We start from the raw sequence: 122,078 nt of genomic DNA on the forward strand, positions 1-122,078 counted from the left end.
CCGTTGTCATGGCATCAAAAAAATTGAGACACTACTTCGAAGGTCATAAAATAGTAGCAATTACTGACCAATCACTGCATGACCTCTTCCATAACAGAGAAGCTTCAGCAAGAATAAGCAAGTGGGCTTCAGAACTTTCGGAGCATTACATTGACTTTGAGAAGAGAACAGCCATTAAATCCCAGGTCCTGGCAGACTTCATTGTGGATTGGACCTCGCCAACCTTCGAGGCAGAAGCTCCAATTGAACCTTGGACAGTACACTGTGATGGCGCATGGTGTAACGAAGGAGTCGGCGTTGCGGCAATCATCCAATCACCTTCGGGTGCGAAACTAAGATACGCCGTGTGCCTCGAATTCAGTGATCCAGACCCCTGCACAAATAACACCACAGAGTACGAAGCATTGCTGCTAGGCCTTAGGAAAATGAAAGCCTTGGGTCATCCAAACTTTGTCATCAAATCCGACTTGAAGGTCATCACCGACCACGTGGAAAAAGAGTCCGAAGCGAAGAAGCCAGAAATGAAAATGTACTTAGATGCAGTAAGAGCCATGGAAAAATATTTCAAGGGCTTCACTGCCATTCACATACCAAGAAGCCAGAATGATGAAGCTGACAAGCTATCAAAGGCTGCTGCTCGCAAAGAACCACTACCTCCGGATGTTTTCTATGAGAAAATCACGAAGCCCTCCACAAAACAAGAAAAAGCAAAACAAATCAACATCATAGCAAGCGAAGATTGGCGATCACCAATCATGGCATACCTTCGGGGACACTTCGAACCAGTGGACGAAAAGGAAGAAAAAAGAATGTTCTAAAGGGCAAGAAGCTACACCTTGTCCGAAGGTGAACTCTACAAATCTGGAGTAGTAGCCCCCTGGCTCAAATGCATAACAACGGCCGAAGGTCAGGAGCTACTGAAGGAAATACACTCCGGACTTTGCGGATCTCACATTGGCATAAGACCTCTGGTCGCCAAAGCCTTCAGGCAATGTTTCTTTTGGCCATCTGCGTTGAAAGACACCGAGCAGATAGTCAAAAGCTGCGAAGGATGCCAAATGATGGCACCCAAATCAAGGAGACCTTCGCAGCCAATACAACTCATTCCTCCGGCGTGGCCACTACGAAGATGGGGCATGGACCTGGTTGGCCCCCTACCAACAGCTCAAGGCAACTACAAGTACGTCGTGGTCGCAGTGGAATACTTCACAAAGTGGATAGAGGCAAAACCACTAGTGAACATCACCTCCGAAGCTATCAGAAAGTTTTTCTGGCAAAACATAATCTGTAGGTTTGGAGTACCCAAAGAGCTAACCTTCGACAATGGAAAGCAATTTGACTCTCAACCATTTAGAGAATTTTGCCATTCTGTAGGAACAAAGGTCATGTTCGCACCAGTTTATCACCCTCAATCTAATGGTGCCGTAGAAAGGGCCAACGGCTTAATCTTCACCGCCATCAAAAAATGCCTATTCGGACTGAAAAAGGGCAAATGGGCAGACGAACTGCCGAAGGTCATCTGGTCCCATAACATAACTGAATGCAGAGCAACAAAATTTACCCTGTTCAAGTTGCTGTATGGAGCCGAAGCCATGAGCCCGGAAGAACTCAAATGCAAAAGTGCCAGAGTTCTAAACAATATTGAACCTTCGGTGGAAGCAGATCTCACAGAACTTGACATCTTGCAAGCTTCGGAAAACCTAGAAGCATATCAGGAAGAAACATGGAAATGGCGAAACAAGAAAGTAATCAACAGAGACATCGCCGAAGGAGATTGGGTTCTAAAAATGAAGCCAAACGCCAAAACCATCGGCAAACTCCAATCCAAGTGGGGTGGACCCTACATTGTATTATACTCTAACAGGCCAGGATCTTACCATTTGGCAGACATCGAAGGAAACGAGCTGCAACATTCTTGGAATGCTGACAGCCTAAAAAAGTATCATGTTTAGAGTAAGAGTTGTAAAAGGCTGGGTGGCAAAAGTATAAGCACACTCAAACCTTCGCATACTTTTTCCTTCCTTTTGAGTCTAGGACCGTACTCTTTTCCTCACAGAAGGGAACTCCAATTCGGAGGTGAGGTTTTTGACGAGCCGGTTCCTATATAAATTCCCAAAAGTTTATGAATAATTCCCTTCAAGAAAATGTCTCACGTTGAAGCGACCACAGGGCCGCAAACATCGACCTTCGCATTCACGCTGAAAATAACTAAGTCAGCACAGCTCGTAACCGTAACAAGCTGTACATACTTATCTTAAAAGTGTATTTTATACACTAAAATGCCAAGGGGCTGTCGACTCAAAACATGAGTCGAAGCTAGAAACCTTCGGCCAAAATTAAAGTGTATTCGATACACTAAAACGCCAAGGGGCTGTCGACTCAAAACATGAGTCGAAGCCAGAAAACCTTCGGCCAAAATTAAAGTGTATTCGATACACTAAAACACCAAGGGGCTGACGACTCAAAATATGAGTCGAAGCCAGAAAACCTTCGGCCAAAATTAAAGTGTATTGTATACACTAAAATGCCAAGGGGCTGTCGACTCAAAACATGAGTCAAAGCCAGAAAACCTTCGGCCAAAATTAAAGTGTATTTTATACACTAAAACGCCAAGGGGCTGTCGACTCAAAACATGAGTCGAAGCCAGAAAACCTTCGGCCAAAATTAAAGTGTATTTTATACACTAAAATGCCAAGAGGCTGACGACTCAAAACATGAGTCGAAGCCAGAAAACCTTCGACCAAAATTAAAGTGTACTCGATACACTAAAACGCCAAGGGGCTGACGACTCAAAACATGAGTCGAAGCCAGAAAATCTTCGGCCAAAATTAAAGTGTATTGTATACACTAAAACGCCAAGGGGTTGTCGACTCAAAACATGAGTCGAAGCCAGAAAACCTTCGTCCAAAATTAAAGTGTATTCGATACACTAAAATGCCAAGTGGTTGTCGACTCAAAACAAGAGTCGAAGCCAGAAAACCTTCGGCAAAAAAAAAAACAAAAGTGTATTTTAGACACTAGAATGCCAAGGGGCTGTCGACCCGAAAAATGAGTCACAGCCAAGAAAACTTCAGCTAAACAAAGTACATACTACCAAAGTTTTCAGAGCAAGACTGCAAGGGAGGGGGGAGACGCTTTCGCACAATATTGCAGCCTTCCCCCCAAAGACTTCGTCCCACCAAAACAATGAAACCCCGAGACAACCTTGCAAAGAAAGGAGGGAGACGCTTTCGAAAACCTTTGCAAAACTTATCCGAAACATAAACCTCTGGAGAAACAAGAGCTTGGGAGGGGGGAGACGCTCTCAAAAAGAAAAGCTCTTATCCCCCGAAGATCACACAAGCCATCACGAAGGATGGAACAGATCCGAAACCAAGCCATCACGAAGGATGGGATAAACATGCTATCTCACAGAGTAAATCTTAACAACTACCAAGCCATCGCGAAGGATGGGGCGAGTCGCAGCAAGGCTTTACAAAAGTTAACTGATAATCGCTTAATTACAAGCTTCGGCCATGCGATTGCAAAAATTCTGTAACACTGGCACCAGGATTAGCAAAACTAAACTGCTCCCAGTCCGAACCGCTTGCAACAATACCACCACCATGAATTCGCAGTGGACAGACAACCAAAGTTGGTCCGACAGAAATGATCGCCTAAACAAAGTAGCAGCAGTTTATCATTTCCAAAAAAAAATTCACTCTCTACCCCTTGGGACCAAATCTACACCTGAGATCCTCTGTCGGCGGAATCCTTCGGTGGGCTGGCCCCAGAACCGCTGCCGATATCCTCAGGTTGCACTCCCTCTTCCCCGATGTCCTTGGCTGCTTCTCGAGCTCGCTTCACCTACAAAGAAAACACAAATTACCTATCAGCATATCTCTCCTATAGGAAGTCGATACTGCAAAAGGACAAAAAGAAAGGTGAACACCGACCGCTTCTAGCCTCTGCTGGGCGGTCTCCTGAACCATCTCTCGACCGGAAACCTTCCAAAATTTGCGAAGGAAAGACTTCCTTACAGCTTGGATCTTCGCAGTGTGTTCGTCAAGCTCAGAAGGTTCTGGGAAGACATAGTCCCAAGCCCCAATCCTTTCAAGCTCCGGGCAACCTTCATGGGCAAGAATGGCCATAACGCTCTCACAGGCAACGACTGCGGTGTTGTCTGACACACTGGCCAAAACTTGGCTTAGATCCGCAAATTCACTCTGCAGCCAGTCAAGAAGCCCTGACGCGCCACCCTCGGAATCCTCCGGGAAAGGCGAAGGTTCGGCACCAAAAGATGCCAAAGCCTTCTGGTATTCCTCGCGGATGGCCGCGCTCTTTCTCAAGATATCTTTCGAGGTAGACTCCCACATCGCACGGTCATCCTCAACCTCCTTCTCAAGCTCTGAGATCTTGCCATTTTTTTCTCTCGACATCAGCTTTGAGTTGGCGAACCTCCATTTGAAGGTTAACCACCTTTGTAGCATCTTTTTCTACCACACTCTGAAGGTTCTCAAGAACACCTTCATCAAGGTTCATTTTCTCCTGCATCTTCGCAATGGTCTCCTCCTGTTCCGAAACCTTCCCCTTCAGGAGCTCGTTCTCCGACTTTAAAGAACCGCGAAGGTTCTCCAAAGATTCGTTTTCTTTCTTCAGAGCGCTAATCCGCTCAATCAGGCGGGCCTTCTTGGTAGAGTGAGCCAGAAAATCATGCTCATCCTTCCTTGCGCTACTCACTACCGCACGACTGGCAAGCAAAGCCTAAAACAAAACCAGGCTCAAAACCAAGACCAACAAACAGAAGCAATTCGACACCACACAGCACAAACCTTCGCGCATAACGATGCCGCAATCCGGCCAAGACTCCCGGCCCCGTAGACCCCCAGACTCTTCAAGAAACCTACACACACCAAAGCACATGACAAAGCCGCATAGACTCAATCACCAATGGAAAGACAAAGACCAAAGCACCTTACCGTCAGCATCAAAATTCTCCACATCCTCGGGGAGAGCAGGATGAATCTTCGACGCGACCTGTGAAGTCCCAGCCTCCGGAGTTTCAAGACCTAGCAACTCCCCGAGCTCCTTCATCACGTTCGCAACATCTACTTGAAGGGCATATCGAAGATCGAGGTCAATATCTGGCCCCTGAAAAGCAAGACGTCTAGAGGTCAAGGGAGTACCTAATTCATTGAACTTGTCCTTCGCCGCAATCAAATGGCCTTCAACCCCCGCGATCTCTTGCGTTCGTGACCCACCTTCATAACCAGCCCCCAACAGACCCAAATCCGCCATCGCGCCTTTAGCAGCATCCTCTTTCCCAGGAGTATTCTCCCTCTCTTTGTAATCAACAACTTGTTCAGGAGAATATGCCACCTCAGCAGTTGTGCGGGGGGGGGGGGGGGAGGGGCACCAAAACCTTTGCATGTGCTGAAGGCATGTCTTCATCGCTCTCATCATCAAGAAGGTTCACATTGCGAAGAGAAGCCTTCGCACCCCTCTGAACTGCCATTAAGACGGCACCTGTTGTATCCGGCTCTGCACGAAACGAGCCAAATTGATCAAGATACAAGTGAACCCTCTCTCCAGTTCGCGAGCGCCAGGGAACACTACTCTCCATAGCCAGAAGCTCCCGCATAAAAAGCATCGCTACCCAAATCTTCCTTGGCAATATGAAACGAATAACCATAAGGAAAGATACCTTTACCCTTGGACTCCTTTGCACCCCCCGCCGCAGGCTTGATCGTAGAGGCCCGCGAAGCTTTCTCAGCAACTCCCTTCGGAACCTTCACAGCTTGAGTCCCAGCAGCTTCGGCTCTTTTGGCCTTTTTGATGGCCGGACCCTCGGCAAATTTTGCGGAGGGAGCAGAAGTACTCGCCCTCCTCTTCCTCTCTCGAGGAGCTTCGCGTGGGCCGTACACAACTCCCATCTGCAAAAAGCTCCGATTCACCCTAATCTTCTCGGAGCAAATAGCCTCAAATGAATCGCGCTCCATTGTCAGATAGGGCTCGGCGATAGCAACAGCCTCCTGCTCAATCTCTTAGACAATCATGTCATCGGAAACTTCATATGACTTCCTCAAGCCAAAGTCTGGAAAGGGAAGCTTGTCCTTCAGACCAGTAACCTGAACGTTCGAGAAGGTCCCGGGCAACCAATCTCTTGTCAACGGCCAGACCTTCGCAGCCAGATACTCCTCGATAAGATCACGACCGCCAACAACGCGCGCCGCAGAAGCAAATGCGGAATAGCATTCCTTATAGCCGGCAGAGGTTCTCCGGAAGTCCGCCTTGCTAACAAGCTTGAACTCTTCAACCTTCGCAGCAAGGGGATACGAAACTCCCTCCGAAGAATTATCACTCGGAAAGCCTATCTTGGCATAAAACCAGTATTGCTCCCAGTCATCCTCCCGCTTGTTTTTCTGGCAGTAGGACAACTCCATTTTCTCAATTACTTGAGTCCTGTTAGTCCTCCTCGGGTGAAACGAGCAACACCCACTCTGCGCAGAAAAAACTTGCGGATCTTCATCAAAAGAAACTTTTTGCGTCTGTGGATGCATTTTGTAGAGCCTGCAAAAAGCCTCCACATTTACTGGACCCTCGAAGGTTTTGACCGCCCAGAAGAACTTCGACAGTTGCACGATGGCATTGGGAGTAAGATGGTGCATCCGAAGTCCAAAGCGGGCCATAATCTTCAGAAAAGCGGGGTCAAGAGGAAACCTCAACCCAGCAGCAAAGAAATCCCGAAACACCACGCACTCTCCGTCACGAGGGTCGGGAGTGATCTCATCACCGGGTGCACGGCAAACCCCGGGACCAAAATACCCTTTCTGTTCGTAACTCTCAACCAGCTCCGGGGTCACCCACGACTGACCAAAAATGAGTGTATGTCACACCCGGTTTATGAAGGCAAACCGAATGCATCTCATATGTGCGCCAGGATCAGTTTACACACATATGATTAAACATAAAGTGAATATCACAACTAGTGCAAACGTAAAGAGAGTATTAAAGACTTTATTACAAAACCGAATGTCTTAAACAAATAATTAAACATCTATAGAGTAGCAGCGGAAACTTCTTCAGCACAGGCAGATGACTGGGAGACATACGCCTAGAAATCCTCGAAGTCTTCTGGAAACTCCGGGCAGTTGTTATTACGGTCTGAGCAGCAAGTATGCAAGGGTGAGTACACTTATGGTTGGTACTCTACAAGTGGTAGAAAAACAACTATAATATATGCACGGCTAATTCAAGGAATAGCTGACACGGTTTAACTGCACTCAGCAAATTTTAGTTGATCACATTTTATTAGCAAGCATTAACTAGATATAAGTATATACCATTAAACACATAAGATAAGCATATATGAAGATATACATCATAACCACAAGTAAAAGCAGCGATTTAGATCAACTTCAAGTTCAATTATCATGTGAGGGTCCAAGCCGCTCTTGACCGTGAGCACGGCTAACCGGTTAGTTTTAACTCTGCAGAGGTTGTACACTTTCACCACAATCCACGTAAAAGCTCCGAAGAACTTTAAACCCAACCATGCAAGTGCGGGCCAAGCACCATATCACACTTCCTTAGGTATGACTGCATAGGGACGCTACGAGGCCTTTACAAAGATCCCCTAACCGATGACAACCCGCTAAGGTTTCAAGCCAAAGTGGTCATAACACTGTCCTAATGAGGTGATACCTTACCAAAGGATCATAAAACAATACCAATTGCCCCAAGAGGACTGAGCTATATCCCATCAATGCATCCCCTCTTGCCCTTTCGGTAAGATTGTCACAAGCTAGAGTTTCTAATTAATCAGCCAAGACCAGAGCCATATAGTAATTGTGGTTGTACTGTTTTCTTGGGTGGTTCTCCATGTTCCAATTAAATCATCATAATACTCTTGTAAATAAGCATAGACAGAAAGATGGTTAGGGTCACTTGCCTTTCTCCAACGAAAAGCTACTCTTACTGCTCTTCAGCTTTTGCTCACTTGGAACTCTTGATCTTCAATCTTCAAACAGCGATCCTTCTACTCGGAGCAATCATCGAGCAAACATACAAAGCAAACAAGAAGATACAACTAAGAACATTACACCAAAACAAAGAAAGGCTTTAAAAGAGCATACTAACGGATAGATCTCGCTGCTACGGTCACAAGAGAGCAAGAAACACGAAAAACGGAGCTAAAACGGCGATTCTATGGGTTAAACAGTGCTTTAGGGATCTAGTTGTGATTAACTATGGACATGAAGTGCTAGCTAAAAGGATTTGTGAGGCACATTAAAGTATGCTCACAGAGGATAACAAGGTCATAAAGCTATCGCACACGTTGCAAAGATCACGTGAGTGCGAGAATCGATGAGAACGGAGTTAAAACAAAGAAGTTATGGCTAAAACAGTGCACCAGGGACTTGTTTGCGATAAATTTAAACTTCCAGGGGCTAGATCTGAAGAAACCAGGGGCTAAAACCTAATTAACCATAGACTTCAAGGGCTAGCACGTAAAAACACCTAAGCAGGACTGCGGGTTCTATTTTGGATAAGTTCAGGGGCTAAAACGGAAAACTAAGGACTGGTTTGTAAATACTTTTGAACTAGCTTGGACCGCGGGTTGATTCTCAAAAAAAAAAAACCGAGGGCTCTTTTGCAAAACTTCCTCGGTTGACCGGTACTGGCTGGGTTGACCTCAGGTCAGATCTAATCGGGGCTGTTGGATGAGGATCAAACGGCTGGGGTGGATTGGGGCGAAAAGAGCGGCGGCGCACTGCGCCGGCAGCGAGCTAACGGCGGCGAGCGGCGGCGCAGTCGCCGGACTTCACCGAAGACGGCCGTCCGGGGCTCGGTTCGGCTCGGGGCTGGGTCGAGGAGCAAGCTCGCGACGCGGCTAACTCCTTAGCAGGGCCTGCGCGGGACGCAGAGGCGACGGAGGGCTAGTGTGACGGCGGCGCGACGAAACGAAACTCCGACGAGCTATTGCGCGCGCGGGAAGGCGAGAGCAAAAGGGAAAATGGGCTTGCAGCGTGCCTCACCTCGACGCGAAACTCCAAGAAGATTTGAACTCAACGAGGGCACGACGGACCGACGGCGCAACACGGAGCTCCGAGCTCCCAGCAATGGCGGCGGCAGAAACTAGGGTTTCGCGAGTAAAGGCGGCGGCTGAGGCTTGGTAGGTTTCCAGGGGGGTACAGAGGGGTCCGTGGCACTTATATAGGAGGGAGAGGAGGCGCCTTGGCGTGCGGGCCAAGCCGCAGGGCGTACGGCGGCGGGACTCTGCGAGAGTCCGCTCGTCGCAGGGAAGAGGACGGGCCCGACGGGCGGGACCCGCCTGTCGGTGACACAGGAGGGGAAGGAGCGGATGGACCGGCGCGCGCGCGAGACTGGGCCGGGGGAGAGAGGTTGGGCCGCGTGCAGAAAAAGAAAAAGGAGCGGACTGGGCCGGGCGAGGGGAGTGGGCCGGTGCGTGGAGGTTTTGGGCCGAGGAAGGGAAACGGGCCGGACCAAGCTGTTGGGCCGAAGGCGATGTTTTCTTTTTATTTTCTTTTGCAAAAGAACAAAGCAAATTCAATTTGAATTTAAACTCAACGAATTCAAATTCAAACTGAACAACAAACAATAAAACAATGCATTGCAGCATGAATGCAACAAAAAAAAACAACCTTATTAAATTTTGAAAAGCAACCAATATTTTAGTGTTTACATACTAAATTCCCTGTGAAGAAAAATAAATGTTGAGAAAATTTTAGAATTATGAGAAAATTGTTGTTTTATTTTTAATTTTAATCACATCCTGAAATTCAAAAATTTCAGGGTGTGACAGTGTAGGAGGAGGCTTCTCACGGGAACCCATCAATTCCAAAGGATCAGCCTCCACGTTAGACAAATCCTCCTCCCCCTCAGATAACGGCCTCCTCTCTTCCTCCGAAGGCTCGACGTCCTCAGATCTGATAGGCCTGGCAGTCACTTTCAATTGGGCCATCCCTAAACAAGTCAAAAATTAGAGCTGTAACAAGCCGGAACGCGAAGGATCGATCGAAGGAGGGAGCAGCAACTTACAAAGACTCAGAAAAATGATCCCCCTGCTAGCTTTCCAAAACCGCTGTGAAAGGATGGGATGGAATGAGTCGCTTTCACATCCCGAAGGATGGGGCGAATCAAAAAGTGTCGCGTGTCAAAACTGACAAGCCGGCGAAGGTTCGTGAAAAATGAGAGCGTGAAAGCAACTCTCACCCCCTCCCCCTTTTATAGGGGGGTAACTTCGCATTGTTCACCCAACGGTAAAATCGAGGAGAAGTCAGAACGTCGGCGAATAGGGCCACGACACGTGCAACAAAACACCTTTGGTTCACGCCCACCTCCGACCTTCGGGGGAGACGCTTTTGATTAAACGTCTTAACCGATCTTTGTCTTTCGAGGGTTCGGCCGGTCAGAGTCGGACCTCGCCCACGAGGGGCTTCTGTTGGGGATCGCCCCCTGGCTAAGGTGGTGAGACCCGAAGGTCCGCCGAAGGTTGTGGCACTCACTATCCATCAAGGGCCATTTCTCCCCATTTGGTTTGTGAAAAGCAGGGAGGACGACCAATCCCAGATGTCGGAGGCCCACGGCACTCGTCGATGTCCGATGCCCGAAGGTGACGTCCAGAACCTTCGGGGCGGGGAGGCAACGTGGAGCTGATGAATGACGGAGGCGAAGCTCCGCGAAGCCTGGCAAAGGCCGTCACCGAAGGCCTAGATGGTGATGTCCAGAACCTTCGAGACGTGGTGGGCAACGCGAAGGCGAAGAACGACGGGGGCGAAGCCCCACGAGGCCCAGCAAAGGTCATCACCAAAGGTCACCGAGCGGCATGAAACATGTGATCCGGGTAGGAGTGTCCAATTCGGACTGTCCTACTTTGTAAAATTACTGAATACCCCCGTTGTAATCTAGTGACCTCCGGAGGAATTGGAGGGGCATTCTTGGAATGTAGTAATAAGGTTGGGGGTATAAATACCCCCTCCCACCCAACATTGTACGAGGGCTGAACACTTGGCGAATTATAGTGCAATTACGATTGTGCAAGTTATTCCTCAGTGATTCCCTTATCATCCAAAGTTTACTTTTTCCTTTCCTGTCTGGCGATCGAGTCAGAGATCCCAACAAGTAGCTAATCAATCACTTTGCTGAAACATCTAAAATTTGTTGGAAAAAATAGGTAAATGTTTGGCATATGTGAAACATTCGGAACTACAGGTGCAAACTGTGTAATTTTGCAAAAGCCTTAATCTTAAAATATCTGCATTTCAGCAAGTCAATATTTGGTTGTACTCATCCAATGGCTTAACCATATTGTCTAAATAACGTGCAAGTCCAGCTGATCTGTCTCATGTGGCTATTGAGATATGTCTTCGGAACTGATGTGTTTGTGTTGAGTAGAACAGAGTCATGAAACTATCCTTTTGCAGGGATCAATTTGACGACTTGGATAAGGAAGAAGTTGGTCTCCATGATTTTGTAGTGAGATGAGAGTAAATCTTGGTCTATAGATAACTATGATAAGTGACTTGTATATTTAGATGCATGTGTTTACTCGAGACTTGTAGTATAAATGAACTTGCAATGATCTTGTAGATGAGTCATTTTTTATTGCTTTTGAAAATGAGATCTTGCTTTTGATGTATGTGTTAAGATGAGTTGCTAAATGCATGGTTAATTGTATGTGTCTACATTTTAAAATTTATTGATATATTTTTTATTGTTAGTATTCATTTTCTTGGCTGTTGGCAGTCAAGGAAAGAGTTGCCAAGGAAACAACTAAATACCTTGGCGATTGAGAGCCACCAAGGCAACACCTTTAGTTGGCGGTCTTCAACTGCCAAGAAAAAGTATTAACTTGGCGGGTTCCAACCGCCAAGAAAAACTATTAACTTGGTGATTGCCAACTGCCAAGAAAAACAATTAACTTGGCGGCTGGAACATACCGCCAAGAATGAGATTTCTTGGCTACCCGCTGCCAAGAATACCGAGTTTTCTTGGCTCTCTATTCTTGGCGCATATTGCTTGGCAGTTGACCGCCAAGAATTGTTTTCTTGGCGGTTTTAGTATATTCCTTGGTGGTTTTTGGCCGCCAAGGCAATTCCAGATTCTAGTAGTGCAAGCATATATCCAGAGGATGAGGACAAGCATAGACATGGACATGCATGCTGAGCATCGATCGGTCCATGGATGCAACAATAATTGATGAAAAAAATGCCAAAAGGTAGCTAAGCATCTTTTCTTGGAAACAACAAGACGACCAAGTTTGAATTGGAGGGGACGATCCTCTATGTGATAGGAGAGTATATTGCATTGTTCCTTATAGCAAATTCTTGACAAACTTCTAAAAAGAGGAATAAATGATCTTTATGTAACCTTTTCCCAACAGCCCGTGGCTAGCGTTGTCCATACCCTTCATCTATGTCCCTTCAACCCGACAATAAAAAATCAAGGCAAAAATATGGGATCTAGAGTCGTCCATCTAACAGAATGGCACAATGGTTAAGGTAGGAAGTATCTAGACTAAAGTATTTGGTGGTACAAAAATATGGGACCATATACCAAAACGTGGGACGGAATACTAATTTAATTTTTGTAAATACCTTCCATTGATCAACGAACAGAAAAAAATTCAAGGCAAAAGTATCTGAAAATACTTAATTGATACTTTATAATCATTGCAATAAAGCTCTATTTTAGATATGGCTTGCAACATCGAAAATCAACATACGGAACATAAAAAAGTTTGCAGGATTAACATTGGAGCTGCAACTAACATTATGTTTCATTCATCTATAATATCAAAGAGTCACACACACACACACACACATATATATATATATATATATATATATAAAGAACATCGGCGAACGAGCCTGCAGCCTGACTGGCTAGCAGGGCTCAAGTAGCGCCCCCTGCCTGCCGTCCAGGGTTCGATCCCCCATGAGGATGGATTTTCCGGCAGGCAGTGTAGGGGTAAACAAATCCCTCTCGCTGTGCTCGCCGCAAGGCATGGCTCTTGTGGGCATGGGACAGAGTTGGGGTTTTTCGCGGTTAGAGAAGCCGTGATTGCTTCCTCTTAATGAAATACGGCCGGCCGCGTTTTTTTATATATATATATAGAGAACATCTGCAGACTGCAACATCAGGGAACATCACAGTTTTAAATGGAACACATCGCCTGAAACAATTAAAAATTTTAGGCATCTCAAATATAGGAGTTGTGCCAAAAATCCCACCGAAGAAGAATCCATTGCGCAGACGTAGACATAGGCTCAAACCCGTCGAAGACACAATTAAGGTTGTTGATTTCATATTATGCCAAAATCAAGGCTGTTTTTAAGGCTCTTGCATTGAGAGGTACCCAAGGAGGTATCAAAATGAGTATACTACAGGTTTCAGTTTTAGTTTGGTTGTACCTCCGATTATATCATAACTAAAACGGTTTAGAAAGAGTAGAATTGGGAACAAATTAAGATCAGAGAAACAACTGAGGACCTCTCGGGTAAATCGTCAAGTGCCTTTCTTGAGAAGAAATTATATACCGATCAGAGAAACTCATCAATACACACAGAAGAATCAAAAGGTGCGCGCAAGAGGAGAAACATCATACTAGTATAGAGAACAGGCAAATTAAAGTCAAAGTGTAGAATAACTAGTAATACAGAGGCGCAATACAAGGCAAGAACCCAATTATAGTCTGAGCGACAGGTCCAGCTCGTCGGCGCGCTCGACGCCGTGCTCCAACGAGCTGCTCTTGCTTCGCAGATGGCCGCCGGCGGATTGCCCACCAGGCACCGGGCCAGCTTGCCGCGCGTCCAGCAGCCTCGCCATCAAAGCCTCGGCGGCGCCCGCAGCTACGTCTCCGGCGCCCCCGGGCCTGCCGGCGGCGGCGTCGGCCCGGGCGCCGTGCGCGCGCATGGCGGCGGCGATCTCCCGGCGGCGCTTGGCGAGGGTGCGCTCGTACTTGTGCGCGTTCTGGTGGCCGCCGAGCGCCTGCGAGCTGTAGAACTTGCGGTCGCAGTAGGTGCAGACGAAGAAGCCGGGAGGCTCCGCCTGAGCCGCCGCAGCCGACGAGCAGGGGTGGAGGAGGCTGAGCTCGAGGTCCAGCTCCTTCTCCGCCATCAGCCTCTCCATTATAGTAGTCGTTAGCTAGCTAGCCACTCTGTGACACGAGCGGCAGCTGTGCGAGAGCTTAATTTGCTACTGCTAGTCGCTAGAGGAGAGAGACCGACGCGCTCATTAAGCGCAGCGGATTAAATAATACAGCAACCAGCTACCAGCGTAACGGGTGCGGCCCACGTGCTTAATTGGGCAATTCCACGGAAGAAGACGACGAACCCATAACAGGCCAAGTTGCATGGCCAGAGGACCCCATCAACGCAAGGGGGAAAAGAAGATAAGATTACCGGTGACAATGAGCTGATAGCGGCTCGACGCCTAGACAGGTAGGAGGTCTCCAGGTCGTTCCCTGCCCACGAGCGTTCCAACTGCTGGACGCCATGTCTCACGAGGGCTTTTGCCTCAAGAGTAATTCTTGCCTGGCCTCCTCAGAGCAAGTATTATAGCAAGCTGCAAGAAGACTAAATACTAATATGAAGGAGAAAAAGGATAGGTGGGCTGCAAGCTTGCAACCAGCTTGGACACAAGAGTCAAGAAATTTTATGAGAGGGACATATCGGTTTTATATTAATGATGAAGAACTAAACTACTGTACTAGTTGGCTAAGAGGTAGGGTATAAGAATTCTTACAACCAATAACTGACTGTATTATTAGCCTTGCTCTCAGAAAGGAAATCGTGTGTAATTGGCATCATATATACTACTTGGCATCATACTCCTTCTAAGCCAGTTGAACCTAATCTCTTTAGTTGAAAGGGTCATAAACATATATCCCTTTGGTCCCTCCACGGCTCCACCACGGTCACTGAGTAAAGCCCTCTCAGCTAGCTCATACTTCCTCCGTTTCAAATTATAAGACATCATAAGAATTTTGGAGAGTCAAAACAATCTCAAATTTGACCAAGATTATAGAAAAAATATAAAGATTTATGATATCAAATTGATGTACTATAAAAATATAATTAATAAAGAATTTAATGGTACTTAGTTTATATAATAAATATCATTATTTTATTATATAAATTTGGTCAAATATAAAAAACTTTAACTCTCCAAGATTATTAGAATGTCTTCTAATTTGGAACGGAGGGAGTAGAAATCTAACTCACCATTTTTACTTGCATGAAAGAATGAGAAGCTGAGGAGAGAGAGAGTGTACCATCTCTTTTTCAAGAGATAACTCATAGAGGAAACGTGAGCAGAACACTTTATTATTGAGAGAGAGGTGTTGTAGGACTCAAATTTCTTTAAACAATACTATAAGACACGGAGAAGTAATCTTTTTCTATCTCTTGGATGAGATGGACAAGCTGTCTTTCTTTGATCGTTGCCCTCCACCGACATCTGAACAGCTAGCTTCCGAGCTCCTACCAAGCTGTTTACGCGATGAGATCCTCTGCAGTCCACTCCCGTAACTTTGTCACTGATGCTATGTTTGGTTCTAAAATTTTTTAAGTCTAATTACTTCATAATTGAATATTAATTAAAAATAATAACGAAAATATTACAATATCAAAATTTAAAAAATTTCGCGAACTAAACACACCCTGACTGATTGGGCTATCCCGAGACTCGACCGCAGAAGATCTCATTCCATTATTTATTTGTCGTGTGCATAATAGTGATAACTGTCATTTGAGCATAAAAACATTAGAAAAAGACCAAAAATTTTAAAACATTGTTCCAGAGCGAAGATTGCATCCTGTGCCAGGTGGGCCGCAACAAGACAAGGAGAGCATGATGGAGCAGCCATCGCCATCGCCGTCGACGTGTTGGCCAGCCGGGGATCGGAAGGACGACATGGACCACTCCCAGCCTAGCCCTTGTTTGCCGCTAGCAGGAGGAGCACTCTATTTTTTTTTTAATTTACTCGCCATTGATTCACCGGGCCGTAGGATTGTTGGGGATGGACGACATGGACCACCACTCGCTTCCTGGCCCTGGTTTGCCTTTGCCGAGACCACCGTGCGCCCTCGTCGATCAGCAGCGTATTTTGGGAAGTTTTAAGGATGCTCGAAGAAGCTGTGTGTTATTTGGGAACGCCACCGCCATCGACTGTTTATATGGGGATTTTTTTTAAAAAAAACACACACACACACACTAGGTCTGGTATCTCTCTCACTTTGTCCACTCTGTTTGTCATTGTCTCTAAAGGTACCAGCACACCCTTCACTATTGTGTTCATCGTTCCGAAAACTGTTCAGCTATCCGTGTGGTGTGAAGAGATAACTGAGGTGACATTTGGACTTTTTTTTCACAGGCCATCTTATCGTACCGGCTGTGGTAAATGTGGACATGAGGTAGGGACCCATGTCGGTCACGTTCAATCAGATAAGACTGTCGGTCAGGCAGATATAGCTAGAGATCATCGCCTCTAGCGCACATGTGCACTGGGCACACCAGTAGTTTCTTTACTGAGGTAGAAGCTCATTGGCGGACGGAATTCTCTCCTGCCCCATGGTCATGTGTATGTGTTGGTGAATGGTGACTTGGTGTGGTGTGGGTGTCGACGTATCGTGAGGCTAGCGGGGTCCGATTTGACAGACTGTATTTTCAGACACTTCAAATCCGATACAGATACGACATGCCTGATCTGACTTAAAAAAAATTGAAAAAAAAAACGGGTTGGAATCCACTACTTCTGGCGTCAGGCTATCCACCAAGGCTTCCAAAGCTGGGTTGACAAAATCACAGAAATGGAAGATTGACCGGAACCATTTTAGCACGCCTTTGATGGGACGGATATGATTGTACGTGCTGTGGTACCTTGCATTGCTACTTAATGTAGACATGACCAAGGATACATAACATTGACTGTGAATCACCTCTTAATTGCTTAACATCCTCCAAAATCAAAGACGAAACTATCGTAGTACGTTTTCATTAATTATTGTTGTATTTTTATGGTACAATTGCACAGTTCAAATGATAGATCAATTTGATTGATCCTCCAGTATCTTATATCAAATGTTCGTTTCTTATGCTTTGAAACCGTTCCCTTATTGTACGTCTAGTTTGCTCCTTTTTCTTAGTTCATCATTCACAAATGGGCATCATTCACATGCCAAGCCTTTAAACGTTTTGGGCCCAACATGGCCTTTGGGCCTGTTCCAGCGCCGCCATGGCTGCGTGGCGGCCGGCCGCACGCGTACGCGCGCCGCGCCATTGATGATGCGTTTGCTGTGCCACTGCACCTGCACTGCTGCGTCGGCTTCGTACGCGTCGCCGCGCGTCCGACGGCATGACCGCGCCGTCGTCGTCGTCGTCGCCTTGCCGAGCTTCGATTCGTTCGCCTCGATCTCGACCGATGGTCCACACCTCCCCGATCGTGGCAACGAGCGCCCAGGCACGCGTCGGCCAGCTCCAGCGCGGCGCGCGCGCGGGTGATCCTCGATCGGTCGGGGTGCCGAACAAACAAGCCCTAGAAAGGAGACCGCGCGCGCTCCGGCCACGACGCCACGAGCGCCGAGGCGACGCGCTCCACCGTGCAATGCAAGAGCTATTTCTTCTTTCAGTCTAAAAATTCTCTGATTGATTTTTCTGTCAGAATTAAAGCAAAGATGACTAAGCCTGGCTCTAGACTATAGGACGACCACCCAGCAGGGCCGCCTTGGCCTCTCACTCTCCAGGTCCGCAGATCTGCCACGGTACGGTGGCAGCAGCTTTCTCCTGCTGCAACACCGAGGATGCGTCACCGTACCCACCGTGTCACCACCCTTTCCCTGCATCTGCCAATGCAAGACAGCCGGTCACTGCTGACACCTTCCACTGCTGTTGGCTTCTCCTCATCGATTCATTGGTATACGATGCCTTCATGCATGACATCACATAAGAACTTTCGACCTGCATGTTGAACTCAACATCATTCAGAAAGAACTTTGAAATTGGGCGTGATGTATGAACTCTACAGATTTATTTGCGAACAGTTGACCGGGTTCTTATTCTTTGAGATCTTCAAATATTTTAGGCCACAGAAGAACCACCTGGTCCCCGAGATTAGGGCTCCAGGGAATAGAGTTCGATTGATCATGCATGGAACCGGGAGAGAGGAGGCGCTGAAATGAGATATCTATTACTACAAACTTGTGGAATATAAACATAATTGTTCAAACTATCAAGCAATGCAAGGCCTATTAGCTCAGTTGGTTAGAGCGTCGTGAAATCCTTATGAGCACGCGCATTTACCAAGGGTTTCATTTTTTTTCCGGATGGAGCATACCGGCCAGCCGGTACTAACGGGAGGGAGCTGCTTGCTTCTTCAGTTCTTCGCTTGGATGTGCAGTACGGTAGCCGCAATATGAGATGTGGGAGGAGAAAAGTCGTTGGGGCCTCGACAACACACTTAGATAGCTAGCGATGTATCATAGTCAGGACATGGGCACGTACCTTTCTGTCAGCAAAAGAAACACACAAAATCTGACACCGATATGATGCTCACACGGTCTTATAATAAAGTCATAATAATATACAACGACTACTAGATACTAGACAAACATGCAAGTCGTATGTAGTAGATGCTACACAGCACTGTAGAGGGCTGGACGACAAATGTAACAGGCCAATCTGGAAGCAAGACTAGACTATGATTATTCTATGCATGATACATGTATGTGCTGTTCCATTTCATCCGCATTTTCCCATGAAATTAGATGCGGTGCACATTTTCTCAAACATGTCAGATTTTCTCGTGTTTCTTTCCTTTCTTCTTCGGTATAAATGTTGCACTCTCTTTACAGTGTGTGCGCGGCATGTGACCAGTACTGCGTGGCAAGCTTTTTCTCTTTTGGTAAGAAAAATAAAGGTCATCGATCAGGTCCTACAAGATTATTTTGTCCCATATAATGGAGGACGACGACGGTGGCTGAGGATATTGTGGAGAAAGCTAGCCCCTCACGATTATGTTGCATTAATTGATTCCTCACAACTACACGAAACAGGTGCATATTTTCCCTGAACTTTCCGAACTGAATGCTTATATCGATTCCTATGCATACGCATTGATGAACGCTTCCCACTAAAATAATGCATATATGACTGGCCTGCACACTCCGGACGAGATGATCTACGATTCTGCATACACTACGGGAGCCGGAGAGTTTGCCTTTGCCGTGTGCTGCACACGGCAAAGCACATACAGCAACCAGGCATCGGCAAAGGCGGCTTACTCAGTTTGGAATATTTGGAAGGAGAGGAATCGCCGGGTATTCGACCAACAGATAAGAATCGTGGTCATACATACAAGAGATCAAGCGGGAAATCAATGATAGGAGGGTGGCCTGTGGTGCTCCCGAGTTATCCTTTGTTTCTAATGATTAGCTTCAGCTTTAGCGTTCTAGAGATCGAGTGCTTCTTTATTTATGTAATATCTAGTATGTAAGAACTTGGACTTGCTCTTAAATGACATAGCAATGCTCCTGCAGGCTTTTAAAAAAAAAGGATAGAAGGTATCTTCTACTAGCAGTAGCTATATGGCTGGGAAGGGTACGTACACCGGATAGTTTACTGCTGTGTGCACGACGGTCCTAATGATAAATACATCAATCGTATATATATATCTTCCCTTTCCAAATACTCTTGCGACCTGCTGCTGCTGCAGGGCATACTTGAAGCAATCAAGGACAATGCGATAGTGTCCTTGCTGGGGCCAAGAGATGGATGTGGAGCTTCCCAATCACTAGCCCATGCATGCAACCACGATAATATTATCTCTTCACTAGTCTATCAACCCGTGCTTCTGCATGGGCTAGTTAGAGATATCTAATAATGATCTATCTCACGCTCTCTTTAACTAATTAAATATTCTTATCCAGTACGGCAAATATACATATTTATCATTATATAATTGTAATAAATGTGATAGGTTTAGTTACTAATAATTTTTCTCACTTTGCATCACACCTCCATATATGTTTGATATGTGTTTAATTGAACACTTTGTTTGAGCTACATGAACGACATGAAAATTGGTATTCTTATCTCTTCTCTTGTACATGAATATATGGTAACAAACACCTTATGGTTAGTATATATGTTTATATAAATAATAACATAAATAATGTATTAATAATGATATGAATAGTAATTTAGAATTTTATAATGATGCGCTTTAAGATTTTTTTATAATAACATAATTTTGTTTCAGATTTGGGGTTGATTTTAACTTTTATTATCTTATCATTGGATAATATATATGAAAATTTAGGAGTTATTTGATATTATTTTATAATGGCATAAGTGGGTAATTTACATGAAGATTAGGGAGTTACTTTAGATTATTTTTTATAATGGCAGAGGTGGGTAATTTAGATACATGTTTAGGGGGTTATTTTAGTCTATTTTCATAATGACAAAGGTAGGATAATTTATTAAAAAAGATAACAGATCCAATGGCTATTATGATTAGAGTTGCCAAACGATGGCTAGATGTTTCTGATTTTTGTGAGAATTTGTAGGATTTCTCTATTTTTTTTAGACTGTCCATCTAGGATCCTAGGTGGCTTCACCTGGAGGCTTCAAAAGGAGCCTCCAATTAGTAGTAGTAAGATTCTATTGTAACGTCATGATCAAATTGTACGGACAAGATAGACTTTTTGCAGACTGTCACACCACCACTTGCATTGGAGGGGTTTTTTGGATCTTTGTAAATATTTCCAAATTTATCCAATATATCATTAATATTTGTTGTCTTACTTGGGACTTTTGGCTTTAGTTTATATGGTATAATATTTGCTCTCGTCGTTAATGGAGCACCCTCTCTTGAAAAGAATGATTAGAATTATTTATTAGACAGCTTAATAGAAAACGATGACTGTACCAATTGTCATCATTTTCTATCAAACTTTCTAAATAGTTTTCTCTTTTGTAATTGGAAATATATCAGTGCAAACCAACTTCTTCGTGCAAACCGTGCAAACTTCAGTCTGGGCTACCAGATCAAACATACCTGATATGTTCTCTTTTTAATTTGCCAGAGATAGCTTATGAGAATCGATACCACGCACCGCCGCCGGACAACTTGACCGGCGGATATGAGTTATTCCGTTGCCGCCACAGTCAGGCCCGTATCTGGGCACGTGCAGGTCGTGCGACCGCACAGGGCCCCCGAATTCGAAGTGCCCCCAAAATATTAAGTATATATTAGATATAGTCATGTAAACACTTTAATTTAGTTGATTGTTTGACCCAATTTGTGGCAAAACATGGCCCAAATTGCTCTAAAAAATAAATCGTCGTAGGCGTATCACTTGCGACTTTTTTTACATGGGTGCTATTTGGGGTCACGTGTGTGATCTCAAATGTACCTGTCACAGCACCCCAACCTCTTCAAGATTTCGTGTTTTGGGCATAAAATCGGCCTAATAAACCAGACTCCTCAATGCTTTGTTGCTAGAACAAACTTTTTTTCGGAAAAACAATTTTTGTTGCCCAAACAATAACAATTGTTCCAGCAACAAAAAAAATTCCGGAACAAAAAATAGTTATTGGGCCTTATGTGATGATTTAACTATCAGTCACACGTGTGACTTCTAACATTTGTGCTTTCACACAGTACATTGCGCTCGTGTGACTTCTAACATTTGTGCTTTCACACAGCATATCGCGCTTGCCAACTGGTATCGCTTGGTATTCATGATCCTTCACTAGGCCACCAGGGCCCAGTCCATTGTTTCGCACAGGGCCCCCGAATTTGCCGGTACGGCCCTGGCCACAGTTAAAAAACGTGCGCGACCACCGTTCAACTCCACTCTCCGCTTCTCCGTCCATCACTTGCACTATTTAATCCTAGGTTAGCTTAATCATTTCTGCTGCAAGCTGCCAAGCTAGCTAGGGTGGCCAGCTATAATGAAGACGACGCCAGAGCAGGAGCTGGACCTTGAGCTCAGCCTCCTCCACCGCTCCCCCTCGCCGCCGGAGCCGGCCGGCTTCTTCCCCTGCACGTACTGCGACCGCAAGTTCTACACCTCGCAGGCGCTCGGCGGCCACCAGAACGCGCACAAGTACGAGCGCGCCCTCGCCAAGCGCCGCCGCAAGATCGCTGCTGCCATGCGCGCGAACCAGGCGATCGTGAGGGGCGCCGGCCAGGTCGACGCCGACAGCAGCAGGACTACTGGAGGCGCCCGCCGAGTCGTTGGCAGCGTTGCTGGAGCTGAGCATGAGGCGGCCGACAGGGCGAGGCCGCTGGTCGCGCAGCAATCTGCTCCGGTGCCTTGGCACTCCGGCGACCTGCAGGGCAACATGGGGCGCGCTGACGAGCTGGACCTGACACTCAGGCTATGATTGGCTTCTTCTCCGTTCCTGCACCTTTTTAGCAGCTAATGATCTGTGTGGCTTTGCCTGTTTTTTTTATAAAAAAATGGTGATTTGCTTTATCGTTCTGCTACTCGATCTTTTTCGCCAGTATGTGTATATGTCTGATGGAAATCAGGTCTGTGCAAGAAGGACGATCTCTGATGATTATATATCCAGAGGGCTCTTCAGTTTGCTTTCTCATGATTTGTTCCCAAATTAGCATATGCATCTTCAATTGTATTGGAATACCTTTTTGAATGCATCTTTTCTTGGTGGGGGTCAGTCAGGGCTCTCCACGTGATCCAAGATTGTGCATATTCCATGTGATGTGAGGGTTCGTTCACTAGATGGACAATTAATTTTTAAGTATTCTACTAACACAATAATGATACGTACTTACTTATCATTTTTTTACTCTATACATGTTTTATCCAATATGTTTTTCCTTTGCATCACACGTCTATATGTGTTTCATACACGTTTAGTTATTAAACTCATATATAGTTTGAGATATGTGTTCAAAATGAAAATTGGGATTCCCATCGCTTCTCATACATGTAAATATGATCTATATGCATGGCGACACAAATCATGCATATATATCTTAAATTAGTATTTTTTTATATACAATGTAAGAAATAGGTAATTTAGAATCATGTATTGGTGTAGTTTGGTTTATTTTTATAATGACATATGTAGGTAATTTAGATTCAGATTTAGGGATTACTTTAGGTTATTTTAATAATACAGATGTGAATTTAGGTTCAAATTTAGGACTTACTTAAGTTATCTTTATAATGACATAGGTGGTGGGTAAGTTAGATAAAGCTTTGGGGGTTACTTTAGGTTATTTTTCATGATGAAGTTATACGTGGGCAATTTAGATATACATTTAGGTATTATTTGAAACTATTTTCATAATAGTAGAGGTGGATAATTTTCTAGAAAACATAATATATCCAATGGCTATGATGGCTAGAGTCAACCGGATTGATGGCTGGATATTTTTATATTTCATAATTTCTAAAATTCCTTTTTTTACTGCATCTCGTGAGGATTAATGTGAAGCCTCCAAAAACAAACTCCATTAGTAATAATAAGATAAGATTCTAATAAATAAGTTAATCATATAATATAGAATTCATATCATTCCTGACAATGATCGAAGAAAAGCTGAAAAGAATTACAAAATGTGAGACCGGACTGTTGTCTGCAATATAAGTTAGATCATATACCATGAAATTACATTGACTGAAATCTTTCAAAAAGAGAATAGAAGTAGTTATATTATCCTTTCTATTTGGGGATTGAAACTAACTAAGTCACAAGGTTGACTACCAATGTGCTGACTAGCCCAGCCTCTTGATACTTAATTTGACTAGTGGATCAAACAGACATCTTTTTATCAAGTGTATATTCCCTCCATTTCCTTTGTAATAATCCACAAATGACAAGATCTAAGCTTTAAAATTGTTGACCAATAGCTTTTAAATGTATATTATGATGAAAGTCTAGTCTGTCATGTTGCATCTAGTAAAATTAACAGTACCCTATAGTTTGGAATGGAGCTAGAGTACAACATAATATAGGAGATTTAGGCCTCGTTTGGTTTTTTTCAGTTTAAGTCATAAGCCCTGTGACATCGCATATTTATACACCAACTAGAAGTACTAAACATAGACTTATTACAAAACTAATTTCATAAGTTGTGACTTAACCATGAGACGAATCTATTAAGCCTAATAGTCTATAATTTGATCACTATTTGTGCATTAATTATACTTAATAGATTCGTCTACAGTATCCATCCACTAATCGTGTATTAATTATACTTAATAGATTTGTCTAGAATCCTAATTGAAACTTATGCAATTAGTTTTATATTAAATTAGCATTTGAATATTCGAATTGACATCCGAATATTTAATGTAACAACAACTTAGAAAAAACCAAACGAGGCCTTAAAGAAAGTGAACGAGTGTGCAGGTTGCTATTTGCATGCATGTTCTCTATGCAGTGCGCATGCGCCTTCTACCAACTAGTTAGAAACAATAGGTAAAAAGGTGGAGAAAATAGTAGAATAACAGATGAAAAAATAGTTGGAAAACTAACTAGACTAAAGAGGTAAAACAAAACAGGCAGAAAACCAATTAGACTAAATAGGAAGAAAAAGATGCTGGAAAATTTAAAAACAATTGCAAAAAAATAAAAATAAAAACTAGTTGGATTATGTATTGGGAAAACTAGTTGGTTATTTTATTTTAAAAATAGGTAAAAAATTAGATATAAAAATATTAGTAATGTCAAAAGTAGGTAGTTTAGAAGTGTATTGGAAGTACTTTTATTTTTTATAATGGTAGGGATGTGTAATTTATATGAAGATTTAGGGGTTACTTTAGATTAGTTTAAAAAAATATGACAAATTCTGATAGATTTACAAGAAAATTATAATGACACTTTATCACCAACAATGGAAGTCACGGTAGTATTGACATCCATACATTATGCTTTTCTGTTATTTTCTAGGATTATTCCCTCCTTTTCTAACTCTTCTCATGTTAATTAACTTGTAGGTTAAAAAATTTCTAATTAGTTACGGTAAGATTAACAGATCCTGCAAATATGTTTGGTCAAGAAGATTCAATGTGCAAGTTATGAATCATTGCCAAATCCTTCCCCTCTTTATATACTGCGATGGAGAGACCCCTTTTACACAACAAGAGCTTCATTTGTTGTGAGCTTCTGTATCTGTCATGCATATGGGTCTGTTGTTCCATTGAGGGATAACATGGGTCTAAATATCACAACACCATCCGCCAGTTTTTTCTTTTCTTTTTTGGCGTATACAAGGGACGTCAAAATGCATCACATCCATGCGTGATGCGTCTTTTGGACCACTCCCTCCATCCCAAATTATTGATCATTTTGATATTTTTAGATACATAGTCTTTGTTATGCATCTAAACACGGTGCATAGCAAAATTTATGTATGTAAAAAAACTAAAATGACTCATAATAACTTAGGACACATGGAGTAAAAAGAGTGCATCATCTTGTATAACCCTGCTGCTGAAACAGCACATTGCAGGTGTGGGGCTTGCAAATTAATGGACTCTGCATGGCAGCCTCTCGCACCCACACAGATGAGCTCTCGTTGACGATCCTTGGATTATTGGTGCAGAGGAGGCCTGCCTGCCTTCTGCAGCGTGCCATGCATGCAAGCCTTCTAGCGGCAGGCTGCAGCTGCCGGCCGGTCGGCCAGACGTATCGAGCATTCGAGCTACGAGATCCGTCCGGCCGCAAGGACGAGCCACTAATTGGCTGGCGTACGTACGCGTGCTCTCAGAGAGAGCTAGCTATAGTTGTCCAACATCACAGACGTCGTGATCGAAGAAATTAGGGATGGATGTGACTCGATCTCAGTGTCGGTCCGGTTTAATTGCCCAAACAAAAAAAAGAAAAAAAAACCACAGTGCCAACCGTTCGGTGGCATTCGAAGGATATCCATGCTACAATTGCTGATACAAACCGAAGCAGTCAGCTAGCTTGATTGGCATAACCACCTTCACTTTCTATTTGTTCATTTGTTTTCCCTAATTCACTAAAATGAATGAATTTAAAGTGAAAACAAACTACTAGTATATATATGGTTGCCATATAGGAGTCATATATATGCTCCTTTGTCCTTGTGGTATCTAGTCCAACATCGAATTAAAATCCCAATTTCTTTTTCTTTTTGAAAAAAGGACAGATCCATATGTATATCCCAGTTGGATAACCACAGCCAACTACTCACTCTGTCCACAAATATAAGGGATTCTACGGGTTCAAATTTTATCCATGCCTATAAGGTGTTCTAAACTTCCTAGAGGACCACATATTAATTCCTTGACATATAAGGTAATAATTGAAAAAACTCAATCACCTAAGTAACTTGTGATTTAATTTGATCACATGACTTTGTCCTATTAACCCAAAATGTCTTACATTTGTGAATGGAGTGAGTACTATGGAACTTTCACCATGCCCTTCCATCAATTCCAACAAACAAAAATCATCATGGACCTAGCACATGCTGGTCCCTATCTTAATTTCACAAGCTAGATCTATTGGCACTGCACAAGAAAATGTGACCGCCAGCTATGTGCAGTTCCAGCAGGTTTCATCATCATCTGTTACTTTGTGCACAATAACTGGCTTTATTATGTATCATTAAAAACCGAGATAGCCTATAATCTTGAACATACTTGAATGAACTTGCTACGTATTAATAACTTATAAATTAATTACAATATAATTTGTTGTACCTTGATGAAGTATTAATAAAGGAAGAATTAAGTCCTTGTGACACACAGAGTTTTCAAGTTGTTTGTTGCAAACATAATAGCAAAGCAGATTCACTATTCCTGAAATACTAATAGTCACACAAATTACGAAGTTGGCAAATTTAGCTTGTAGTTTAGGGGATCGCCTCATCCGACTAGCATAGGTCAAGGGTTGTGCTTAGGTTCTTGTGAACCTTGACACCGTGGAGGTAACCTTTTTGCTTAGCCGTCCTCCAGCACCTAGGTTCCTTTGACTTCGATGCAAGATCCGTCGTGTTGAAGATATAAGGTTACCCGCATCCTTTAGAGGAACAAGCAACACCCTTACAGCCCTCGGGACCGCCAAGGGTCCACGAGGATCGTCTAGAGGCGAAGGCTCGCAAAAGGTGTGAATGGAGTGCTAGAGGTTACCTTTGGTGCTGCGTGAGAAGCGTAATTCAGTAGGGGTAGACAAATTGTACACTCCAAACTTTGAAAATGCTCATTTGACTAGAATATCCTCCGAATATTCCTGGCATGTAGGAGCATTTTGGGAATCATGTAACGGAGGTGGGGAGTATAAATACCCCCTCTTTTCATGACATTTTTTTTGAAGTTATAGTACACATTTTTTACACTCAATTTTCATTATACCATCGGATCTTCTCCATTTCTGCTTGGACTTGCCCGTTCGAATCCAACAGTCTAAATATGATGATACACAGAAGTGATCCCCTATATAAGATATTAACCGAGAACTGCATCCTCTTTATTTTTATGCGCTAACTTACATGCACTCCTACACATTACCAAGTATTCAATTTTAAATGGTTAGCATCAACCTTGGGGCGCATGCATAAGTTGAATATCTGAAAAACTCTCTCGAGATTAAGCTATGCAAGTTATAAAGTTCATATTTTAATGTTACAAATCTTGAGTTCCAAGATAAATATGTAACCATTAATTTGTTTGGAAGCCATTACTTTTAGGTATCTTTTATTAACTAAGCTCCATCAGACAATGACATTAGTAATTAATATATAAATAATCACTACATTATTAAACTTAAAGGGGGAAAACAAAATGGAATAGATATCAAGATAACTCCTAGCTAGAGAGAGGTATGCAAATTGTGCACTCCCTAATAAGTCCAAATAAAGCCCTTGACGTGCAAAAGGTTTTCTGCTCTTTATCCCAAGGTATGATTCAGGTGTGTCTCTCTCGTAGCATGGTGTGCATCAATGTGTCATCAATCACCAAATTCAGTTGTATGCAGGGTTTTCAGGTTTCGGTGCCCTATTTGCATGCAGAAAATTAACGAATATGCAAGGGTCTTTGCTGCAGTAAGGGAAGAAAAAGTAGCTAGGGTGTACTTAAGACTTTATAATACTGACTTGGTTCTACCTTCAGAAATGAGAATATATAGGATCAAACCCACCATCAAGCAAAGGAAAGGTTTGGTAAGCATATGCAAGCAGGGGCCTAAGGATCCTTGATATACGCATATGCAATGGTCCAAAACTTTGATTTAGTACGGTGGAAGACTGGACGCAAAACAAAGTTCATTAAACCAAGAAAGTACTGCCTTGTTCTCATTCCCTAATCCCTACTGCACACACTATTGTCAGTATATAGCTTCATCAGGCTGACAGATCTTGAGGGGAAAGCGCGCGCATGCAGTGGAATACAAAAAACTATTTTTTAGGAATAATGGAATACAAAAATATTCTGTATATACAGGGATATCCTGTATCACCGACATTGCAGCTAGATCCATATATATCAAGATAGGATGGTAAGACCTAGACAACGATTAATGAAAAAACGGTGTAGAAGGAACTCAGCATTTTTTTTCTTCAGAGCGTAATAAGTTCATCCATATTCGAGCTGGAGAACATATATATAGGCCATGGAGCATACACATCCAGCCAACATCTTTGATCAGGTGATTAGTTGATCATGGCAACTGTATCAAATTACGAGGTTAATTTGTTCTTCATAATGAGGCCAATCTCAGTGGGAGTGTTATAAGAGTGTCATGGACATTAAATTTGCTAACATGTCCCGATAGTATGAGAAGAGAGAAGAGAGGAGTGTCATGAAATGTGAGAGGAGTGTCATCACCATGACACACCACTGGCACAGTTCTTAAGATTCCAGTCTAGGTAACTGTGTCAATGACACTTCCACTGAGACTGGCCTGAGATATCGAGACAGTGCGAGAGGATCGATATCCTACATGCAAATAAATTCATTAATAGCAAGATGTATAAATGTAGGTATAATATATAGAACAAAATTATCTAACACTATCTAAGGATTATGATATAGTAGGGCAATGCTATATGTTTGCCCTATAGCTGATAACCATGGAAAACTTAAATTAAACTGGAATTTCGTATCTTCTGCACAAAAGGACTACTACTTTGAGAAATCTTCTTGAGTTAATGATCCACGGTTCTGATGTATATCATGATTGTCATGAAGAAAAGGCCAAATTGAGGAATGTGGAGTACTCACTCCTGGTTGTGATGAGTGAATTGTCAACCGTGTAGTGTGATCGTATGCTTAGTCTTTGGTTGCAGGTACACGGGCATCGAGTGTCGACGGAGAGTTGCCGTGGAGGAGCTCAGGCCGGGCGGCAGCTGTGGCGTCCACTCCTGGATCGAGGGCGCAAGCAGCGACGGATGGCGGGTTTCTTGGTTTGCACCACAAAACCAAGCTGGCGAACGGCGGTTGAAGACGCCAAGTCGTGGAGGCACGGGCGTCGGTCTCGGGACTGGCGGAGGAACGGGCGTCGACGACGTCTAGGGCCTCGCTGCGGACGAGGAGGTGACGGGCGTCAGGCGGCGTCTAGGGCCGTCAGAAGGCCGAGGCGGGAACGGCGTCTAGGGCCACGGCGTGGAGGCGGGAATCTTCCCGCGCATGGAGTTTTGGCGGTTTTCTCAAAACCGGTCACCTACCCGGGTTTCTCGGATCCTCCAAAACCGCGGATCGGATCTTCATCGATGTGGCGGCATCGCAGAGAAGACTTCGTTCTGAAGAAAGAACCTCAGTCGTCAGATGAGATCGTGTACAGGGTTCTGCAGCTCCGACCAGTCTGACCGGTCCCTAGGACCGGTCTGACCGGTCTGGGCACGGCTGGGGTATTTAAGTCCCCTCTCACCTGCCTGTGGGAGTCGAGTCTCTTGATTCCTTTTCTGTTTTCTCCTTCCCCTTCCTCCTGCTCCAGGTTAGGGCCAAGGTCTCCAACGCAAAGGAGGATTAGGATATAGCTAATCTCTCTAATCAAGAGGGTGGATGATAGGGTGGTAGGCTCTAGCTTGTATAGGTTAATTCCTCTGAGATTCATGAATGAAATTGGTTTAAGATTCACCCTTGTGTGCTGAGTTTTCGTCCTCCCCTTCCTCCCTTGCGTTTTTGGGCTCGAATTCTCATCTTTTGGTGTGTTTTGTGTTTGAAGGAGACAAGCCCTTGGATTCATGTTTTGCTAAACTCGTTGTGACGATTCTAATCCATCTAGCCTAGTGCCAAACCCCCTAGAATCGCGAGTTCTCATGAATTGGAGTTTTTCACGTTCTTGAGTAAACCCCAATCCACTTTGATCTTCCCTCGAATTCTCAAGTTCCTTTAATCTTTTTGGAGAGATCTCTTGGTGATATGTTCACGGGACAGTTGTGAAGGTATCCTCCAAGTTTTGTTGGATTTGGACTTCATTTGCTCAAGATTCAACATTTGAAGCCTTGTTCACGGGCTCTCTGGGAGCAACCAGTCTGACCGGTCCGACCGGTCTGACCGGGGTGCTGCACCGGTCCGACCGGTCCCTGGCTGTGAGGTTTGCAGATTTTCTCGTTCGCTTCCGTGTTTTCTCTCGATCGTTCCAAGGGTCTTTTTGTGTTGGTTTAGCTCTTCCATAGCAATTCCACACTTCACCAAGAACTCTAGGGCTTGGGTGCGCAATTGGGAGATAGGCCGTACTTTTGCTTCGGCGAAAGTTTTAATCGGCTCCCATTCACCCCCCTCTGGTCGTCTTTTCGGTCCCTCAATTGGTATCAGAGCTTGGTTAAGGTTTTCATTACCCTAACTGGTTCGAAAACCATTTGACGACCATGGCGAGTCTTGGTAAGATCCCTGTGTTTACCGGTGAGGACTATGCCTACTGGAAGGTTCGCATGCGGGCTTTCTTGCAGAGCTTAGGAGCCGAGGTTTGGGATATAACCAAGAATCAGGCTTACGAGGTGCTTGCCGTTCGGACCACTCCTCTGCAAGTGACCGAGCACGAGGCTAACGCCAAGGCTGTCAATGCCTTGTTCACTAGCATTTCTCGTGCCGAGTTCTCACGCGTCCAGGGTTTTCAGGAAGCCCATAAGGTTTAGACGTGCCTTGAGAACTACCACGAGGGCACACCTCAGGTTAAGGTTAGGCTTTTCGAGACTCACCGGCGTGAATATGAGAACTTCACACAGGGGCCGGGTGAGAGCATTGGCGACATATTCAGTCGGTTTCAATCGATTGTGAACAAAGTCAGTGCGAACAGATCTGCTGATGCCCTTGACTACACAGAGCATGAGAAGGCTCTCAAGTTGCTCTACGCACTTGACCGCTTTGTGTGGGATCTCAAGGTGAACACGATCATCGAGTCTGCAGGCTATGAGACTCTGACCGTGAACGAGCTCTTTAGCAAGCTCAAGGCCACTGAGGTGGATAACCAGACACGAGCCAAACTCAATGGTGCCCCTCCTTCCAAGAGCATCACTCTTGTGACTGGCTCAGGTGGATCGAGCTCTAACGCTAACTCTGCTCTTGGCTTTTCTCTTGCCTCTTTGTCTTCTGTTACAGATGAGCAGTTAGAGACGCTGGGCGACGACGACTTGTGCCTCCTCATCAACAAGTTCCAGTGTGTCTACCATAACAGGTAGAGGAGGAAGAACCCCGGGTGCTACCACTGCGGCGATCCGAACCAATTCGTCGCCGACTGCCCCAAGAAGTCCGGCGGTGGCTAGAACAACAACTTCGACTACTACCGCCACTGCGACCGCGACGAGGGAGGCTCCAACAAGGAGCGTTGGCGCCACAAGCACCGCAGTCGTGACCGGGACAAGGGAGGGCGCTTCGACAAGGAGTCGCTCAAGAAGCGCTTCCAGTACAAGGCCAAGAAGCGGGAGAAGGCTTTCTTGGCACAGCTCAGCGACCTCAACAAGAGCTCCGACACCGACCGCTCTTCTTCACCTACCTCCGACGACGATGACAAGAAGAAGAAGAAGCGGGACAAGGAAACCACCGGCTTCATCGGCCTTTGCTTGGCGGCCGGTCGGCGCAAGAGTTTCTGCACCATGGCGGACGAGGCCAATGGTGCTTGTGCGTTTCCAGGTGGACATGCTACACCGATGCACGACGACTCTTCTCCTGGATCCGAGAGTGATTCAGAGGTAAACTCCACTATCGACCTGCTTGATACTGAGGTTAGGGAGTTGTACGCCGCTCTCGACAATCAGAAAAGGCTGCTTAAGGAAGCAGTTAGAGAGCGTAAAAAGCTTAGGGCTGAGCTGGCTTGTGCTAGAGAGAAATCTGGTGAGGATAAGTGCGCTGGCTGCATATCTCACATGAATGATCTTGTTGCTCTCCGTGCCAAGCATGATGAGAACGTTGCGAACTTGGATGTTGCCAAGACTTCGCTTGCTGACGTGTCTCACGAGCTAGCCAAGGCCAATCATGAGCTTGAATTGGCCAAGGACGCTCCTATTGTTAGTGATGTACTTGAATGTGATGAGTGCTCCATCTTTAAGTCTGATCTAGCTTCTTTGCAGTCTAAGTTTGCTGATGTTGTGTGTGAGCTAGAGGAGCTTAGGTCTAGGCCTGTTCTGCTTGGTGCTTGTAAGCTTTGTCCCACGCTTAGGTCGGAGCTAGATGAGAAGAACGCTTTGATTAAGTCTTTGGGGAAGACTAAGGTCGAGGAGTCTAGCCCACCTAATGATTGTCTTGTTTGCCCTGGTCTGATTTCTGATTTGGATGATCTTGCGGTAGAGAAAGCCAACTTGGAACTTGGAGAATGAGAACACATATCTTAGGGCGATTCTTAGTTGGGTTTCTACTAGTGAGCCGCAGTTGGGCATGATGATCAAGCAGTTTAAGCGTGGTGACGGGTTTGGGGTCGGTTACACCTACACGAAGTCAGACTTTGACATGTTATATGGTAAGATCGGCAAGGCTGCTGGAGTTTTGAGTGCTCTAAACACTGCTAGTACGAGCACACAGCCTTCGCTTGTTGACCCCATGGATGGTGTGCTTAAAGAACCATCAAAAGCACCTCCACAGAAGCAGGTTTTGGTTCCAAAGCCCAATGAGCTGAGGAATCCCCTCGATACGCTCCCTGCTGACGCAGCCCTGGTTGCCCAGAAGAAGGGGGCTGCTCCTCCCCGTCCAAAGGCAAGGCCTCCACCTCCCAAGAGAGAGGTGAGGTACCACTGCGAGTACTGTGACAGAAACGGTCACCTAGAGGAGTTTTGCTTCAGGAGGAAGCGGGCTGTGAGGCGTGAGCAGGAGAGACGTAACTCGGACATGTACTCTGCTCAGGTGCATGGTCCTCCTTGGAGTGGTGATAGGCAAGATGCTAGGGCGCGCCGTGTAGGTAGAGGATAGGGAGACGGTGGTGCTTATCGTGCTCCAGCGAGTGGTCGCTTTGCCGATCGTGCTCCTGGTCGTCCTCAGTACGGCTATGGACCACGGGACCGAGGCTTTGGAGGAGGTTACGATGCACCACACTTTCCTCACGGTGGTGGTCGTCAGCCTCGCGGTAGACGGGACGAGGGATACGTTTTGCCTGATTTTGTTAACCCTTCTGTAGAGCAAATGGCTCGACACTGGTTTGCTTCACACTTTGCTAACCCCAGTGTTGAGACATTTTCTCACCCTTTGTATCACTACTGATGTGCAGGTTGGAGGCTTGGAGAACAGGTGGATCATAGACTCCGGTTGTTCGCGCCATATGACCGGAAATGAAAAATGGTTCTCCAGCCTCACCCCGATGCGCTCAAAGGAGTACATTGTGTTCGGGAACAATAGAAAAGAAAGGGAGATGATGAGCTCGGCACCCTCATCTTTGAAGATGAGGAGGAAGAAGCTGCGGAGGGTGATGCTGAGGCTACCACGCGTGCTGTGGACCCAGCCGCCTCTGCCACGAGCTCGGACGATGATGACGGCCCCGACCCGACTACATCTACTTCCCGGGGGCCGATCGAGCAGGTGACTCAGTCTTCACCAGCTGCACCTGAGGAGACACCAGTTTTGGTTGAGGAGGAAGCGACTTCGACAAGGGAAGCACCGCGACACATTCAGCGTCGTCATCCACCTCAATAGATGCTAGGTGACCTCAACGAGCGAGTCACAAGGTCCAAGTTAACATGTATCGCTGGCTTTGCTCATTCAGCATTTGTTGCCTCTTTCGAGCCCAAAGATATTGGACACGCACTTTCTGACTCCAATTGGGTTAATGCCATGCATGAGGAACTCGAAAATTTTGAAAGGAATCAGGTTTGGGTTTTGGTTGAGCCTCCGCCGGCTTGTAATCCCATTGGAACCAAGTGGGTTTTCAAGAACAAGCAAGGTGAAGATGGGTTGGTAGTGCGAAACAAGGCTCGACTTGTAGTCCAGGGGTTTTGCCAAAAGGAAGGGATAGATTATGAGGAAACTTTTGCCCCGATAGCACGATTAGAAGCGATTCGAATTTTTCTTGCATTTGCTGCTTCCAAGGGTTTTAAAGTTTTCCAAATGGATGTGAAATCTGCCTTCTTAAATGGTTTTATTGAAGAGGAAGTTTATGTGAAACAACCCCCTAGTTTTGAAAATCCCAAGTTTCCAAACCGGGTTTACAAACTTCAGAAAGCTATTTATGGTTTGAAACAGACGCCTAGAGCTTGGTACGATAGGCTTAAAATTTCTTGCTTGCTCAAGATTTTAAACTGGGATGTGTTGATAAAACTTTGTTCCTCATGCGCTCTGGCTCTGACTTTTTTTGGTTCAGATTTACGTGGATGATATCATCTTTGGTGGCTCTTCTCACGCTCTTGTTTCCAAGTATTCTGAGCAGATGTCCAGGGAGTTCGAGATGAGCATGATGGGTGAGCTGCAGTTCTTCCTCGGGCAGCAGATCAAGCAAACTTCCCAGGGCACGTTCATCCATCAAGCCAAGTACACCAAGAACTTGCTGCGGAAGTTCGACATGAGTTACTTGTCTCCTCAGCCGACTCCGATCAGCACATTGATGGCGCTTGATGTGGACTTGGACGGCGAGGCGATGGACCAGAAGGAGTACAGGAGCATGATCAGATCCCTCCTGTACCTGACGGCGACGCGGCCGGACATTCAGTTCGGTGTCGGCCTCTGTGCGCGGTATCAGGATTCGTCGCGCACCTCCCACAAGCAAGTGGTGAAACGCATCTTCAGGTACCTCAAGTTCACTCCTGAGTTCGGTCTTTGGTATTCTGCGGATTCATCTCTTGTCTTGGTTGGCTTTTCGGATGCCGATTTTGGCGGGTGTCGGCTAGATCGCAAATCGACTTCCGGCACTTGTCATTTTCTCGGTACATCGCTGGTTTCGTGGTCCTCTCGCAAGCAAGCTAGTGTAGCGCTCTCTTCCACAGAAGCCGAATACGTTGCCGCTGCTAGCTGCTGCTCTCAGATTCTTTGGATGAAACAAACCTTGCAGGATTATGGGTTGAGTTTTGGTAGGGTTCCCATCTTTGTAGACAACATGTCTTCCATTTGCATTGCAAAGAACCCAGTGCTCCACTCCAGAACCAAACACATAGACATCAGGTTCCACTTCCTGCGAGATAATCATGAGAGAGGCCACATAGACATGATCCATGTACCATCCGAGAGGCAAACAGCAGATATCTTTACCAAACCACTTCAGCATGAAACCTTTGCTCGCTTGCGAGGGGAGCTTGGGGTTTATTACCCCTTTTAGTTGCTAGCTTTTCTTTGGTTAGCTTTGTAGGTTTTATTTGTTCTTCTCTTCGTTTTCTAGGTTTGGTAGTTGGTTTGTGCATATGCATTGTACATTTCTGCATCTTGCATTGCCTCACTTGCACTAGCATTCTTGTATACATTGCTATGACCTCCTAGTGCTTGCTAGTGTGAGTTTATAAACGTGATCATGAATAGCTTGCTCCACTGTGTATATGATATACTCTGAGTTAAGCTATTTTGATTTGAAAATTCGAAAACATGGTCACCTTGTCTTGGCTATTAGCATGTTAGGGCGTGTTGATATGCTTTGCTATCTTATTCATGCTAGTGTAGCCTCTTAATACTTAACCTGTTGCAATTCATCCTGGTTCAGCAATTCATATTTGACATGATCTAAAAAATTGATAAAATTATTTGAATTGTGCTTAAAATGGAATGGGAAGATCCAGGTGGGATTGCTTGTCGCACTGATCGAGCTTTCGGGACGGCTCACTTTGCACTTGTGAGAACCCGAGCAAGGCTGTGCATGACTGAAACGAGTGTCTTAAGCTTCTGATTGCCTTTGGCATAGGCTTGGCCTCGTTGCTAAGTAAAGCATGACAAGCTTTCAACCCCTGGCATTAATAATTGCTTGATATAATTTGATTGCAGAATGGGTGTTTGCAACATGATTTGGCTATTTTTGGCTCACCTGTATGAGTTTGATTAGCACTTATTTCCATTCCCTACTTGTTAGTGCTAGATCATGGGTGATGCTTTTATTTCTGCTAAACTGAACTTGCTAAGCTCTAGACATGATTTGATATACCCTGTTGAGCTAGATGCAGGTCTTGTTTATGGATGCACACGTGCTTGTGACTAGATGTTGCTCATATCCTTGTATCCCTGAATGCTTTCACTTACACCTCCTGCATTGCATTCATTGCATAGCATACCTTCAGGGGGAGTCTCAGTTTCAGGGGGAGTTTTAGGTCTGTTTAGCCTTGATGTGTGCATGTGCCAACAAGGGGGAGAAGTTTAGTGATCGAACAAGGGGGAGAATTGTTTGATTTTTGAGAGTTTCAAAAACTTATTGTGCACAGGGCTTTGAGAGTACATACATGTGGTGAGAGTTGCACTGGTAAGAGGGAAATGCATTTCAGTGGGAGTTTCTGCTTTGTTTAGCTCCTGGTTTTCACTTTGCTTCTGGCATGACTGTGTCGAGCCCTGCCTCTGTCTTTGAGGAGTCATGTTTGTGTTTGATCGATTGCGTCGAGCCGTTGCCCTTGTCTTAGGGAATCGATCTTTGCTTGGTCAAGTGACTTGTTCTTGATTCTTTCGAGCTTTTGTCACTTGTTCAAGTTCTTCATCTTCTTTGTTCTTCTGGGTTTTTGCTTCTCTCTTAGTTCGTTTTTGGTTCGATTGTGGTGTGTTGACAATGCACTCATCAAGGGGGAGATTGAGGAATGTGGAGTACTCACTCTTGGTTTTGATGAGTGAATTGTCAACCGTACGGTGTGATCGCGTGCTTGGTCTTTGGTTGCAGGTACACGGGCGTCGAGTGTCGACGGAGAGTTGCCGTGGAGGAGCTCAGGCCGGGCGGCAGCTGTGGCGTCCACTCCTGGATCGAGGGCGCAAGCAGCGACGGATGGCGGGTTTCTTGGTTTGCACCACAAAACCAAGCTGGCGGACGGCGGTTGAAGACGCCAAGTCATGGAGGCACGGGCGTCGGTCTCGGGACTGGCGGAGGAACGGGCGTCGACGGCTTCTAGGGCCTCGCTGCGGGCAAGGAGGTGACGGGCGTCGGGAGGCGTCTAGGGCCGTCAGAAGGCCGAGGCGGGAACGGCATCTAGGGATACGGCGTGGAGGCGGGAATCTTCCCGCGCGTGGAGTTTTGGTGGTTTTCTCAAAACCGGCCACCTACCCGGGTTTCGCGGACCCTCCAAAACCGCGGGTCGGATCTTCATCGACGTGGCGGCATCGCGGAGAAGACTTCATTTTGAAGAAAGAACCTCAGCCGTCAGATGAGATCGTGTATAGAGTTCTGCAGCTCCGACTGGTCTGACCGGTCTGGGCGCGGCTGGGGTATTTAAGTCCCCTCTCACCTGCCCATGGGAGTCGAGTCTCTTGAGTCCTTTTCTGTTTTCTCCTTCCCCTTCCTCCTGCTCCAGGTTAGGGCCAATGTCTCCAACGCAAAGGAGGATTAGGATATAGCTAATCTCTATAATCAAGAGGGTGGATGATAGGGTGGTAGGCTCTAGCTTGTATAGGTGAATTCCTCTGAGATTAATGAATGAAATCGGTTTAAGATTCACCCTTGTGTGCTGAGTTTTCGTCCTCCCCTTCCTCTCTTGCGTTTTTGGGCTCGAATTCTCCTCTTTTGGTGTGTTTTGTGTTTGAAGGAGACATGCCCTTGGATTCGTGTTTTGCTGAACTCGTTGTGACGATTCTAATCCATCTAGCCTAGTGCCAAACCCCCTGGAATCGCGAGTTCTCACGAATCGGAGTTTTTCACGTTCTTGAGTAAACCCCAATCCACTTTGATCTTCCCTCGAATTCTCAAGTTCCTTTAATATTTTGGGAGAGATCTCTTGGGGATATGTTCACGGGACAGTTGTGAAGGTATCATCCAAGTTTCGTTGGATTTGGACTTCATTTGCTCAAGATTCAATATTTGAAGTCTTGTTCACGGGCTCTCTGGGAGCAACCGGTCTGACCGGTGTCGACTACCGGTCTGACCGGTCCGACCGGTCTGACCGGGGTGCTGCACCGGTCTGACCGGTCCCTGGCTGTGAGGTTTGCAGATTTTCTCGTTCGCTTCCGTGTTTTCTCTCACTCGTTCCTAGGGTCTATTTGTGTTGGTTTAGCTCTTCCATAGCTATTCCACACTTCACCTAGAACTCTAGGGGTTGGGTGCGCAATTGGGAGATAGGCCGTACTTTTGCTTCGGCGAAAGTTTTAATCGGCTCCCATTCACCCCCTCTGGTTGCCTTTTCGGTCCCTAACAAATATGGTGCTTGAAATCAGTTATGGCTCAAATACAATATGCCCATCATTCTACGCAATTAGACCGCCGGAGGGAATCACAATGCAACAATCTCTGGAGGAGGAACACAACTAAGAGCTAAATTATTAAGAGAATGCAATAAGCACCAAGCACACATCAAATCTCCTCAATTATTACTCTCTGGGTAAGCTTGAGGAACTGGCCCTCAATTCTTGACATGAAATTCCAGGAGACAGAAACCAAACTTACATGAGAATGCAGCACTACTGCCGACTTTGAAGTTTATGGGCTCAGAATTATCAATCCAAACCTTTTAGAGAGCATGCATGCAAAGCCGCCCGAGTTTGTATTGCCACATGCAAGATGAGGAGGGGTGCAGGAGAGAATAGAAACCAGGCAATCTTGTCAAAATCAAAACAGGTAAAGCCACACACAGAATAATTGGTACAAAGGTGCGGGGAATTAGAGCCAGACATGGGCTCAATCGCCTCATAACCTGAGGGACAAGTCCAGCTCGTCGGCGCGCCCGACGCCGCCCTCCGGCGAGCCGCTGCATATGCTGTGCTGCAGCAGGTTGCTGCCGGACTGCCCGGTCAACGACGGATCCGGAGCAGCTTTGTGTGTGTACATGTTCATCCTCGCCCTCCCTGCAGCTGCAGGTTCCGCTCCTGCAGGCAGGTTGATTGCTACTCCAGCGCTCCCGGGGAGGTCGACCAGGGCACCCGACCGCGCATGCAAGCGCATGGCGGCGGCGATCTCCCGGCGGCGCTTGGCGAGGGTGCGTTCGTACTTGTGCGCGTTCTGGTGGCCGCCGAGCGCCTGCGAGGTGTAGAACTTGCGGTCGCAGTAGGTGCAGAGGAAGAAGCCGGGCGGCTCCTGATCCGGCGCGGCCGAGGCGCCGGGGTGGAGGAGGGTGAGCTCAAGGTCGAGCTCCTGCTCCGGCCGCCTCTCCATTATAGGGGTCGACGAGCTTGCTGTTAGTGATGGTAGGACGTCTCTGTGTGGCGCCTGTGGAAGCTCAATTTGCTACAGAAATTGTTGTGCAGGTCATTAAGCGAGGGTTTGATAATACAGAGGCAGCTATGGGAACGAAACTGGTGTGGCTTGCGTGTTCTCGCGCGCACGTGCTTTTAATTTGGGGATGTGTGGCAACCGAAGAAGGAAGAGCTCATGTCAAGCCAAGTTTTTTTTTCGGGCATATCAAGCCAAGTTGTATGGCCGGAGTGCGCTGATTTCATTAATTATGATTCTATCAGGAAAAAGAAGAGTGTTGATTGATTCAGAATAATGACATGCCGGCTGGGGCATGCATGCTTTCGTACCAAATTAGGAGAGAAAAAGTTCAGGTAATGGTCTAACAAAATATGAGGGAAACCACAGTGATTTGTAGATTCACCGTTGCCGCTTGCCCCGGTGGTTCCAAATGATAATTCGTTTAATTATTTTTATCCTAAAGTTAAACCACTCATCTTATTCAAAAATTTATACAGAATATCACTTCTTTTATTTGTTGTGACTTGCTTTATTAATAAAAGTTCGTAAAAGTAACTTAAATTTGACTAAGTTTGCACAAACTTTTGAAATAGAACGAGTGGTCAAACATAATGTTAAAAATGAAACAAATTATAATTTGAAATGGAGGGAGTACATCTAATTGTCACTAACCTATCAACTTGTGCCGCCGCACGGGCTAATTAAAATTAATATAAAAATATAATTTAATTATAGATAATTATTATTATTGTCTATATATCTTGCATGCTCTTTTATCTATTAAATGTTATTAAATATTGTAACATATACTCTAAAATACATATTTATCATTATCTAGTTGCAATAGATTTCATTTTGCATTACACCTCCATGTGTGTTCGATATATATTTAATTGAACTGTTTGTCTGTGAGTTGGTATCTTTATCTCTTTCATCATACATGAATACATGGTGGCACATATCGTGAATAGTATTTTATGTAAATAATAACATAAATAGCAATTTAAAATTTATATTGGTGTACTTCAATATTTAGATTTAGGGGTTACTTTTACTTTTAATAATGACATAATTGAATAATTTATATACAAATTTAGGGGTTTTTTTATATTATTTTTATAATAACATAGGTGGGTAATTTACACGAATATTAGGGGTTACTTTAGATTTTTTTCATAATGTTAGGGGTGTGTAATTTAGATATATATTTAGCAGGTTAATTAATCTATTTTTGTAATGATAGAGGTGGATAATTTATTAGGAAAGGTAATAGATCCAATGACTATTATGATTAGAATTGTCAGATTGATGGCCGGATATTTCTGAATTTTTTTAGAATTTCTAGAATCTCTCTATTTTTATTTAAGTGTCCACCTAAGATGGCTTTACGTGGAGGCTTAAAAGGAGCCTCCAATTAGTAAGAGTAAGATTGTTAGATCGATCCAAGAGCTTTACAAAAGATAGTTGTTAGATCTAGTCAGAGGATATATATTTTATTTATTTATTTAATTCTCATATTACCTCCTAGGTTGTAATACGTCATAATAGCCATCTAGATTGACATATATAAATGGACAGGTCAAAATCATCACTTCGGATTACCATAGCAGACCATTTCATAAGTGATCGGCTTCTTCACAGCTCCATCTCCAGTTGTTTGGTTTTTATTTGCCATGTAGGAGTATCAACAAGGTGAATGGTATCAACGATGACTATATACGCATGTCATATATGGGGACTTAATTAAACCAGTCTAAATAAACCTTAGAGATGGCTATTCCAAAAAAAGTACTTTAAGATGGCATGGCCCGCCATGCCAGCCAGCACTTCTGACCGAACAACAGTCTTGGTTAACCAATTAACCGAGGCGGATGCACGGCCTATGGCCCGTCCACCCTTAACCGAACAACAGCCTCCCCCAACCCAAAAAAAACAAAAAGTCACGGTTAATCAGAATTTGTAGTAGTGTGACATGACATTGCAACACGATATGGAGACAATTTGGGCCGCAACGGAGCGGTGATCCGTCACGCGTCATGAAGCACACTCGCCGCCGTCGACGTGTTGTCCGGCCGGGGACCAGGCGTTGGCCACCATCTCGCGCTCATGTCGTCATTATTATTACGGCTGGTCCTTGTTTGCCAGTATCAAATTGGCCATTGATTCGTCCAGACGGTTAGGAGCCATGCATGGACCGCTGCTCTCACCAAATTTGGATGCTTTAGGAATCGCTCGCAGCTACTGTTTCGTATTGTATTATACTCATAAGCCGTTTTAGAGTTCGTGGTGATCAAACTTCTTTAGTTTTTTTTTTTAACTGTGCCTCATCAGGAGCACGTTTTTTATTAAAAGAGAAATATTTTTCTTTGGTGTGGATCATCATCGGATATATTATTTTGGAACAGAACACTGTATATGGTGACGTTGTGAGAGCCGGGGCGGCCCTCAACCGTACCCCAACCTTTGTGCTTAAACCTGAACTCAACAAAATAGCTTGAGATAAATAGTCAGAGGATCGGAAGAGGGAGGCGAAAGAGAGTCCTTGTCTTTAATTATTGCACGGATCAAATGAGTAGAAAATTGAACGGATCAAATGAGTAGAAAATTGAAGGAAATGGGGATAAATGCCCGATCCAAGTTTAGCCAATTATTAGACTTGCAATAGACACCCATGTGTAGTTAGGGGGGGCATCCCCTTCTGCCTAGTCCAAAAGGCAAAGGCTGTTCCATAGTGCTTTTTATTGTTCGGACAGTACTACATATATAAACATGCAATTATGCACGATTCTGATTTTGCTAATATGAACAATAGTGTGAAAGAATTGATTGCCAAAGTTTGGTATATTTTTTCCTGAATTGCAAAGTTTGAAAGATAATCACTGTTTTCGTTGCAACCAGCTAATAGTATTTTTCTCACATATTAAACCAGCACCAGCCACCAGCCATCCATCAGTACTTTTCTCTTATAATAAATCAGCACCAACCACCAGCCACAGCACAGCAAACCGAGTGAGGCAGCGGGCCGGTAGCTAGGCCGGGACCCCTAGAAGGCTTAGGTACAACTAACGCTGCAGCGCAACGTGGCAGAACTTTGTCTCGTGAACGCGGGCAATGCTGCAAGCATCTGCCGATGGGCACACCAGTGGTTTAAATGCGTTGGATAGATAGATTCTCCTGCCACATTCTATTGTGTCCGTCCTGTTGTTTAATGGCCAAAAAACTCATTTGCCAGAAGAGTGTTTTGATGCCTGCATATAATTTGTTTATAGCACTAAGCAAGGCATTTGATTGGCTCCTGGATGAATTTTAATTTGCAACTGCCAACGTCCTTATCTCTTGCATGAAAGCTGACGAGCGGAAGAGCACGTGGGTCTTGAAGAAATTCAGAGACGGACACAAGACTACACGAGTGATCAACAAAGAGGGAAGGAGCGAAGCTCTGATATCACGACACATGGATGGAAACAAATGGATCACATGGGCTTGTGTGGGTGGATCATAGCCCATGGATGAATGAGAGGCCTGATTTTCCTGTTTCGGCGAATTAGCAGGGCCTTTTTTGGTTGGTCCGTCTAAGTGCTAGTTTAGGGCCCACAAAGCGAGCAGGCGACTGTTGGAGCCTTTTTGGAGGTAAAGAGAAACGAGAAATTCTTCATCCCAGAACAAAATCATTTCACAGGTCTATGGGGTGAATTTCCTGGAACAAGGTTTTCGCATAAATACTGCAAAGAATGCTAAAGCTGTACAAATAATCTATATCGGAGCCAAGATAATGAAAGTTTCAGGGATTTATGGAGCATCTTTGGGGGGATAATTGGCTTGGAAAAGTTGCAAGATTGTTGTGGATGATACTCTGCATTATTGTGGCAGCTCACTTTCCGCCTCATGATAAATAATAAAATTTCCTTGAATAATTCTTGGGCACCTCACGAAAAACTCATGGCCATCACGAAAAACGTAGCACACTCTTACTCTCACTCTTATGCGCCATGAAAAGGGAGGGATGAGAGCGTTTGGACGTTATGGGCACGACACGTGTCCTGGAGAGAGGAAGCCTGACGCGGGGTATGAATTCGGCCCATACGCAACAATCAGTCCATTCGTGTCGTGTAGAGAGGAAGCCCGACGCGAGACATGGATTCGGCTCATACGCAATAATCAACACATACATAACCATCAACCATTTTACTTCATATTTCCAAGTGGGTGCAGCGTAGCGCGCAATTTACCTAGTTGTTTATAGGCGGCGTGGTGGCCTGCAGCCCAGCAGCATAGCGCGAGGGAAGCGTCGGCGAGCGGCACATTGGAGCCCCAGCGAAGCAACGGGGATAGGGAGCATCGGCGGCGGTAAGGTACGCCGCGGGGAGCTCCTCGGCGCCTCGGCGGATTCTCCAGCGTGCATCTGCTTTTTTTTGTTCTAATTTTTATTTGTTGATTTTTTCTATTAAAATTTGTTTCCAAAATTCTATATTCAATAACTTTTTTCATTTTTTTTCATTTCTTTAAATTTTGTCCCTAAGTTTTTGTGTTTCTAAAATTTTATCTCCAATTTTTTTCCACATTGTTCGAAATATTTTTGGTTTGCAAATTTCTTTGATTTAAAAATTTTGTTTGCCTAAATTTGTCTTTGCGTAATAATTTTGTACATAAATTTTTTATATATGGTTGCAGAAATTTGTTTGATAAATTTTGTTATATTTGCAAATAAAATCATGTACGAACTAGGAGCACAGACTATGTGTGGAGCAATTGATGATGGGGTGGAAGACCATGCATCCGTAGCAGGCGGATCAAGAATTGTTTGAAATCAACCGAACGGAGCGCTCCGTTCGATCGGCCGTAAATTAGCCACACCTTTCTCCTACTTGTCTTCTGCAATGTTGGCGTCTGGCTACCCGCCTGCCGCCGTGCACACCACCGGTCACTTCCTGTCTCATTGGATAGGTCTTTGAAAAACAAAATCAATCTTAATCTTTTCTATAAGAAATCTTATGAAAAAACTTTTAAAAAGATTCTAACGTGTGAGATCCCTTGTCACATTAGCAAAACTACCATAAAATCCATTTGAATGATTCAAGGGTAATTTGTCTGGTTTTTTAAAATTAGAGGACTTGCGTAAGGTGTGAGTGGGTGCGGTATGCGTCTACATGCGAGTTTAGATACTACAACGTGTACTCTAGCATAGGAAAAAAATGGCTGATTTTCAAATTTAGAAAATTATTCAAACTCGGTCACGAATTTAAAGTGGCAAAACGGATTTCACTTCTAGGACTTCCGGGAGATGCAGGCTTCTCTCCTCCCTGCCATCCCTCCGCGTCTTGTCCAGTCGGAGTTGTACTACTAGTGCAAATCGAGCGAGAGCGGAACTCGGTTTGTTCTTCCTCCAACGCGGCATCCCTCTTTTAACTTTCATCTTCTGCAGTTCTACCCGCGCCGCCTTCCTGAGACACACCAGGACGCCGAGTACGCGCGAGCGAGAGACGGAGAGGCCGGCCGCCGTCTCGATCCCAGCCATCGTCCCATCGTATGGGGCTGCTAGCGTTGAATCATCTCATGTCCTTTCAGCGGCGTCGGTGTTGGCGTCGGCGTCGTGGCGAGATTCGGCCCCTCAGTAAGCCTCTTCGCCTCTAGGTTTCTATGCTATGCGTTCCGATCCATGGCATGAGCCTATCCTTCTGAATACCGCTGCTCCTTGTTACCCCCCACCACTACCACCAACCAACCAACACGCAAAAAAAAACGTCTTTTCCTCCTCTAGATTTGGCGAGACGAGCATATATATTGATCCAAGCGGGGTAGACAATGTTTATTTGATTATTAGGCTATTTCCAGTGGGTGGTTTTATCTTACAGTTTCCAATACTACCACATCATCTAAAATATCATGAAACTATATATGAAATAACTCCTACAATGCAAGATTTCAATTTTGGTGTTTCCTACGTGCTTATTGTATTTAATTGTAGGACACATAATGACTTGAAAATAGTGTATGTAGGGTTTCATCTAGATGAAACTTCTTCCATCTCTCTTTTTTAAATCATTGTCATGTCATCCAAATTGTTTACGTGGCACCTTATTTAATATGCATGGCACACCATAAAACTTCTCATTGGGACTGGCCTTATAAACTTTTGTGGAAAGAAAGCTAACCCCCTGTTTTACCCTGGAGAGCAAATAGACTTGTTACATATCCGAGCGCAGCAAAACCTTACATCTGGATAGATAGAAACATTGCCCCTTTCCTATGTGTTCGCCTATGCCGGCTAGCTAATTCTTATTTGACTGTAAAATCTTTTTTTTTAGAAAATTTGACTGTAAAATCTTACTTTGGTGGAATAGCATAGGTTTTTAAATTCCAATACCACGCACCGAGGCTCCATTAAAAAAACTTTAAGTTTCCAAGGAGATTCCAGGAGGGAAAAAAAACTAGTCATCGAGTATTGATAGTATTTCTCAAGGATGACTCTTTAGAATCCAATAACTCCACCTTCAGTGCTTATTTGGATGGTACAAAACATGCAAAGCAACGCAATCTCTTCCAAGAGCGCCTGAAGTTCTTTCCTTTTGCTGACAGCGCCATGAGCTATTGGGTTATGGAGTTGCCACAACATTTGGGTGACACAAACAAACCGCATCTGCATATGCATCCATGTGCCTTTCTTTTTTTTTCTTTCTTTTTCTCACAGCCAAGATGTGTTTAATTTTGCAGATGGATTGGTTGCTTCGTTGGTTAATGGAAAGAGATCTAACTACAAGGATGATGACAATCCTCAAGGTGGGAAAAGAATGAGATTTTCAGGACCAGACCTCCCAGAGGTACGTGTACACAATGCTGACAACAAGCCATTTATGCAAATAGCTCACCCATGTGTTGCAAAAGAAAACAATTCGTTACAATGGGAAATGCTGAATAACTTTACTGTCTTTACATAAGTGTTTTTTTACAAGGACTATATATAAGTGTTTATATTACATTTAACTTGGCTAGCTGGGTGGGTGAAAAAGGATGTGGGGGAGGGTAAAGGGCTTGGATATGGGAAAAGCAATGTTTAACAAATGCCACCACCACCAACTCAAATCATGGTGCTCTAACCGTACGCACTTGGTGGACTGTGCTAGCTAATAAAGTTCCTTGACCTGACGAATGTCATCTTTGTTAGCTGTGCTATACTCCATTCACACCTTTGCTTCACCTAGGTTTTACTGGTTTGCCCTTTAGCACAAAACTGTCATTGGTACGCCACAAGGAGTAGGCGTCTTGGTGTTCCATCTTTCTTATCTGCTGTGCTTCTTTTGCTATAACTAGTTAGGACCTGTTTGGTGGGACTTATTTAGGCTTCGGCTTCACCTATTTCACACAAATCGAGACACTACAGCGTGAAGCCATTTTATAAGACTACTAAAATGAACTAGATGCCAGGTGAAGCTAGTTTTTTTTTTAGCTTCACCGGCTTTGGCTTCACTAGTGAAGCCATTTTGAGTGAAGCTCTGCCAAATGGCCCTTAATTGGAAAGGATAGAAGTATCGTTCTAATGGCAGATCAAACCACTATCAACAACCTCGCTGCATGGGACCCCCCCTCACCTTGCTTTGCTAAGCCTACACAATGCCTTGACTGCATTGGTAGGTCCACCCTCTGCTGCATTTGCTGTTTCTGCTTCGAAGGTCAGCCCACATTGCAGTCCCTGCCACCAAGTTGTCATGTTTCTCCAACATTCTTTTTGGCATCGTTATTGCCCATCGCTAAATTAGGCTCCAGGTGGTTGGAAGAATCGATATCTATCGATGGGGCCAGAGCTGGGGGCAACAAAGATTAAGTGTGTTGCAGCTTCAGTCGTGGTGATTGATGGAACTAATATGACGAGGGGTGGGGATTTAAGAATATGTTTTCATTGGAGGAGAAGAGGTGTCAATACAAAAATAATTTCAGAGGAAGTTATGTTATTTTGTGGGTAGCAGTGTTGTAGACAGGTCTTAATTGTAGATATATTTTGCATGGGAATCTGTTAGAGGACAGTTGTCTTTGATTTTTGCAGCAGTGTGGTTCTGGAGCTTTTTTCCCCCTCTGAGGATAGGAGTGAATAAACCACCTATATTACTTGTTCAAGCTTACCAAAATCACCCCATGTGATTCTTTTTCTGTGCTGGCTTTTTTTTCTTTCTCCAACTGAAGAAAAACATTTCCATTTATGATTCCAATATTCAACTTTTATCCCATGCTTGTGCACGTAGGACATATGGGGTCATATACATTCCCTAATGCCACTTCAAGATGCTGCCCGTACAGCCAGTGTGTCTCATGCCTTTCTACGTTCTTGGAGATGCCGTCCCAACATTACCTTGAACAGCACAACACTGGGCTTGAATGAGGATGTCCATGGAGAGAATAAAATAGCAAGTGATTTCAATAGCAGAGCTGACCATATTCTGAAAAAACACTCAGGCATTGGCTTGAGGACTCTGAAGATTGAATTTTGTGGTTACAGTGCCAACACCCATTGTTATCTCAATAGTTGGCTTGAATTTGCTCTTACACCAGAGCTTGAAGAACTCACCCTGCTGCTACCACTTAAAAAGGCGAAGTACTGTTTCCCATCCTCACTTTTGTCTAGCGGGAGTGGAAACTCGATTCGTCATCTAAATCTTCCTTGGTGCACCTTCACAACAACAGTTGGACTTGATTCCCTTAAAAAACTGACAAGTGTGTATCTGCATGAGGTGCGCATCACGGAGGAAGAGTTAGGGTGCCTCCTTTCAAATTCTAGTGCTTTGGAGCAGTTGAATTTAACTTATTGCTACAAAATAACTTGCCTGAAGATAACTTGCCACATGAAGAGGCTGAGCTGTTTCAGTGTGCTTGAATGCGACAAGCTGCGAGTGATAGAGAGCAAAGCTCCAAATGTGTCTAGTTTTTTCATTTCAGGTGGCCAATTAGAAGTCTCACTTGCAGAGTCATTGGAAGTGAAGAACATAACACTGAGCATGGATTGTGCCATCTCCTGTGCTCCTGTCAAGCTTCCGTCAGTTGTGCCAAACCTGGAAATTCTTTCCATTATTTCATCTTGTGAGGTGTGTTCTTAACTCATGTGTGGTTATAGGCTAGTGAAGTGGTTAACTGCTATTGTATTTGGGAGTCTGAAACATCATTGTGCAGGCGGTTAGCACACCATTGTCGCCAAACAAATTCCTTCATCTCAAGGTTTTGAGTATTAGTCTACATGGAGCTGCATTTTCCCCTGCTTACGACTGTTTCTCCGTGGTTTATTTTCTTGATGCCGCACCTTCGCTGGAGACTTTTGTCTTGGGTGTAAGTCATTTTTCATCCTGTTTTTCTTTTTCCTCTGCCCATCGTGGAACCAACCATTAAATCTAGCATATTGTCTTTCATCTTTAGGTCTCACAACTGCGGATGCAGCATGACTCGATTATTGGAGATCCCTCAGACCCTCACCTCTGAGGCAGATATCAGGATACCGGCACGGCCACCTCAAGAATGTGAAGATCACTGGCTTCTGCTCTGCCAAGGGCTTGGTTGAGCTAGTATGCTACGTTCTTGAGAATGTCACATCGCTTGATTGCCTTACATTGGACACCACTTTGGGCCTTCCTAGGTGCTCTGCCAACAGCCTTGGCAAATGCCTCACAATGGAGAAGGATATGTGTAACATCCAGGTGTTAATCACCTATAATCAAGATTAATCATGGGATTAACTAGTTAATTAGAGACCTAATTCTTCGGGTACAAATCGAGTCACCAAAATCGACTCAAGTTCAGTCCAATTTTCTGGAGCCTGGGAAAACCCGGATACTCCGGGTTTGCACCCGGATACTCTGGATTTGCTTCCGGATAGTCTGGACCTGGAGTTTCTATATCACGTGTCTTATCTCTTGCACTGTTTCCAAACGTTAAAACATCGGCTCTTCTCTATTCCTTACTCCCTCACGAGCTCTCCCTCTCCCCTTGGCCCTAAACTCCAAATCCTTCCTTTCAAATCTATTCCAAGGCCAAAGAAGCTTCTACCGGCGTGGGGAAATCATCTTTTCTACATGTTCCACCTTGGGTTGGCTTTGATTCAAGTTCTTCGGGCAAGAAAGGTGAGCTCAAGGTGCTAAAAGCTAGGGCTAGCCGATTTGGGTGTTTTAGGAGGTTTTGAGTGATTTCTCTTGGGTCAATCATCTTCTTATGAATCACTCTACTAGGGTCTAGGAGGGTTTCGATTTTTGTGGGTTGGTTTTGTCTCAATCAAAATTTCAGTTTTGGGGGCGAAAACTGTGTGAAACCCGGAAACTCCGGGTATTAATCTGGATACTCCAGAAATTCCGGATTGAATTCCAGATATTTCGGGTTTTGCAGAATTTTGGACGTCGGGTTGTCTCGGGTAGTGGTGCGTGTATACGGGTTAGGCTTGTTTCAAAGTTACAAATCATACTGCATGCATTCTCATGTCATATGCATACGTGTAGACACCGCCGCAGAAGGAGCCGTGTACGAGGTGATCGCCGGGCCACAGGAGCAGCGGGGGCAAGTTCAGCAAGAGAATTGTGAGCACCCGGCCCAAGGCCCAGCTGAGCCCAGGGTCGAGCAGCAGCCCGAAGGCAAGCCCCGGTGCACATCCTACTATTTCAAATTATGACATATGTATATGTCTCTAATAATTGTGCATTAGGTTTAGGAATTGTTTGAAACCTTAGTTGCATGATCCCTAGGTTTTCCTGGGCCTTATACTAGTATGAATAGGTCGTTAGCACTGCTATGCTTAATAGGGCTCGATAGAAGTCGAGTGATAATTCTGTCACTCGCGAGATATATGGTGTCTTTATATTTCAGTATATGAATTATTATATTTAAGATGGAAGGTATGGGATGGGAGACCGGATGGGGGAAGGTGTAGCCTCATCTGTGTCGATTAAGGACCGTTCCGTTGTCGGCTGTGCTGATCGGGGATTGAATTGTACTAGCCGCATGCCGGGAGTAGGAGGTAGTCGAAACCGGTAAGCCGGGTACTGCTTTGCTTCGAAAGTACAAGAACCCGCACCCAACTCCTGGGGCGAGTCGAGTAGTCGCGGAGAATTGGGGATGTATATGTTTACTTTTGGTGGTCTCACGTTGAGCTCGGCTGACCATATGTCGTTGGATTGGTTCCTGTAGTTCGAGGCGGGGAGGGGAAATGTTGGTGCGTGGGGTCTGACGGGGCTTTTGCGTGCCGTGTTGGTTAGGTCCACCTTGCAAGGTTAAATCAGATCGATTCGCCGTGTCTCGCGGTCATGAGAGCCTTGATCTCTTGGTCACATCGTAACAAGGAAATGAATTAAAAGAGATGAGATGCGGGCTGATATTATCTAATTATTGAATTGTTCACCATGATTGTTGTAGATTTGCAAATCATAGAGGATTAGTAAATTGTTTACTTTATATTGAAGCTAAAACATGGAAAAATAAGGACTCACTTGTATTGTTTCTTTTCCACAAAACCAACCACTAGCCAAAAAGCTTGCATGTCTAGAATATGTCTAGAATACTGAGTATTAGTTGCTCAGGGTTTGTTGTTTACCCTATTTCAGGTTTAGGAGCTAACTAGGTGTCATATCGATGGGATCGATGTGGCGCCTTGTCTTCACGTATCGGTAGTTCTCGATTTATTAGTTTGTTTTATTTATTATCTAGTAAAATGCTCTGTAAGTTAGATTCTTTTCCGCTGCTATCTTTTCATTTGTAAATTTTAAATTTAAAGTTGTTTTGTAAAAGTCTTAATATAATTTGCTATTTTTTAAGTTTGTATCGTGCTGGTACCTTCTGCGCTCGCCTTCGTGCGAGACTTCTGGTGTGTTTCGGTCGGCCTGTGGGTTGAAACAGCCTGTCAAGTTATACTTAATTAAACTAATGCGACAAATGATGACGGTTACGCTTAATTAAATATTTTAACTCGGCGGGTTTGTCGCAATATGGTCAGGGAATCCCAGCAAGCGCTCGGGGCTGTCGAAGCATTCATCGAGCGTAAAGTTCCGCCTGCAGTTAAATTGACTGTTCTAGGGCCTTGCAGCTTGTGCCAAGACGTGGAGCTCTAATTATTTTTGGTGCTTTGTAAATTGTCGTAACAGCATGTGCTTTGTTTATTTAACGTTGGAGTAATAACTATGTTATGTCTGTTTTGTTGGAGTAATACTACCAAAAGCAAGCAAACAAGAAGAGGAGCAGAAGAACGATACTTCTGTTAGTCTTCAAAGATCCACGTATGAGGAGGTTGTGCAGATAAGCAAAGCTGCAGTCCGCCTTGTCTGGTTTTTGGGCAGGTGCCGCAACGATATTGAAGACGTTTCAAGCGGAACCAAATCTTACATTTCGAAACGGGGGAGGCAGCCGGGACCCCTACAAGGCTAGGTACAACTAACGCTGCAACGCAGCGTGGCAGAACTTTGTCTCGTGCACGCAGGCAGGGCAATGTTGTAAGCATCTGCCGATGAGCACACCAGTGGTTTAAATGCGGTGGATAGATAGATTCCCCTGCCACATTCTATTGTGTCCGTCCTGTTGTTTAATGGCCAAAGAAACTTCTTGACGAAAACCTCATTTGCCAGAAAGAGTGTTTTGATGCCTGCATATAAGCGCTAAAAAAAAGCACTAAGCAAGGCATTTGATTGGATCCTAGATGAATTTTAGTTTGCAACTGCCTACGTTCTTATCTTTTGCATGAAAGCTGACGAGAGGAAGAGCACGTGGTTTTGAAAAAAAAATCAGAGACGGACACACGACTACACGAGCGATCAACAAAGAGGAAAGGTCGGAATGAGCGAAGCTCTCATATCACGACGCGTGGATGGAAACGAATGTTATCACATGGGCTTGTGTGGGTGAGTTTTTTTCTTTTTTATATTTAAAAAAAATTAGAATTTCAAAAATATATGTCCGTTTTGGAAAATTTCAAAAATATACCCCGGTCGCCCTCCCATAGGGCGACAGGCCCAAAGTGTAATTTTTTTTTCTTCAAATTTGCAACGAAGTCCCTGGAGAAAAAAAAAGGGGTCTGTCGCCCGTGGGGGGGGGGGCGACAGGGGCCCCTCCCCCGCCGTATGTCACCATTCCCTTTGTGATTTGAGCCTAAAAATTTAGAAAAAAAGCCAGCCCTAGCCGCCATTATGAAAAAAAACTGGAGTGGTTGTCGTGTTTTCACATCTTTTTGAAATGGTGGAAGTGCACTGCTATTGGGTCACATATGTCTGGGCAAAGAATGCGATATTTGGGAATTCCGTGATCGCCGTGCTGAGCAGTGGCAACTTGTGATCTCGTACTCGCAGCTAGATACACTATAGTTCCTATTTTGAGCTATTCGAACGTGTAGTCGTCCTCATCGTCGGCGGGATCTCGACCGCTAACTCCTACCGCACCTAACTTGTCCTTCATTAAATCACGGAAAAAAATCGCAAGAACTTCCCTTATTTAACGAGCATTATGGAACCCCAAACATAATAAATTCACATCAATAGTATCTATAGAAACAAATGACAAATAAACTAGCACAATCATGAACATCAGATACAAATAAGAGGTCCACAACTATCTCATTACAAATAAATATCAGATATATCTAACCACCTCTAGGGCGTCGGACCCTCTTAGCCCTCTGCTGGGCACGGACATGGCCCTCGGAGTAGGTGAGAACATCCGGAGACCTCACCTGTCGCTCAGGACGCGCAAGGGGCTGCGGTGTCTGCTGCTGAGAGATCCCAAGTGGTGCTCCTCCTAGCTGTGAATACCCCAAGACATCGGGGTCACCTTGCGCGGCAGGCTCTTCTGGAGACAAGCTGTCGAAGTCGTCTAAGGTGAAGGTCTCGTTATCTGGTCGAAAGGAGGAAGAAGAAGGTCCGGCGCCCGCATCGGGGTAGAATCCTACGCAAAAAATGTGGATGTTAGCGTACGCTCGTATATTTTGTCATGACATGTAGAAACCGAAATACGAAACATAAACTAACCTGTGTAGGCCGGTATCTGTGGCCCCGGTACCATCCCTGGATACGGTCCGCCAACTGGTGCTGTCCCTCTAAACATTCCAGTATGGCCGAACGCAGTAGCTGGATCGTATCCTGTATGTGATATTAGTAAATATGTAGGAACATTTGATGTAATTTTAAAGAGATATGTACGTTACCTGCACTTGGGAAGAACTGCGACGTCGGCCCGTGCACGGTCGACGGACACGGGAACGACGACGAGGCCTGAGACGACCCGTGGCTGTCTTCGTACTGCACACGGGTTCCGAAGTTGTGCGCTACCTGACGCAACTGATCACGCTGCCTCGACCATGCCTCTGTCTGCTCAAACTGGGTCATTGGGGATCCGGCACGTACCCTCATCAAGTAAGTCGAGCAGTCCGTCTCCATCATGTTGCAAAGGCGAAGCTGCATCAATTCAGTAAAGGTACAGTTAGAAACACATGAATTATCTTATGAATATGATTATATATATATATATATATATGATCAAGAGACTCACCGCGCCAGCTAGTGCCTCCACGTGGTGCCGGGCATAGCCATCCTGAGGCCTCGCCTGGTGTGGCTGCGGGTGAGTGTCAACAAAAACCAGACGAGCCCGAGTCCGGGGTAAGTACCAGGTGAGGTAAACCCTAAAGGAGCTATCTGTGTGTGGTCCTGTTGGATGGACCAAGTGCTCGTCTGCCTGTTCCCATTGGTCCACCCACGGCTGGATCTTGGTGAGCCAATCATCAGAGCACGGCAAGCCACTCCTTGACAACCTACAAAGTGGACCACGAAGAATCGTTAGATTCGACACGAATGTATGAGCCAAGTTCATTCATAATTACTTGTGGTCCTGGCGACTGACACGCTCCAACGCGGTGGGCACCGGAAACTCCTGGCGCTGCCCAAACTGTCTCCTGACTCTCCAGGGGCAATATGCCTCAACCGCGATGTCATAAACCAGGACGGCGGAAGTAAGCCACAGGCTCGCATTCGCGGAGCAGTGCGAAGACAGGCCTGCTGGTGCACGGGTAGCCACAGCCTCTGGGCTGTAAGGCTCCCAGACAACGTCCTCGGGCGTCAACATGTCGAGCTCCGAAACAAACTCAGGATATGCGCGTCTAACCCGCGCATGTGCACAGGCCCCCCTGCCGTGCCCGTGGGCTGGGCGACAGGCCCCTGTCGCCCGTCCAACGGGCGACAGGGACTTTTTTTCCAGGGACCTCATTGCGAATTTGAAAAAAAAATTTACACTTAAGGCCTGTCGCCCTCTGGGGGGCGACCGGGGGCTATTTTTGAAATATTTCAAAACGGACATATATTTTTGAAATTTTTGTTTTTAAAAAATATAAAAAAGAAAAAACGGCTGTGTGGGTGGATCATATATTTATAGCCCATGGATGAATGAGAGGCCTGATTTCCCTGTTTCGGCGAATTGGCAGGGCCATTTTTGTTGGTCCGTCTAAGTACTAGTTTAGGGCCCACAAAGCGAGCAGGCCACTAATGGAGATTGGGATGGGGAATCCTCCATATCTTTCGGAAGATTTTTTCTCCCTAACTTTCACTGTTTGAGATTCTTCAAATGAGAAATTTTGTAGAAGGAAATGAACCAAGCAAGGTAAAGAGAAATGAGAAATTCTTCGTCCTGGAACGAAATCATTTCACAGATCTGTGGGGTAAGGAATTTCCGGAAGCAAGATTTCTCACATAAATACAGCAAAGAATGCTAAAGCTATAGAAATAATCTATATCGGAGCCAACATAATGAAGGTTTTCAGGGATTTTATGGAGCATCTATAGGGGTGATAATTGGCTTGAAAAAGTTGCAAGATTGCTGTGGATGATACCCTGCATTATTGTGGCAGCTCACTTTCCGTCTCATGATAAATAATAAAATTTCCTTGACTAATTTTGGGGCACGTCACGAAAAACTCATGGCCATCAGGGCTGTTCTAGCTTCTGATAGTGAAATAGACAAATTTGCACCCTTTTTCTTTTTTCAAACGGTGAATGGCTCATGTTAAGAGTAACTCCAACAGCCTAGGAAAACTTGTTTTATTCTGTAAAGTTGAAAAATTACCCTTAAAATCGAGTTCCAACAGACTATCTATCTACATCGTTTCTGTATCCTGGTCGCTATTCCTCCCCTTCTACTAGCCATCTATACAAAAACTGCTCGGCTCACCATCGGCCCCGTCGTGCGCGTGCCAGCCGGATTCCCGCGCCTCCCTCATGCTCCCGCGTCTTGCCGCCCTCCCACTTCTCCCTCACACGGCTGCCGTCACAGTCCTGTCTTCTGCCGCCGTCGGGCCCTGCAACTACCACCCCCTCTCCTTCCCCTGCCACAATCGAGCGACGGCACGCGCCCAAGAAGTAAGAGCGGGGCCGGCAGACCGCTGTGGAGCCTGCGCAACTCCGACCCATCGCGCGCATCCACGGCCACGGCCGCGGCGTCTGACAAGTCGGCGGTGGCGTTCCTCCGCCCCCACCGTGAGCTCGTCGCTGCACAGCTCCTCCTCCTTATCCTTGTTGGCGTCACTGATGAAGACTGACGCACGTTGCAATCTGCAAGAATCAGGCAAACGCCAGCCCGGTCTGACCGGTTCACCCAGTTTGTCCAGCAAACCTTGACTTGTGCCAATTTTGGTCGTCAACACCAAGCATCCAATCCCATATTCCCATATTCCCATCTCTTCATCAGCGATGGCGTCGCCCAAGATTCCAAGCCAGCGGCCGCATGCGACAAGAGGCAGAGAAGGTGGCCGCCCAAGCAGATGGCGGCGTGCCGACCCCGCCCGGCCCACCTGCCGGGGTCCAGCTCCCCCGGGCTGTTGCCGGCTCTTGGAGTTATCGGAGGCGGCGAGCTCCAGGGCCCTAGCGCCCACTTGTCCGCACAGCAGGTCGCGGCGGTGTACAACGCCGCTAGGCTACAGCACGACGGCGTCGGAGGAAGCGGCGAAAAAACAACATTGCCACACGTGGACCCGTTTTGGATATAGAGAGTTTGATTTGGAGAGTCGGTTGGTTTTCCCACTGTTTAGGAAGTTTTCTATTTTTTTTTAGAGTGCTTCTAAAACTCTAAATTTGACTAGAATTATACCTAAGCTATTGGAGTTGCTCTAGAGTGTGATCTTTCAAAACCGAGGAAAAGAATGGATCCCATAGGATTTTTTTCCTTGTCAGCATTGTTTATAGGGTGTCCCCGGATGAAGATTAATTCTCGGAACGTAGAAATATGAAAATCCTTGGATTGAAGTTGCTTGGACCAGCGATTACATTTTTCTTTAAAATTCCCGTGGATTCATATTTGGAATTTTGCATCCATTTTTTTCAACTAGAAAAATTATTATTGGATAACTGAAAATCCTAAAAAAATTCTCCACAAAAAGTGCCCTTGCCATGGGAACCCAATCCTATGCAGTTGCCCCCCAAATTTGCCCCGTTCATTCCAAATTAATTGAAGAGGACCCCTTCACTAACTAGTACAACTCGGTTGGCATGGAATTTTTAGCATTGAAAATCGCTTGAAGAAGACCGAAAAAACTTGAAAAAATTAATCACACACGCGGTCAAAATTCAGAGGCTAATTGAGAGCGAAGAAATAACAACTGTAGAACAAGCACGCCAAATCTCTCCACGGATGATCGAGTGTTGCCAAGAAATCCTATTATACAAACTCAGCTGTACTTCCTCCGTCTCAAAATACTAGTCATTCTGGAATTCAAATTTTATCCAAAAAATAAGTCACCCTACTCTATTTAGAAAGTGCGTGTACATACAAAAATTAATTAGTGCTAAATATGGATAATATATAGAGGCAAATATGATCATTTTACTCTTGTTAATTTATCTTAGAATTCCTAGGATGATTACTATTTTGGACGGAGGGAGTATATCTGTAATTCTGTATCCAAGGAGAGAAACTCAACTTTTATATGCAAGATCACTGTGAATCTAAGAAAGAGCTTAGTACTTGTATTGCACCCATCCAAAAGAACAAGAAAAAAAACTCTGGCAAGCATGCAGACTGGATAGATTAACCAAGCAAATCGATCACGGAGACTTGAGGGGCGCCGCGGGAGAGATCAGAGGTCCATCGATCATAGCCTGAGGGATAAGTCCAGCTCGCCGGCGTGCTCGACACCGCCGTACTCCGACGAGCCCTTCTTGTCCCGCAGCAGCAGGCGAGACGATCTTTCCGGCGCCAGAGCGTCTTCCAGCCGCGGCCTCGCTCCGTCGGGCTCAGCTCCCGCGGCGACGCCGATGTCGCGCCCCGCGTCGCCGCCGGTCCTGAAGGCGGCGTCGACCCAGGCGCCCACCACGGGCGCGGCCCCGTGCGCGCGCATTGCGGCGGCGATCTCCCGGCGACGCTTGGCGAGGGTGCGCTCGTACTTGTGCGCGTTCTGGTGGCCGCCGAGCGCCTGCGAGGTGTAGAACTTGCGGTTGCAGTAGGCGCAGCGGAAGAAGCCGGGCGGCTCCGTGTCCGAGTCGCCGGGGAGGAGGCTGAGCTCGAGGTCCAGCTCCTCCTCCTGCTGCTGCCCCAGCTGCCTGCTGCTCTTCATGTTGGCAAAGCTTATAGCTCGCGACTGCGTGTCTGTGACTTTGTGAGACTTTTTTTTTTTTGAAGCAGAAATAAACTGACGATCTCTGTGCTGTGCCAATCCTCAATCCAGGTCTAAATACAGGTGGAGAGCTGATAGTGGACGGAGTCAGTGTGGCTGGATGTCGCACGACGCACGTTCTCAACATGTCAGGTGTAGGGATATGTGGCAAGTTGGATAAACACAAAGCAGGTCGATCTCAGACCCAAACAAGGGACGTCCTGTGAAGCTGTGAGTTACTCCCTCCGTTCTAAATTATAAGATATTTCAACAATTTTGGAGAGTCAAAATATTTATATTTGATCAAATTTATATAATAGAATAATGGCATTTATTATATAAATTAAGTACCATTAAATTTTTTATTAGTTATATTTTTATAGTACATTAATTTGATATCATAAATCTTTATATTTCTCTCTATAATTTTAGTCAAATTTGAGATTGCTTTGACACTCCAAAATTTTTGGGATATCTTATAATTTGGAACGGAGGGAGTATTTTCGTATTACCAACGTGAGTACTACTTCTGGAGCAATGTAGCTGGGAGACTTTTCTCATAAAAATATGAGCAAAAATAAGGTCCTGTTATAGAAACACAAAAGATGCTAAGAATAGTTCACGTTTAAGATGTATATAGATTGTTTTGATTTTATATGCATAAATTTTGTTATGTATTTAAATGTACACTATATCTAAATATATGTAGCACCTATCTGAATAAAATAAAATAATGTATTATTTAAAATGGATGGAGTAAACCATATATAACGAGTGCAAAATCTAAGCAGTAAATCGTTCAAACGGTTGCTCTGCCATTTCCATTTGCTCTAACCAATGGGGATGATTTTTTTTTCACATTCATGTAGCTTATTTGAAAGACTAAATTTAGGGGTGCAAATCGATGTACTATAGGTGCACCTCGAACCTTCTTTAGTTTAAAATTTTGTAAAATTTTAAAATAAAAAGAATTGGATGTGCACTTAAGAGTTTCCTTTTTACACCCTTACTAAAATTACTCAAGGAATTACAACTAGTTTTTATCGATCGTCCTAGATATTTACGCACACATGTTCCCGTCACGTGTAGAGCACTGGCGCACACATGCTACACTAGGTTTGCGGACAGGATTCAAAGAAAGGCACATGCTGGCCCTTATCAAAAGAAGAAACAAAGGAATAATGTACCTGTGTGGCCATCGCTATCCAAATGTGTTGTCGAAGCCACGGTGCTGGGCGGCTGCACGAGAACACGAAAAGCCACACGGAGGAGCACGCAGGGCCCATTCCTTCGCTGTACATTTCCAGCAGTGATCATTCCGAATCTTTCGAAGTTGCTGGATTTTGGCTGTCTGGTACGTAGTTCTTCCCTATTTTTCAGAGGAGCTCAGGATTTAAAGAAAATCATCTCTCCAGTTGATTTATATAACGATCTTTTAGAACTAACTAAGATGTTATTATTAGGAGCTGCGAAAAATATAATGATCTGTTATAATTAACTAAGATGTTATGAGATGAGAAAACTACCTCCTGCTCATAAAAGTACCTCCTTATCATGATTCACTTCTCCACGAAATCACTTCGCACGGACAAGCAAGTAATTAAGAGAAACCCTGTCCAACAGGAGCTTCGTACGCCTGAAACAACCATTTCTTGTACCATAAAAAAACTATTTCTTGTTATTGTCGAAATTGCCGTTTGCCGGCAACAGTGGAGCTCATCGTACCAAACCAACCTTAACCATGTCATGTCCTTCGTACTTGTTCGATCGCACGAAAATAAGTGGAAAACATCTCTATATATAATTTCCAGGCATACGTATTATTTTTCGCAACCCAAACGTACATAATATATATAACTGTACAGGTGTGAGTTATATATATACACTAATTAATTCTACACACATGCTTGAGAACAAAAATAAATTAGGGTGAGACAATAATACAGGAAAACAAAGCCGTAGTTTTTTTTCCCCTTTTGATGAGTGGGATGCATGGAGTGATGGACGGTTTGCATACTTTTAGGTAAAAGAATAGTGAATATTGTTTACCGAGAAGTATCTGTTGCGCCTATTTTTCAGCGGCGGGGAAAAAGAGCGAGAGGGAAACATCCAAATTAAACATGGATTTACATGGTTATGAGCGATGCAATTGGCATGTGAAACATTATACATTATTATGCAGGCCGCCATTGGTCGCAGCGCATCAAGAATGAGAGAGAGAGAGAGAGAGAGAGAGAGAGAGAGAGAGATTTGCTAGGATCACAAGGTTCTCGAGCTAGAATAAAAAAGTGATGGCGTATCCACGTACATGTGGCCACCTCGAAATGACTTTCCCGATCAATCGCCGTCAGAAATTCAAGGAGCCGCTATACCTCGATGGCTCGATGGCAGGTTCTGGATAGGATAAAAGCACGTGCGGCGTTCGAAAAAGACTCTTGCCATTATAAATTTACACACGTTAGTCCCTTATTATTATTATTATTATTATTATTATTATTAATCCTCTCAAGAAAAATTATTGGTATTAATCACCAAAATCCACACAGACCTAGATGTTCTTTAGCTTCCGGTCACGCGCCTTGGCCTTCTTCCACAATTGTCCATCCGCCCACACTACCGAGTCTTGAAGAACCTCATGATCAAAGGGGTAAAAGTTCGGTGGGTTTCCAGTGGGATGCACGCGCCACCATCTCAGGGGCTCTCCGATCCGCCATGATCGCTCGCCACCAGTCGGAGGACTTCGACCTTGGCTGATCATGTGACACACTTCATTAGAGATGTGCAGAAGGAGTAAGAACTTGACTACAACACTAGCTGATCTCTCGAGGGCATGTCTCTATTTTTCTTTTCGCTTGAGGAACTGTTCATACCCCTGCTTTGGGATGTGTTGTAACCGTCAGCCCGATGCATGGGACTGGGTTAGAGTTGTTCTAGTAATAGTAGAAGTCTTCTATCTCTATTGATATCGATGGATATCGATGATCCCCATCGGGATCAGTTGTCTCACCATGGATAAAGGGGTTTGGCTCTGAAAAATAGAATATCTGAGATCTCCGCTTATGAATCTTCATTTACTTTTCCTTCCAATCATGTTACTGAATGTTTAGTTTCTGCTTGATATTGATTGTTGTGTCCAACTTCTAATTTCATGATTGCTGCTAGCCTGCTAGAGACAATTCTTTTCCTCACAAGTGATGTTTCTATGTCATCTGTAATGTTTTGAAGTCGTGATTTAATTTGTTAAGAAATCAGTGCTCTTGACCATAGCACCAACTTCCTAAAAACAGTACCAAAGTAGTATGTTATAATTTTATTTGGACAATTTACCCAAATTATACTGATGATACATTGACCAACACTACTACACAAGTCTCTTGTAATAATACTGCTTATTTTCCACTAATAACGGGCACACTAAAAGGCGTTATTGCAATGCCAGATTGCTGACGTCATCAAGTGGCAACGATATTGCTGTGACCACTACAGTAACGGCATGTATGACATCAGAGATGGCAGCGTTAATAGAAATAGAGGTGATACAATAGTAACGGGCATTGCTGACATCATTGCCGGCCGTTATTAAAAATGACAACAAGAATAACGGACGGAGATGATGTCATCGCGCGCCATTATTAGAAATACCCACTGCAATAACGGTCGGAGATGATGTCATCACCAGTCATTATTAAAAATACCCACTGCAATAACAGCTACGGATGGCATCATCAACAGCTGTTGCTAAAAATAATATGGGACCCATGTGGCAACTCTATTTTTGCCAAAAAAGAAACAAAAATTGAAAATACAATGTCGGGTGAGACATCACCCGACCGATTTTTATCTTTTGATTCCTAAATAAAATTTTAAACATATATATTTTTCGCATATGTAGTCTAAATATCATTATAAGCTGTACAATTTTTTATTTGACATTATTTTCTACTTCAAAATATCATTATAAGCTTTCCATTCCAAATTTTAAGTTTTTAAAATTTCAAATGACTTTGGATGCAAATAAGTTCTATATCATAGTTGTGGAGCTCAACGAGATCTAAAACTTTGTAGTTTACAACTTTTTTTCATTTGAGCTCATTTGACTGTATTAAAATGCAGTGGAATGCAATTAGAGAAACACACTTGCCACATCATCGATCCATGGCTTCAAAATGGAGCTCTCCCATTGGTCCAAATATTATGAGCCGGATCCATCCCCTCTCTCTCAAAGCTGCCGGCCTCCTCTCATCTCTCTCATTCTCTCTCTCGGCCCCTCTGCTTCAACTTTATGGTGCTGTTAAGCTTCTGTTACCTGTAATCTGACAGTGGAGCAGATTATTGGTAACAGGGGCATTTTTTTATTTTATCAAAAAATTGCTGCAATAATGGGCAAGTTGATGTCATCATTGCCGTTATTGCAGTGTCCATTTTCAAAAACAGGCTAGATGATGTCACCGTGGCCATTTTTGCGGTGTGTACTTTCAATAACGGGCATTATGATGTCATCATGCCCGTTATTGAAAATAGACACTGCAAGAATGGGCTAACTATGACCGTTATTTCTGTGGTGGAGCCTGCAATGATGTTAATGTAGCAACGGCCATGGTGCCCGTTTTTGTAGTGCTATTTTGCCCATTTTTGTAAGCTGCTATTGTAGTAGTGCTAGACACTAACACGGGATACCAACTCTACAAAAGGGACTCAACTCTTTATATACTACTCAGTACAACACAAGATTCTTGCACTTTTACGTGGATACCCTACCATAACACAACTACACTATATGGCTACCATACCACCTCCTACTTGAGACCTCGTTGTGCCATGGTATGGTAGGAGAGTAGGGGAGCACCTCTATTTATAGGTGTATGGGTGTTGTAGTGTTGTCATGTGGCAACTTCCACACTCTTCTTTACAAAATATCTAAACTCTATAATTTTTCTCATTCTTAAACAACTATGCAAAATATCTAATTTTAGAGAATTTTTGTCTTGCCATGAAGCATGACAACCCCACTCTCTTGCTATTTCCATATTCTTTTAAAACCTTCTATGTATTGGTATTTTCAACATGGTTGATGCATAGGCTTATCATGTGTGGATGGACTGAATTATATTAGTATGTTTTGAGTGGAGAAAATTATTTTCTTGGCCTTGAAAAAAGTTTTGCTTAGTTTCTTGGCCCTTCACTTGAACTTGGCTATTTGGCTCCAAAATAAGTTTTGTTTCGTTTCTTGGCCCTTCCATTACCTACAGTTAGGTCTATAGTCTAATTATATTCAAACGCATCAGTTTAGGTTTTGAGCCAAGAAAATGACAAAATAAAGAATTTTTGGTATTTTTCCCACTAGTAAATAATTTTTAGGTATTTATAAATCTATTTTCAGTTTTTTAAATCACAAAAAATCGCATGAACATGGTAAAATAGTGAAAAATTCACTGGAGTTATATCTAAGCATGCTATATCGAGCAAAAATCACCAACATGCCATTTCCGACACAAAGCAATCCCCATTTCCATTGCTTAAAACGGAACGCCGACATGCCATTTGCGCTATTGAAAGTAGATATTGCTATTAATAGATAACTTCAAGTGACGGAAGGGCCAAGAAACTAAATGAAAATCGTTTTGGGGCCAAATAGCGTTCAAGAGAAAATGGGCCAAGAAACTAAGCACAATTTTTTTAGAGCCAAAAGAATAATTCTCTTCTTTGAATGAGTGGGTTCAGGTTGTTGTGATATATATGTAAATTGATGCCATATTACTGATTTCGAAGGCAACATGGAACAATGCGCAGTATAGCATCTATTATGCTACGCATTTGACATAGAAATTGAGTTTTCATCTAGTATTATTGAAGCTCAATTGCTATGTCAAATATCTTCTTAATTCTTAAGCACTTATTATAAGCATGCTAGATGAGTACTACTTTCATCTCAAATTACAATTTGTTTTAACTTTTCTGGATATATGTATTTTTTTCTATACATCTAGATGTACATTGTGTCTAGATAAATAGAAAAAATATGCATTAAAAAATTTAAAAAAATTGTAATTTAAAACATTCAACGTGTTCGGCTAGGACGAACTGACTGGGCTGGAGCTAATATTCAGCCCAGCCGGCTGGTTGCAGCCCAGCCGAGCCGGAGTAGATGACAGAGTAGACAAAACGGGCCCGTCTTCCGGCTCCGACCAGGGGCCAGCCCATTACAGCGGGGAACAAACGAACCCCTCCAGTCCTCTCCACACCTTATCCCCAAAACCCTATCAACCCAAAGGTGAAAGGCCCCCCAATCGAACCCCTCCAGTCCTCTCCCCATGGCGGCCACGCTCTTCTCCGCCTCCCTCTCGCCCCAGTTCCTCTCCCTCTCCGCCAAGCGCAACCCCGCAACCCCGTCAGCCACCGCGACCTTCCCCTCGGGGGCGCCGCAGCTCCGCGCGCTCTCCGTGGCGGCGGCATGGAGGCCGCTCGCGCCCGTGCGCGCGGCCGCAGCCGTGGCGGAGGAGCTCGATGCGGAGGGGCTGGCCGGCGGGGAGGAGGAGGAGGAGGAGTTCTCCGCGGATCTCAGGATCTTCGTCGGCAACCTGCCCTTCAGCGTCGACAGCGCCCAGCTCGCGGGACTCTTCGAGCAGGCTGGCTCCGTCGAGATGGTCGAGGTGTGTCTGTGTATAACTATGCACCTTGTCAGCAGGCCGTGATGGCAGCCATTTCGCATTGTTCCAGTTACCGGACGCTGTTAAAATTGGCATTGCTCATGTTCGCGGTGCCGTCAGACAAACTGATAGCAATAGCGCTCAGGAACAGAGTGTTCGTATTGGTCACTTTGGTAGGCAATGAAAATGGTTACCAATGCAAATGGGCGGGTCATTAGGTTCTGTCATAGGCGGTTTGTGAATAAGATTGCAAGACGTTCTTTCATTACCAATTGACGGGGTTGCATTTGGTTACAGGTCATCTATGACAAATTAACCGGAAGAAGCCGAGGATTCGGGTTTGTGATAATGTCTTCTGTCCAAGAAGTTGAGGCTGCTGTTGAGCAATTCAATGGCTATGTGAGTACACTTGTGTTCTTCCAGAGCATTGCACATTGTTAATTCTTAGCGCCATATTTACTGCAATACACCATTCTCGATAATATATATGTATAACATAACTTTACCTAGAACTATGATATTTGCAATAGATTTTATTGGTTTCTTGATATTCCTGGTTTCCTACTTGATCCTACACTGATTAAGCCAAGTGCTTTATTAAGCACACTTGTGACATCATCGGATAGTCTACCCCTTTTGCTTGGTAGAGTACATTGTGTTACAAACTGTTCTAGAGATGTTCCCTTATTATCTAGCTGACATATCTCTGAAACTTAGGTGCTTGATGGAAGAAGTTTGAGGGTGAATTCAGGCCCAGCACCACCCAGGGAGCAGTCCTCACCAAGAGGGCCCAGAGGCGAAGCCAATAGGGTCTACGTGGGCAACCTTTCATGGGGTGTGGACAACTCAGCTCTCGCTAACCTGTTCAACGAGCAAGGTGAGGTCCTGGAAGCCAGGGTCATCTACGACAGGGAGAGTGGGAGGTCAAGAGGGTTTGGTTTTGTCACGTATGGCTCCTCCGAAGAGGTGGAGAATGCAATTTCGAACCTTGATGGCACTGTGAGTTCCCAATCTCGTTCGTCTTAGCTAACGCTTGTGCATTTAGAGTTTGTGAGCACTAATGCTAAGTCGGTTTATCATTGCCCTGCAGGAACTCGATGGCAGACGGATCCGTGTGACGGTAGCCGAGTCGAGACCGCCTAGGCAACAGTACTGAAATTCCACTTCAGAAACTGCTCAGAATGAATTGTAGTATGGACTGTAGTATCGCCGGTCTTATTCTTCAGGATTGTTAGCTGTAGTATCTCCACCAACCAACCATTCATGGTCTGGTCTTGACCATCACTGAGCATATAAAGTTCTCATGGTTCAATACACTTATGCGCACTTGTAAAACAGAGGATTCCCAGGCTCAGTAGCCCTTTATACTGCAATTGGCTTTTTATTAAAAAAAAAACTGCAATTGGCTGCATTATATGGTGTCTGATCTCTGATGTCGTATGTCTTCTTCGCCAACTCGAACTCTGTACGACTGTACCTGTACGTTATGAGCAGCTGGACGGCCACCAGCAACAGCCAGCAGAGTGAGAATGTCTGGTGGCTGGTCCGTGGTGGGGGCTGATTCCTCCATCCTCCCTTCTCAGCCGTTTCGTGGTTTGGTCTGGTACTCTGGTGATCTGGTCCCGTTGCGTCGACAGCGGATGCTCACGATCAAAAAAAGACAGAAGATGCTCTAAAGTGGCATCGTTTTCCCAAGAGAAGATCCGATCCGAGCGCATACGGGCTGGGTCGGCACGTCCCAGTCGCTGGTCCGCCTTCGCCGCGGGCATTTGTTCCTGTCGCTACACGACAGGCACAAGGTGACCGAGACCGTGATCGCTGCAGCTGGGGCCTGGGGGCGCGGCGTGCCGTGACCGTGGCGATGGTGAGCGGCCATCGCCCCCCGCATCGTTCTGGCAGAAAAGTAGGGTTGCCGTGAGTGAGCTAGTGAGGCTCGTGAAACGGCCGGCTTCCAGCCAGTGCCCCAGCACGGCGGCCGCCGGCCGCGGGCGCCGGTGACCCTACCAACTCGCCAAGTGGTGGCTGCGCGAGTCGAGACGGCGTGGCGCGGGCGGCGCCGGTGGGGGTGACGCCTGACGGAGACGTCGAGCTTGGCCCGTGTTTAGATGCAAAAATCAAAATTCCAAAAAATTTTCCGGCATCTGCATACTTAAATCTAGACGAAATAAAAAACGCATTGCGACTGCTGTCTGTAAATAGCGAGACGAATCTAATGAACCTAATTAGGCTGTAATTAGATGCTAAATTGATACAATAATGCTATAGTAAATAACCTCTAATAACGGATTAATTAGGCTTATTAGATTCGTCTCGCGATTTACAGACGAGTTCTATAATTATTTTTGTAATTAGTCTATATCTAGTACTTCAAATATAAAAAGATGTTTTTTCAAAAATTTTAGAACGTGCAACCAAACGGGGCTTGGTTTATGCGGCCGAGAGGAGCTCTCGATGGAGAGACGAGACGAGACGAGACGAAGCCGTTCGTTTGGTGCGATCCGACGCGACAGGACGGCGGGTCAGGACGCAACTTTTTTTTTTCCTTGCTGCCACCATCGGACGGTCTTGGATCGTCTCCTCGCGTCTGGTCCGGCTGCACGCACGCCTCCAGGACGCGGGGCCCCGCCCCGCTCAGTTCACACCGTCGCGACAGGGACGCGCACGTCGAATCTATGGTCGCTCCAGCGCGAGATCCGGCGGGCCAGTGCCAAATTTCAGAGAAAACTTTGAGCAGGATAGATGCGTGTGTTTAGTGGGCGCAGCTGGAACAGATCGATAAAAACCAATCACTAGCCGTTTGTCAGCCACTTGCTCGTCAGGTGCAGTGTCGCCATCCCGCGCTGCACGCCGACGCGGCGAGCACTACTAAAACAGCCGTGATTAGCACTGGCTGACAAGCTACGTTACGGCGCCATCCGTAATCAGCATAGACGACACTGTGGCGGCCTGTTCATGTCGACCTTGTGGCCCCCTCGTTGGTGACCTCGCGCGCGTCGGCAGATGATTATGCATCATCCAAATGATGACAGTGTTGCCTGCTCAGCGCGGAAAAGAAAAGTGTAGTCATATGTATTGGCGCTAGAATCGACCAAAGACACACAAAAAACGGGATGAACGCACCCCAACATTTTTCATCAAGAGAAAGCGGCTTCTCCCAGCCGGGCTAACCACTCGGACTGCCCGACTGTTCACTGACCTAAAGATACACACCTCACGTAGTCGCATGCTTCCATTCTGTTACGAGTTACGACCCTTCTGGGTCACAACTATTTGGCATTTTGGACAGCGGCACGTTTCTTAAAAATCACTTTGATTCTATGAAGTATTTGTTATACAGCTGTTTCTGAAAGGACAGTAGTAACAAAGAGACTATTTTACAAGATCTCAATGTACATACTACATAGGGTCTTGATACATTATATTCCGAGGCCTTAGAGTAACTCCAACAACTTCTCTAAATGAAGTTGAATAGTTAAAAATAGTCAAACAGAAGTAAAAACGGGATCCAACATATTCTTCATTTGCCCATCTTTTCTATCTGGACAGGCATCCTGTGCCCCTTGAGATGCATTTTTGGCTCAGCACATCCCTTCTCTATCTCATCTGGTTCCACCTTCTCTCTTTCTTCCCAACGCGCCGCACCGGCCCTGCCGTGCCCTGCCATGCCCTCCGCCGGCCCAAGCTCGCACCCCAATCGTGCGCCGCCGCGCCCTGCCGCCGGCCCGAGCTCGCACTTCAGTCGCCGCACCCGCCATGCCCGTCGCCGACTCGAGCTCACACCTCGGTCGCCGCACCTGCCATGCGCACCACCGATTGGCTCCCTGTCGCCGGCCATGGCCGTTGCCCCCCCTCTCTCGATGCCACCCCCTCCTCTGCGTACCCAGCGCCGCCACATGCTCGTTGAGCTCGCGCCGCCGCCCTCTCTGTGCCGGCACCGGCCACCGTCGCTACCGCGGTCCGCCGCCCTCTCTGTGCCAGTGCCGGCCACTGTCGCTACCGCGGTCGCCGCACCTGCCACCGGTGACGTGCCGTGGCCAAGGTCGGACCAGGCCCACCTGCAAAGAGAGATTACCAGTGAGGTAGATTTGGTTGGGTGGAAAAAGTATAGCTCAAGGAGAGCAGTCTAATTTGGCCCACTTTATTTGGCTAGTCTGTTGGAAACAAGCACAATATAGAAATGAAATTTTAGCTAAATGGCTAGCTAAAATGAAATTTGGCTAACGAGATTTGAATAAACTGTTGGATTTTCTCTTATCCGGTTCCGGCATTGTGTATGGCATCCGTTTGGAATATTCGGAAGCTTTATTAAAAAAATATATTCGGAAGCAGATAAACAAAAACGATTCCGTCCAAGACTCCCAAGTCAGCCGACAAGTTTTTGTGCGAGAGAAAAACGGGCATCTGCTGTCCCACTTCATGCCTTTCTGTGTGTGATGACTCTGCATGCGGCGGGCCCAGAAATCGAGCGAGCTGATAAGTCCAAGCAGAGTCTCACAAAAATAAAGTGCAGCTCCTACGCTTGAGTCACTGGCGTGCTACGCTTGAGTCACTGGCGTGCGGGCCTGAGGTCACATGTCAGTGACTCGACCACAGAGAGCAGCTCTTCGGAGACCGTTTTGACTCAGTAGTCACTCGAGCCATCATCATTCATCAGCATGAAGCCGTGCTCATCTGGTGCAGTCCACCGTATATCATGCCATTCTGGTGGCTCTTATTGCTACAACACCTACCAACTACTCCCCCGGTTCTAAATTATAAGTCGTTTGACTTTTTTGACATTAAATTTGACCACTCGTCTTATTTAAAAAATTTATGCAAATATAATCAAATTTAAATCACTCTTGAAGAACTTGTATTGATAAATCAATCCATAACAAAAGAAGTGATATTTTGCATAAATTTTTAAATAAGACTAGTGGTCAAATTTGGAGTTGAAAAAGTCAAACGACCTATAATTAGAAACGGATTGAGTACCAAATTATCATCTGTAACACATCACCAGATGCGCGTAGGATTCAAGAAGCAAATGTGCCTAGTGCAGCTGCTAAAGCATAAGTTCGTGGCCAACTTGCTTGTCTCCATGTAGAGCCTACGCATCGGCCAACTTGTTGTCAGGGATTAAACTAAGATATTAGTCGAAATGGTCTTAGACTAAAATTAGAGGCACTAACTAAGCCAAAAACGAACTAAATTTGGTCATGTATCTAGATTTTGATAGTCTCCTTTAGGGTTGTAGCTAAACTTGGTCGTGTGACTAAATCGTGATACACTCAATTTTAGCAAGCACAACCAATGGGGAAAAAATAAAGATACAATTATCAATGATGCCTGAAAATTGTTCGAGGACGCGTCAGGAGCGAGTTCCATTTCATCCGACTCCCCCCTCTAATCTTTCACATTGAATTAAATGTTATGATCAAACCTATATATAGGAATAAATTGCTTAATTCATCAACTTAAAGCTCTTGAATGATGTTGCCACTCTTAAGGCTGTCTCCAACAGCGTACATCTAAAAACCAGACCCATTCAAGGATTTACGTGGTGCACGGTACATTGGTAGCCCACTCAAAACGTGGCCATTCCAACAGCATAGCTAAAAGAAAGAGCCCCCGAGCGGACGGTTGCGCGGCCAATTAATTTGGTGGAGGAGAGAGACGGGAGAGACAACCTAGATTTGGGTTCTGACAACGTGCTTTGCCTATCCCGTTGGAGCCTGATTTTTTGATGTGAACGAGGCAAAATACGTTTGGGTGCCGTAATAGCTACCCTGTTGGAGTCCGTCTGAACAAGCAAAATGAAACTTCCCGTTTGGTATTGCCAGTTGAATTTGTTGCGTTCTGTGTTTGCTTGGTGGACGTAGCGATGCGCACGCACTATTTACCAAACCACCACTCCACTACAAATAAGCCGCACCGCATTTCGAAAGGCCTCACGAGCGACAGCCAGTCACCACCTACCCGAAGCCGCCGCGACCGATCGAGCCGAGCGCCCCGCCCCCACGCCGCGCCGCGCCGCGCCGCCACCGAAACCCTAGCTCCTCCTCCTCCTCCTCAGCCATGGCCACCGTCTCGCTCACGCCGCAGGTGGTCTTCTCCACCGAGTCGGGCGGCGCCCTCTCCTCCGCCACAATCCTCCGTTTCCCGCCAAACTTCGTGCGCCAGCTCAGCACCAAGGCCCGCCGCAACTGCAGCAACATCGGCGTCGCGCAGATCGTCGCCGCGGCGTGGTCGGACTGCCCCGCCGGCCGCCCCCACTCCGGCGGCGGCGGCGGCCGCGCCCGCGGCGTGGCCTCCTCCCACGCCGCGGCCGCATCGGCCGCCGCCGCCGCCGCCTCCGCGGCGGCGGAGGTCAGCGCAATCCCCAACGCTAACGTTGCGCAGCCATCCGCCGTCGTACAGGCCGAGCGTAACCTGCTCGGCTCCGACGCCAGCCTTGCCGTCCACGCGGGTACCGCACCCTCCTAGCTCGCCTCATCCATACCAGATCTAGAATCCATGCCTTTTTCTCTTGACGATTCCTTTGTTTCTTTTTAATGATTCCTTTGCTCCGATTGCTTCCTTTTTTATCTGAAACAGGCGAGAGGCTGGGAAGAAGGATCGCCACGGATGCGATCACCACGCCAGTAGTGAACACGTCGGCCTACTGGTTTAACAACTCGCAAGAGCTAATCGATTTCAAGGTTGGACAAATCTCCCTTTTCTAAAAGAACATTCGTGCTTGCTCCTGTCGAATTTGATGGATCTGACGCGGAAATGTCAAAATCGATTTCTGTTCCTTAGGAGGGGAGGCATGCTAGCTTCGAGTACGGGAGGTATGGGAACCCGACCACAGAGGCGTTGGAGAAGAAGATGAGGTGAAGTGTATTACTTTGCTCCTTTCGCTGTGGAAATGTCGACACCTTGTTTGTTGCTTCGGGTCGGAATCTTAACAGTTGAGTGTTCTAATGGTGCAGCGCACTGGAGAAAGCTGAATCCACTGTGTTTGTGGCGTCGGGGATGTATGCAGCTGTCGCTATGCTCAGCGCACTTGTCCCAGCTGGTGGGCACATTGTGACCACCACTGATTGCTACCGCAAGACAAGAATTTACATGGAAAATGAGCTCCCTAAGAGGGGAGTTTCGGTAATACCCTTCTACCCTTTAAGCAAGTTCTTGTTTTTGTGATGCAGAACAGGACATCTGCTACAGCTTTTATAGTATGACTTGTCACTGTGCTACAGTGGCGCGTGGCCTACAATGAATTTGTTCTTATCCGTTAAAATATTTTATTTGAGTACCCATATTCTTCAATTTCTTTTTGTGTGTAATATTTGTTGTGGCTTCTATTGCTGATAGCAATTCACCTATGTTAGTCCAAATTTGCCTTTCATTCCTGCAATAATTATACCATCCAACTTGTGTTATTCTTTACTTATGCTCAGTTGCTTCTACATATGCATGACTGTAGACACAATTCCTTAGTCTTTACAGGGTCCAGTTACTTTAGAAAGAGCTAATAGGAACCCCATTCTATGGTACAACACAACTGCTGCATGTGAACACTAGCTTTTTTTGTAATAGCTGTTCAGAATACAGTATGGCTCCAAACTATGTAGATTTGTTTGTTATACAATAGCGGATGGCCACCTAGAGCAGGATTTAATGCAAGTATAAATGCTTACATAAAGATTCTGGATTTTAGGAGTCTAGCAAAATAAGATTTTATTACACGATCACATTATCTGCTAGTGGAAATGCAGGGAGAACACTTTGTTACTTACTATGTTGTATACAAATGTTTATCATGTTTTGCTTACTCTGTGATACTGTTTGTGCCCAGATGACTGTTATTAGGCCTGCTGACATGGATGCTCTCCAAAATGCATTGGACAATAATAATGTGAGTGTGATAATTACCATTTCCTTCACCCCCAGTTTTGATGTATTTACAATTGCAGACTGACTTACCTTATGGTCATGTTCAGGTATCTCTTTTCTTCACCGAGACTCCTACGAATCCATTTCTCAGATGCATTGATGTTGAGCTTGTCGCAAATATGTGCCATAGCAAGGGAGCTCTGCTTTGCATTGACAGTACTTTTGCCTCCCCTATCAATCAGAAGGCACTAACTTTAGGTGCTGACCTAGTTATTCATTCTGCAACAAAGTACATTGCTGGACACAATGACGTGAGTTGATGTACTAAACCCTCCTATCCTCTCAATAAAATTATATATTTGCACTAACAGAGTATTTTAAATGTTCAGGTTATTGGAGGATGTGTCAGTGGCAGAGATGAGTTAGTTTCCAAAGTCCGCATTTATCACCATGTAGTTGGTGGCGTTCTGAACCCGGTAAGTTTAGATTCATGAAATTTTTCCCATTTATTTCATCCTTTTTGCACAGTCTAGATGATAAGGGTTTGCCATATTTACAAGCCTCTGTTGGTTAGAGAATTGTGCAATTCTTTTTAAAGGCATCTATTTTCTCCCTCTGTCCCAATATACAACAACAACAACAACAACAACATAGCCTTTTTTCCCAAGCAAGTTGGGGTAGGCTAGAGATGAAACCCGAAAGAAATAAGTTCAAGGTTCAGGCACATTGATAGCTAGTCTCCAAGCGCTCCTATCCAAAGCTATCTTTTTAGAGATATTCCAATCCTTAAAAACTTCATGTCAGAACCTACAAATATCTTTAAAATAATTTATTTCAAATTGAAAAAAACTTCATGTCATGATAGTTGGTTTCAGAACCTACAAACATCATTTTTACTTTGACAGTTCTTTCTATTCATAGTCAAAATTTAAAAGGTTTGACTTAGAACAAACATGTAACTGTATTTTGGGATGGAGGGAGCAGTTTAGAAAAATGTTATACCATTCCTGGTACAAGCTTGCTCTGTAACTTCCATAAAGTGAATTGAACTGGAAGAGAGAAAAAAAAGAGAATATGTTCTGTGCATGGCAATGTGTATGCAATAATTCATCTAGAGCTTTACTAAATATTTCCAAGCAATCCATGGGGTCAATTAAATGGTTCATGCGCTATTTTGTGCTCACAAGTTTTACTGTAGCACCCCCATGTATTAGAAGCTTGTTGTCCCAGATGCCTAATTTGTAGCCTTGTCGCCATTGTCACCCCTTTCTTTTTCTTTTTTCCTTTCCTTTTCTTTTCTTTTCTTTTATTAAATCTTATCTTGCCTCTGATATGGAGCATTGAATGTTTTATTCTCTGATTCATAATACTGAATTTCTTGGTGATGTAGAATGCTGCCTACCTGATCCTTCGGGGCATGAAGACACTGCATCTCCGTGTGCAATGTCAAAATAACACTGCTCTGCGGATGGCCCAATTTTTAGAGGAACATCCAAAGGTGTGGATTTTCTTTGTTCTATTGGTAGTTCAATCTGCAGAGTACTAGCCTTATGTGTTTGTTCTGTTAACTGAAGATACTATCTCTTGGTCCCAGATTGCACGTGTCTACTATCCTGGTTTGCCGAGTCACCCTGAACATCACATTGCCAAGACCCAAATGACTGGCTTTGGTGGTGTTGTCAGTTTTGAGGTAATTTTTTATTGTTAATCAGATAAATGTTGTCTTGAATGTTTGAGAATTTGACATTATTTAAATGTTTAATTGTAAATTTCCTTTCATTTGTAGGTTGCTGGGGATTTTGACGGTACAAGGAGATTCATTGATTCTGTTAAGATACCCTATCATGCCCCTTCTTTTGGAGGCTGTGAGAGCATTATCGATCAGCCTGCCATCATGTCTTACTGGTAAGAACGACGTCATACTCATTCAAAGGGAAACGATATGCCTGTGCAGTTGTGCTAAGTTTTGAGCTGTGGCTCATGAACAGGGATTCAAAGGAGCAGAGGGACATATACGGGATCAAGGACAACCTGATCAGGTTCAGCATTGGAGTGGAGGATTTCGAGGATCTGAAGAATGATCTTGTTCAAGCCCTTGAGAAGGTCTAATCACTTGATTCGTTCACTTTAATATTCATATCAGATCACGGTTGTCCTGGATCTTGAGAGATCTGTGAGAATATTTGAGCCGATGGCTGCCAATAATTTCTCTCCTTTTGCTTAATTTGTTCTTTCATTCCAATAAGTTGAGCTCTCTGTACTGTGCAGTCTCGTGATTGTCGCAGGATGCAGTGTTGAACTTGTTCTTGTCAAAGTTCAGTTGATCACTTGATTGGCCTCATGTGCCTATAGGTTTGCTTTAGCCATGTGCACTCGGCGTTTAGTGTGAAATTCAGAGCACGAAACGATAATAAAACAGGGCAGATACTATCGAGGAAAGAACGAAAGAACATGCTGAAAACATGACTGCCCACTGTAGTCACCGGGGAGATGCTATCGTGGAGTAGATTGAGAGGATAGCCATATCAACCTTGTTTGTTGTGGATAGGAACCAATCATGCTTTGAGGGTTTTTTTTTTTGGGGGTCAATCATGCTTTGAGATGTTGGCATGTGTTGGAAAACAAGTTCAGTCTCGTATATGTTTAGCAGTATGTATGAAGCGCTGAGACGTTGGCATGGTGAGTTTTGCATTGATAAAAGGAAACTGTAAATTAATGCGCAACCCACACGATTAGATTTTAACCTCATTTTAAAATTTAAAATAAAGAGTAAAATGCACTGTAGGTCCTTAAACTACTTCTCCTGTTCTGTTTAGGTCCATGAACTTTGAAAATGCATTTCTAGGTCCAGGATCTATTTAAGTGAGGCATGGAGGTCCAAAACGTCATTGACCTGCTCTGACCAGCTACGTGGATCGCCAAGCTGGCTCTGACGTGGACGTGGTCTGTGTGTTGGCATCTGACCAGAGACAAAAAATAAAGAAAAAAGTGCAAGTAGGCCCTCCCATCCGACCCTTCCTTACGCTCCCCTGTTCTTTCGTCTTCCTCAGCGACGAGGCGGAAGGGGGCGATTAGGGCGGCGGCGATCGGCGTTCATCGAAGATAGTGAGGGGCCGGCGGCAGTGGATGCTCGCGAGAGGATCTGAAGGGAGGCAAGGAGGGACCAGTCGTGGCACTTGAAGCGCAGCGATGGCGCCGCGACTGCGGCGGAAAGGAGAACCTGCGCCCGTGTATGGTGAGTCGATTAAATCCCCAATCTTTGAGATTAGTTAGTTGTCGGTCGAGTGTTGGTACACGTAGATCATGTATTTGGTGGAAATTTTGGGTATTTGGTCGATTTCAGGAAGATTGTTAGGGTTTTGGTTGAGCCGTGGGGTTTTGTGGAAGGTTGTGTTCATGATTCATGTGCAATTTTGTGTAGGTTCTGGTAGTGACGAGTTCACAGTAGAGGTCCGACATGGCGGGTTTTTTGTTGGGCATGGCCAGTTGAGGAGCTATGTGGATGGGAAGGTTTCTTGGTTCGATTATTGTGAGTCAGAGACATGGTCTCCTTTGTGGTTTGATGATTTCATAGAGCAACTTGGATATGAGATGACTGAAAGCATGAGGATTTACTGGCAGTTACCTGGGAAGGATGTGGCTGATGGATTAAGAGTGATTTCCAATGACTCAGACACTAATGTGATGGTGTCAGTTGTAGATAGGGTCAAGAACCTTGTGGTATACTTTGATCATGATGACAACATTGCAGGCTTGGACTTTGATGATATTGTAGTGAACCCAGTTGCTGAGTTGCCCAAGGTACTGAGCCCTCACAAGGTGCAGTATGTTCCAAAGAAGGTGGATGAGAAGCTACCAAATTTTTACAGTGATGTACCAACCACTAGTAGAGGCATGGTAGATGATGAAGGAAGTGATTCAAGTGGTGGTGGTGATGACGGCAGTTCTGAAGACTCAGATTTCGTGGACAGTGACTATGAAATTGATGCAGATGATGATGACTTATTTGTTAAGAATGTTGATGTGGGGGTGAATGATGAGGGTGCAGCTGTGAATGCATCATCAAGTCAAGGTGCTGATGATGATATTTGTATAGATGAGGACTGTTTGGATCTTCCAGATTCTGAGGATGAAGGATTAAGGTTCAAGTCTTGGTCTGCAGAGGACTTAAGTAATCCAGTGTTCAAATCAGGGATGGTGTTTCCTTCAGTTGAGGTTTTGAGGAAGGCAATCACTGAATACAGTGTGAAGAATAGGGTGCAGATAAAGATGCCAAGGAATGATAGAACTAGGATAGAGGCTCACTGTGCTCCAGAATGTCCATGGAGGTTGTATGCTTCCCATGATAGCAGGGCCAAATGTTTCATGGTCAAGACATATCAGAGTGAGCACAACTGTCAAAAGGAATTTGTTTTGCAGAGATGCACTTCCAAGTGGCTAGCAGAGAAGTACATTGAGGTGTTCAGAAGTAATGATAAACTGAGTTTGGCAAACTTTGCAAAGGTTGTGCAGAGAGAATGGAATCTAACCCCAACTAGAACCAAGTTGGCAAGAGCTAGGCTTATTGCTCTGAAGAAGGTCCACGGAGATGAGGAAGAGCAGTACAACCAGTTATGGGATTATGGGCAAGAGCTAAGGAGAAGTAATCCTGGGACATCTTTCTATCTCAATGTAGTGTCTAATCATTTCAGCACCTGCTATTTTTCATTGGATGCATCCAAAAGAGGATTTCTAAGTGCATGCAGGCCCTTGATATGCTTGGATGGGTGCCACATAAAGACCAGAACTGGAGGAATTCTATTGACTGCAGTAGGTATTGATCCTAATGACTGTATATATCCCATTGCAATGGCTGTGGTTGAGGTAGAGTGCAAGGACTCATGGCTGTGGTTCTTGAATACATTGAAGAGTGATCTTGGAATTGAGAGCACTTATCCTTGGACTGTAATGACTGATAAACAAAAGGTAATCAGCTAATCCTCATGCTTGTACTCATAATTGTACTCATGCTTGTACTCATGCTTGTACTCATTGTACAGGGTTTGATCCCTGCTGTGGAGCAAGTCTTTCCAGAAGCAGAACATAGGTTCTGTGTTAGGCACTTATACTCCAATTTCCAGCAGCACTTCAAGGGAGAGACACTGAAGAATCAGCTATGGATGTGTGCAAGATCAACCACTGTGATGGATTGGAACACAAACATGGACCAAATGAAGACATTAAATGCAGCTGCCTACACATGGTTAGAGAAGATGCCACCAAACACATGGGTAAAGGCCTTCTTCTCTGAGTTCCCTAAATGTGATATCTTGTTGAACAACAGTTGTGAGGTGTTCAACAGATACATACTGGAAGCAAGGGAATTGCCTATACTCTCTATGTTTGAGAAGATCAAGTGTCAAATGATGACTAGGATTGTGAACAAGCAAAAAGAGATGGCAGAAAAGTTCCAAGGTCCCCTGTGCCCCAAAATTAGAAAGAAAATTCTGAAGAGGTCTGAATGGGCCAACTTGTGTTATGCACTGCCTGCTGGCCAGAGTGTGTTTCAAGTAAATGAGAGGGAGAATCAGTACATTGTTGAATTGGCCACCCAACACTGTGATTGTATAAGGTGGGACCTAACTGGGATACCATGTAACCATGCTATAGCTGCCTTAAGACATGAGAGAATTCCAGCTGAATCAGTTGTACCAAGTTGCTATTCTGTAGAGAGTTTCAGAAAAGCGTATGAGTTCAACATTTGGCCATGCAGAGACAAGAGAGAGTGGGAGCATGTTAATGGGCCACAAGTTCTAGCTCCAATCTATGAGAAGAAAGTTGGGAGGCCCAAGAAGTCAAGGAGAAAGCAACCTCATGAGGTCCAAGGAAAACATGGGCCTAAAATGACAAAGCATAGAGTGGTGATGCATTGTAGGTACTGTCAGTCCGATCAACACAACCAGGCAACATGTGAAATAAAGAAGCTAGGCTTGAGACCCAAACAACCAGCAAGAAGGAAGGCCCAAACAGTCCAGGAGGAAGGCAATGCAACATGTGACATGATAAGTCTCAATGAGTCAGACAACATGTGTAACCACATATCTTCTGATTATCTTCTAATTCTGTGCAGGAGGACATCCAGCAAGAAGTAGGTAGTTCCCAACTTATGTCACAACTTAGTTCAACAATGATGAGCCAGATGACTGCTGAAGGATCACAATCCAGCAGGCTTCTTCTGCATCATGGACCATTACCTGATTCTGAATTTGTTCAGAACAACCGTCCAAGGGCCAGACCTGGAGTCCCATTAACAACATCAACCAAGGCTGGGAGGCAGGCTGCAGCAGCAAAGAAAGGGAAGGCCTCGAAGAAAAACTGTCAAACTGGTGGAGATGGACAGGAATCATCCAAACAAAGGAAGGCAGCCAAGACAAAAACCAAGATTGGTGGAGATGGACAGGCACCAACTAAGAAGAGGAAGCTAGCCAAGAAGTAGACCTAGCTTACAGCATCTGTGACCAGCTCAAATCTTTTGTGACCTTTTGTGGTTTGTCTAACCTGCTGTCGTGGTTGTACAGCAAAACATTAGGCTGTGAACTCTAGTTTCTGTGAAATGCTTGTGAACTAGTTTATGAGAAATGGCTGTGAACTCTAGTTCTGTGACATGTCTGTGAAATGCTAGTGAACTCATTTCTCTGAAATGCTTGTCAACTCATTTATCTGAAATGGCTGTGAACAATAGCCACTGCCCTCTAGTTTCTGTCAAATGGTTCTCACAATTCAAGCTCAGTTCATACATGCTAATAGCTTCGATACATTCCATGTTTAGTTCTTAAACACTAAGAGCAACAGCATCACACATTGCACACACAGAATAGATACACATACAACACATATTGACTTTAGCAACCTAACTATTTCAGTGGCATTCTTCTTCTTCCATTCTCCTTCTCTAGCATGCAGAAACTCCATCCTTGGGGCTGCAATAGGGCCTTCCAGCTGCGTTGAACTGCCTCCTTTCAGCAACCCAAGACTCCTAAGCTTGACAACGTAATCTTCTTCCCAGAACCAAAAAGGGCATCCACTTCCATCACGCTACACAGACCAACAAAACAAGCTCAAATCTTCCTCAATTAAATCAAAGATGAGCGGGCAACAAATCAACACATCAACCCACAGCCGAACTCACCTTGTGCAACGGGCAGCAGTAGAACACCTTCCCAAAGCTCCATTCCTGCTTCGATCTGCGCCGCACCACTTGCCGGAGCCCACAATCAATGCAAAGGATGAGCGGGAGCTCATCCGCACCCCACTGCTCCGACGTCGATGCACTGGATTCGCGAGCCATGGCATGGATCTGGGCCTCAGAGGTAGGCGCAGAGAGGGGGGAGAAGAACACGAGAGAACAGAGGATGAGAGCCATGGCATGGATCCGCACCCCACATTACTATAGAAGGGAAGGGTGTACTTGCAATTTTTTGCGCCTCCGTCAGATGCCATGTCCACGTCAGAGCCAGCTTGGCAATCCACGTAGCTGGTCAGAGCAGGTCAATGGCGTTTTGGACCTCCAATGGCTCACTTAAATAGATCCTGGACCTAGAAATGCATTTTCAAAGTTCATGGACCTAAACAGAACATGAGAAGTAGTTTAAGGACCTACAATGCATTAATATTTGAGCCGATGGCTGCCAATAATTTCTCTCCTTTTGCTTAATTTGTTCTTTCATTCCAATAAGTTGAGCTCTCTGTACTGTGCAGTCTCGTGATTGTCGCAGGATGCAGTGTTGAACTTGTTCTTGTCAAAGTTCAGTTGATCACTTGATTGGCCTCATGTGCCTATAGGTTTGCTTTAGCCATGTGCACTCGGCGTTTAGTGTGAAATTCAGAGCACGAAACGATAATAAAACAGGGCAGATACTATCGAGGAAAGAACGAAAGAACATGCTGAAAACATGACTGCCCACTGTAGTCACCGGGGAGATGCTATCGTGGAGTAGATTGAGAGGATAGCCATATCAACCTTGTTTGTTGTGGATATGAACCAATCATGCTTTGAGGGTTTTTTTTTTGGGGGTCAATCATGCTTTGAGATGTTGGCATGTGTTGGAAAACAAGTTCAGTCTCGTATATGTTTAGCAGTATGTATGAAGCGCTGAGACGTTGGCATGGTGAGTTTTGCATTGATAAAAGGAAACTGTAAATTAATGCGCAACCCACACGATTAGATTTTAACCTCATTTTAAAATTTAAAATAAAATAGTGAAGAAGAGTATCTGAAGATTTATATGGATATCACTCATAAAGGGGTTAGGAAAAACTCATTAAGGATTTGAGTTAGGAAAAAAAAACAAAATGAAACAGTAGGAGTTTTAATATAAGATTTTTTTTCGCGAAACAAATTTAAGAAATTTTAGTAGCAGAAGAAGAAAAGGAGGCTCAGTCCGTTGGCCGTTGCCTCGACGCCTCTTTTCCGTTCCCCTCCTCGATCGATCACCGCGGCGCTCCCACGATCCACCCGCCATGGCCGCGCGCGTCCACCACGGGTCCCTCCCGCCTCTCCTCCTCCTCGTCCTCGCGGCCGCGCTCCCCGCCGGCGCCCTCCGCTTCGACCTGCTTTCGGGCCACACCAAGTGCATCTCCGACGACATCAAGGTCGGCGCCATGGCCGTCGGCAAGTACCACATCGTGGCCCCCGACGACGGCACCCCTTCCCTGCTGTCGTCGTCGCAGCAGCAGCAGCTCCCGGACTCGCACCGCATCTCGCTGCGGGTCACCTCGCCCTACGGCAACAGCCTGCACTACGCGGAGAACGTGCACTCGGGCAACTTCGCCTTCACGGCCTCCGAGGCCGGCGACTACCTCGCCTGCTTCTGGGCGCCCGACCACCGCCCGCCCGTCACCGTCGCGTTCGAGTTCGACTGGCGCAGCGGCGTATCCGCCAGGGACTGGGGCGCCGTCGCCAAGAAGGGCCAGGTCGAAGTGAGTGGCGCTCCCCCCTCATTGATCCAACCTGATTGCTTCTAGTTTTACTGATCCGTTCGTTTTTCGCATGATTGACCCAGTCCACGGCAATACTTTGTGGTGCAGACACGTATAATTTATACATAGAGTTCGATAAATTCACAGTGCTTTAATTGCTACAGACCACTTATGGAGTTTAGTAGCCTACTGTATGTGAGATTGCTATATGACATTTGGCTTATTGCATATGACATTTGGCTTAACTGATCCACCTCATGGTAATATCTTTGTCAGATAGACTGAAGAAATAGATGTTCTAATTGATACCTAGAGTAGATAAGTTCACAGTGCTTTATTTACTATAGATCACATATGGAGTTTTGTTGGCTACTGCATGCTTGATTTCTATGCGATCTTCGTCAGTTGAATCCTTTATGCTGGCGTGCATGCACAATGCCAGGTCAGAGTTATTGCATATGACATTTGGCATGTGTGTGGATTTGGATGTCAACTTTGGTTGGAAACGAGTTATATGGAGGTGTATGTTCTAGGGCCGACTTACTTCAATGGATCTGCATTCGGTTGTACTAGTCTGTGACAGAAATTGGTGTACAATTTTAGAGTGCCCACACTATATGTTCTACGACTCTTTGTTAAATATATTGCAGTAGATCTATATTTGTCTTGCTTTGATTTGGAGAGTGGATCCATGCATAGACAAATTACTCAATTACTGCTGTTCAGTATTGTGTCAATGCAAAAAGAGCAGGCCAATTCTTTTGTATTAAGACATTTCCAAATTGCAGGTATTTTTCTATTATTTCCATTCTCACCAAAAAGTGTAGTGGTCTTTTTTTTTTTGCGAAAAAGTGTAGTGGTCTTGTTTCTGCCCACAATGTTTTTAATCTTTTCTCATCTTGAACTTCATGTAGTGATGCATGCTTTGTAAAGTCCTAACTGATATTAGTTTGCAGTGAATGTGTTTGGTGTCGGCTCCATGGGATTGCAAGCATTGCTGAAGGCCTTGCCTCCTGCAGTCCTGCTTTTGTAGTCCTATATAGCTATCAGTCTTTTCAGCATATTACTATGTCTAGCTATTAGATACTATCATCTGAGCTACACCCTCGAGGCCTCGAATTTTAATACCAGTACAAATGAACCTCCAACTTGCACAATCACCCCAGTTTTCTGTAACTTGGCATCCTACTCAGCAGATAGGATCTGTCAGCAATTATTCTGCTATAAGAAATACTCCTGCCCCACTTGCCCTATGTTCCCATCCAGCATCAGCTAATCGCCTCTTACTTTCCTCTGCATATTGAGAGACTATGCTGCTTCCTCGCCAGCAGGTTCATCCAGCTGTTGGGTGTATATCTCTGTCAACATATTGCTCTAAGTCTAATCTCCCATGGTTTGTTGTAGACAATGGAGGTAGAGCTCAGGAAGCTGGAGGATACCATCAAATCTATCCATGAAGAAATGTTTTACCTTCGTGAACGGTATGCTATCTACCTGAAACGAAAGCTGTTCTTATTGTTGTGGTGAAATTGGGCACATCTTATTAGGACCATGTTACTGACCTGTCATTCTTGCAGGGAAGAAGAGATGCAGGAATTGAACCGGAGAACGAACTCGAGAATGGCTTGGCTTGGTTTCCTTTCACTCGCCATCTGCCTATCAGTGGCAGGGTTGCAGTTGTGGCACCTGAAGAATTTCTTTGAGAGAAAGAAGCTTCTATGATTCATTCTTTTATTGACCGATAAGATCTAGGCACAAATTTTGTATTAGCTTTCCTATTACTTTTATCTGCCAAAAAATTCCTCAAGAGGAATAAAGATGCTAGTACAGCTGCCTTTTATTTTCCTAGGCCAAATTAAATCGATGTAAAGTTCAAAGCAGAATCAGGTTTTCGTTTTCCTTCTTTTCTTTTTTATTGGTGCACCAAGTTATTCTCCTTCACAGTTTTTTTAGAGGACTCACGATAATTGTGTGGTAAAATGTCGTGCGATCGGGGCCAACCAGGCCCATCAACAAAAGAGAGCATTATCTGCATTAATTCTGCGAGACTGAATTTGGTTGCATCTGGTTAGTGCATCAAAACCTGGATCCTGAATGCAAAACTAGACAGTGAATGGCAGAAGCTAAGGACACCTACGAAACGAAGCTGCTAACATGAGAGCTCCGTCCTCCCCCAACCCCGGCGGCAACCGGCCCGGCGCCGCCGGCCACAGCCCTTCCCGACCCTCCGGATCCAGATCCCACAACCCCAACACCTCCTCGTTGACCCCCTCCCCCGGATCTGGTCCCTCTTGCTGTAGGTAAACGGGTAGGCTACGCTAGCACCACTACCGCATATACCCAAGACGCTTGCGAGTAGAAGATCATAGATCGTTACCACTAGACGCGCAGCGCAGCGGAAGAAGTCGCGCGTCGATGTAGAGGAAGTAGTCGATCACGTCCCACGAACCGAGCTCCTCGTACTTGATCCCAGCAGCCGATCAGCGCAGCAGTCGCAGCAGTGCCTCCACGGAGTCCACACGTACGGGGATGAAACGCCGGGCGTCGGTGTGCTAGCACCGCACGCACGGCAAGGGCGGCGGCCGAGAGAGAGAGGGAGGGGCGGCGGCTAGGGAGGTGGCGCAGCTCTCAGGGTTTTGCCCCCCTAGCCCCTCCCTCGTATATATAGGGCGTACTAATGGGCTTCTATCTCATAGGCCCATTAGTAACCATAATCCCTCTTGGATCAATATCCTTTTGGGCCTTTAAACCGTATTGTGATGATGGGCTCTTGGGCATATCACCAACAATCTCACACTTGCACTAGAGACAATCATACATGCAAGCTTTCCAACATTCCAAACCCCTTAAGTGTGTGACCCGTTAGGTTCATGTGTAGGTGGTCGTGATCGGAAATCATTTCCGAATCACAAGTCAATAGCGGCACCTAGCAGGACATAGTGACTCACAAATACACATAAAGATCATATCGGCCGAACCTTAGATATACTCATACACCGATCCCTTTGCCACACGATACCAGTCAAGCTCAAAGCGAGATGCGTGCCACCTTTGTGATAGCTCGACCATTCTCTCGATCTAATAGTGGATTCTATTCATAACTAACCTTTAGTCATCATGATTAACTCTTTAATCACTTTGGCATGGCCATGCACTTTCAAATCCAACTATCTCGAGGGGCCCAGAGATATCTCTCCTGTTATCTAGGAGGGGCAAATTCCATCTTGATCCGCTCACATCCCATTCCATGTTTCATGACACACCTGTAAGCTACTTTTGTAACTACCCAGTCACGGAGTAGCGTTTAGTAGCCCCAAGATGCACCACTACACACAGTGAGAAACAATGACGATCTCAGGTCTAAGGATCCAGTAGGTATAACACTCAAGAACAACTGATGGCACATACAAAATAACAATCCCAACATTGTCTTGGAGTGGGTCAATCCAACACCATGTTCACCAACATGTGTCCACATCATTAATCCGATATCTCCATATCCATGATCCGTGAAACATGATCATCAATTAATGCATGTGCTAGTCTCAACGTCGTTGTTGTCCCACACAACGACATAAACTAGGGATAATTTAGAATCATATCATTGTCAACAAAGAGTTTCACGAACAAGTCACATACTTGATAATCAATGTAAAAATAATCATCCATGGAACAAATAACAATTATTTATCATTACATAAACATACTCATGACACAAAAATCTCCCACGCACATTAGAATCACTGATGTAAGTATCTAATACCCATAGATCTCATGTGCGCCTCATGCTTTGGTTGTGGGAGAGGCTTCGTCAACGGATCAGCAACGTTTGAATCCGTGTGCACCTTGCAAACCTTCACATCACCTCTCTCAACAAAGTTACGGATGAGGTGATACTTCCGCAGTATATGTCTGGACTTCTTAGTTGTTCTAGGCTCCTTTGCTAGTGCAACGGCACCACTATTATCACAATAGAGGTCCACTGGACTGGACGCACTAGAAACAACACCCAAGTCAGAAACAAACTTTCTGATCCAAACAGCTTCTTTTGCAGCTTCGGAAGCTGCAATATACTCGGCCTCTGTCGTCGAATCAGCCACCGTATCTTGCTTGGAACTCTTCCAGCTCACTGCCCCACCATTGAGGCAGAAAACAAAATCGGATTGCGATTTGGAGTCATCTTTGTCTGTTTGAAAACTAGCATCGGTGTAACCCTTTACAAGGAGCTCATCTTCGCCTCCAAATATTAGGAACATATCCTTAGTTCTTCTCAAGTACTTAAGGATACTCTTTACAATTGTCCAGTGAGCTTCACCGAAATCTGACTGATACCTGCTCGTAACACTTAGAGCAAAGAAAACATCTGGGCGCGTGCAAAGCATAGCATACATGATCGACCCTATGGCTGAAGCATAAGGAATCGTACTCATCCTCTTTTGCTCATCAGGTGTCGTAGCACACTGACTCTTGCTTAGAGTAATGCCATGTGACATTGGCAACAAACCTTTCTTGGAATCTTGCATATTGAACCGATTCAATATCTTGTCAATGTACGTGTCTTGGCTTAATCCAATTAGCCTTTTTGATCTATCTCTATAGATCCTAATACCCAGAATATAAGCCGCCTCTCCTAAATCCTTCATCGAAAAACTCTTTTTCAATGAGGTTTTAACGGCTGCAAGCATTGGAATATCATTTCCGATCAGTAATATGTCATCCACATATAGGACCAAAAACACAAGTGCGCTCCCACTAGCCTTTTTGTAAACACAAGGCTCATCTTCATTCTTGATGAAGCCAAACCCTTTAACTACTTCATCAAAATGAATATTCCAACTCCGAGATGCTTGCTTCAATCCATAGATGGACCTCTGAAGCTTACATATTTTCCCAGTATTTTTAGGATCGACAAAACCTTCAGGCTGTGTCATATACACATCCTCACTTAGATGTCCATTAAGGAAAGCGGTTTTGACATCCATTTGCCATATCTCATAGTCATAATATGCGGCAATTGCTAGGAGAATCCGAACAGACTTTAGCATTGCGACGGGCGAAAAGGCTTCCTCATAGTCAACACCTTGAATTTGTCGGAAACCTTTCGCCACCGATCGTGCCTTATAGATGTGAACATTTCCATCCATGTCTAATTTTTTCTTAAAAATCCACTTACAGTCGACAGGTCTCACACTGTCAATTTGATCGACCAAGTTCCAAACTTGATTATCATGCATGGATTTTAACTCGGATTCCATGGCTTCAAGCCATTTGTTGGAGTCGGGTCCCATCATTGCTTCTTTGTAGGTCAAGGGCTCATCATTTTCCATCAATAATACGTGGCGCTCCTCCGTAATAAGGAGGTTGAGCTTGTCAGTAGCGCGACGTACCCTTATAGACCTTCGTGGGGCTGGTGCCTCAACTACGGGTTGTGCAACATCTTGCACATCCCGTGGATGTTCAGTGGTTGCTGAAACAGTTTCGGGTGTTTCCTGAATTTCTTCAAGTTGCACCTTGCTCCCACTAAATCCTTTTGAGAGAAACTCCTTTTCTAAGAAAACACCATTACGAGCGACAAACACTTTGCCTTCCGCCTTATTGTAAAAATAATATCCTTTGGTTTCCCTAGGATACCCCACAAAGAAGCATTTGTCTGACTTTGGAGTGAGCTTATCTGACATCAAACGTTTGACATAAGCCTCACATCCCCAAACTTTGAGAAAAGATAATCCGGGATGCTTCCCAGTCCATATCTCATATGGTGTCTTCTCAACAGACTTACTTGGAACCCTATTCAGTGTGAACGCAGCAGTTTCAAGAGCATAACCCCAAAATGACAATGGAAGATCGGCTTGGCTCATCATGGACCTAACCATGTCCAACAAGGTTCGGTTCCTCCGTTCGGATACCCCATTCCATTGAGGCGTTTCGGGCGGAGTTAGCTGCGGAATAATTCCACATTGCTTCAAATGATCACCAAATTCAAGGCTCAAATATTCTCCTCCACGATCAGATCGCAGAAATTTAATTGTCTTGCCTAATTGATTTTGTACTTCATTCTGAAATTCTTTGAACTTTTCAAACGATTCAGACTTGTGCCTCATTAAGTAGATATAGCCATATCTACTAAAGTCATCAGTGAAAGTAATAAAGTACTGAAAACCACCTCTGGCTATTGAGCTCATTGGTCCACATACATCGGTATGTACAAGTTCCAACAAGTCACTCGCCCTCTCACTCTGACCAGTGAAAGGCGCTTTGGTAATCTTTCCAAGCAAACAAGACTCACATGTGTCAAATGATTCAAAATCAAATGAACTTAACAATCCATCTTTATGGAGTTGTTCAATGCGCTTCTCATTTATATGACCTAAGCGACAATGCCAAATAAAAGTGGGATTTAAATCATTTGGTCTAAGCCTCTTAGTATTAATATTACAGACAGATTTATCCTCAAGATCAAGAACATATAATCCATTCACCAATGGACAATGAGCATAAAAAATACCATTGCAAAAAATAGAACAACGTTTGTTCTCTATTACAATCTTAAAATCACCAACTTCTTCCAAACATGAAGAAGAAATAATGTTCTTGCTCAAAGCAGGAATGCAATAACAATTATTTAATTCCAAAACTAATCCGGAGGGTAGAGACAAGTGGTAGGTGCCGACCGCCAACACCGCAACCTTTGCGCCATTGCCGACACGAACGTCCAACTCGCCTCTTGCAAATCTTCTAGTCTCACTTAGACCCTGCAACGATTTGCAAGTGTGAATCATCGATCCAGTATCAAATACCCATGATTCACTAGAAGATAATGCAATATTTATTTCTATAACATTTATACCTGAAGTGGAAGTCTCACTTCCCTTCTTCTTCTTCTTTTCTTCCAAGTACTTCTTGCAGTTTCTAGACCAATGTCCCTTTTCATGACAGTGGAAGCATTCATCCTCAGAAGTAGGGCCAGATTTGGCCTTAGGTGCTGGCTTTAGCTTAGAGCCCGAGGACTCACCACCGGAACTCTTTTCCTTGCCTTTACCTTTGGGATTAGGAGGCGTCCAACGCTTCCTCTTTTTGTTCCCCTTCTGAATCATCATCACATGATTGGGATTCTTCTTAATGCTCTCCTCTGCTGTCTTTAGCATCCCATGCAACTCACTCAATGTTTCATCCAAGCCATTCATCTGAAAGTTCATGATAAAAGGCTCATAGCTCGCCGGGAGCGACTGGAGAATAACATCAGTAGCCAAGTCTTGGTGAAGTTCAGAACCAAGTCTGTCCAAAGTCTCAATGTAACCAATCATTTTGATCACATGAGGACTGACCGGGCTACCTTCTGCCAGCTTGCACGCAAACAAGGACTTTGAGATATTGAACCTCTCAGTCCTGGCTTGGTTCTAAAACATCCCACGCAGCCCCTCGATCATGGTATGAGCATCCGCATGCTCATACTGCTTCTGCAGATCAGGGGACATGGTGGCGAGCATCAGACAGCTGACATCAAGTGAGTCATTGCAGTGCTTCTCATAAGCTCTGCGATCAGCAGCAGTTGTATTGTCAGGGAGATCATCAGGATATGGCTGCTCAAGAACATACTCCTTTTTCTCTTGCCTGAGAACAATTCTCAGGTTGCGGTACCAATCAATAAAGTTTGTTCCATTCAACTTTTCTTTCTCAAGAACAGAATGCAAATTAAAAACGGAATTGTTACTGGCAGACATAATCTACAACATTAAAGTAAAGCAAGATTTCAGCACTAAGTTTATGTAAAGACTTTCATTAACTGATTTAACAAAAGACAACCTACTATATCAAAGTCATCTTCCCTCTAATGACATATAGTGGTTCAAGATCCATAATCACTAAAATTCTAGTGAGCTTTAGCATCACGGCTAGAAAAGTAGTGATACAGGTAAGTAACAAATTACTAATCACATCTCTATGCGACTCTTGTTTGTTGGGTGGCATCCAATGTCCCGGCCCCAACCCTATGCCTTAAAGCCCAAAACTGTTTTGATAGCTTTGCTGAGTAAACCAATACTATGCTTGTGAATGTCCGACATCCACTCTATACAAAAGTGATAGCTGAGGGTACTCTACTTTGGTAAACCTACCACACAACGATCAAAATTTATAGGTGCAGCTATTGGTAAAAGGCATCAAAAACTCAACCTTTTCTGAGGGAAGCTATTCTATCATGATTAAAGCATCCACCATATGTAAAAGCATGAAAGAATAGTATGACATGAAAATAAACATCACATGCATATAATCATATTATATTGTGAATAGTATGGCCTCTTGCATCATAATGGGCTCCATCGCCATGGCTCCAAGGTGACCTCCATTGCCATCCGTTCTGTCTTGTGGTGATCATCATCGCCATCATGATTGAAGCCTCCATGAAAAGATACTAAGCTACTACATCTAATAGCTAGTGAAATAATTACATGAGTATTCAAACATCACAAGTCGACACGCAGGTCGTTATACAATAATGGTGCAACCTCAACCCGGTTGTGTTAACTTGCGACACGCAGGCCGCACAAATCATCACATATGTCATCACATGACATTGAGGCCATACCATTCACATCACACCTTGCAAAAATAAGTTAGGCGTACGACGTGTTCTACCAAAGTAGCGCTTGGGAAGCCGCTATAGCGAGAAAGCAACGGCGGTCCCGCTGGTGATTCCAGCCTCACGGAAAACCTCACGGAATTACACAGATCGCATCTATGGAATCCCTATGAAAATCTCATCAGAGTGATCGCATCACCTCAAATCCGAGCCATTCATAATGCCTCAATTTTCACTAGGTCAATCACCTTGACCGTGCAAACTTTGCACTTGAGAAGACTGCATCTACACATGACCTCGATCTGTTGGTTCAATCTGCTGACTATGCACACAGTTAGTCCCGATGGTGATTCCAGCCGGTAGGGACATCTTGTATGCATAACAGAGAAAGAACACAAACTAATCTTTTGTCACATGCCGCGCAATCAACTCGCTCCAGTTTTAACCCCTTATGACCAATTGATCTAATCAAACCATGCAAAAGTAATAGATCCAATCTACTACAACAACATATCACCTATATGCAAAAGATCCAGACCAAAAACTACGCAAGATGGCTCTGGTACCACTGTAGGGGCTAGGGGGGCAAAATCCTGAGAGCTGCGCCACCTCCCTAGCCGCCGCCCCTCCCACTCTCTCTTGGCCGCCACCCTTGCCGTGCGTGCGATGCTAGCACACCGACGCCCGGTGTTTCATCCCCGTACGTGTGGACTCCGTGGAGGCGCTGCTGCGACTGCTGCGCTGATCGGCTGCTGGGATCAAGTACGAGGAGCTCGGTTCGTGGGACGTGATCGACTACTTCCTCTACATAGACGCGCAGCGCAGCGGAAGAAGTCGCGCGTCGATGTAGAGGAAGTAGTCGATCACGTCCCACGAACCGAGCTCCTCGTACTTGATCCCAGCAGCCGATCAGCGCAGCAGTCGCAGCAGCGCCTCCACGGAGTCCACACGTACGGGGATGAAACGCCGGGCGTCGGTGTGCTAGCACCGCACGCACGGCAAGGGCGGCGGCCGAGAGAGAGAGAGGGAGGGGCGGCGGCTAGGGAGGTGGCGCAGCTCTCAGGGTTTTGCCCCCCTAGCCCCTCCCTCGTATATATAGGGCGTACTAATGAGCTTCTATCTCATAGGCCCATTAGTACCCCTAATCCCTCTTGGATCAATATCCTTTTGGGCCTTTAAACCGTATTGTGATGATGGGCTCTTGGGCATATCACCAACAATCTCCCACTTGCACTAGAGACAATCATACATGCAAGCTTTCCAACATTCCAAACCCCTTAAGTGTGTGACCCGTTAGGTTCATGTGTAGGTGGTCGTGATCGGAAATCATTTCCGAATCACAAGTCAATAGCGGCACCTAGCAGGGCATAGTGACTCACAAATACACATAAAGATCATATCAGCCGAACCTTAGATATACTCATACACCGATCCTGTAGGTAAACGGGTAGGCTACGCTAGCACCACTACCGCATATACCCAAGACGCTTGCGAGTAGAAGATCATAGATCGTTACCACTAGACGCGCAGCGCAGCGGAAGAAGTCGCGCGTCGATGTAGAGGAAGTAGTCGATCACGTCCCACGAACCGAGCTCCTCGTACTTGGTCCCAGCAGCCGATCAGCGCAGCAGTCACAGCAGCGCCTCCATGGAGTCCACACGTACGGGGATGAAACGCCGGGCGTCGGTGTGCTAGCACCGCACGCACGGCAAGGGCGGCGGCCGAGAGAGAGAGGGAGGGGCGGCGGCTAGGGAGGTGGCGCAGCTCTCAGGGTTTTGCCCCCCTAGCCCCTCCCTCGTATATATAGGGCGTACTAATGGGCTTCTATCTCATAGGCCCATTAGTAACCCTAATCCCTCTTGGATCAATATCCTTTTGGGCCTTTAAACCGTATTGTGATGATGGGCTCTTGGGCATATCACCAACACTTGCCCCATTGACGGCTCCCCTGGAGGACTGAGCATCAGCGTCTCGTCTGAATCTGAGGAAGATGAAGAACAGCTTCTGTGGTCCACCCCGCGCCCATCCTCGAAGGGCAAGGAGGTGGTGGTCGAAGGCCATGCCCCCCTCCCGCTCGCCGTAACATTAGGGGATTTATGGCTGATGCGCGGCGTGTGCCGCTACCCGGGCCGCGTGCATCCCGGGCTCCGCGGGCTCCCTCTGCTTCGGTCGCTGTGCGCTCGGCGGAGGGTGATGGTGCCCGTTCTCGCGCCCAGGTCGTCCCACTGGTCGACGCTGACGGCATCCGCTTGGTCGTTAGCAAGCGTCGCCTCCGAGCCAAGCGGCTGTCGCGTCGCCCTGCACCGGCTCGGTGTCCTGTCCCAGTGGATCTGGTCGGCCGTTGCTTCAACTGCCTAGCCTTCGACCATGTGGCAGCCCGGTGCCCCTTTCTGACCCGTTGCTTCCGCTGCGAGCATTTTGGACACTCCTCCAAGAACTGCAAGCGCCGCCGCAGGGTCGCCCCTCCTCCGCGCGCTTGTGGTCGGCCGGTGCGCTGGGTGGGCGCCAGCCCGGATGCCGCCACCGTCCTCTGCACCGGGAGCGCGGCGCACTCGGCGGCCTCTGCTTCGACTATGTCTGCCACGTCGATATCAACAGGCAGGCCATACTCCGCCCCCCCTCCATCCGTACACCGCGGCCGGTCGTTCATCGGTCATCCCTGAGGGTTGATCTTGGTCGCTCTGTTTCCACTGTCGCTCGGTTCCCTCTACGCTTCGGCTCTCTCCCATCGCTGAGGCCGCAATCTTCCGATGGGCGGACGCCTGCGGCCAACTGTCTGGACCAGGATGCGGCATCTATTCTTGGTGGTGATCTTGGTCGCTCTATTTCCACTCTCGTTCGGGCCTTTGATCCCATGCTCTTGGATTTGGTGGAGAGCAGGCCTCCCACACGGGCTCATGAATCTGTTGCTGTCATCACACTACTTTCTTCGCGAGATCCATCTGGGCCTCTGCTTCATGAGGACCCCATGCTGCTGGAATTTGAGCTGCATTGTCATTCTGGGACGGTGCTCCGTGAGGATCCCATGCGGGTGGAAATGGATCTGCTTTCACGCCCGTCGTCACCAGTCACACGCGACGAGAACACCATGATTTCACCACTTGCTGCGGAGCGGCCGATGTCTGCTCCACCGTCGCCTGATTCCAGACCTGCGCAGGATTGCATTTCCCTGGAAGCAGTACGTTTCGAGGTCCAGGGAGACGACAGTGTGTGTGTGGTGATTCTGCTTTACGGAATGTCACGGTCGCTAGGGGGACGCGGGCGGCTCTTCCCTTGCACATTTTTTCAGAATGTAGCACGCCTGTGGCTGAAGCGGTCGTTAATTTTGCTAATAATGTGTGTAAGGAGGCCCCGGAGCCCGTGCTGCATGCCTCGCCACCAAGGAGGCGATCAAAGCAGCAGGAGCAAGTCTTTACCATCAGGCGCAGCGCGAGGTTGGCAAAGAAATCTCGACATCGTGCCACGAAGCCGGCAGTGCAAGCTCAGAATGTGTTGATGAAGAAGCTTGGCCTCACTTCCGATACGTGTCCGCCGGATGCCACATCGTACCAGCGATTTACGGATACGTTCTCCTCCACCCTAACCACATCACACTGTGATGCTCTTGATGCGCTTCTTCCTTCTGGGTTAGGCTCTGTATTTACAGAGCAGGAGGCACTTGTATTGGTGTCCTGAATTCTATGGTCGATTTGGTCGCCAAACTGTTATCTATGTCAAGCGAAAACTGTTTGGTATGGAATGTGCGAGGTCTCAATTCGAGGTCTCGGCGTAATGTTGTACGGGAGCTGGTCGCGCAAGAAAATATTTCTTTGTTGTCATTGCAGGAAACTAAGCTGAACGATTGCTCTGACAGTCTGGTACTAGAAATCTGTGGGGCTGGTTTCGATTACTTCTTTCAGTCTGCAGTAAATACGTGTGGTGGCATTCTACTGGCTTGGAGAACTGATGTTTGGTCGCTGTCAAACCCTATTGTACGGTCATATAGTTTAACAGCTAAAGTAACATTAATTCGGAACAATGAAACATGGTGGTGGACTAGCGTGTATGGTCCGCAGGGGTACCAGGAGAAGATACTCTTCTTGGATGAGTTAAGAGAGGTTCGTGCTTCCTGTTTAGGCACTTGGTTAGCCTGGGGCGACTTCAATCTCATTTACCAAGCTGCAGACAAAAATAATCACCGTCTCAACAGGCGGATGATGAGTCGGTTCAGGAGCTTCCTGGATGATACTGAACTTCAGGAGATTCATTTACGAGGCCGCCTATACACATGGTCGAATGAGCGGGATAGGCCAACGCTTGAAAGGCTTGATCGTGTATTCGCCTCAGAGGATTGGGTCGCTGACTTCCCTGATCATAACCTTTCGGCCCTTGGAACTGAATGTAGTGATCACGCGCCACTACTACTGAAAATTGATTCTTCTCTCCCTCATTGCAAACGATTTCATTTTGAGAATTTTTTGCCTAAATGCGAGGGCTTCCTTCAGGTGGTCGAGGAAGCTTGGAATGCTCCATTTCCTTGGTCGCATGGTGAGGTGGATGCTTTTCGCTGTCTGGATTTCAAATTGAGGAATACAGCAAAAGCACTGAAGAGTTGGAGTTCAAAGCATGTTGGGTCGGTGCGCTTACAGCTAGTGATTGCCAAAGAGTTAGTCTACAGGCTAGATTGGGCACAGGACTTCCGAACACTTGCGCCGCATGAGCTTGCACTCCGACGGAAGGCGAAACTCTGTTCATTGGGCTTGGCATCCTTGCAGCGGACTCTGACTCGACAGCGTTCACGCATCACTTACTTGGCTGAAGGCGATGCCAATACTAAATTTTTCCACCTTCAGGCCTGTCATAGAAGCCGTAAGAATTTTATCACTAAGATAAGGGCAAATGAGGTCACCTTGTTCGATAACAACGAAATGGCGGAGGCGGTATATGAACATTTTGACTCAATCTTGGGCTCAAGGGGCAACCAACAAAATCTGATTGCCTTGCATGAACTTCGCTTACCATCAGTACAGGAAGTCCTTCTGGATGAATGTTTTTTAGAGGAGGAAATTTGGCAAGCCGTATTGGACATGCCCACTGACAAGGCACCGGCCCCAGACGGTTTCACTGGAATGTTTTACAGGGCAGCTTGGCCAATCATCAAACCTGATATCTTACGTGCCTTCCATGCTTTGTGGTCGCTGGACAGTCGGAGCTTTTACTTGGTCAATCAATCCTTCATGGTCCTGCTCCGTAAGAAACATGATGCTGAAACTATTGGCGACTATAGGCCAATTAGTTTGATACATAGTTTTGCCAAGTTGTTCACCAAGGTGCTGGCACGACGGCTTGCTGTCCACATGAACAACTTAGTCAGACCTAATCAAAGTGCCTTCATTCGCACACGGCTTATTCATGAAAACTACAAGGCTATACAGATCACAGCCAAGTTACTACATCGAAGCAAAGTGCCATGTTCCCTCCTGAAGATTGATATTGCAAAGGCCTTTGACACAGTAAACTGGCAATTCCTACTCGATCTTCTGCAGCATCTTGGCTTTTCCAAGTGCTGGGTGAACTGGATTTCCATCATCTTGTCCACGGCAAGCACGAAGGTGATTCTGAATGGAACCCCAGGTAGGAGAATTTGCCATGCAAGGGGACACCGTCAGGGGGATCCTCTATCACCGTTACTTTTTGTGCTAGTTATGGAAGTGCTCAATGCTCTCCTCAAACTTGCCGATGATAAAGGCCTTCTCATTACTCTACACCCCAAGGTCAAGGAAAGAGCATTCATGTATGCCGATGATGTGGTGATTTTTTTCCTCGCCGGAGCAGCAGGACTTGACAGCCATAAGAGCAATTCTTGGAATTTTTGCGGGCGCATCGGGCCTCAAAACTAACTTGGCCAAATGCCATATCTCACCAATCCAGTGCAACTTGGATGCAACGGCGCAATTACTCAATCATTTCCCAGGGAAGATTGATCCGTTTCCTATCAAATACCTGGGCATTCCACTGGGCTTACGTAAGTTGAGCAAAGGGGATCTCCAGCCGTTGGTCGACAAAATCGCCAATCGCCTACCCACCTGGAAAGCAGGGCTGTTGAATAAGGCGGGGAGAACTGTCCTGGTCAGGACTACTTTGTCTGCTATACCAACTCACACGGCTCTTGCAGTCAACCTTTCGCCATGGTTGATCAAATGTATTGACAGCTACAGAAGGGGATTTCTTTGGAGTGGAAATCAGTCGGCAAAAGGGGGGGCATTGTCTTCTGGCATGTTCAAGAGTTTGTCGCCCACCTGAATTAGGAGGCCTGGGGATAGTTGACTTGCAACGCTTTGGATATGCCTTACGCAGTTACGCATGAGATGGCTATGCAGCGTCGAGCTGATGATGCACTTTCTTGGCATCTACTCCCAGATGAATCAGAAACGATTGTGGAGGCAATGTTCATGGCATCGATATACGTTGAGTTGGGGGATGGCTGTAAGGCCTTATTCTGGACAGATCGCTGGCTGCAGGGTAGGTCCATTTCTGAACTTGCACCCTGCCTATGTAATGCTGTTGGATCGCGTATTAAGAAGTAGAGAACGGTCGCCCAAGCCTTACAGGGGGACAATTGGGTCAAGGATATTTCGGAGGCCCTGATAGTGTAAGTAATCCTGGAATATCTGCGCATTTGGGATTTGACGAGAGGGATACAACTTCAGGACAACCAAAACGATCGGATTTGTTGGTTGTGGACCTCAGGCAAGGTCTTCTCAACTTCTTCAGCCTATAGGTCCTTTTTCATTGGACAACATCCGATTGAAGGGGCCAAAATTCTTCAGAAGGTGCGAGTGCCGCCCAAATGCAAGTTTTTTATTTGGTTGGTACTGCATGATCGATGTTGGACGGCGGACCGGCGCAAACGACATGGCTTGCAGGATGATGATACGTGTGCCCTATGTAACCAAGCACCGGAAACTATCGAGCACCTGTTGCTCGTCTGCCCTTTCTCAAGGGAGGTTTGGTTCAAGTCTTTGCGCAGGATGCATTGGGAGGCAGTTTCCCCCTCTGCCCAAACATACGCTCTTGCTGAATGGTGGTATGGTGCAAGGAAACGTATTCCCAAAGATGATCGCAAGTGCTTTGATTCCCTTGTGGTTCTAGTATGCTGGCTCCTTTGGAAAGAGAGGAATAATAGGACCTTCGATCACTGAGTCCAAACAATCGATGATGTATTGTCTAGGGTCGTAGAGGAGATTATGTCTTGGTACCAGGCCAGGTACAAACAATTGGAGTTAGCAGTAGCCGCTCTAGGCAGGCACACAGGTCGCTCAACAATTACGGTGAAATAATCTTTTGTATTTGTGTCAGGCCGGCTCCTTTCTGCAGTCGAGCCCTCTTGTAACACATTCTTCTTCCTCTTAATGAAAAACATGCTCATGCACGTTCGCGAAAAAAAACCTGGATCCTGAATTTCCTGTTATGCCCCGTTTGGAACCTTGGAACTGAATTCCATTCTAATAATCATAATTTAGACATAAATATATTAAGCTAATATGATTATATACGGAATATATTTGTATACTATTATTGGCCATACGAGGAAGATATTTTTGTGCTATATTTCTACTATAATATAGGGGAGTGAGCCCGTGCTGTAGAGGAGTGAGCCAAAAAGTTTGGTATAGGTTACAGAATAGAAACATAGAGTGGTATATAGAATCAATTTCCATCTCTCACCCTATGAATTTAGGATAAATTTATATATAAACTTTGAAAAGTGGTGGAATGTTAAATTCTAAGCCAAATAACTTAGTTTATTAAGTAGATTTCAATTCCTCCAAAATGAATGAGATGATCTAAACAGCCCTCAGGGAGTAAAGTAACATATAACCTTCCGAATCCCGATACTGGTGCTTGTAGTTGTACAGTTGCACTTCGTGCTGCTGCTTTGTTTATGCTCAATTGCTCAGGCTTGGTGCATGAGTAAACCGTGCTGACACGGTTAGACCAGATTATCTTATCAGTTTCAGCGACTGATGAAAAGTGAAAAGGTGAGCCACCCAATATTTTCCAAACCTACTCGCAAAGAAAAAAACAAATCCTTTTCGAGCCACGTTTTGCATCTTCGCTTTGCTTGAAATCACACACCAAGGTGCCTCGCTTTCTCACTTGCTTTCCATTTTTAACGGAAAAAAGGTCGCTTTGAACAATAAAACACAAAGAGGTTGGCTTCAAATCATGTGGGGAGTATTGAAAAGGCTACCATACATGGCTACGCAGACTACTCCCAGAATAGAATCGAACGGCAGTACAACCGAGTTCGCTCAATTATTAAAAAAAAACAGAAACAATTGCATCTCAAAAGGAGAGTACTATATAGTACTAACAAGGAAAGCAACATAGACATAAACAACGTTGAAGAACGGCGCCAATTGGTCCTTGCAACTTGCCAAAGAATAAATATTATATCGCCTCACGCGGAAACTGATTCTGGGAAAGCGATGGTTCAACAGCTCAAGGCAATCCCATTGGTTTAACGGCCTGCATGCTCCTTCTGGAGTACTTTGATCTCTGCATTGGACCGAATCCATCTGCAAATAGCCCAGCTAATGGTTTGGATTGAAATGAGTTTAATGAATTGGGTTTTGATATGTATTGTGTTTGGGTGAATTCAAATGGATTGTATTAGCTAATGGAGTTGAGTGGGGTGTGTTCTATGTAAATATGGATTGGAGTGGATTGTGGTGAGCTGAAATAAATTCTTTATGCAAAACAGTAGGACTATATATAAATGTCGGTCCTGTAAGAGCCGGGTCCTAGAAATAAAACATCGCGTTCACATTATAAATTTTTACCGAAATTGAATGAAATTTGTTGTATATGACTCAGTATGACTAAGAGCTACTCTGTACAAAATAGTGTTGCTAGAATTACACGTGGGTCTCATGTTAAGAGCCGGACCCTAGAAATAAAACATCGCGTTCACACTATAAAATTTTATCGAAATTGACTGAAGTTTGTTGTAGATGACTCAGTATGACTAGGAGCTGTCCAAAAACGTCAACATTGACAAATACTCATTCTATTCAAAATTATTGGTCGTTTTAATTTTCTAGATATATAAATTTGACTGTACATCTAGACATAATATACAAGTATATCTAAAAGTATAGTAAAAAACTAAAACGACTAATAATTTAGGACGTAGGAGTCTCAAGAACGGACTGACACATTTGGAAGGCACGGAGCTAACGGTGGGGAGAACACATCCAGGCAAATCGAGTAAAAAGGCGAGCAACCCACAGATTGTCATGCTTCATCGGTGGCACAAGCTGTTGGATTCTCTTGTTTTCTAGCAATCTGGCCGATAAAACAAAACTAATGAAGCCAGATGTTCCTCTGCCAAGATACTCAGGGGGTGTTTAGTTGCCTCCCGTAAAGTTTTTGAAAGGGCATCTTTTTATATTTGAAGTACTAAATATAGACTAATCACAAAAATAATTATAGAACTCGTCTGTAAATCGCGAGACGAATCCAATGAGCCTAATTAATATGTCATTAGAGGTTGTTTACTGTAGCATTACTGTAGCAATTTAGCGTCTAATTACAGCCTAATTAGATTCATTAGATTCGTCTCGCGATTTACAGGCAGCAGTCGCAATGTATTTTTTATTTCGTCTAGATTTAAGTCTACATACAAGTGCCGGAATTTTATTTTGGAATTTTGATTTTTGCAACTAAACACAGCCAGTCGGCAGCTAGGCAATGTAGGACTGTAGGAGTATGTTGGCAAGCTGTTCCACATACTCTGTGATCTGCCTCTCTTTTTTTTCTAGATTTTTTTATTTAATAAGTCCAGTCCCAATGCAGTTTCATGGGTGATTTCATGGTTGGACACGCAAGCAAATAGGCTGATTTGGCATCTTCTTTAATAGGAGAGAGAACCTTTCCGTTTCCTGGCCACGAAACTCTCTCGGCGCGGCTACCTAGTTTGGTGAAACGGGATAAAACCCGCACTGAGGGCTCCGGCGTTTCATCGCCGGATCTGCTGCAGCAATCCACTGCACCTTGCCTCCCGCACCCTCCCAGCTCCCGCACTCCCGCTGGGGCGGCGTTGCGTCCGCTGGGGCGGCGCTGTGCCTGCTCCCTCCGCTCCCGCGCTCGTGCTCGCCTCCGCTCCCGCGCTCGTGCTCCTGCCCCCGCGCTCACGCTCGCCTCCGCTCCCTCCGCACTCGCGCTCGCCTCCGCACTCCCGCGCTCGCGCTCGCCTGCCCGCTCCCGCGCTCGCCGGGCCCGTGCTCGCACTCGCCTCCTCGCCCTCTGCTCCCACGCCCGCGCTCCCGCTCGCCTCTCCCTCCGCTCCCGCACTCGCGCTGCCGACCCCGCGCTTGGGCCGATTGCTGACGGAGCAGCAAGATGCCGACGGCTCCGGCTGCGATGCCAGCGCCGGTGGCTCCCTGGTGTGTCTCCTGTTCTTTGGTGTGGCTCGCCGGTTGACTATATTTCACATTTGTGTATCCATTTCACAAATACATGTGGCCACACAATTGCGGGAGCACTAGATCACCATATTATGCTAGCAGTAAATGTTATGGATGATTTAAGAAACTGTAAAATGAAACTGTGCATTGGGAGTCCCAGTTTCATTCACCAGTTTCATTCTCCTAAGATGATGTGGCATCCTTGGAAATCACAATATGAAACTCTGCACTGGGACTGGTATAAGAGATTCTGTTACCAGTCAAGCGACGATCCTGATTGCACGCCGCAGAGTCAACCGCAGGAGATACGAAACGATACGACAAACATGGGCATCCTTTTATTTTCGATTTCGCAAAATCATTCCTCCTTCACCTCGCCCCCCACGATCCTGAGGCCTTGGTTCTCACTAGTGTTCATAGTGCACATAAGTCGAGAAAGGAATCTCGCATGCATGGAGTGCTAAATGAAATCTATTTCCAAATTTTTTTTAGAGATGAGTATAATTTTTCTCGACGAATTTAATGATGGTAATTAATCAATAATTGGCTATAGTGATGCTACAGTAATCATTCTCTAATCACGCGATCAAATGCCTCATTAGATTCTTCAAGATTCCTAGGGTTTTGGAGTTGGTTTTGTAAACTGACTTTATTTAATACCGTAATTAGCGGTTAAAATTTCTTAGTACTCACTAGCGTAGAAAACCAAACAGAGCCTAAATTAGTGTGCACCTGACGACCCACCCGAACCGCTGCTCGATCGATCCCACACCACGTGCTCGTGCGCTCTCGCGCCGCCCGTCAAATCTTTATATAGTTATTTTTTACTGAAAAATAAAAGAAAATATAAATAAATAAGATGGCACGAACACCATGTTGGTTGGTGCCGGGCGACGGAACGGAGCCGAACAAAACTGATTCCCGAGCCCTGGGCAACTTCCATTCCATGGGAATCGAATGGGGAACCCGCATCTCCCCCGCTCCCAACGTGACTGAACCTGGGATGGCAGACAGGCAGAGCAGCACCAACCGCGCAGGCGCCAAGCCTTTCCTTCCTTCCCAGTAGCAGTTGGCCAATGCTACAACAAGCAAGCAAGCAAGGAAGGCGGCCGAACTGAACTCATCAGAGCGAGCGCGAGCGCTCTCTGAACCCACGCGGTCAGGCGGCCACCAACGCCCGCCCCGACTCCGCGCTTCCCACGTATCCATCCATGATCCACCCATTCATCCCCTGATCCCCCGTCCACACTGTTAGTTGCTGCCCTGCCCGTCTGCTCCCCCTCCCCGAGTGGCCGAGTCTCCCTCGCCCCACGATCGGCGGCGGCGGCGTCATGGCGGGCGAGGCCCATCTCGACGGGGACGCGACGGCGGCGGCAGCTGCCAAGGACAAGAACGCCGAGGCCGACGCCCTGGCGGCGGCGGACGGCGCCGGCGGAGGAGGAGGGGCCAGGGCCGGCGCCGGCGGGCACAAGCTCTCGCTGGTGCCGCTCATATTCCTCATCTTCTTCGAGGTGGCGGGGGGGCCCTACGGCGCCGAGCCGGCGGTGCAGTCGGCGGGCCCGCTCTACGCGCTGCTGGGCTTCCTCGTCTTCCCCTTCATCTGGGCCGTCCCGGAGGCGCTCGTCACCGCCGAGCTCTCCACCGCCATGCCGGGCAACGGCGGCTTCGTCCTCTGGGCCGACCGCGCCTTCGGCCCCTTCCCGGGCTCCCTCATGGGCACCTGGAAGTACGTCTCGGGCGCCATCAACGGCGCCGCCTTCCCCGCGCTCTGCGCCGACTACCTCGCCCGCGTCGTGCCCGCCGTCGGGGACGGCGGCCCGCGGGTCGCCGCCATCGTCGCCTTCAACGTCGCGCTCTCCTTCCTCAACTACACGGGGCTCACCGTCGTCGGGTGGACCGCCGTCGGGCTCGGGGTCGCCTCGCTCTCGCCGTTCCTGCTCATGTCCGCCGTCGCGCTGCCCAAGATCCGCCCCAGGCGGTGGCGCGGCGTCGCCAAGGACAAGGACTGGAAGCTCTTCTTCAACACGCTCTTCTGGAACCTCAACTACTGGGACAGCGTCAGCACCATGGCCGGCGAGGTGGAGCGCCCCGGGAAGACGCTGCCCAAGGCGCTCGTCGCCGCCGTCTCCATGACCTCGCTCGGCTACCTGCTGCCGCTCATGGCCGCCACGGGCGCCGTCGACGTCGCGCCGGAGGACTGGGGGAACGGATTCTTCGCCGACGCCGCAGGTGCGTTCCGATCGCCCTTCTAATTACTTGCTAGCACTTGCAACCGTCGGCCGAATCATGTTCTTTCTTGTGGCTTGCAAACGATGCGCCACCATCCTGAATTGCCGGCCACGCGACACAAGAATATCCTTGACCTGGAGCTTGATGCGTTGGTCAAGTTGCCATGACAGTCGGCGTTGGCGGGCATGGGAGGCTCTACTTTTTTGGCAGGAAAGAGTCAAATTATACTATCTGCCATCGTGCCCTTATTATAGGCATAGCAAGTGTTGATTGCTCTTTTGGAGGAATATCTTGAGCTGGGAGGGGTCGACTCTCTGCATTTGCACTTCTCATTGTCTGAAAAAAAAATCTACCACAATAGTATAACAGAACCAAGGCATGGGGACCACAACATCTGTCAGAGTTTCAGGCTAAATATGACATGGAGGCATCTTTGGAGAATTTGGGGTTTGGGAGTGTCTGTCTGAATTTAGGCAGAGTTTGAAATTAAGCTAAAAATCTTGCATAGAATCTGGGGATCGCCAAAGTTTCTGTTATGAGTTCTGTTCGAGGAATCGTAGCCTGTTTGAATTTAGGCTTGTGAAAGTTTCTGCACGAATACCACAACTTACTCTGTCTGAAGTTCCATGGTTACTTATGGTGACATATAGTACAATTTAGCAGTTCCACACGGGCATCATACCATATACAGTTTCATATTCAGTCACTGACGCTGCAAAATTAAACTCACTGTCTGCAACAATGTAACAAAATAATGCACGCAGGCATGATCGCCGGCAAGTGGCTCAAGTACTGGATCGAGGTGGGCGCGGTGCTGTCCTCCATCGGCCTCTACTCGGCGACGCTGAGCAGCGCGGCGTTCCAGCTGCTGGGCATGGCGGACCTGGGCCTCCTCCCCCGCGTCTTCGCCGTGCGCGCCCCCGTCTTCAACACGCCCTGGGTCAGCATCGTGGCCACCAGCGCCATCACCCTGGGCATGTCCTTCTTCAGCTTCAACAACATCGTGGCCGCCGCCAACTTCCTCTACAGCCTGGGCATGCTCCTCGAGTTCGCCGCCTTCATCTGGCTCCGCGTCAAGCGGCCCGACCTGCCGCGGCCGTACCGCGTGCCGGCGCGCCTGCCGGGCGCCGTGGCGCTCTGCCTCGTGCCATCGGCGTTCCTCGTCTTCGTCATGGCCATCGCCGGGTGGAAGGTGTACGCCATCAGCGCCGCGTTCACGGCCGCCGGGGTCGGGGTGTACTACCTCATGCGGCTCTGCAAGGCCCGGGGCTGCCTCAGGTTCAGCAACGACGAGGGGGCGCCGGCGCCGGCGTACCAGCGCCAGGGCAGCAGGAACGGCGATGTCTGACGATATCGTCGCTGGATCGGAGGGGCCGGTCGGGATTGTATTCGCACGCACATACTACGTGCACATTTTTTGTTTCTTCTTTTCGGTGCCTGCAGCTCCGGCGTGCTGCAACTTGTAATATTTGTATTTTGGACGTCGTTCTTGTGCAAAATGCATAGGGATTTGTAGGATCGTTTTTAGTGTTTGGCAGGCATTGCCGAAGGAATGATTGTTTCTTGCTCCAGCGTTCCTCGTTGCTCTGGAGAAAGTCCAAAGGCAATTCATGAGATCAATGGGCGCAAATCTCTATAATACGATTCGCGCACCAAAAGGTGCGACCTCGTCATGCCACGTCAGCAAAAAAAATCGTTGCCGTCGATTTGGCGACGAACGGCCCGCGGCCGCCTGAGCACCTCCTCCCAGCGGCCGGCTCGTTGCGGCCGCCTCCCGCAGGGCCGCAGCCGCGCTCCGGCCGCCGTGCGCGAGCTCAACCGCTGCCGCTGCCGCTCTCGACCGCTGCCGCTGCCGCTCCGCCCCTGCCGCCGCGCGGCCCGCGGACCGGCTGCCGTCCGCGGGGTCTCTCCGAGTCTTCCGTCTGTCTCTCCGTCCCGATCCAAATTCTCCCCAATTCCTCATCTCAGATCCACTCAAGCCTCCAACCCTAGCAGCTGGCGGCGCCGGCGGCCGGGCCATCCGACAAGCGGCCGAGAGGCAGGCGATGGGCGTGCCGGCAGCGCCTTGAGCTTCGAGGCCAGTGCGGGCGCTCGGCTTGGCGCACGGGCGGGCGGGCAGCGATGGCTTCCTCCGCCGCAGTGGCGCGGCTGCGGGAGCTGACGACGGCCCCGGCGCGGTTGCGCTCGCCAAGTGCTGCGCGGAGCTCGTGCGCCCCGGCGGCGGCGACGCCGAGGCCGCGCACGAGGGTGCTGGAGGCGCTTTGCGCTGCAGGCGGAGGGGACGCGATGCGGAGCCACGCCGATGGGCTCGCACCGCTGGTCGTCGCGCGGCTTGGGGACGGGGATGCGGCTGTGCGGGAGGCCGCTAGGAGGTTCCTCGTGGTGCTCATGGAGGCTGCTCATGGAGGTAACCCATCGTGGCTTCCGATTCCGTTGGTTCACTTTAATTTTATTCGCTCCTTAGTTAGAGATTATACTGGTGCTTCCGATGCCCCCATGCTGCAGCCACTGCCCAACGTCAATCCGTAGGCCATGTCGTTCTCCATTGAAACAAGCCTAGGTTTTCAAGCAAATCCTATATTGCTGATTTAGCATATGCGAGATGTTCGACATTTTGTCTGACCAACCGGCCCTTTCTTCTTGCGAATTAGCTTACAGTGCAGCTCCAACCGTAGCATTAGTATTTCTTTATAACCAAAATATCTCCTCGACTTTGCAGATGTTTCAAGCAACATCTACAGCTGCCAAGCCGTTCCACCACTTCACCACTGCCACCTCCCTACTACCTGTAAGTACTAATAAGTAGTCCCCTTGCTCTTCTTGTATATGCATATACGACATATACTGAGTACATAAAGCTAAGTTGCATGTGTGGATGTACTTAATTAACATCTTTTGCTAACTGCCATATACTGAAATTACAATGTACTTGTAGTCTAAGTACTTGGCTCACTTGTAGTCTAAGTACTTGGCTCTTGTTTTGAACAATATATGCTCATTTACTATTTCAAACGAATTTAGCATTCAGAGGTATTTTAACTGAAATAAAAAAAGTGATGAATTGCAAACTTTCACATGTGAAAATGAATCTATTCTTCAGAAATCTATCTGATTCTATGTGTCAGCTATGTGTTACAGGTGACTAAAGTTCCCCTATTTTATTTTCACCTATGATTATTCAGGTTATGGTGCTTCTATAGGAAAAGTAAGTTTCTAAAAGAGCTGTAGTGCTTCTACAGGCTTCCTGATGGCATTCTACAAAGAACTAAGCCTTGATTTTTCTTTCTGTAGTACAGTAAAGGTTGGCTAGGTGAGTCTTGTGGCGCCTGGAGTTGGATTACAGATGAACTTTCTGGAAGATGGTAATATGCTATACCCTTTCTTCTTTCTCTGTTTGGCTATCTATGAAGCTAAACTGATGATAAAAGGATGGTGTGCTTTATCCATTTCACTTCTGCAGGTAACAGTGTGGCTTAAGCATTATTATTCTGAACTAATTGGTTTGGTAATGACATTGCAAAGTATATGCTGCATTTGTGTTGCACTTGAACTCTATTCATGTTGGTTCTTGCTGATTGCACCTGCTTCTTGCAGGGATTTGACCGGGTGAGCTTACGACCGTGTGCACAGATAAGTCTCTCCCTTTTTCTATTCACCCCTTTTTCATCTATGTTGGAGTGCATATGTATGTGTGTGATTAAATGGAAAATGTAAGCACATATTTGGAAGTTACAGATGAAGACTTTCTGGAAGATGGTAATATGCTATACCCCTTCTTCTTTCTCTGTTTGCCTATCTATGAAGCTAAACTGATGATAAAAGGATGGTGTGCTTTATCCATTTCACTTCTGCAGGTACCAGTGTGGCTTAAGCATTATTATTCTGAACTAATTGGTTTGGTAATGACATCGCAAAGTATATGCTGCATTTGTGTTGCACTTGAACTCTATTCACGCTGGTTCTTGCTGATTGCACTTGCTTCTTGCAGAGATTTGACCGGGTGAGCTTACACCGTGGGCACAGATAAGTCTCTCCCTTTTCTATTCACCCCTTTTTCATCTATGTTGGAGTGCATATGTATGCGTGTGATTAAATGGAAAATGTAGGCACATATTTGGAAGTTAGAATTGTGATGCTGAATCTATTTGCAAGCTTGCAGCACTTTTTTAGTGGAAACAAGTTAAACAGGTTTAAGGAGCTTATTATATGAAACTAAATTCTGCATGTTTTTTTTACATAATTTTAACTCTGTGTAGCACAAGAGCAGCCTGTGCTATCTTTTTATATCTTTGTTCTCCATAGCAGCCTGTTGATTATTTACTTGAATGAATATTCACTACTTCGTTACTACTACAATAGCAACACAATATATACAATTCGATCACCATTCTTCTATGGCTTGTCATGCTACGTCCACAATAACGCATCATATTTTAATATAACCACTACCTTCTAAAAAAATAACACGTCTACTAATCGCAGCATGTTTCCGAAAATACATTAAGTAACACACTAATTGCGCTCCGCCCTCCCTAATAAACTATCTTACCTGTTTTTTCATCACAAAAAAACTTCAACAAAATAACATATAAAGTTTCATATATTACAAATAAAAGTTAAAAATCAGGTCACGCGCAGCAACGCTGCGCGACCTTTCTAGTGTTTCATGATCGCTGTATGTGTGTCCCCAACTTCCCCAAATACGATCTCGTGTGCATGCTCGAGAGATGGCAAGATAGCACGATTGGGTTTGTGCCCAAGAACAAGCCGTGGCGGCGTGGCCGACGTGCATGATGGAATGCAACACGGCAACATGGCCGCGTTGGCATGCGGAAGGCGTGGAGGATAGCATTTGTCGTGGTGGAGATGCTGATCATGGCGCAGTTGGCGGCACCGCTGCCACCATTTGCCCTGTAATCATAAGGCAGCATTCTTAAATGATTAAATTTAGAATACAATTTGGTCTTAGGAGCCGGATCGTTACAGTTCCAATAAATCTGAACACGTGGAGACAGAAAAATCTTGCTCAGACGCAAAAGGAAAAAAATTGTTATCTGTGATTGCTGGACTAGCGAACCTGTAACTCGCATTACTACTAGAAGCGTTACATCAAAAACTGAATAATATGGGGCACGAATTTGTGTTATCGTGTGTGTGTGTGTGTGTGTGGCCTGCAGTATGCATGAAGGATGCGGTGGAAATAAGAAGAGTAGACAGTATAGTATACTGAAACTGGACTAAGAATCAAAGTAAGCAGATTCCTTTATCGCTTTTGATTACTGCTGGTTGATAGAGTCACGCAGACGGGGATCTAACAAATTTTTATGCACCAAGAGTCGCACAAAAGTCAAGCAAAACAAATTAGTCACCATCCAAAACATCCTCTAAATTGCCGTGCCTGATCATCTGTCCCTTGAACCTTGCTTGATGCACGACCAGCCATTAACGCTGGTCACGTCAGAATATATCTATGCTACGAACGTTTATGGACTTTTCCCGGCTCGGAGCCAAAGGCCAGGAGACAAGCAGAGACTGTGTAGAGCTAGAGCGACATCCTGAGAAAAGCTAGCCTGCCAGCAACGCGCAAGTACATTCGTTGACACTAGCAGCAGGATGTGTCTCAAATCTCTCTCAACTTGAACACAAACGCTGCGTCCGTACATGATGCAGGTCTGATCGCCGGCAAGTGGCTCAAGTACTAGATCGAGGTGGGCGCCCTGCTCTCCTCCCTCTATCGGCCTCTACTCGGCTGTCAGCTATGCAAATTAATTGTGCAGAATGATAGACGCTCATCCCGTTCAGTCTGTATCTGAAGAGATTTTGTTCAGAGGGTTTAGGGTTTATGATCAAAGCAGTTACCAGCGCTAGCTATTATTACTGTCAGCCGGTCAGGAGGAAGAAGACGTTGCTCGTCGCCGCGCATCCATGTCCGCCCGCGTCTTGAACGCCTCCACGATCTCGTCGCTCAATCCTCGGCACCCATCCAGCTCGCTAGGTGCACCGGACAGGACGGCGGCTGCCACCGTCACTCCGGCAGCCTCCCGCGTTGAATCGCGCCTCCCACGCGTACATGTATCTACATCCAAGCTCTGTAGGTTGCCGTCGCGGAGCTCTAGCGTCCCCCGCGTCACGCCCACGCAGCCACCGCCGTCGCGCCACGCCAGGCAGCATCCATGCATGATGCATGGGCTCCCCGCGCCGGCGACGCCCACCGGCCGGGATACTGCGGGAACGTCCAGGTCCGATCGGATTTGTGTTACCTCATATTGGACTGAGGATAAAAGCCCCCACCCCTCCCACTATAACACCTGGGTTTTATGATCGGGTTGGCTAGGTGGGGCATTCTAACTTGGTATCAGAGCCGAGGTCCTGGGTTCGATTCCTCCCGGCCACGCATTTCCGCTGCGCGATTTCCCTGGCTGCGTTCGCTGAGACCGAAGTGCTAAAACCGGACAGGTGGCACAGCCCCCCGGCTCGCACGCAGTAGGGGGAATGTTGGACTGAGGATAAAAGCCCCCACCCCTCCGACTATAACACATGGGTTGTTGAGTTGGCTAGGTGGGGCGTTCTAACTCTCAGCAGCATCGTCGCGGTGTCCAGCATTCTCTATGGTCTTGGGATTGCTCCTCGAGTTCGTCGCCTTCGTCTAGCACCGAGTCCGGCGGCCCGCTCTGCCGTGGCCTTACCGCATGCCAATGGGCACGGTCGGGGGTCGCGGCATGCCGTCGGTATTTTTGGTGCTCGACTGCTCGTCATCATGGCCGCATTCACCGGGGCCGGCATCGTGGTGTCCTACATCATGGCGTTCTGCGAGGCCAGTGAATGCCATGGTGTTCGAAGGTTCTCATGGTCGTAAGGAAGGCTAGGTTTCTGATGCTTTAAGGTGAATATTCGGACTTCGGAGGCTACAGCTGAATCTCAAAAGAGAGACAAGTTCAACAAACATGAAATCTCCTAGGATCAAATTGCACTCATCAGAAAAAGGTGTACAGAGTACAGAAAAGCAGGCATTGCAGTCGATTACACAAATGGATTCGAAGTTTATTTACTAGCGTAATTGTTGTTATTCTTTCTACAGGCTTATTTGCCAGATTAAAGATGGTTCCACACTTAGTTCAAAACTAGAAATGACATTTTGGACTAGAAATGCATAACAACCACACTTAGTTGCAAGAAGCATAACATTGTGAAGGTAAACCACAAATTGTTGATGACACCAGGCCATATGGTTCACTAACAACTTGGTATGATTACTGCCGGTCAACAAGAGCACATTTATAACAACTACAGGGCTCAAAATTATTGTTTTAATTGTATTAAGTTCTCCCTACTGTATGTGAAACAATTTGCATATGGATGGTATTGTATGGAGCTACTAGTCGCCCTGGTCACTTTAGTAGTCCACCTTGTTCTGCACAAGTAAAAGCCATCTGCAGAGGGAACCAGGCCTACTCCCACAGTCCCACACTACCGATTTGCCAAAGATGATAACGCAGGGAATCCAATCCAGCGACGACAGGGCGTCGCCAGTTCACTCCAACGCGCCTCCCGCCAAACCTGAATGCTTCGCCGGCGACGCAACCCACCTCCCAATCACCGCCTCGGCCGGCAGCGGCGCCGGCCAAGAAAGAGGCCGCAACAAGCTGACCCTTCTCCCTCTCATCTTCCTCATCTTCTTCCAGGTCGCCGGCGGGCCATATGGCGCCGAGCCGGCCGTGCAAGCCGCCGGCCCCCTCTTCGCCCTCTTCGGCTTCCTGGTGTTCCCTTTCGTCTGGGCCTTCCCCGAGTCCCTGGTCACCGCCGAGCTGTCGACGGCGATGCCGGGCAACGGCGGCTACGTCTTGTGGGTGGGCCGCGCGTTCGGCCCGTTCGCCGGCTCCCTGATGGGGACGTGGAAGTACGTGTGCGCCGCCATCGGCGCGGCCGCTTTCCCGGCGCTCTGCTCCGACTACCTCGTGCGGGTGGCCCCCGCCGTGTCAGGAGGCGGCGCCCGCGTGGCGACCATCGTCACGTTCAACGTCGCCCTGACGCTCCTGAGCTACACGGGGCTGAGCGTCGTCGGCTGGACCGCCGTGGCGCTGGGCCTCGCGGCGCTGTCGCCGTTCGTGGTGATGGTCGGCGTCGCGCTGCCGAAGATCCGGCCGCGGCGGTGGGGGCGACCGCCCGCGCCAAGGACTGGAAGCTCCTGCTGAACACGCTGTTCTGGAACCTGAACGGTTGGGACAGCGTGAGCACCATGGCCGGCGAGGTGGACCGGCCCGGGAGGACGTTCCCGGCGGCGCTGGTCTCAGCCGTGTGCATCGGTTCGCTCGGGTACCTGCTGCCGCTCATGGCGGCCACCGGCGCCGTCGATGCGCCGCCGGAGGCCTGGGGAGACGGCTACTTCGCCGACGCTGCAGGTAACTTCGTCGTTTGCACATGTTACTGTTGAATTTTATCGTCGCATTTGTCGCATTTTTAGCGAGCGTCACGTCAGGATTATTGAATTCATGGACTTCTTGTGCTTGTTGGCAAAGACCAACAGAGACAACAGACATGTAGCAACAGAGACAGGATGGAAAACTTGTCCATCATGCAGGTGGTGAATGACCGTGACATGTGATCGTCTGAACTCCGGTTCGCCCGTGCATGCAGGTCTGATCGGCGGCGAGTGGCTCAAGTACTGGATGGAGGTGGGCGCGGCGGTCTCCTCCGTGGGCCTCTACTCCGCGTCGCTGAGTAGCGCGTCGTACCTCCTTGCCGGCATGGCCGAGGTGGGTCACCTCCCGTCCCTGCTCGCCGCGCGCGCCCCGCGGTTCGGCACCCCCTGGGCCAGCATCACCGCCACGGGCGCCGTCGCGCTGGGCATGTCCTTTCTGAGCTTCGACAGCATCGTGGCGGTGACCAACTTCCTGTACGGCCTCGGGATGCTCCTGGAGCTCGCCGCGTTCCTCTGGCTCCGCGCCAGGCGGGCGCGGCGGGGGCCGCGGCGGTGTGCGCGGTGCCGTCGGCGTTCCTGGTGCTCGTCATGGCCGTCGCCGGGTGGAAGGTGTGCGCGGCCGGCGCGGGGTTCACGGCCGCCGGCGTGGCGGTGCACTACCTCATGCGGTTCTGCAGGGCCCGGGGGTGCGTCGAGTTTGCCCGCCCGGAGGGAGAGGGAGAGGGAGAGGGAGGGGAGCGCGGCGGCGGTGAGAGTGGGAAGGAAGGCCAGCCTGGTGATGCCTGAGGTTGAAGATGGTGCGTGAATTCGGCAGGGGGGCGGCGCGCTTTGACGGCCAGTTGCAGGGCGGGCTATCCAGGAGACCAGGACATCGAAATTATAGCTGCTCAAGAACAAGAACAAGAGGAACGTACGGGTTGGGTGGTAGTGTTTCACAGTTTGGGGATTCGCTCTCTGGGCTTCTCAACATTGGAAAAATTCAGCCCGCGGAACTGCTGCTGCTTCCTCCTCGTCATTCTCTTTTTGAAAGAGGCCTCCTCGTCATTCTCATGGGCTCGAGCGTCGTGGATCGGACTTTAGTTCGTGGGCCACGCGCGAGGGTAGCAGCGAACGCATGGAGCCCGCGCAGCGGCGCAGGGCGATATTGCCTCGTGCGGTGCGGTGTAGGGAAGAGAGGAGTCTATTTCTCGCTCGCTCGAGCCGAGCCGTCCAAGACGCTTCTCACCCTTATTGAGTGTCATCTCATCTCCATCAGCAATCTCCTCCTCCTAGTAGTCATTAGAGTTTCAAAAACTGCAAGTCCCTAAGCTCCGCCACCTCGACCACCACCCGGCTGGTGGCCGCTCCTCCCACCTTCCACCCCGGCCGACCTCCCCCACCTCCCACCTCTCGCCGGCATGCTCGTCTCCACGAGAAAGATAAACAGTGCCGGCGTGGATCCACATGCAGCGAGCCCTCGAGCTCTTTTGCGACAGCCTCCCGTGCAGTGGCGCGCGTGAGGGATAGAATTTCCGGGGAAAGGTCTTGATGGATTATTACTACTCGTGGGAGAGAAGATCCTATCGACGAGGGAGGGCTGCTGCGGATCGCACACATTTGGTGGTGTTTGTGATGCCTCCTGTGCGGCTGTGCCGTCGTCACGTGTAGTTAGGATGGGTCACCGAGTGGAGGAGGCAGGAGACATCCCCGCCGGCTCGCCGCCAGTGCCGCCAGCAACCCCCCCTCTCTCGGAAGACGATCGAGCAGGGCCAGGGCGCGCACATAGACATAGCGCGTCTCCACCCTCGGCCACTCTTGCCAACGAGGAGCGCTGCTGCACTACTTCCCAACGCGCACGTGCAACGCATGCCCGTCACTAGTGAGAGATTCCTCTCTGGATGGGCGCCGGTGGACAGATTTGGTTATTCCTTCGGGTCTGCGTACACATGTAGCAGACGCTGAGATTCGAATGGATCGGAGTTCCATTATTAGAAAAAACGTAAAGACAAGCAAAGGGTTCAAACTACGATATTTTAGGAACTCAATCTTGTACCTGCAGACAAAGAAGCCTTCGGGAGTGGCGGATGCAAGACTTCAAGCTAGCGGGGGTTTATTTCTTCGGTTCTTCTTCTTTCTCGTTCCTCCTCTTTTTTCTTCTTTCTCTTCCTTATTTTCTTCTTTCTCTTCTTCATCTATAATTGAAAAATGTTGGGAGGCTCCATAGAATAGATTGTAACCCGCACCATACTCATACCCAACCCTGCCAGAATTAATATACTTATGTACTAACCCCATACTACCCAAACCCAACCCATCCTACCCAAATAGTTAAGAGTTTCTCAACTCTAACCAACTCACCTCGTTATAAGTAGGTAACCCATAGAAACTCATAGGTTCTACTACATATTGGCCTGCTAATGGGGCTCCGATTTTAACGTGGGGTCCACGTGTAGGTCTAGCCACACTACTTTGCACAGAGTAGCTGCCAGTCATACTGAGTCATATCCAACAAATCTTAATCAATTCCGATAAAATTTTATAATGTGACCGCGCGATTTTATTTCCACGGTCCGGCTCTTGACATGCATGGATGTGAGGCTAGAACTGTGGACCATGGAAATAAAATTTTATAGTGTGAGAGTGAGATTTTATTTCCACGGTCCGGCTCTTGACATGGGGCCCACGTATAGTTCTATCCTCACTGCTTTGCGTAGCGTAGATGCTAGTTATACTGAGTCATATCCAACAAATTTCAGTCAATTTTGATAAAATTTTATGGTGTGAATGCGTGGTTTTTAATTTTAGGGTCCGGCTCTCAATGCGGGATCCGCATTTATATATAGTCATATTGTAGCCTGGCACCGTAGCGGGATTCGCAATTTTGATAAAAGAGCTGGAGGAGGGGAGTCGGCAGCCCGGCACCGTAGCGGATCTATGCTGGCAACGTCGTGTCCGCTAGATCGCCGCAGCGATAGGATCCGCGACGGCATCATCAAGGAAGACTGTGGGGGGTGGCGGCATGGCTACTCGGCTCCCCCAACAGCAAGCTGATGCTGTTCCACTTTTATCCTCGTATCCTCCATGTCCTGCATTTTTCCTTCCATTTCCTTGTTGATTTCTTTCTCTCCCATGAATCATGTGGTGCTACATAGATTGCTGAGTTCCTGTGGGTTTTTCTTTCTTTTTTTGGGGGGTGGGGGGGAGTGGAAAAAGCTCAAAGGAAAATGCATGTGCGATTGTAATACTATTAACTCTGGATGTCTGTGTCTTTGGATAAAATTTCTCTTTTAGCTTACAGTAATATTGCTTGTTTGTGTGATTGTTACTGCTAACTCTCTATGTGTGTGATACTAGATGAAATTTCTCTCCTAGCCTGCAGTTCCTAGAAAAAAAATATATTGTCTAATCATTGTGTGTGTGATTACATTTGTTAGCTTATTTTTGTGTCTTTGGCTTGGATATAATTCCTCTCCTAGCATGCAATTTCGAGAATTTTTCTTGTCTACTCATGTATGTGTAATTGTTAGGGCACTGCTATATGTGTTCCAAATATTTTTGGAGTCAGCTATTTCAGAATGGTTGAACCTGTAGTTATCATTGGAATTGTTTAAGATAGATTCTCCATCTCAACTTGGTTAAGCAGTAACAATTCCTCTTTCTTTGAAAAGCTAGCAGTATGCTGACCAAAGAATCTTTGAATCTATAAGACAGGTAGTAATCAGCTAGGCGCTTTGTGATATGAAAAACTTGCATGGTTATTGTACTAAATTTATAACTAGAGAAATTTGTTATGTTCAATATTGTTTATGTGTAATTTTTAAATTTACAACTAAATAGATTTGTTAACTTCAATATTGTTTCTATGTAATTTTTAAATTTACAACTAGAGAATATGCAATTTTTCTCATTTATTAGTTTTATGTGTCTGAATTATCTTGCTGAGTAAAGTTCATATATCCTCCCACATTTCTATGTAGTTTTTCGGCACATAATAGATCATACATCTTTGAATTATTTGGTCCAATAAAGTTACATAGTACTATTATAAGCTTGTTTTGTTAATTCGGCATAATTTCTATATTGTATTGTTAGGCCTGTAGCGCTTTCATCTCATCAGATATGTGGAGTTTGTTCATTGATCTAGTATGTTATTTGTGCTTCCAGATCTACCAACCATTAATTGGTTTCAATCTTGATTCTTTTCTTCTTAGCTTATTTGAAAGATCTTATAGGTAATATATGTAATATTTTTTATAGAATTTTTTCAATATTTGTGTATATCCATGGTTGAAATGGTCAACTTCATGACCTTATTCATTCTATTTCATTACAATATTTGGTCATATGTAGCTACTTTTTGCCCAATATATCAACTTGGTTGTGTAATGTAGTTCAGTTTGTAGTTTGTAGCAAAAGAGTCCATGTAACCTACATGTTAATATTTTTTCATCGATAGATTTTGAATACAATAGTTTTATTTTGTCGATATGTTTATATAAGCCATATTTTTGTTGGCTTCAATTCGTAGCTACTCATAAGGTTTAGGCTTTTAGCCCACATACCGCTTGAAACACATAAAGGTAATAATACTAATATTACAGAGCTCACGCCTTTTCCAATTTAATGTACCACAATTATTTCTTTTGTTTCTTGGTTTAATTTGTGCTAGATTCTCATTTTCTATGTACATTCATGTCATGCCAAAATGGACCTGGGAGCATTTGCAACTTATTTTGTACTTTTAAAATAGAGTAGATTCCTTTAAGACGCAGGTTCAAGCTTTCATGTGCCATTACTAACCTTCTCTTTTCAAAGCAACAATTGATAAGAAATTTTAAAGCTGGTTTTGCATGAGGCTTATACGGTAAGTCTTCCTTCTCCTTGCCTCAGTTCTTTCTAGTGTTTGTGTTGCAATCTGAATTTGCCTGGGGTTTGTATATGTAGCTAGTTGATAGGGAATTAGGGATGGATGGAGAGTTATTTTTTTGTTCTTAAGCTGGTTTTTTTTATTTTGATTTCATTAGCCGCATGTTGCAAAAACCATGACACATGTGCAAAATATTGCTCAATATTGTGTTCAGCTCCTATGGATTGTCAATTAGGAGTTTAGGACACAATAGCTCTTATAGTAATGCATTAGATGACATATACGCAAGACTAGTGTGGTTGTAAATGTATTTTAGATCAATACAAAATCACTAATATTTACTAGATTTTACACCTTATGTAGCAGTATATATTTTTTGTATTCTTTTTATAATTTTCTGTATAAATCTATGTGGCGTTATATTGTTATAATTTCATAATATTTATTTGGGGTACTTGCATATTCTTATAGAAATATACAACCAATACTAGATTCTATGAAAAAGAGAAAGGTTTATTTGTTTGCATTTTGCATATACTTAAATTAGTTATTTTATTGTTGCTTGTCCCAATAATTTGCTCAAATCTCTTGCCTTTACTTTTTGTAGAATGTAAAGCCTGCCAGCTTGAGGGTTAGTTTTCATGATGTGCTGCCACCCACCAGTCCAAAAATTTACATGATACACAATAAAGTTTGACAATTTCAGTTTAGTTAGGAAATGACAAATAAATTATACTAGTAAATTCAGCCTAACATACTACTATAACTTTTTGTTTCTACTGTAAATATGCTAGCACACATGTGAGTGAAGTTTTTACTATAAATATGCAAATAACATTGTGATGATTTTTTCCTATGCCATGTCATTTTGTGGGGTTTAACGAGTTGCATACAGTACCTTGGGTGCTACTGTCTAATTTTCACTGGCAAGTGACCAGTTTAGTATCCATGTCACTGTGTTCATGCTCTATCTAGAAAGATCATTATTACATAAACTGTTCCAAAGCACTTGTATGCTAAAAAAAACACTCTCTCATTTCTTTTCTTTTAATGCATATATAATGTGTCTATTAGGCAATTTGCTAGAACCTCACCTTGCTAGTCGAAAAACTAACTGATCGTGTACATAAAATTTACACTGTGAATTTTTATTTATTTTCAGCTGCCACTTTAAAAATAATATAATATTGTATATGAAATTTACACTTAAAATTCTTTGTTTATTTTTCAGCTGCCACTTGAAAAACAATATAATATTATATATGAAATTTACACTGTAAATTCTTTATTTATTTTTCTGCTACCACTTGAAAAACAATAAAATATTGTATATGAAATTTACATTGCTAGCACACTCCAATCTTAGTCTAGAGTTGGTATAAATTTCTGTTTATTGTTTTAGTTTGATTAGGTTTTGGATTGAGGATAAGGAATACAAGCTGCAGGAAATTAATTAACATGAGTCGCTTCCTTGTTGACCTCTAACCAAGGCATAATGGTTTTTTTGGCGAGGGAGTTCCTCTCTCCTTGAACCACAAAATTGTTCAAAGCCCACAGATTTGTTTCAACTTATTGTGTTTGTGTTGTTTTTTTTAGATAAATGGACCTGTTTTGCTACAACTATATACGCATAGTAGTAAAAAAGTGTTAAATTTTAGTATACAAGAACTATAATTTTTTTACAAACATATCACAATGACTAATCAGATAATCTCATTATTTCTGTGTATTTTGTGCTAGATAACTGATAAGCATGTTTCTCAAACATAGGACTATCATTTCAGGCCATGGTCAGGCTGGCAGATCTTCTCATTAAGAAACTTTTTTTTGTCATTGTGATGTATATGTTAAGTTCTGTAGCATGGTTTAACCGGTACTTGTGCTCTGTAAAACAGCTACGAGCATTTAATTGACACTTTGTCAGCTTTGTTCATGGCATTGCAGCTACGGATCATTCATTAGTCGTGGGGAACAAATTCAGCTGCATTTTGCCATGGCCTTTAGGTTCCTCTTGAATCGTTGTAGTATATGCGCCGTCTCTGAAATATGTTAGAAAATTGAACAACTTTATATGCCTTCAGGTACCTGTATATGTAGTCTGCGTGAAGTGCATAGTCAACAACTGGTACGTTGTTGGGCTCAACATGCTGCGGAGCTGTGCAAATTGATCCACAAAAGCTCGAAGCCCTATTTGACGGGTCTGCAACAAACAAACAAAAAAATGGACCCGTTAGTCAGTCATCCGACATGACTCTCTGAATCTTAGCGGGCGCTCCATTGTAAGCTGCAGGCCTAGGCAGGAACACGAAAATACATACTACTAGCTAGACTCGGATGGGTGAAAAGCGGTGATTGACACATAACGAGATATCAATCGACTTATGCGGAGACTCATCCATTTTTATGTGGGTTGCCAACGAAGAGAGTTCATTCAGGTGTTGGAGGTGTTACGTACTAAACCATAATATTGCAACCACTATATAAGTCCGTTCACACATTCGTGATTTATCAAAGCAATTAATGTTGCGCGCATCAATACTTCAACACGTCGTGGTGAAAAACATACTATACGCCATCATTCACTACGTTCGGCAGGCTGGAGCTGGAGGCTGGAACTAGAATGGTGTGAGAGAAAAATACTATTAGGCTGGCTGGAGCTGGAGCTGGAGCTGGTGCCTGGAGTGGTGTGAGAGGAAAATACTGTTGGGCTGGAGCTGGAGCTGGCTGCCGAACGGAGTGATTATGATGTCATGCTGCGATGGCAATCCTAGCCACTCGCTCAATTGAGGGGGTACCATCCACATTTACTTTTACTATGTCTTGCAGCAATCATGATATGCTTTTTGTCTTTATCAGTTAGTACTAAATGATTGCTATGCTTAGAGCCTGTTTGATCGAGGGGCTAAAAATTAGACCTCCCTCTTCTAGCCTCTTTTAGCTCCAAAGGATCCAAACGGGTAGAGCTATTTGGGGCTAATAAAAAATTAGCCCCTCCAAGAGGTGTTTATTGAGGTTATTTCTGCATGAGTCTCACCAAAAAGTCACTTTTCTCCTCACCTCTCATGCATGGAAAGTAGAATCAATGATTGGGATATATGATTTAATCTCAAATTAGCCCATGAATCCAAACATCTCTAGAGACTAAACTTTAAAGGGTTAATTTAAAGACTAAACTTTAGTCCTCAAATCAGCCCAAGGACTAAAGATCCAAACAGGACCTTAGATCAACCAGCAGGGTCCAATCCAAGTCCTTTGCCTTTCTCAGCAACAATATATATTCGCTCACGCTGTCCGAGAGATACGCTGTCCAGATAAAACGCTATTTCACAAGGCTCTTAGTATATTATATTGGACCGCATGAGATAATTGGTTCTATATATGAAGTGTGAATTAAAAAATAGAGAAAGTGTATGATTAGGGCAGTCCCAATACAGACTCCACTCATAGAGTCTAAGCCTCAAAGACTCCATCACAAGAAACTATATTTCCCAATGCAAAGTGTGTTACTTTAGTTTATATGGCCCACTTGTCTCTCTCACATTCATTCTTGATTTGGGTGAAGACTTGTAGTCTAAATAAGACTTGAAGTCTTGATTTATCTCCCTCTCTCTTTTATAAATATACTGTCATATCAGCAAAACACAATAAATAAGAAACTTAGACTCCATAGTAGAATTTGGATTGGGACTGCCCTTAGTAAATAAGCATTATATCTCATGCATGCATGTGTGTGGCTAGCTAGGTCACTTGTACCTGCCACTCCTACAAGTAGGCACGGGTCACCGGATTGGTGTTTTCGCTCGTCTTTTACTATACAAACACTATCCGGCATTCCGCCACTGCCCTTTTCGGAATGGTGGTGACGTACTGACGTGAACTTGCATTGGCTTTGTCGGAATCCCATTATTCATATATTGTTTATTTCTTTACTAATTATTAGTTCCCACCTACTCACTCCATCCCAAATTATTAGTCGTTTTGATTTTTAGATACATCATTTTTTTATATATCTAGAAATAATATGTATCTAGATATATAGCAAAAGCTATGTACCTAGAAAATTCAAAACGACTAATAGTTTGGGACGGAGGAAGTAACTAACTAGCCAATGCTAGTAGTTTAACTCGGTCACTACAAATTAAGTTATGACCGACATTTGGATCGGATGCGCTTTAATGTTATATATCGTGATCTGTTCTGCTCGATCGTCACAAACAGGTGTGGCTGGGCCCTCAAATTCATTTGTTTGCCTTCACAATATAAGCGTGCGTGCATCATAATGCAGGTTGCCAACTTTTTGACGGTACTCTTCCGTTCTCGAATATATGAGACGTTTTGAATAAGAATAGTTCAAAAAATGAAGTAATTAGCTTGTCCTTCTAAACGTCATGTATCTAAAGACAGAGGTAGTATGAATGAACATCCACTACTATATAGTGTCAACGATATATAAGACTTGCTGGTTGGATGCCAAAATATGGGCATGTCAATCTTTAATTTTATACCAAAATCCTGTCAAGTTTATAGCACTTGGTTAGGTGGCTACTTTTTAGCCTTCAACCAGAGACAAGTGCCAAAATTTATGGGTACGTGCATTTTGGAAGCAAACTAATCAGTAGGCCCACAATGCATATATACATGCCTCAACTAAAGTATTTCTTAGGTTGGTTATTGTGGAGTCTGGACCATACGAATTGAAAAGTATATATCTAAAATTGTATATATGCTAACTCAATGGCGGGTCCAGAGCCCGGCGACCCTGGGCCACGGCCCAGGCTCCTCTACTTTGTTTCCACTGGACCCATATAATTAGCAGCCTATATATTATAAGAGTTAGGCATAATTTATAGCTTACTCTACTAAATAGTCCGGGTTTCTAAAATTTTCTGGATCTACCATTGTGCCAACTGGCTTTCTTTTACCCTATACGTTACGTAGGCTGCCCCTGATCCACACAAATAATGGATCGGAGAGGAGGTGGTGGCAGCAGGGCAGGCGTCACGGAGCGTCGGTGAATGGATTGGTCAGCTAATAATAACAAGCGAGCTCCGACGGCGGGCGTACGTACGGACAGCAAAAGGCCGGCTGACGGTTGGTTGGTGCTCCAAATTGCACACGGCATGCATGGCCCTAGAAGCACTAGCAAGCAGGTGGTGGATCCCAATTCTTTGAGTAAATGCACCAGGGTTCTTAAACTCGTGAGGATATGTGAAGTAGTCCATAAACTTCAAAAGTGTAAATTGAGCCCCCTAATTTATTTAAGTGTATCACTAAAGGTTCAAAACGCCTCTAACCAGCATTGACCGCCTACGTGGACAGCCACGTCCAGTCCTACATGGTCTTGGAGGGTCATCAACGTCGGCAGTGGCGGACGCAGGAATTCAAGATTGGATGTGTGTAAATATTAGCGAACCAAATAATCATCACATAGATTTATGAAAATAAAGTATACACTGGTGTGTATCGTAATCACACCAATTTTGCTTTCTGTAGTTTGCAATGGTGTGCAGGTACTCGCTAGCTATAATTGATTTGGGTTTCATTGCACCTCTGGTCCACAAATATTTCAAATCAATAACCTTCCATCCTTTTGATGCCTAGTACAATAAACAAATATGCTACATCGAACTAGTGGACCAAATGCTGAATGCACCAATTCACCAGGCATGAATCAATTGCAACAAACATAAATTGGAACCACTAAATTGATGGCCAATTTATATTTCTCATGAACATGCAACTGCAGCCGCTGAACTTTCTATGGCCGTAGCTGCTGCGTGCAGCGTCGGCATGGCCTGCCCATCCTCGACGTCGGCCACGCCCGCCATTGCCTCGGCTTGCTCCGCACCTGCGGCC

The 122,078-nt window shown here is 45.7% G+C and overlaps 10 protein-coding genes, 1 long non-coding RNA gene and 2 pseudogenes across 29 annotated transcripts; 9 read left to right on the forward strand and 4 right to left on the reverse strand.

The window, feature by feature from the left end:
• Positions 1-13,502: 13,502 nt before the first annotated feature.
• On the reverse strand, positions 13,503-14,237 carry LOC120652215 (zinc finger protein 4-like). The gene has a single exon (XM_039929977.1). The coding sequence runs from the start codon at positions 14,131-14,133 to the stop codon at positions 13,690-13,692; it is 444 nt and encodes a 147-aa protein (XP_039785911.1). The 5' UTR covers positions 14,134-14,237; the 3' UTR covers positions 13,503-13,689.
• Positions 14,238-21,939: 7,702 nt separating this feature from the next.
• Positions 21,940-22,664, forward strand: LOC120648791. Its single transcript, XM_039925450.1, has one exon. It carries the CDS (start codon positions 21,961-21,963, stop codon positions 22,393-22,395), a length of 435 nt encoding a protein of 144 aa, XP_039781384.1. The 5' UTR covers positions 21,940-21,960; the 3' UTR covers positions 22,396-22,664.
• Positions 22,665-38,823: 16,159 nt separating this feature from the next.
• On the reverse strand, positions 38,824-39,726 carry LOC120648792 (zinc finger protein 4-like). The gene has a single exon (XM_039925451.1). The coding sequence runs from the start codon at positions 39,619-39,621 to the stop codon at positions 39,157-39,159; it is 465 nt and encodes a 154-aa protein (XP_039781385.1). The 5' UTR covers positions 39,622-39,726; the 3' UTR covers positions 38,824-39,156.
• Positions 39,727-46,240: 6,514 nt separating this feature from the next.
• On the forward strand, positions 46,241-49,361 carry LOC120648117 (annotated as a pseudogene).
• A 7,903-nt stretch (positions 49,362-57,264) lies between these two features.
• Positions 57,265-58,314, reverse strand: LOC120652216. The gene has a single exon (XM_039929978.1). It carries the CDS (start codon positions 58,193-58,195, stop codon positions 57,734-57,736), a length of 462 nt encoding a protein of 153 aa, XP_039785912.1. The 5' UTR covers positions 58,196-58,314; the 3' UTR covers positions 57,265-57,733.
• Positions 58,315-64,479: 6,165 nt separating this feature from the next.
• Positions 64,480-66,295, forward strand: LOC120652217 (RNA-binding protein CP29B, chloroplastic-like). Its single transcript, XM_039929979.1, has 4 exons — positions 64,480-64,884; positions 65,179-65,280; positions 65,599-65,880; positions 65,972-66,295. The coding sequence occupies exons 1-4, from the start codon at positions 64,546-64,548 to the stop codon at positions 66,035-66,037; spliced, it is 789 nt and encodes a 262-aa protein (XP_039785913.1). The 5' UTR covers positions 64,480-64,545; the 3' UTR covers positions 66,038-66,295.
• Positions 66,296-70,729: 4,434 nt separating this feature from the next.
• On the forward strand, positions 70,730-75,079 carry LOC120652218 (cystathionine gamma-synthase 1, chloroplastic-like). Of its 2 annotated transcripts, XM_039929980.1 has the most exons (12): positions 70,730-71,152; positions 71,230-71,329; positions 71,458-71,561; positions 71,662-71,735; positions 71,835-72,003; positions 72,701-72,760; positions 72,846-73,049; positions 73,128-73,214; positions 74,129-74,236; positions 74,333-74,428; positions 74,525-74,643; positions 74,727-75,079. In XM_039929980.1, the coding sequence occupies exons 1-12, from the start codon at positions 70,745-70,747 to the stop codon at positions 74,845-74,847; spliced, it is 1,650 nt and encodes a 549-aa protein (XP_039785914.1). In that variant the 5' UTR covers positions 70,730-70,744; the 3' UTR covers positions 74,848-75,079. The 2 variants fall into 2 exon arrangements, with proteins under 2 accessions (XP_039785914.1, XP_039785915.1); XM_039929981.1 differs by having other exon boundaries at positions 70,849-71,329; positions 74,727-75,065.
• A 693-nt stretch (positions 75,080-75,772) lies between these two features.
• Positions 75,773-79,366, forward strand: LOC120648118. The gene is made up of 3 exons (XM_039924873.1): positions 75,773-75,973; positions 76,160-77,703; positions 77,778-79,366. Exons 1-3 carry the CDS (start codon positions 75,928-75,930, stop codon positions 78,867-78,869), a joined length of 2,682 nt encoding a protein of 893 aa, XP_039780807.1. The 5' UTR covers positions 75,773-75,927; the 3' UTR covers positions 78,870-79,366.
• Positions 79,367-79,484: 118 nt separating this feature from the next.
• On the reverse strand, positions 79,485-80,043 carry LOC120652220. The gene is made up of 2 exons (XR_005666481.1): positions 79,907-80,043; positions 79,485-79,812 (listed from the first exon to the last, which is right to left on the reverse strand). It is a non-coding gene; the product is annotated as an uncharacterized LOC120652220 (long non-coding RNA).
• Positions 80,044-80,358: 315 nt separating this feature from the next.
• Positions 80,359-83,603, forward strand: LOC120652219 (transmembrane emp24 domain-containing protein p24delta9-like). Its single transcript, XM_039929982.1, has 3 exons — positions 80,359-81,696; positions 83,101-83,177; positions 83,274-83,603. The coding sequence occupies exons 1-3, from the start codon at positions 81,238-81,240 to the stop codon at positions 83,416-83,418; spliced, it is 681 nt and encodes a 226-aa protein (XP_039785916.1). The 5' UTR covers positions 80,359-81,237; the 3' UTR covers positions 83,419-83,603.
• Positions 83,604-101,660: 18,057 nt separating this feature from the next.
• LOC120652222 (probable polyamine transporter At3g13620) lies at positions 101,661-104,571 on the forward strand. Its single transcript, XM_039929983.1, has 2 exons — positions 101,661-102,957; positions 103,722-104,571. The coding sequence occupies exons 1-2, from the start codon at positions 102,060-102,062 to the stop codon at positions 104,303-104,305; spliced, it is 1,482 nt and encodes a 493-aa protein (XP_039785917.1). The 5' UTR covers positions 101,661-102,059; the 3' UTR covers positions 104,306-104,571.
• A 227-nt stretch (positions 104,572-104,798) lies between these two features.
• On the forward strand, positions 104,799-107,215 carry LOC120652223 (CLIP-associated protein-like). Of its 18 annotated transcripts, XR_005666484.1 has the most exons (7): positions 104,799-105,364; positions 105,677-105,745; positions 106,140-106,162; positions 106,249-106,319; positions 106,552-106,713; positions 106,812-106,856; positions 106,946-107,215. XR_005666484.1 is itself a non-coding variant. In XM_039929985.1 (6 exons), exons 1-5 carry the CDS (start codon positions 105,079-105,081, stop codon positions 106,419-106,421), a joined length of 453 nt encoding a protein of 150 aa, XP_039785919.1. In that variant the 5' UTR covers positions 104,799-105,078; the 3' UTR covers positions 106,422-106,462; positions 106,552-107,215. The 18 variants fall into 18 exon arrangements, 4 of the variants coding, with proteins under 4 accessions (XP_039785919.1, XP_039785920.1, XP_039785918.1 ...); XR_005666491.1 differs by adding an exon at positions 106,418-106,462 and having other exon boundaries at positions 106,083-106,162; positions 106,254-106,319; positions 106,552-107,215; XR_005666489.1 differs by adding an exon at positions 106,418-106,462 and having other exon boundaries at positions 106,096-106,162; positions 106,552-107,215.
• A 3,209-nt stretch (positions 107,216-110,424) lies between these two features.
• On the forward strand, positions 110,425-112,386 carry LOC120648794 (annotated as a pseudogene).
• The last annotated feature ends 9,692 nt before the right edge of the window (positions 112,387-122,078 follow it).

Source organism: Panicum virgatum, chromosome 9K, assembly GCF_016808335.1.
Source record: "Panicum virgatum strain AP13 chromosome 9K, P.virgatum_v5, whole genome shotgun sequence".
Lineage (NCBI taxonomy): Eukaryota > Viridiplantae > Streptophyta > Magnoliopsida > Poales > Poaceae > Panicum > Panicum virgatum.

Coding starts and splice junctions, on each gene's coding strand:
- LOC120652215 (XM_039929977.1), bottom strand. CDS start 14,133: ATGGAGAGGCTGATGGCGGAGAAGGAGCTGGACCTCGAGCTCAGCCTC.
- LOC120648791 (XM_039925450.1), top strand. CDS start 21,961: ATGAAGACGACGCCAGAGCAGGAGCTGGACCTTGAGCTCAGCCTCCTC.
- LOC120648792 (XM_039925451.1), bottom strand. CDS start 39,621: ATGGAGAGGCGGCCGGAGCAGGAGCTCGACCTTGAGCTCACCCTCCTC.
- LOC120652216 (XM_039929978.1), bottom strand. CDS start 58,195: ATGAAGAGCAGCAGGCAGCTGGGGCAGCAGCAGGAGGAGGAGCTGGAC.
- LOC120652217 (XM_039929979.1), top strand. CDS start 64,546: ATGGCGGCCACGCTCTTCTCCGCCTCCCTCTCGCCCCAGTTCCTCTCC. Junction 64,885..65,178: donor GCTCCGTCGAGATGGTCGAG/GTGTGTCTGTGT, acceptor ATTTGGTTACAG/GTCATCTATGACAAATTAAC. Junction 65,881..65,971: donor TTTCGAACCTTGATGGCACT/GTGAGTTCCCAA, acceptor ATTGCCCTGCAG/GAACTCGATGGCAGACGGAT.
- LOC120652218 (XM_039929980.1), top strand. CDS start 70,745: ATGCGCACGCACTATTTACCAAACCACCACTCCACTACAAATAAGCCG. Junction 71,330..71,457: donor CAGCCTTGCCGTCCACGCGG/GTACCGCACCCT, acceptor TATCTGAAACAG/GCGAGAGGCTGGGAAGAAGG. Junction 74,644..74,726: donor CCTGCCATCATGTCTTACTG/GTAAGAACGACG, acceptor GCTCATGAACAG/GGATTCAAAGGAGCAGAGGG.
- LOC120648118 (XM_039924873.1), top strand. CDS start 75,928: ATGGCGCCGCGACTGCGGCGGAAAGGAGAACCTGCGCCCGTGTATG. Junction 75,974..76,159: donor AGAACCTGCGCCCGTGTATG/GTGAGTCGATTA, acceptor AATTTTGTGTAG/GTTCTGGTAGTGACGAGTTC. Junction 77,704..77,777: donor TAATGACTGATAAACAAAAG/GTAATCAGCTAA, acceptor CTCATTGTACAG/GGTTTGATCCCTGCTGTGGA.
- LOC120652219 (XM_039929982.1), top strand. CDS start 81,238: ATGGCCGCGCGCGTCCACCACGGGTCCCTCCCGCCTCTCCTCCTCCTC. Junction 81,697..83,100: donor CCAAGAAGGGCCAGGTCGAA/GTGAGTGGCGCT, acceptor GGTTTGTTGTAG/ACAATGGAGGTAGAGCTCAG. Junction 83,178..83,273: donor ATGTTTTACCTTCGTGAACG/GTATGCTATCTA, acceptor TCATTCTTGCAG/GGAAGAAGAGATGCAGGAAT.
- LOC120652222 (XM_039929983.1), top strand. CDS start 102,060: ATGGCGGGCGAGGCCCATCTCGACGGGGACGCGACGGCGGCGGCAGCT. Junction 102,958..103,721: donor ATTCTTCGCCGACGCCGCAG/GTGCGTTCCGAT, acceptor TAATGCACGCAG/GCATGATCGCCGGCAAGTGG.
- LOC120652223 (XM_039929984.1), top strand. CDS start 105,079: ATGGCTTCCTCCGCCGCAGTGGCGCGGCTGCGGGAGCTGACGACGGCC. Junction 105,365..105,676: donor CATGGAGGCTGCTCATGGAG/GTAACCCATCGT, acceptor TCGACTTTGCAG/ATGTTTCAAGCAACATCTAC. Junction 106,163..106,248: donor ATGGTGCTTCTATAGGAAAA/GTAAGTTTCTAA, acceptor TTCTTTCTGTAG/TACAGTAAAGGTTGGCTAGG.